We start from the raw sequence: 116,654 nt of genomic DNA, 5'->3' as shown, positions 1-116,654 counted from the left end.
CCACTAAGACTCCAAGATCCTTCTCACAGCTACTGCTATTGAGCCTGGTTTCACCCAGTCTATATGTGTGGTTTTGGTTTTTCTTGTCTAAGTGTAAGACTTTACTTTTCTCTACCAAAATAATGGTGGAAAACTTGCAATAGAGGTGCTGAGAGCAAAGAACTAGAAGTCCCCCACTCACCCTATGACTCTTCCAAACAGTTGTAGGAAAAAAAAAATCTCACCTCTAATGTGCACAAAATGAGAGAAAGAAAGGCGTAAAAAGGGACATATCTGGGACTTTCCACACCATTGGTTCCTGTTAAACACTTGTCAATTTCAGTCCCCTTGGTTGGTTTGGGCTACTGAGGGGAAAACTACAAAGTTGTCAAGCTATCATTCCACTTAAAGGACCAGCAGTTCAGAAGAGAGGAAAAAGAATGAGAAGAGGGTAGACTGTATATTCCTTCAAAAAATATTTCTAACTCAAGAGTAGTTTCCACTATAATCAGAAATCAGTTGGTCCAATTTTTCAACTTTGCTAATAACAGCACAAAACTTTAGAAGAATGCCACTCTGATGGGATCTATCCTCATCTACAAGTAACCTAGGCCAGCTGGATGTAGGATGCCACTTCTGTATTACTACTCCAGGTGGAGGAATTGTGGACAACAGGAAGACCTGCTAAAAACTATGCAGTGGTTTTACAGATGAAACTCGAAAAATTAGAATATCGTGCACTATTTCAGTAATGCAACTTAAAAGATGAAACTAATATATGAGATAGACTCATTACATAAAAAGCAAGATAGTTCAAGCCGTGATTTGTCATAATTGTGATGATTATGACTTACAGCTCATGAAAACCCCAAATCCACAATCTCAGAAAATTAGAATATTGTGAGAAGGTTCAATATGCTAGGCTCAAAGTGTCCCACTCTAATCAGCTAATGAAGCCATAACACCTGCAAAGGGTTCCTGGGCCTTTAAATGGTCTCTCAGTCTGGTTCAGAAGGAATCACAATCATGGGAAAGATTGCTGACCTGACAGTTGTGCAGAAAACTATCATTGACACCCTCCATAAGGAGGGAAAGCCTCAAAAGGTAATTGCAAAAGAAGTTGGATGTTTCCAAAGTAATCAAAGCACATTAATAGAAAGTTATGTGGAATGGAAAAGTGTGGAAGAAAAAGGTGCAAAAACAGCAGGGATGACTGCAGCCTGGAGAGGATTGTCAGGAAAAGGCCATTCAAAAGTGCTGGGGACTTTCACAAGGAGTGGACTGAGGCTGCAGTCAGTGCATCAAGAGCCACCACACACAAACGGATCCTGGACATGGGCTTCAAATGTCATATTCCCCTTGTCAAGCCGCTCCTGAACAACAAACAACATCAGAAGCGTCTTACCTGGGCTAAAGAAAAACAGAACTGGTCTGTTGCTCAGTGGTCCAAACTCCTCTTTTTTTGTTGAGAGCAACTTTTGCATCTCATTTGGAAACCAAGGACCCAGAGTCTGGAGGAAGAATGGAGAGGCACATGCTGCAAGATGCTTGAAGTCCAGTGTGAAGTTTCCACAGTCTGTGTTGATTTGGGGAGCCATGTCATCTGCTGGTGTTGGTCCACTGTGCTTCATTAAGTCCAGGGTCAATGCAGCTGTCTACCAGGAGATTTTGGAGCACTTCATGCTTCCTTCCGCAGACAAGCTGTATGGGGATGCTGACTTCATTTTCCAGCAGGACTTGACACCTGCCCACACTGCCAAAAGCACCAAAACCTGTTTTAATGACCATGGGATTACTGTGCTTGATTGGCCAGAAAACGCACCTGACCTGAACCCACAGAGAATCTATGGGGCATTGCCAAGAGAAAGATGAGAGACATGAGACCGAACAATGTAGAAGAGCTGAAGGCCACTATTGAAGCATCCTGGTCTTCCGTAACACCTCAGCAGTGCCACAGGCTGATAGCTTTCATGCCACGCCTCATTGAGGCAGTAATTGCTACAAAAGGGGCCCAAACCAAGTACTGGATACATATGCATGCTTATACTTTGCAGAGGTCCAATATTGTTCTATGTGCAATCTTTGTTTTATTGATTGCATGTAATATTCTAATTTTCTGAGGTTGTGGATTGGGGTTTTTCATGAGCTGTAATCCATAATCATCACAATTATAACAACTCACAGCTTGAACTATCTTGCTTTGCGTGTAATGAGTCTATCTCATATAGTAGTTTCACCTTTTAAGGTGCATTCCTGAAATAAATGAACTTTTGCACGATATTCTAATTTTTTGAGGTTCACCTGTATTATATGCCCTCTGTAGCCCTCTGCCAGCGAAAATGGAGCTTGGGAGGGCTGAACCTCAACATGAGTGGCCTGGCCACACACCCCAAGATCAAACACAACCTTGATGTGTCCCTCAATGAAATCAAGATTGACACCCTTGTTCTAAATGTAAATTATTATTTAAGTTTCTTCAACCACATTGATCTAGAACAGTGTTTCAGCCTTGGCCACTTTCAGATATGTGGACTTCAACTTCCAGAATCCCCCAGCCAGCTTGGCTGACTGGGGAATGCTAAGAGTTGAAGTCGTCACATCTGAAAGTTTCCAAGGTTGAGAAACACTGATCTAGAAGATTCTTCTGGCTGGAGAATTAACCTGAGATGTTCTGCAGAGAATTGTCCATTTATTTTTTTAAAAAATATCCTACTAAGCTACAGTTAACTAAGAAAACCTTAATTGTTATACAATATGCTAAGCCATCATTTCCAAACCAAACCTTGATTTTCAAACCCATTTGGTGTTGATTAAGTGTGTGAATTAAACCGACATAAGTGCAATTCATACACTGTGCTTTCTTGTAATGAAATCTTCTGACTTTGTATAATTTGTGAAACAAACCATTGTGGTTCTAAACTAACATTTATGACTTAGAGCTACTATATGTGAAAATACAGACACTATGGCTTAGTCAACAATCCAATTGTTTTTGAGAGCTTCCAAACATAGTCTTAAAATCCTAAAGCTGACCACTGACTAAAAAAAGTGACTTGCTCTGATTTCCTATCACTCCTTAGGATTTTAAACCTGGATTTATCTCAAATGTTTGTGAATGAAATTCACACTTTCAGCTCTATACTTGAGTTATAGCAATAGCACTTAGACTCATAAACCACTTTACAGTGCTTTACAGCCCTCTCTCTAAGGGGTTTACAGAGTCAGCCTCTTGCCCCCAACAATCTGGGTCCTCATTTTACCCACCTCAGAAAGAGGAAAGGCTGAGGCAACCTTGAGCCAGTGAGATTTGAACTGCCAAACTGCAGGCAGTCAGCAGTCAGCAGAAGTAGCCTGCAGTACTGCACTCTAACCACTGCGCCACTGTGGCTCATAAAGTCATTTTCCTACAGTTTTGCTTTTGGTCAAAAGTAATTTGGTGTCATTTCAAGTAGCATTACAAAATGCAGTTAAGTAGCATCCAGGAAGAAAAAAAAACTTGCAAAAGCAAGAAACTCAGCCTGGATGTTTTCCTATCTAATTGGCATTTTACTTGAACGGCATTAAACCTGCCAGAATTGTCCAAAGCATTAAAGAGGACAATATAGGTCTAATATTTCCTTCCCCGTTCTCTCCTCCATAGTGTCTTTATTCTTCATGTGAAGAAGCATTAAGAACAGCCTTTATATTTCAAAAATCCCACAACGGTCAGGATGTTCCCTGCCAGAACTGAGGCAGGAGTGCAAAACAATTCCTCAGCCCATAAAGATTAGACTATAAATCCCACAGGGTCTCATGGGGATTCTACGAAGGGTGAGTGGAAGCCTCCAAAAATGTGCTTTCCTTCAAGCACATTCATTTGATCAGTTGCTGTATGGTAGCTGTGGAAGAAGCAGGGAAGCTGGTTCACAAATCCATCCCTCATTGCTGGGTTGCAGCAGGAACTTTCTACCTTGTCTCCAGGACTAGAATGGACTCTGCCGGTTCCACTGTGAATTGCTCTCTTCCCTCTGCACTTAGCTCTTTTCAATCTTCTAACTTCCCACCAAGGAGATGGGTGTTAAAGACTCACAAATGGTATATATCTTTATATATTTACACATAGAAAAAAACCCTTCAAGTTTATTTGTAAAAGAAAACCCTTGGGTGAACTTTTCACTTTAATTCAAGGGGAAGAATATTTAGCTCATTATTTTTCATATTTTAGTTCACCATAGTCTTTAGCTGAGCAGGACACTTTAAGGGAAACAACCCTTGAGGGTTATTCTATCATCTATCTTCCTTCCTTCCTTCCTTCCTTCCTTCCTTCCTTCCTTCCTTCCTTCCTTCCTTCCTTCCTTCCTTCCTTCCTTCCTTTTCTTCCTTCCTTCCCCCCTCCCTCATTCATCTATCTATTCATCCACCTATCTACAGCATATATATCATCTATTTATCATCTCTATCTTCATCCACCCAGCCACTCACCCATCCATCTCTCCATCCATTTATAACTATCATCTATCTATCATCTCTGTCTCCATCCATCCATCCATTCATATCTATCATCTATGTCTCTGTGTCTCTATATTTCTATCTATCTATGTCTATCTAACTATCTATCTATCTATCTATCTATCTATCTATCTATCTATCTATCTATCTATCATCTGTCTATCTATCTATCTATCTATCTATCTATCTATCTATCTATCTATCTATCTATCTATCTATCTATCTATCTTTATCTATGTATCCAGCCATATTTATCATCTACATCTATCTATCTATCTATCTATCTATCTATCTATCTATCTATCATCTATCTCTATCTCTTCATCTCTATCCATCCATCTCTATCTATCTTCTATCATCTCTATCTCCATCCATCTATCCATCCATCCACCCATTTGTATAAATATAAAAGGTGTGCAAAAGTATCCTTAGGAAACTTTTTTTAATGGCTTTATAAATGCCCTTATTTTCCATCAATAGCTGCACATTCTAGGAAGTGTTCAAGACAATGTATTTAGCATCATAAAACTTTTATTTCTATTGTGCTAGTCCTGTTTTTTTAAAATTACATACCCAGATTATAAGGCATCACTTGGGAAAGACTTACTATGCTATGATTATATGGGGAATCAGCATACTGAAGGTCCTAATTTTGACTGTGGTAAAGACTAATTTTCTTCTCCATCTCAGTTGGATCCCCAAACTCTCTAAACAGTTCTAATTTTTCCTTCTTGTCAGGTGTATTTATGGATCATTGCAGATCTTCCAGGAAAGTTCCTACAATTTAAGATTCTGAGAGCATTTTAGAGTCCATAATGCATCTAATACTAATTCTCTCTTAGGCTTTGCAATACCCAACACTTTTTCTTCTTTTACATATTTCTGGATTCATTCTCAAATATGCGGTCAAAAATAACAATTAAAGTAATTGAAAAGGTAACCAAGATGCTATTTTGATTACCTGAAGTAACTGAAAACATATTATAGACTTGTGGTTCAAACAAATATTTATTCTCTTCCAGAGTAGTTTGAAAACAGAACGTTGAGTTGTATTTTGAATCCTCTTCTCAAGATTCAATTACCAGATTTCTTTGGAGATATTTGTATCAGTTAATCAATATAAAATCAATACAGCTTTGTAATAAATTTTTATTCCAAGTTTCTGGATATAACCATCAGTTTGTTTCCAAATGGGATCCCTAGTTTTCCAACAGACACATTACATGTGTTTCTTTTTTTAAGTTTATTTTTTTTAGCAAAACAAAAAATAATAATAACAAAACAAAGCTGCAACCCAAATGTACAGATTAAAAAGATGTACAAAAATGGATTTGATAGTAAAAAAAACAACAACCACAACTGCATTTGTGACCGAGGTCAACTCGTTTCAGTTTTCATCAATACTGTGAGATATAGGTTAAAAACATAACTCTGCATAATTTATACAGTAAATTGCCCTCTGACTTTGTTGACCTCTTCGGTAGCAGACTGACAAACGCACAGCGTTTGTGAATCGGTAATGTTTATTTTGCAATTCCCCAAACTTTGTTGAAGCTGGTAGAGTTGCTGTCATTTTATATTAGTTCCATTTTGCATTCTTAAGAATATCTGTTCTCAATGCATTATAATGTCCTGTTTTCTTTTTTCCTGGTGCCTTATGCTTCCAGAGTTATTAACAAAACCACGTAACTTAATGCACATTCTTATAAAGTCCTTTCAATGCCCTTAGTTGCTTTAAAATATACATATTTACTTATATTTCATTCTCTTTTTTTCCAGTTGAGTGAAAAAAAAACCAAGCCTTCATTGGCCTTAAAGCTAAAATTCCAGTTGATTATCTGCAAACCAGGTCCTCAAAATTTGCGAATTTTCTTCAGCACATCTCAAAACTGGAAAAAAACCACCCCACCATGATTCCCCATTAGTTAGGAAGAAACATTCATGTCCTAAGAGATATCGGTTTTGATCTTTCTTTTTTTGCAAAAAGCTTTTGACTTGACAATACTTCGTCTATGGTTCTTGAGTGATAACTCACTGCACAATTGTTAAAGCTGGTCCTAAAAATGAGAAAAGGCTTTGAACCAAAAGGAAAGGCAGGATACTGGCCCATGGAGAACCCATCTGCTCCCCTGAGACAGAGGAAGCAGAGTTAGAAAAATAAAAAGGTTTATTCCAATAAAAATAACCATAAAAAATAACAATATTAATATCCAGGTTTTTTTTTTTAAAAAAAAGCTTTCTCCCCAACAGTATCAAAAAAAGAGTCCCAAGATTTCCATGAATGGAAGAAAACATCCAATCAAAACGAGAAAGGGCAGCAAAGACAAAAAGCATTTAGTAGTAGCTGCCTAGGTGTGAGGGCATGTGAGAATTAGCATGGCGGGGTACATTGGGATTTGGATAAATACTTCCAGTAGGAGAAGTCCAGTAGGGTGATGCCGCCCCAAAGAAACTAGAGGAAGTGACGGGCATGGAGGATGGATGGGGCGGGACGAAGTTCATTTTCTGCTGGTGCGCGTGGTACGAAGGCATATAGGAGAGATCCGAAGGGTATTTATACATTGACGATTCAGTCGGGTGGGGCTGAAGTGCTTGCGCAATGCCGTGAAAGTCAAATTTGTAAGCGTATCTCTTGCCGTGCACCTTGGTCATAATGTTCTTGTCATAGTAATACCGGAGGGCTCGACTTAACTTGTCGTAATTCATGTTGGGTTTGCTTTTGCGTTCTCCCCAGCGCCTGGCCACCTCATCAGGGTCGGTCATCTTGAACTCCCCATTGGTTCCTTCCCATGTAATACAGCTAGCATTGGAACTGTCTGACAACAACTCAAGGAGGAATTGCCACAGTTGGATCTGTCCACTCCCTATGAGAGAGAGAGACACACAGAGAGAGAGACACAGAGAGAGACAGAGAGAGAGAGAGAGAATCAATTATAAATTTCTCTTCTTGCCATTCACAGCTCAGTCAAAAAGTTACATCTGACTGGTGAGTGTTAGAGACATAGCCTTCTCCATGGTGGCTCCAGAGCTCCATAAAAAGAAGTGAACTTTAAAAAAGAATTTTAACACTCCTTGCTTTTCAGTTTCTGTTTCACTTATGATGTTGTGGTAGCTTATAACCATCTTCTTTTTTGAAAAAATAAATGATAAGGTGACCATTTCATATCCATTGCAAGAATTATTGTGCATTTACTGACTTTAGACTGAGAGTGAGATAGATGGATTATCTCATAGGTTGGGCTAAGTTTGGTTCAGATGGACTTACCTGGATTGGCTAAACGGCTACTGGTGGGCCCTAAGATCTGATATGGATCTAAATTGAGAAAAGAACGGAGGATTAGATGTTGGTGAAAGGTGCATCATAGAGACAAACAAGCCATCAATGCATTTCTAGCTTGAATATATGGTTACTCCCATTTTCTATATCCGTGCCATTATTCCTCAAGCAGAATGGAGTTGGTAGAGAATGAACCTCCACATTTCTGTACTAGAAACATGGCAGTCTGCTACCCAGACCCGTCTTCTTAATTTATAACAGTAGAGTGGTTGGTTTATAGTTTTAAAGATTCTCAAACTTAGCAAATGAGATAACCCTTGTAGATCTATGACGGAGCATGATCTCCCTTTCTGAGAATGCTCAGTCTCAAGAAGTGGTTTTTTAATATAGTTCTTTTCCCCCTTAAAATCAGTAAAATTGTGTACATTCCAGCACTATTACCTGGCTGGGGTCTTTGTTGTTCTCCGTTTTTGCTTACATTTTGTGTCCCTCCTAGGGGAGGACCTAATGAACCAAAGAAGAAAGGTTAGGTTAGGAAAAAGAAGGAGCAGGAGAGAGTAGACACCAAAATAATATGTATGTCCTTTAAAGTCACCAATAATTATTCCTCCATTCTAAAAAAGGTGAAGTTTACTACACTCTTATTACATCCCCACAACCTCTATTTTCTAACACACACACACCCCACCCATTCTCCTTTGATTGGCATAGAAAATGAAACCAGAATCTTTCCAATGTCCAAATTGCAACAGCAAAAACTATGTGCCTCTCTTTCTGTGTGTGTCTGTGTGTCTATGTCTGTGGGAATCTGTTTGTATGAATAGCAATAGCAATCAACCTTAGACTTATATACTGCTTCATAGTGCTTTACAACACTCTCTGAGTGGTTTACAGAGTCAGCCTCTTGCCCCCAACAATCTGGGTCCTCATTTTACCAACCTCAGAAGGATGGAAGGCTGAGTCAACTTTGATCCGGTCAGGATCGAACTCCTGGCAGTAAGCAGAGTCAGCCTGCGATACTGTAATCTAACCACTGCACCACCACAGCTCCATGTTGGAGAGTAAACCCTCAAAGCATCATGTCATACTGTTAGCAAAGCAATAGCAATAGCAATAAGCACTTAGACTTATATACTGCTTCACAGTGCTTTATAGCCCTCTCTAAGCGGTTTACAGAGTTAGCATCTTGCCCCCAACAATCTGAGTCCTAATTTTACTGATCTTGGAAGGCTGGAAGGCTGAGTCAACCTTGAGCGAGTCAGGATCGAACTGATGGCAGTTGGCAGAATCAGCCTGCAATAATGCATTCTAACCACTGAGCCACCACAGCTTAGATAGCAATAGCATTTAGACTTATATAGAGCTTTACAGTGCTTTACAGCCCTCTCTAAGTGGTTTACAAAGTCAGCATATTGTCCCCAACAATCTGGGTCCTCATTTTACCAACCTTGGAAAGACGGAAGGCTGAGTCATCCTTGAGCCTGGTGAGATTCGAACTGCCAAATTGCGGTCAATCGGCAGTCAGCAGAAGTAGCCTGCAGTACTGCACTCTAACCACTGCACCACCATGGCTCTTAGTCTATAATTCTCAAAGGCACTTAAGATGGGCCTGACCCCTGATGTTGAGAAAAAGGTGACAGAAATACTGCAACAAAAGACTCCCGTTCTTTCCAATATGACAAGCAGAGGTCACATGGCTCTTTTTATGAATCTCTAGGAAATTTTTCTATTCTTGAGAGAAGTCACAAAATATCCAGAAAAAAAAAAAACACACAACCAAAGGGCCAAAGGAAAGATCTCTAGCACCTCTATTGCCATTTGATTTTGCATCAAGACCGCTGTAGACCAGAGTTTCTTAGCCTTCACAGCTTTATGATGTGTGGGCTTCAACTCCCAGAATTCCATGCTGGCTGAGGAATTCTGGGAGGTGAAGTCCACAAAATTGTGGTTGAAAAATACTGGATTTAGAAGATTAAATTAGTGTGGACAGTAGCATAGGAACACAATCACCGATACCAACTTCACAACATGTTATATTTTAAAACATGGCTTCTCCTGAAAACCATCTATCACCCTATCAAGGCAAACAATAACTTACTTTTATTGTGGCTGGAATTCAGATTATTACCCCACCCTGATCTTCGAACAGCATCATAGGAGTTATCTAATCATAATTAAAAGCAAACAAAAGAGAATAATGCTTACTTGCAAATCATGACATCTCATGCCAAACAGTAATTGAGAACAACCTGCAAGTCACATGCTATACTTTTGTTAGAAAATCTACAGAAGCCTATTTCATATGCCATTGTGGCCTAGAATTCTGGGATTTTGTGTTGAAGGAGGAAGGCTGTCATGCAGAATGTGGGTTTGCCAGCATCCCAGGGAAGTTAAATGTTCATGATGGATTTGGGAATCTAGTACAAATGTGACACGAATTAGAAGATAAATTAAAAGACAAGATGCAATGTATGGAAACTATTCAAGCAGAGATCCGACCTAGAAATGAAGAGGGTTTTCCTTGACAGAACAATTAACCAGTGGAACGGCTTACCTACAGAAGTTGTGGGAGCTCCAAATGATTGGACAACCATTTGACCGAAATAGTACAGTTTCCTACCTGAGCATAATTTGGACTAGAAGACCTTCAAGGTCCCTCCCCACTGTGCTAAACTCTTTTATTCTGTTAAACTACTGGCAGTAAATCCCAGTGAAATAGGCAGATGAAGCAGGAACATGGTTTGTTTCAAAATAAACTGTTGGCATTGTTGCACACACAATAAACCACAAAATAGATGACTTATTCCAACTATTACAAAACTTTTCAAAATCATGGAAGCCATGCCAAGTATGATGGTAAGATGACAGATCTATCAAAGAAGTAACATGTTCCAGCAATTGTTGCTAGCAATAGAAGTACAAGGCAGCCATTGTCCTCATAGCTTGCCTCGAGGGTTTTCTTTCTTATTTATTGATATTATACACAGCCACCCAATTCAAACAATATGACTCTTGGTAACATGCAAGAAAGATCAGCCATAACAAATGCAATCCAAAAGGCACAACAGAGCTTAACAATCAACGAAAAGAGATAGCAACCAGATTCAACTATACTGCAAGTCATTTGACTGGGACTCCATTCAACCTGACTTAAAGGACTAGGGAAATGCCCCAAGACCAGGAGATACTGGATTAAAATAAAAAACTGGCTGCAGGAAATTAGCAAATATGAAATTGAACTTAAACCAGAACTTTTCCTACTAGGAATAATTACAGATCAATACTCCCACAAAAGATAAAATACATTATTTTGCATATTTTGACGGCAGCCAGAATAGCTTTTGCACAAATGTGGAAAGGACCTAACATCTCCCCAGAGGTGTTAATTATATACAAAATACTGGAATGTGCGGAAATGGATATGCTTACGTTAGAAATGAAAGAGAAGGAGAACTCAGAATATTATGCAATATGGCATAAATGGTATGAATGGTTAGAGAATAGATACAAAATGTAAGAAGAATACATTAATGTAACTAATATAAGAGACCTTAAGAGAGCAATATGATAGACGCATAGAGTATAAGGTATATAAGATAGAAACAACTAGAGATAGATACAATAGATATCTTGATGTATATAAAGAAAAGATGTATAATTTTTTTTGATAAAAAAAATAAAAGATAAAAGACTTATCTTACAGAAGATAAGTGCCAAAGAGACACAGTGGCCAACCAGGTGCACTTAGAATATTCACAAGCATGGATAGATATGTTATTGCCTGCTCCCTCGGGTGAGATATTTAAGCTCTGATGCCTATAATTCCAGAAATAACAATTAACCATCAAGCTTAGAAGCCATTGACAGCTGGAAGCTCTTTTTAAAACCGTCTAAACTGTGGACTGTTGCCACATCTGGGAGAGAGAGAATCCATGGCTGCAAATTCTATCCTTTCCCTTATGGAAATGAAGGGATGCAATAGGGTGGACTGCTGGGAGTTTGCAGGGGTTCGCGAGACCCCCTAGCTAAGATTCTGTGCAGTTTGGAGAACCCCCAAATCTCACTCCTGGCTGGCCCTGCCCACTCCTCCCCCCCCCCCAGGAGTCTCTTACACGGCCCATTTTGGATGCAGGTAAGTGCAGGGAGGCTCAGGGAGGGCAAGAAACGGGCCTCCCGGAAGTTTGGGAAGGCCAGAGACGGGCCCATTTCCGGCTTCCAGAGAGCCTCCAGAGCCCAGGGGAGACCGTTTTGGCCCTCCTGGAGACTCGAGAAAAGCCTCCAGAGCCCGGGAAGGGCAACCCCCCTCCTGTGGTGCAGGAGGATGACTGACTAGTCCAGGGGTGTCCAACCTTGGCAACTTTAAGACTTGTGGACTTCAACTCCCAGAATTCCTCAGCCAGCTGGCTGAGGAATTCTGGGAGTTGAAGTCCACAAGTCTTAAAGTTGCCAAGGTTGGACACCCCTGGACTAGGCCATGCCCACCATGGCCACACCCACCTAGAAACCGGGCTGAGAACCCGTTGCTAAAATGTTTGAAGCCTACTCCTGAATATGACTATTCACATTTCTCCACCACTGAGCCAAGAAATAGCACTTAAAACGTAAATGCAAATGAAATGTAATGAAAGAGGATTCCATGAATGGAAAAGACACAATACTCTGCCTAAAATGCCATCTAAATGATGATGGTGGCCTGTTGTATGGAGCTGTGCTTTGGATTAATTTTTTTTTTTTTTAAATGGACATCTGGAAAATGTGCCTTGCTGGTGCATCTTTCCAAAACATCAACAATAAGTTGCTCAGATGAGCCAAAAAGTTTCTTCCTTGCTATCTCTCCCCTCCGCTGCAAATGAATGCAATGTGTACAGCAATACTACCGAAAACCTCCCCTCCTCACTCTTACACAATTGTGCTTGAAACACAATCAGAAAAATTGAGCCAAGGAAACCATCCAGAGATTTGGCTTTTATTTAAGTTGCTTTATTTGTGGGGGGGAAAAATGATAATAATAATGCTGTGCCCATGACTTGGTCCTCAGGAGTTCCAACAACGCTATCCGCCACCTTAATTTCAACAAAATTCTCTACAAAATGTCTATGGAGATCCTCAATCAGCCAAGTCGTGGTTGTCCCAAAGGTGGTTTTTTTCCAAAAGGCAACTGGACTTTCTTGTTTTTTTTTCCTTTGAAAATGTTCATTTCTCATCCAAAAAGCTTCTTCTGAATCAAGGAAGCTTCTTGGATGAGAAGCAAAAGGTTTTCAAAGAAACAACCAAGAAAGTTCAATTGCCTTTTGGAAAAACATTTTCTCTAGAAAATGTTGCTTTAAGCTATGAGATCTACGTGCACTACAAGTCAGAAGACATAAAGAAGAAAGGGTCAACTTATTGTCCAAAGCAACTGAAGGCAGAATGAGAAGCAATGGATGGAAATGAATGTAGGAGAGAACCAATCTAGAAATAAGGAGAAATTTCCTGACAGAATAATTAATTGGTGGAATGGCTTGCCTTCAGAAATTGTAAATACTCCATCACTGGAGGTTGTTAAGAAGGTAGTGATGGCTAACCTTTTCAGCATGGAGTGCCCAATGCGGATGTGTGCACACCCCCAAAATGCAATGTGCGTGCATTTCCCCCATGCATGTCCCCCACCCCCACACATGCATACATGTCCCCTGTGCATGCGTGGCAGAGACCCGAAGACCAGTTGGCCGGTGGGAGGTGCACATGCATGCACGGTGGAGCTGAGCTGGGGCGACGGCTCGTGTGCCCACAGAGAGGGCTCTGCGTGCCACTTCTGGCATGTGTTCCATAGGTTCACCATCACGGGAATAAGGTCTCCTGCTTGAGCAGGGGGGTTGGACTAGAAGACCGCCAAGGTCCCTTGCAACTCTTCTGTGATTCTGCTACAAACTAAATTCCATAGATTCATTAATTTGCAAGAAAGTTTTGGAGCCCTGCTGGAATGGTAGAAAGCATCAGGGCTTTCATGCCCTTGGTAGAGCCGGACTCTGAGGGAGGGGAGGAACAGCCAACAGGGAGTGGAGGTGTGGCTCCAGAGGTTGTGGAGGAGGCTGGGGAAGGGCACAAGACAGCTGGGTACTCAAAGGAAGAACCAGGCCCATCCCCTCTCCATCCTAGGACACACAGGGAGGAACGGAGAAGAAAACAACTTGGCTTATGAGAGAGGAAGCGGCCATGATCCTCCTCATTGGTTGCAGCTGGGGAGACTAGTAAATAAGAGAGACGGTTAAAACACAGCATTGCCAGAAGCAAAGCATGTTTTATCTTGGGCTGAAGTTATCTTGGTTGGCGTCCTTCCAACAGACTGTGCCTTGTTATCTCCTTGAAGTTGGTAATTACTTATCCTAGTCCGTTGTGGAAATTTCATCATTGTAGTTTGTTTGGTTTTTTATTTCACCGCTATCTGCTCATTAAGTTCAGATGGTATTGCTTTCTTTTGAAGACTATTTTTGAGTAAGTTTTCTCTCCAACTGAGAATGATTGAACAGTGGGGCCAAGCTGGAGGCATTAAAGGACATTTATTTACATTTTGGATTTTGTTACGTTTGTGTTACACTCCGGGTCATCACAAGGTCTGGATTGGCCTTCTAGTATATGGTCCTTTTGTAAATGGCCAAGTCCGTCATAGAAACATTTTAGCGAACGCGTCCCTCAACAGATGGATGTCAATAATCCAGATACGCACCTGGTTCCAACAAGGTTGCCCACTAACTGCTGTTGGCCATCACCTTTAGGCCTGCATGTGTATGATATAAAGCAATTCCTGCAGAAGGTCCCTGGAGCTGTATGCATGCATGGCTGTAACGCAGCAACTCGTTGCAAAGGAGAGCCTTCAGTTGCTATAGGGAAGGGAAGAAGAAACCAACCATCTGGAAACCCGTTTTGCTATAGCTGTATGGAAACGACTCAGCTTGCTCTTAAGACCTTGTGGAAGGAGCAAACTTACAAGCGAGGCAGCTCGTAACTCCGCACATGTGCAAAAAAGCAGAGGTTGTGGAAGGGCGGGGGAGGGGAAGCCCCCTTATTTTGCTAGGGGAAAAGGAAACATAATGGTGACTTAGAAAGTGGCCCAGACATGCTGTCAGGTTCAATTCGGAGAACTGGGGCCTTGTGCTAGGACAACATTAGCTGGTTGTCATCCCCTTGTGAGTACGGGTTTCCTGCCTGTTGCAGCTCAGAGACAAGGAATCTTTGTTATAACAGAGCCTTTTTTTCCCTTTTTTTTTTAAAAAAAAAAGAAATTCTCTTTGGGGGAAAAAGTGGGGGGGGTGAGAAAACACGGCCACCTCTGAAGAGGGTCAGCAAGAAAGCAGACACAACATTAAGTCCGGAATTTCAAAGGAAAACATTTTTTAAATAATCCATAAGAGCAAGCTACTGTCTTTCCTGGAATCATAAACTCTCATTTTGGACTGCAGAATCATAACAAAAACAAGCAGAAAGGGGAAAAAAGGGGGGGAAACAACCCAGTTGGTGTGTGGTTTTTTTTTCCCCCTTACAAAAATATTATAAAATAGAGGCAGGCTATGTTGTTATTAGAAGAAAACGAAGATGCAAATTAGCATCCTGGAAACATGTAAGGACATGTGTGTTCTTTAACATAGAGTAGACATTCTCCCTGATCGGAGGGGCTAAGTTTTAAATACACAATATATTATTGGAATGTATTTTTAAAAATAAACAAATGGTTCTAGGAATGGTTCTCCCCAAACTGAACACAAAGGCATTTAATTTCCATGTTCTACTTTGCAAAATGAAACTTGAAAAAAAGTATACGATAGAATAACAGAGTTGGAAAGGACCTTGGAGGTCTTCTAGTCCAACCCCCTGCTTAGGCAGGAAACCCTACACCACTGCAGACAAATAGTTATCCAACATCTTTTTACAAACTTCCAGTGTTGGAGCATTCACAACTTCTGTAGGCAAGTCGTTCCACTGGTTAATTGCTGTAACTGTCAGGAAATTTCTCCTTGGTTCTAAGTTGCTTCTCTCCTTGATTGGTTTCCATCCATTGCTTCTTATTTTGCCTTCTGGTGCTTTGGAGGATAGCTTGACTCCTTCTTCTTTGTGGCAGACCGTGAGATATTGGAAGACTGCTATCATGTCTCCCCTAGTCCTTCTTTTCATTAGACTAGACATACCCAGTTCCTGCAACCATTCTTCATATGTTTTAGCATCCAGTCCCCTAATTATCTATGTTGCTCTTTTCTGCACTCTTCTCAACATCTTTTTTACATTGTGGCGACCAAAAGTGAATGCAGTATTCCAAGTGTGGCTTTACCAAGGCCTTATAAAATGCTTTTAACACTTCATGTGATCTTGATTCTATCCCTCTGTTTATGCAGTTGGTCTCTCTCACAGAGCTGTGGTTGAAACTCATCAGTATGGTCTTAAGGCAGCCCTTATTTATAACCAAAGTTCCTTCTATAAATTGGAATATTCATTACACCTTTCACACATTGGATGGTGGAATAAGTTAGAAATAAGAACAAAACCATTATTCATTAAACTATAACAGTCAAGACTTTATCTTCTTCAACATCTAACCAATAGAAGATAAGCAGACAACTCTCTGTGCGTTGCACAAAGCACAAAATCATCAATTTTCTCCTGAAAAGTACCTTTCAACAAAGATCTTGGGATAAAACACACAACGTTAGTATGCAAAAGTTGGAAATGATATAGGAGATCAATTTATCCAACCGCCCAGCACCGGAATTGTCCAACAGAATGCCAGGTGTTAGATCATTCATATTATTGTAGGACACTATTCATAAAAGTACAAGATAAAGGTTGGATAACTTGAAGCATGGCAGGATTTGGGGGCCCTCACTGTAACTGCAATTGCTGTGGTTGTAAAGATTTCCTGCCATGGTGGGATAGGAAATGCAAAAACTACAGAATAAACCCCAAATATGTTTATCATTTTAAAACAAAAAACTACCCTGCAAAAAAACTGAGAAAGAAATTGAGCCTTATAGTTTTGCCCATCTGTATGGTACAAACCTTTCTCAGACCTTGAATGGCCGTGATGGCTTTCAAACCTTAAGAAAAGTATATCAGCAAAGGAGAACATTTTGTAGCTCAGGGGTGAAATGAGGAGTTCTTGGTGCTATCTGAGCTCTGTTGTTTTCTTACAGACATTTCATTAGTCAAACTACATTAACATCATCAGTGTTAGTAGGGAGCGTGGTTTGCTCTCTATTTATATTTTAATGACTTGTCCAATCAGTGATGTTGGGACTGATCTTGAAGATTCCTTCCTTGGATTTTTTACTACTTTAGCTGTTGTGACTGGGAGGTTTGAGCCTGTTGTGCACTTTGAGTCTGATGTGTCAGAAGACACAGGTTCGAGTGATGAGGAGGGTTTGGCTTTGGAATTTGAGCCTGCTTTAATGGGAGATGCAGACGTAAGCCAGGAGGATGAGGAAGTGTCAGAATCATCATCCTCTCCAGAACCTTCCACATCAATTATGCCTCAGGTGTCAGCAGCTGATCCACAGAATGTGCCAGAGTCTTTGAGTGATGATCAAACTGACGAATGTTGGGTTGATGCAAGGACTAGACGTAGGCTGAGACGTCAAGCACAATTTGAAAGGAAACGTCAAATCAGAGACTAATTAGAGAGACTGACATGCCCCTTCAAGGAATATAAGGAGGCATGTTAGCTAGAGATCCTTGTTCGGGTCAAACTTCATTAATTACATTCGCAGTTTAGAAGAAGCCTTCTGTTTGCCTTTTGGATTTGATTTATCGTGCTGCTCGTTATCTGGGTTTGTAGACAGCTTCTGGGAAAGCTGCCAACAACGACTACAGAGGAAAGTTAACTCTGTTGTTCCTGATATTGTCTGTTCGTGCTTTTTCCTTTGGACATTTGGACTCTCACCTTGTGGCCACAGGTGAGACAGAACATTTAGCTATTGTTAACTGCCAAACAAGCTAATAGTAAACAGTCCAACTAAAGAAACTCCAAGACCAACACCAACACTGATAGGCCAAGCCACTAGAACAGGGGTCTTCAAACTTGACCGCTTTAAGACTTGTGGACTTTTCAACTCGCAGAATTCCTCCTCCAGTCATGTTAGCTCAGGAATTCTGGGAGTTGAAGTCCACAAGTCTTAAATTTGCCAAGTTGGAAGGACCTTGCACTAGAATATAGAATGACAGAATAATAGATTGGGAAGGGCATTGGAGGTCTTCTAGTCCAACCCCCTGCTCAGGCAGGAAGCTCTATACCATTTCAGACAAATGGTTGTCCAATCTCTTCTTAAAAACTCCCAGCGTTGGAGCATCCACAACTTCTGGAGGCAAATTGTCACCCACTGATTAATTGTTCTAATGGTCGGGAAATTCTTCCTTAGTTCTAGGTTACTTCTCTCCTTGATTAGTTTCCACCTGTTGCTTCTTGTCCTGCCCTCAGGTGCTTTGGGGAATAGCTTGACTCCCTCTTCTTTGTGGCAACCCTTGAAATATTGGAACTCTGCTTTCATGTCACCCCCAATCAATACAAATTGAGAACAAACCCCACTCCCTAGCACTGTTGATGTTACCTAACTGGGTAATATAACGCCTGCAAGAAAACAACCAAGCTCAGAGAGCACCAAGGACTCCTGGACTTGAAATGTTGCTCATCCCTACCCCAAATCATAGTTCTACCTACACCAAGCAAGTTCTTAGGGACGCCTCACCTTCTGAATCTCTATATGGTTTTATAGTCTGCCAAACTCGGAAAACTGAAGCAGACTCATTTCTCCTTAAAACAAACTAAGCAGCTAGGCTCCAGCCGTTCTACTCTGAGCCTGAGGAGTCTCCTTTCACTTACGAGAAAATTGTTTCTCAGCCAAAGAAAACAGGACGATTCTCATTAGAACAACCCAGGTCTCCGAAACAGATGAAGACAATTTGAACCAAGGTGCCCTACTCTGGAAAATAGAAGGGTATTTGTTGGCGTGGAATCAGGGCCAATGTCCAAGGAGGTTGGGCTTGATTCCAAAGGAACCTGTTTGCAGGAACTTCGGCTCAGATTAATGTGAGGGCAGTCAGAGACTGTCCCTGAGTAAAACCACAGCTGTTAGGACTAAGGCTAAGTGTTGGCCTGTTTAGTGAATAGAGTGCTAACTGTAAATGCTGATTAATAACCGAGCCAGCCAGGAAGAAATATATCTACATCTATATCAATGCATGCCACACATATTTTCCAGAGTTCCCCCCAAGATTATGGTAGTCTTAATTTGGGGGAAAGTGATAGCTGAGGCCCATTTTTCATGCATCTTGCATAGAGCCTGGGCTTCCGCAGTCCCTGCTGTTTGTCATCTTCAGATTTTTTCTTTTCCTTATTATATTTTCTAGGTTGTCCAAGAACCACAGCCCCCTGGCCTCTCTGCAAACTCATTAAAATGTGTAATGCAAAACAATAATGATGTGGAATAGAAAAATAACTATATTGGGGGAAATGGGAACTTGGCAGTTTGAGCAAATTTAAGGTCCCAATTTGCTAAGCTGTGGAAGTCTTGGTGGTGGAGCTGAATACCAAGTTGTTCTTATTTTAACTACCCCATTATTTTGCTTTCAATTTCACACAGGTGCTTCCGTGTGTATGGAAGAAGGACGATAGCTATGCCTAAGTCAATCAAGTACTGAAAACGTATATATGTATAAGAGAGACAAAGGTTTTTTGAAATTGGAAAGGGTTTTTTTTTTTGAAACAGCACTTTTTAAAAACTACAATTAAGTTTTCCGTAGGAAACTCATTTTCCCATTACTTTTTATTAGAGGTGTAGAAATCTGGAATATTTTACTGTATGGCAGTAACATGTAGTCTACTGCATTTAATAATGAGAAGGAAGGAAGGAAGGAAGGAAGGAAGGAAGGAAGGAAGGAAGGAAGGAAGGAAGGAAGGAAGGAAGGAAGGAAGGAAGGAAGGAAGGAAGGAAAGAGAAGGGGAGAAGAAAAGGGGGAACAGGGAGAGAAGAGGGAGGGAGAAGAGAGGAAAAGGAGAAGAGAAGGAGAAAGTGAAGGAGAGGGAGAACGAAAAGGAGAAGGGGAGGGGACAGGGAGGGATAGGAGAAGAAGGTGGATAGGAAAAGAAGAAGGTAGGAAAGGAGGGATAGAAGGAGAAAGCAAAGGAGAAGGGAAAGACTTAGCATGCTGTTGCAAGCCAGGCAGCGTGGCATATTATTTTCTTATCATGTTTTTCATTGAGTTAACTGTACATTTCAAAAGGAGAAGGAGAAGAAAAGCTAAATTCACTTTTGTCCATGAATGGAGCGTCCTGGAAAGCACTACATTAAAAAACAAACCAAAGCCAGAGGTATTATCTTTATCCGATGAGTTTTCTTTCTCTCTCTCTGGCTTCCCTTCTTCTGTTTATAGAAGGGCAGCACCTGCCTAGCTCCAGAAAGCAGGAGAGCCAAGCACTCAAAGCAAGCTTGCTCGGGATGGGTATTTACCGCTGGCCGACTGAAGCGCTGCGCTTTCCTGCTTTGTTCACGCAGCCCTTTGGGTTTCTTTCTTTCAATGGAAAACTATTCAAGAGGAGAGGCAGTTGCACAGGGCTGGACTCCAAACTGTGGCTACCTTGCTTCCGTCCCCCCCCCCACCCCCACCCCCCCATGCACCTCGCTTCTGAAACCTGGGTCTGCTCTAAGTGGCAAGAGTGGGTAGCAGGAGGGAGCCGGCTGCTGAAGTGGGCAATTGCTTTGGCAGACAAAAGCAGCACCTGCAACAAGCAGCATTGATCTCCGGTGTGGCCTTGGCGCACGTGGGTGTTTCTGTCTCTGAAGCAGATGGCTTGGGGTTCAGGGCAGAGCCTGACAGCACCCTCAACGGAGGCTGAACCGAAGTCTTTTAGGAACCATGAAGAGGAAGAAGCTGTCCACCTAACAGCACTATAGCGTGTTCACTCTCGTCCCTTCACTCATTTCCCCAACCCTCGGATTGACCTGTCCAGGGACATCCTTGCACCCCAGGCTTTCTTATCTCTACCCTTACTCCACTGGCAGAAGCCAAGGGTAAACTCACATCAAAAGGGAAAATCTCTTTCATTGGCTCAGGTGTTTCAACCAAACGCGGTCAACTTATACACCATGGCTAAAAGGGGGCCCTGAGTTTCTTTCTTTGGGATCCATGGGGATTGCTTTCACGACACCATTGAATGTCTTGTCCTGTCTGTCTGTCTCATCAGCTAACAGCCACCTAGCCACCTAGCCAGCCGGCCTGCTACCCTGCTGTCCTTCCTTCCTTCCTTCCTTCCTTCCTTCCTTCCTTCCTTCCTTCCTTCCTTCCTTCCTTCCTTCCTTCCTTCCTTCCTTCCTTCCTTCACCCACCCATCAATTCACCTATCATCTTTCTATTATTAGCATGATAAGAAAATAATACGCCACGCTGCCTGGCTTGCAGCAGTATGCTAAGTCTTTTCCTTCTCCTTCGCTTTCTCCTTCTTCTCCTTCTATCCCTCCCTTCCTACCTTTTTCTCCTATCTCTCTTCTTCTCCTTTCCCTCCCCTTCCCCCTTTCCTCTCTCCTTCTCCCCTTTCTCCCCCTTTTCTTCTCCCCTTCTTCTCTCTCTCTCTCCTTCCTTCCTTCCTTCCTTCCTTCCTTCCTTCCTTCCTTCCTTCCTTCCTTCCTTTCTCCATCCACCTATCATCCTTCTATTATTAACTAGAAGAAAGAATCAAGCCCATCCTGATAAACCAATAGAATCAATATTTCCTGCCATGCTCAATACGAATACATGGATTCAACTTAAATCACCACTGTGTTCACTTAACAACTGCCACAAAAATCAGAACTGGGTGTAAAATCAGATCTACCTATAACCATCATGACTTACAATGGAAAATTGGTCTCTATTACAGCTATAAGTTGAGGACTACCTGTATGTCGCTGTCACATTAGCTTATATTTTTGTCCATCTTTTCATAATAGAAATATAAGACATATTTGCATGCAATTTTCTCTTTAATACTCCTTTATATTAAAACAGTACACTATTCGTTAATATTTACAGATCAACTGTACTGAATTAACGCATCCATTCTGTCATTATACATTCATCTCTTCCATGATGGATTCCTTGTTTCCTTCTTTGGGGCCATGGATTTTACACACAGCTACTTTGTGTAAACCCTTTGAACCCTTTTCCTTGGTATTATTCCCCAAATCAAGCCGCTCTGTTAAAGACAAACCCAGATTATTATGAATGAATATCAAGAACTCACCTTCTTTGGTATTGATGCGAGGGGATGGATCTGTATGGGCTGGTGTGTTGTAAGACAGCAAGGAACTACCTACAAAGAATGATCAGAATGAATTTAGTCTGCAGAAATTGCATCCTTCCCTGGACCAAGAGTCTTTCCCCAAGGTCATGCGCTAGCTGAGGAATTCTGGGAGTTGAAGTTCACAAGTCGTAAAGTTGCTAAGGTTGGAGACCCCTGCTATAGACCACTCAGATGCTACGGCTGGTCCAGAAGACAGTAATAGAAGCCATTATGGTTGCTTTTTGATCCACCCATGTAAAACCTCTCTTAAGAAAACTGTACTGGTTACCAGTGACTGTCCAGATACAATTCGAGGAGCTAATTACCACTCGCATTTTTTTTCATGGCATAGAACCTTGAGAAACAGCCTCTATCTCATTAATTCTGCCCACCCTGTAAGATCTATCACGTGATGGTGACAGCAGTTACAACATCTAAAATGAGCCATCAGTAGCTTCTTTAAAGTCCATGGTAAGTTCAAATGATCATTAAACAAGGTCATGAGCTGAGGACTATTTTCTGTATTTTATAGAACTGAAGAGCTGTGGTGGCACAATAGTTAGAATGCAGTACTATAGGCTACTTCTGCTGACTGCCACTGCCAGCAGTTTGGCAGTTCAAATCTCACCGCTCAAGGTTGACTCAGCTGTATAAATGTAAGTGCTATTGCTATTTTCCTCTCTCCCTCCTAGTAGTTAATCTGAACTATTGCAGGCTAACTGTCCATAGCCAGGAGTTCGATCCTGACCGGCTTAAAGTTGACTCTGCCTTCCATCCTTCTGAGGAAAATGAGGACCGAGATTATTGGGGGCAATATGCTGATTCCATAAACTGCTTAGAGAGAGCTGTAAAGCACTGTGAAGCGGTATATAAGTGCTATGGCTATTGCTATAACGGAGTTGGGCAGGGACCTTGGAGGTCTTCTAGTCCAACCTGCTCAGGCAGGAAACCCTATACCATTTCAGATAAATGGTTGTCCAATCTCTTCTGAAAAATTGCCAGTATTGGAGCATTCACAACCTCTGGAGGCAAGTTGTACCACTGATTAATTGTTCTGCCAGGAAATTTCTCCTTAATTTTAGTTTGCTTTCTCTCCTTGCTCAGTTTCCATCCGTTGCTTCTTGTCCTACCTTCAGAGGAGAATAGGTTGACCCCAGTGGTGGGATTCAAACATTTTTACTAACAGTTCTGTGGGCATGGCTTGGTGGGTGTGGCAGGGGAAGGATACGGAAAAATCTCCATTCTTTCCCCACCCCACTAATCTGCTTTCCAGTTCTGTTCTCCTGTGCAGGGCAACAAAAGAAGATCCAGCTGATCAGCTGGGACTCAGGAAGCAGAGAATAGATAGGGGTGGAGCCAGTCAGAGGTGGTATTTGCCGGTTCTCCGAACTACTCAAAATTTCCGCTACCGGTTTTCCAGAACTGGTCAGAACCAGCTGAAGACCACCTCTGGATTGGCCCCATCTTCTTTGTGGCAGCCCCTGAGATATTGGAACACTGCTATCATGTCACCCCTAGTCCTTCTTTTCATTAAACTAGACATATTCCATTCCAGCAACCGTTCTTTATAACTATAAGATATTTTTTGTCATGCCAAGTGGTGCAGGAATCTAGGCAAGAATCCCAGAAGGCATCACAAGAGGTCTATGAAACTAGGCAAAGTGGAAGGGAGATGTCTAGAGTGGCTTTCTTAGCCTATATCCCTGGCATTTTGTACATTATTTTTTTTTGTTCTCAAATAACAGTGAGAAAGCAAATTTAAAGCTGACACGTTTTTCTGGCAAATTCGAGACAGATCCTCATTCCCGGTGTTCAGCGTGACGAATACCAGTTCCCCTGGCAAAGTCCAAAAGCTTTCCAGAGATTAAACGAGCTGTCTTTGCAGCTAAAATGTGGATCGACACATCGGATGGGGATGGGAAGAGGAAGGTGGGCATGACAGAAAGAGGAAAAAAAAAAGGAGGAAATAACCACATCAAGGAACAGTCAAATAAAACAGGGTCTACTTTTGCTGAGAGCGGAAAAGTTGCCCCGAGTTTATTGGTTCAAGTTCTCACCTTTGCTCAACGGTCTGATATTTCTGGTGGGAACACCAAAACCTTGAGAGGAAAAATGTGTTTCCTATTACGAGGCTGAAAAGAAAGAGGCAGGAGAAGACAAATTGGGGTGGGGGGGGGGAGGGGGGGGGGAACCAGACACAGCAAAATGTGCCAAGTACCAAGTCAATGGAAAACCCAGATCTGGAATCTTTTCTGAGCAAGCTTTCAAATCTAAGCAGAGCAATGCCACAATCGATCAACCACGCTATGCCTGGAAGTCACGCCCCATTTAGGGACATTTTTGTTACTAATTCCAGATAGGTGAAAGAATTCATGAAAGAGACTCAGGGATGGGGTGTGGTATTGGCCACATTCTCAGATGTGTCCTAATATTTCAGTGAGTTCTGCTGGAAGGACAGAAGGGAGGGAGGGAGGGAGGGAGGGAAGGAAGGAAGGAAGGAAGGAAGGAAGGAAGGAAGGAAGGAAGGAAGGAAGGAATAGGGAGAAATGGGAGACTTCAAGCATCCTTGTGAAATTGGGAGAAGCCAACTGTCTCCAAGGCATAGAACATGAAGAAGGAAGGAAAAGAAGGAAGGAAGGAAGGAAGGAAGGAAGGAAGGAAGGAAGGAAGGAAGGAAGGAAGGAAGGAAGGAAGGAAGGAAGGAAAGAAGGCTAGCTAGCTGGCTGGCTGGCTGATCAGACAGACAGACAGGACAGGACAGGACAGGACAAGACAGGACATTCAATGTTGTCATGAAAGCAATCTTCATGGATCCCAAAGAATGAAGCTCAGGGGTCACTTTTAGCCACAGTGTATAAGTTGACCATTTTTGGTTGAAAGCAGCATTATACCTGAGCCAATGATATAGATCTTTCCTTTGGACCATATGACATGATAAGAGTTTTCCTGAAGGGAGGGAGGGAGGAATAATTTTATACATTTTTTTTCGCCAAAGCGAAAAAAAATGGATGCAGACAAAGTCTTCTTCTTTTTAGCTGCATATCTTGGCTATACCTTCCATTATCTATGACATGCTTGCGAAATTTCAAATTGGTCCACCAGCCAGTAGTACGTAAACAGAATGCAAACTTCACTCCCTTCCAGCACTGATGATGTTACCTAGCCTGATAATGAAACATCTGCATGAAAAAAACAACACAAAAACCAAACTCAGAGATCACCAAGGATTCCATAGTTCAACCCTGAGCAACAGATATTCTCTTTTATCAAGACTGAAGTATCCCAAAGATTCCTTCTAACAAAACAAATAAGAATCAGAACTCCTGAGCACCTTCTGCATTCAACTCAGCATTCAACGACCCAAAGAAATTAAGCCTGGAAAAACAGTTCTTTCAGAGGCATTGCACCACAAGGGAGTTACCCAGAAACCTAGAAACCAGGCCGTGTTTTGGCAGATGTAAGAACAGATGCTTGGAAAGAAGTCATTTTCAGTAGCCTCCTTGGCCGGTAGGCAGGCTTTAATGAAGAGAAGACTTCACATATATCAGAGCATCTTGGTGAAAGCCAAAGAGAACAATGGCCATCTCACTCTTGCAAAGCAAAAAGAGTCTCAAGAGAAAGCCTTCTTCACAAATTTGCAAGCTGTTGCATTGGGCTGGGGAGAAGAAAACAGCAATTAAGTGAAATGATGCTGGTGTGAAACCAGCCATCCATGGAATAAGAAGAGGGTGGAGTATTCAAGCGAAATACGTTTGAGAGACAGACTGAAGAAAACGTTGCAGATTGACAATTGGTTTTGAGTTGAACTAAAATGACCTGTTTGCATTTCTCCTTTCTTGGCCTTTTTGTTCCTCTTTTACCAAACAAAACAAGACTTCCTCCCTAACCCATCTGGGTGTGTATATATATATATATTTCTCTTGCTTTGTGGCGGGTGTAAGGGAAATACATCTGCTTTGTGTACAGAAAGGCTACCCGATTAATTGTATCAGTTATATAGCTGACAAATCAGTCTCTATGTGCATGTGTGTTGTGTGTCGGTACACAATAAGTTTTGAAAATGGATTTATTTTCTCTATCTTTAATAAAGCTTTTATTTAACCAGCTAGTCCTTTAGAGCCAACCTATATAGGATGCTGTAGCATTTACTTAAAAAAAGATTAAGCAGCACATTTGCACATGGAAATAAATTACAAGCAATCCTTGATTTATGACTGTAATTGAGCTAGGAATTACAGTTGTAAGTCATGTTGGTCCCTAAGCAAGTCACCATGTGGTCGTGATCAATTTTGGATGTGTGCAAATAATTTATCTTCTATTATATAATCACTTCTCCAGGTTCTGCAACTTTCTTGCCTTTCATTCAGTTTCAAATCATAAAGACTTTCCCAGATTGGAAAATATGGACAGTCAAGCAGAAAGAATGGAAAGAACATAATAGATAACACCGTTATCAGCTCTTCACATCCTTTGTTGTTTCCCAATAAGAAAGGAAACTAAAACAATGCCACCAAAAGAAAGGACAAAGAACTTTTCAATCACACTGAGAACAAGGTAGAAATAAAGGAAGCTTCCTTCTTAGGGAAGGAAGCAACACTTTGGAGATGCAACATGTTCAGCACACAATAAGGTTGATTTGGTGCTGCAATCTTCATGGTAGCATCTCAAAACAGAGCCAGCACAGTTTATTGATAGTTGTTTTTGGCATCACTCATCATCATATAGTGCAGAGAAGAGCAACCAAGATGATTAGGGGGACTGGAGGCTAAAACATACGATGAACGGTTGCAGGAACTGGGCATGGTTAGACTCGTGAAGAGAAGGACCAGGGGAAACATGATAACAGGGTCCCAATATTTGAGGGGCTTCCACAGCGAGGAAGGGGTCAAGTTATTTTCCAAGGTATCCAAAGGCCAGACAAGGAATAATGGATGGGAACTGATCAAGGAGAGGTTCAACCTAGAAATCAGGAAAAATTTTCTGACAGTGAGAGCAATCAACCAATAGAACTTGCCTTCAGAAGACATGGGAGCTTCATCACTGGAGGCTTTCAAGAAGAGATTGGACTGCCAAACATGGTGTAGGGTCTCCTGCTTGGGCTACACTAGATCAGCTACAAGATCCCTTCCAACTCTATCAATCTGTTATGCCCTTTTGCTTAAATCTCTTTTCTTTGACTTTCCACAGCTCTTCGCTTCAGTTGCCAACCCATGACTCCAACTTCCCATATCTGGTGTCCATCAGTTAGTTGGTGACTCTACAATAATTCCCCAGAATTCATAGCAAATGTGGTCCCGATCATGCTGGCTGTCAATTTAATGCTGACTTCTCTAGATGGCCCCATGCTGGAGAAGGTTGTGAGACAGAAAATTGGATGTGGAAAAACTGTTCATGTTGTCACAGACAACCAGCCTGATACTAAATTAGTCCATTACTAAAAGAGAGAGATGGAAACCATTCTTCTTACTCAAAGGGAAAGGCTCTTAGCTCCTTACATTGCATAAATAGATATTTTTTTAAAAAGCTTGAAAATGTGAGTTTTATGGATTATTATAAATTGGGCTCATGTTTGATATCCAGCAATCAATAGATTTTTAATTTTATATTGCAAAGATTTCATTACTACAATAAATACTTTTTAATTTTATGTTGCAAACATTTCATTACCACAATAAATACTCTTTAATTTTATATTGCAAAGATTTCATTACCACAATAAATACTCCAATACTCTTGGAGTAAGTGACCAATGGAGAGAAGTCAGCCACTGAACATTCCCTTGCGCTGTTCTCCCAACTGGGGCACCAAACCGACTGGCAGAGCCACGTCTTTCAGCCCTTACGAAAAGATAGGTGGGTTGGGGCCAACCTCACATCAGGGGGATGTTGGGGGGAAGATGTTCCAGAGGGCAGGAGCCCTGGCAGAGAAGGCCTTCCTCCTGGACCCCGTCAGCCAGACTAATTGGGCTGAGGAGACCCCCAAGCAGGCCTCCTCTGCCCAAGTGGGATGAGCCAATCCCAGTGGGGTGAGAGATGGTCATGAGGTAGCAAGGGTGAATGACGCAGCAACTTACTTTCCCTGAGGTAACTGAGATGAGACAGCAGGACTTCTGTGTTGTAGAGGGAAGTGACCCGGAGGAAATCCTCCTTGTTCATCTTGCACAGTTCTTTGCCGTCCATGTTCTGGAAGAGGCTGGTATCAATTTCCATTAAGCCATATTCTTTAATAGCCCAGTCTAGCCATTGACGCACGTGATCCTGGCTCCATAAGGTGGGATCTATCAGAAGGAATCAGAGAGGTGGAAGGGTGTTGGCGGTTACGTGATTGATGACCAGTACTCTATCAAGAAAGAACATTTTCCCGTATCTCTTCTTTTAGTTTCGTTCCTACAGGAGAGGAACGGTTAAGTGAAACATTGCAAGTTGGAGGCATGAAATTTAACTCAGCCATGGACGGGGTTAATGAGCGACTTGTGGTCTCCAACTGCTTTTCTGTCCTTGTGGTTGCTGTTGCAATCTTGAGTCCCCTTCAACTGCATTAACTTTTTGAGGCATTTCTAGAAACTGTGGCTAGAAAAACGGTGTACATTTTTCTAGCATATTTCCCCAAACCTGTCTCCCTATTTCCCCTCCCCCAAATCCCCAGACAGTCCCAAACTTAGCCTGTTTCAACAGAATCCCATCCAACTTGGTATACACCTTCCCCCTAAAACATGTACTACCAAATTATTAAAATTCATTTCTCCTTCGCCCTTGTTGGTTAACTGAGCCAGGGCCTTAACGATCTTTGATCTAATATTTTCTCCTGGTTGTTCAGGTATTCTGTGAAAGTTTAATTGAAATTCTTTAATCCGAGCTTCCAAATCTGTTGCCTCAACAATTCCATCTTCTCCAGTCTATGCTCCATACAACCAACTCTGGCCTTCACCTGTTTCATATCTCCTTTCAAATCTTTAATTTCTTCTCAGGGCTCCCTTTTCTAACATATCTCCCCAAAATCTGAATTCCTATTTCCCTTCCCACAAATCCCCAGAAACAGAGGTGGCATTCAGCAGGTTCTGACCAGTTCTGGAGAACCGGTAGCAAAAATTTTGAGTAGTTGGGAGAACCGGCAAATCCCACCTCTGACTGGCCCTACCCCCATCTATTCTCTGCCTCCCGGGTCCCAGCTGATCGCCTGGGTCTTCTTTGGTTGCCCTGCAAAGGAGAAGGGAGCTGGAAAGCAGGTTAGTGGGGTGGAGAGGGAATGGAGATTTTACAGTATCCTTCCCCTGCCATGCCCACCAAGCCCACAGAACTGATAGTAAAAAAAATTGAATCCCACCACTACCCAGAACATCCCAAAATCTGGCCTGTTTCAACAGAATCCCATCCAACTTGGTGTACACTTTCCCCCAAAACATGTACTACCAAATGCTCAACCTGGATGGAACAGTGCACAATTGGCATCTCCATCCTTGACCAATGGTCACAGTCAGGAGCAGAAATTCTATTGTTAACCAAGGTAGCTGTTTTAATGAGTCACATCTGATTTTACAACCTGTTTTCCCCTCAGAGGTCACTGCATTTGTTGAGTGAACCATGAAGTTGTTGTGTGAATCCGGCTTTCCCTAATCAACTCTGTTGGAAGCTGGCCGGGCAACTTGTAAATAGCCAATCACGTGACCTTGTCATACTGTTTACTACTGCAACTGTCATAAATACGTGCCAAATTTTGATCACATGATTATAGGGATGCTACAACAGTTACAAGCACAAGTATAGTAAGTCACTTTTTTCAATGCTGTTGTAACTTCAAATGGTTGCTAAACCAACAGCTGTAATTTGCAAGTTCTCTGTAAGTCCTAAGTACCAAAGTCGTCATCATCATCTTAGCCAGCCTTTTTGGCTTACTTTGTTAGTCACTGCTGGCCCATTCACAAAAGATATATTTCAATCCAAAGATTAAGCTTATGCTTTGCTTTGTTTTTTTCCTCCTCTGATAGCTAATCCTTAATCTGAAAACTAGGCCTTTCCAAACTGTTTGACCCCTTTCCCCAGCCCCTTGCAAATTTTGCACAGATGGTTATTGCGATTTTTTGGAGTGCTGTTTATAAGCGTGTTCCAAAACGTAGTAAATTCTCTGCAAATATGACCTTCCCTGCTCAGACAAGTTTGCTTTATAAGTCTGAGTCATATTTCCAGACTCAACGGACTGACAAAAAAAACACAAACTTTTATTCCCACCCACTCGCCCTTTCATTTTGCAATTCCAAGGCCTGCTAAGTCAATACAGATGGACTAAGGGGGAATATACAGAATTGGGTTCATGACTGTGTATTAGGCCCAGATGGAGTATCGCTATAAATGGTGCTGATTTTAAGACTAGGACAACTGTGTGGATTAGGGTCGTATAAAAACAGGTGTGTGTGTGTGTGTGTGTGTGTGTGTGTGTGTGTAGGGGGGAAGGTTGCTGCTGGATCATGCCAAAAAGTCTCTCTAGGTCATCATTTTGCGGTTGACTGATCCTTTGGGGACCAAATACATGATGCTATTATTAGATCATCGTTACTGGCAAGGTCATACAACTGGAAGACAGAGAAATGTCTTACTGCTTTGCTCCAAACTCCAATATGTGAGGATCCAGCCAATAGCCAATTTCCAAAATCATTTTAGTTGTGAGTGATGGGAGTGGAAATCCAACACATTTGAAGAACACAGGGTTGGAAAAATCAGATTGATTCATTCTCCCTGAAGTCCATTATTGTTCACTCTGGCAATTGCTCGTTAGGATTCTTGTAATCTTTTTAAGCAAGCATACACAGAGTCATTTAGCTATTAAGCAGAAGTCGCAGGATCATCCCATACGCCATGGTGTCATCAAACGAAGGGCAAAAATTAAATGGTGTCATTCTAATGATGTTGTTGATGGTAAGAATTCATTAAACTTGTATGCTACCCACTCTAAAAGATCCCTTGGCTTCTAGGTGCTCACTAAGAAAGGATTTTTTAAATGACCATCAGAGCATTTAGTATTTCCCATATTATTATTATTAACACGCTCTGATGCTAAGGAGTTCTACTCCCCCTCCCCACCTGAAAAGAAATCTCTTCCAAATGCAAAACACAAGCAGAGGAGAGGAGTTTCCATTTCAGAGCAGCAACCAGCTTTAGTACAAAATAGTTGAGCTAAGCCACGCCCAGACTCCTTGCTGTCTCCTTCTTGCTCATACAGTAAATGCTGTTTCAGTTTTCAAACAGCCCTCAACTCTCTCACACACTGACAGGACACTAGCCAGATGAATACCAATGGATGCTGGTAGGCAGAGGCAGAATTTGTTTTTCCTTATTTTCCTCCCCCAAAACTTGCCCGAACAGACAGTTTTGTAGCAAAGCACAGGTGCCCTGCTAGTTGAAGATAAAAGATGGTCAGCAAGGAGTCTCACCTTCACTGAAGGACTGGGAGAAGATTCAAGTCTTCATGGCTTCTCTGAACAATAGCAGAATGAGGGCCATCTGGGTCTTAAGGAGACCCCATTCCACAGGGACACTACTTTAGAGAAGGCACACCTCTTGATGCCTGAGTGAGGACATTGTATAATCAAAGAAACCTGAAGAACGCCAACCTTGCAGGATCAAACTGGCCAGGCTAATATTACGGGAAACAATGATCCCTCAAGTAACCAGGTTCTGTGCCATGGATCATGTCATATCATGATTTTGTCAACGGTTTCATATCTGAATGCTTCAAGCTTCAAACATTTCTTGCTTGAAACGGTTATCTCATTCCTAAGATAAAGAATTTTCTAGTTTTGAGGGTTTCAAGCTTGAAACAGAGGATCTTAAAGTTGAAACAGAGATGTTTTATCTCAGAATAACTGAAAAAGACCTTTTGGACACAAGGAAACCATAAACCTGAAACGGGCAGTGTTGACTTTGAAATGGTTCAAATTCAAAATTTTTGCAAACCTCCTATTTCACAGTAACAATGAATGTCATCCCTGTTGCTAGCTAAAAAGCAGATCCAGACGTCATATAATTTTTTGTTACAATGTGATACTTTGTCAAAGCTGATCTATTTGAGAAGACATCTTTATGAGCATATAAATAAATATTTATAAACATTTATATGGATATTATTTGCCCAGGTCTAGAAAAAAAGTTCCTTAAATAAGTTCATTTTGCCATTTTTTGCTTACTGGAAAATATTAGATGATATTTGTTCTCCCACACACATTGCGGATTTTTATACATTGAACATAGAAAATGTATGGTTGTGTGTATGTGTGTGTGTATATATATACATGACTTCACAGCTAACAACAAAGAATTCATACTGATTTCATGACCAAATTTCTGCAAGAGTGAAAATACTCAAAAGGAAACAAGGTGGCCTCTTACCTGCTGGAACAATGACTCTTCTTTCATTGGTGGTCATATTGGGAGGGGGAGGTCCATTCTTCTCATCTATGTAGGTGCCATAATTCAAAGGGTTGGATTCTGGACCAGCACCAACGAGTTTGTTGCATTTGCTAACACTGCAATCCACAGGAGATTCCCTGAAATAGAAACACAGTCGCCAGGTCAATATTAACCCAGCTTTGCTTTTTGGTTTCTGTTGCCAACACTTGAAGTTAAAGCCAAAGGAATGTATTTATTCATGACGGAAATACAGGTAGTCCTTGACTTTCGACCATCCATTTAGTGACCATTCAAAGTTGCAACAGCACTAAAAAAAAAAGTGACTTATGACCACTTTTCACACATGCAACCACGGGAGAATCCTCACAGTCACATGATCAAAAAACCAGTTGCCTGGCAACTGACTTATATTTATGATGGGTTGCAGGGTCATGTAATCCATCTTTTGTGACCTTCTGACAAGCAGAGTCAATGAGGGAGCCACACTCGCTTAACAACCATGTTAATAATTGAGCAACTGCAGTGATACACTAACTGTGACAAGAAAGGCTGTAAAATGGGGCAAAATTCACTTAACAACTGACCTTAGCAACAGAAGGGTTCAGTTATGGTCATAAGCTGAGGAGCATACCAGGGACAGAAAATGTAGCACTATCAACAGTGGGTGCGGTATTTTATAATTATTTCTTTAAAGCTCTTAATGGATTATTACTCAAGTACACAAAATATCTTTCCTACATTACTCAACCCATGCTAAAGCCAGTAGTGGAAGTCCTGCTTATGATCTCACCTCTGGACCTGAAGATTAAGCTGCTCCAAAACTCCGTTCCTTCCATGGACTCACAAGGGTTCAACAGTGAGTTCTCCCAAGTCACAGAACCTCATCATCTGGAGCCCACCTCTTTCTGAGATCTAACAACTAGCTGATCTAGACAGCATTATTATAATCGCACACTTTATCCACCCAAACAAGTTGAGATGACCTTCCATTTTATTTGGGAGATTCTGTCCATCACTGTTCAAAAACATAGGGGAGAAGAATGCAAGACCCCAAAGTCAGCAATGTCTCTCTACTTAGTCACTTGGCAACCTCCATCCTTATGTCAGGTCAGTAAAAGAGCAGTAGGGATAAACATCCCAACTAGGCACAGAAGAACCTTAAACTCACAAATGAAGTCCTTTATATATCAGCCAGCTGAAGTGATGAGTTCCATACCCATTAGTACTGGTAGACATATCTAGATTCTATTGCTATGTTTCATTTATGACATTTTCTTTGAATTCATGAACCATGTCACTTGACGCAACCAACAGCCACAAGAAAAACAAGTTTTGAAAGAATCCTGTCCATTCAGTAAACAGAGAAGAACATGCCTGCCTGGTTAAATTCCCATCTGCTGAACAAGCCTGGAAGGATTTTCCAACAGAGAACTTTAAATTTGTTTGCTAAGGCACAGAGGCAGAATTATTCTAGCATAGTTATCATGGCTGGGAGATAAACTTTCTGCCGAGATATTCAGAGGCAGACGGTAATTTTTTCCTCATGTCTTTTTGGGGCAAAGGACTGCTTGGAAATGGAAATAAGATGCATAACTTACACATGTTAGAACTTAAGGTTGTATGATTTCGCCTACTGTTTTTCCAGGCATGGAACCAAAGGCGGTCTTTAGAGAGGCAAATTGCTGATCATTTTAATGTCCCCGTGGCAGGCAGGAAAAGTTTTAAGCAACAGCAGGAGTGAAGAGAGAGAAAAAAAGAGAAAGAGAGAGAGAGAGAGAGAGAGAGAAAGTAAGTTTGAGAAAGAGAGGGAAGGAAGGAAGGAAGAAGAAAGGAAAAAGAAAGAAAGAAAAAGAAAGAAAGAAAGAAAGAAAGAAAGAAAGAAAGAAAGAAGGAAGAGAGAGAGAGAGAGAAAGAAAGAAAGAAAGAAAGAAAGAAAGAAAGAAAGAAAGAAAGAAAGAAAAAAAGAAAGAAAGAAAAAAAGAAAGAAAGAAAGAAAGAAAGAACAATTTCTCATGGGTGACAGACATTCTTTGTGTCAGATATTTAAAACTATAATGATTTTTGGAGTACAAAATGTCTGGCATTCTGCAGTTCCACCTAAGGGTTTATAGTTTTCTTCAAAGCACAATTTGATTGCCAACAGGCCAATGTGGAAAGACAAGACAGAATGACATTAACTGCTATCAGGTGATAAATTTATTATTTAACCCTGCCTGGGTCTACGTCAAGCTTTGCCAACTTGATGCTGTCCAGAGATATTAAGACCTCAATGTGGGCTTGATGGCACAGATTTGGAATAGTTTTGTGCATTTCTGCATTGAGCAAGAGGTTGGATCAGATGACCTAAGGAAGTCCCTTCTAACATGTATCTTACATGAATCCAAGAATTCCTAGCCAGCTTAACCTTGGAGGTATTGTCTGGGGATACTGGAAGCTACAATCAGCAGCATGTAAAACCAGACCTAGGAGGTACCTGATTGTAGAGACACTCTGGCATAGATGACAACCACTATAGTTCATTGGATTGGCTATTCGAATATAGAGGTTGAACTACTAACATGAAATTGGTGACACCCAGATTCAGGTCTGAACAACCATGAACCTTATTGGTGATTTGAGGCAAGTCACTCTTTCAATTTACTTCATAAGGTTGTTGTTACCAGGGTAAAATGAAGTATCAATCTGAACTTCAAAAGGACAGCTAGGATGTGCTGTATTCAGAGATCTGACAGAAATCAGACTTTGATTTGAAAATTATCTTCATCAATGGAGGCAGTCCAGACTAAGTCTAATTGAAGATACAGTTTCACCACAGGACTGAGGCCCATGTGGACCAAGAAACTGTCCATTCATAAAATGTACCCACAAGATTCATGACTCTGATGTATTTCTATTTCTATTACAAACATTTTACCGAAATGTCCATTTACATTATCCAAACCCTTTAGACTTTTTTTCTTGGGGTACAATGATGCAGAAGTGGCTATTTTAGCTGCATAGTTTGAGAAACATGGTAACAAGGCCTATTGGGCTGGGGTTCAAGGCTAGAGAAGCATGACTACTCATCAGTCAGTTGAAAACTGCTTTGTGGGTAGAAATATTTTGGAGAAAAGAGCTGACATCAGCCAGGATTCAAGATGGAAATGTCTTTCCAGGTAACATTCAGAAGCCCCATTTAACATGTAGAAGAATGGTCTCCAAACGTGGCAATTTTAAGACTTGTGGACTTCATGGCTGGGTGGGGAATTCTGGGAGTTGAAATCCACAAGTCTTAACGTTGTCAAGTTTAGAGCCCCCTGATGTAGCTAATCAAGAAGTAAGCAGATATTATTATCCCAGTAATTCCCCCCTCAAAAGGAAAGCTAGATAAAGGGAAGGAATTCCACAGATGATAACTAGTTAAAGCCATTTGATATATTACATGTAAAAAAAATTTTTTTGCCTCTGATATCAGTGTGTTCTATGCACTTAGGCAACAATCACACTTCATGTTTTATGGGCTATTCTTAAAATATCTGTACCAATAAACACAACATATAAAAGACCCTGATTCTTCAAATAAAGAGTGTTTCTCCACCAGCATCAAAACTCAGTGTATCTCAAGAAAGCGTAAAGAATATTTCAGAGCTCAAGAACCAATTAAAAACTTGGTAAATAAAAATAATACCGTGCAAGCATTACAAAGTTGGATGAGTTAATCCTAACTCTCAACATTTCTGTATTTTGTATTTTGAAGTGGAATTAATTGGCCTTCAAGGAGAAGGGAAGCGGATATTATTATCCTTATTGTTCTTATTACCTAAGCAATCTATTTTGCACCTCCTCTTTAGTTAATTTTGCACGTGGGCTTTTCCCTCAGAATCTTGAATGAAGCAGATTTGGGGGAAAAAAGAAGCAGCACTTGAAGTTAATGGAAAAAAATAGAAAAAGAGGATGAGTGTTTTCTGGAGTCTTCCCCAGCTGGCCTGCAGATATAGGGAGAGAGGGAGCCAACATCACTCCCATATGTGCACATATGCATCCCATTTAATTATTGATTTTTTCTAAGTCAGGTTCACTGCTCTTTGGGGGGAAAAAGGAGTAAATAAAGAGCCTGCTTAACACAGGCTTATCTTTGAAAAACGTTGGTCAGAAGTCAAGTGTGCAGACTTTCCTGTAGCCCAAGCTAAAATGACCAAGGAAATCTGTGCAGCACAAAATAGCCAATAGGAGATGGACAGATCCCAGCCTCTGGCTATGTTTACAGCAACCCCATCGCTGAGACGTTGTACATCATTCATACGGCGAGATTTGTGTTGGGGGAAGAAAAAGAAGAAAAACACTATTTTGAGAGGTTGTTAGTGCTCTTTGAGATTGCTTGTTTTCTTGCAGATGTTTCATTACCCAAATGAGGTGTATACTTACCTTGGGTAATGAAACATCTGGAAGAAAACAACCAGCTCAGAGAGCGCCAAGAACCCTGGCAGTTTTTGCCCTCTTCCCTCCCACCTCCTCCTCCTCCTCCCATTCTCTTTCTCCTCCACTCCGCAAACCCCACTCCCTTCTAACCCTGATGATGTTAATATAGTTTGAATAATGAAATAATGTCTGTCAGAAAACAACAAAGCTCAGATAGCACCAAAACCCCCTCCTTTCATCCCTGAGCTAATCTCCTTTATTGAAAACATTACTTAAAAACTAGAACAGCTAAAGACAAATATAGGTTGTCTCCATCAGAGATGGGACAACAGCCGCGTAACAAGGCTACTTCCTTTAAAAATAGTTTTTGAAACATCTTCATGCTACAGCAAATAGGAACGGTAGATGAGCCTGTAGAATTATACAACTATTGTTCTGCCAAAATAATAGTAATGTGGACAGGCATTGCATCACTGCATGTTGATGAATGGATGATGCTACCAAGATGCTATGTGATCACTCATGGGGAAATGACATAAGCCAGACCAAAGGTCAAGATGAATTAAGCCACACACATGATGTGGGAGGAACCATGAGAGAATCTCCTGGTTTTTAGAAAAGCTCATTACAACTATTTCCACTATCCCAGTATGAACCCAAACTATAAAACTGATGGGTTTCTTTTAACCCATTTTCCTTTTTTATTTCTTTTACCTGCAAACTGGTCATTTAGAAGAAAACTTGGAGATGGTTGATGCACTTACATTGGCAATAGAGAAGTGTCACATCAATAATTGTTGTTACGTCCCCAAACCTTCACAGCTTCAACCTCAAACTGTCTACTGTGGACTTCACTCCCTTCCTAAGAGGTTCGTAGAGGGGTCGTGCATAACAGAGGTGGTATGCAGAAGGTTCTGGTCAGTTCTGGGGAACCAGTAGTGGAAATTTTGAGTAGTTTGTAAAACTGGCAAATACCACCTCTGACTGGTCTCACTCCCATCTATTCTCTGTCTCCCGAGTCCCAGCTGACCGGCTGGGTCTTCTTTTGTTGCCCTGCAAAGCAGGTTAGTGGGGTTGGGAAGGAATGGACATTTTGCAGTATCCTTCCCCTGCCACAACCACTAAGCCACACCATGCCTACCAAGCCACACCCACAGAACCAGTAATAAAAAAATTTGAATCCCACCACTGGTGCATAAGTGCACCAACATGCCTACCATCCCTGCCTTACTGTCCCCGTTTAGTTGTATTCACTTCCTTCGTCCATGTTTACCACTCTATGAAGCCTTAGTAAGACCACACCCTAGACTACTGCATCCAGTTTTGGTCACCACATTATAAAAAAGATGTTGAGACTCTAGAAAAAGTGCAGAGAAGAGCAACCAAGATGATTAAGGGACTGGAGGCTAAAACATACCATGAACGGTTGCAGGAACTGGACATGGCTAGTCTAGTGAAGAGAAGGACCAGGGGAGACATGATAACAGGGTTCCAATATTTGAGGGGCTTTTACAGAGAGGAAGGGGTCAAGTTATTTTCCAAGGCACCTGAAGGCTAGACAAGGAATAATGGATGGAAACTGAACAAGGAGAGATTTAACCTGGAAACAAGGAGAAACTTTCTGACAGTGAGAACAATCAACCAATGGGACAGCTTGCCCTCAGAAGTTGTGGGAATGCCATCACTTGAGACTTTCAAGAGATTGGGCTGCCATTTGTCAGAAATGGTGTAGGGTCTCCTGCTTGTGCGGGGGGTTGGACTAGATGACCTATAAGGTCCCTTCCAACTCTGATTATCTGTTATCTGTTTATGTTTGTACTTATATCTGCTATCTTGTACACGTTTGACAAACAAACAGACAGACAAACCTTCATGACCTGTTCAATCGCCAAAGTCCAATCTTTAAGCTAATCAATGAAGCGTTTGTTCCAGCTGTCTTGAGGACGTCTTTGTGAAACAACAACGGCAGTAATAATTCAATCCAGACCTACATTCACAAATATTTATCTGCTTCTCCTTAGGAGGGTAATAATTTGAAACTGGTTTGGCATGCCCAGAATTACATATTGTCCCCATATTGTCCCCATTATGCACCAGCTATTATTCCCCTCTGGTCTCCCTGTGGGGACTGCTTCTTAATTTGCTCATATTTGGCAGAGATACATCTTCACTGGGAATAGAATAGAATAGGGAAAGAATGGAATGGAATGGAATGGAATGGAATGGAATGGAATAGAATAGAATAGAATAGAATAGAATAGAATAGAATAGAATAGAATACAATACAATACAATACAATACAATACAATACAATACAATACAATACAATAAAATACAATACAATTAAGGAAAGAATCGTATAGAATAGAAATAGGAATAGGAATAGGAATAGGAATTGAATAGAATAGAATAGAATAGAATAGAATAGAATAGAATAGAATAGAATAGAATAGAATAGAATAGAATAGAATAACGGAAGGGATCTTGGAGGTCTTCTAGTCCAACCCCCTACTTCTTCCTGAATAGGGATGTCACAAAAGGTTAAAGAGCAAGGAATGAATGTGTGCATGGTTGCAAAGAGAGGAGGAGTCAGGATACTGGTACAATTCTTGGATCATGGGCTGAAAGTATCATTAAAGAGTCAATGCATGTTTTGATTTGAATCTGGCTTAAGGAAATCTATGCAATACACACTGATATGACATATCACTTTGATTATCCAGCAACTATGAGAGGAAAATTGCTTTCCTGTCATTTCTCTTGGTAGTGGTTTTATGAATGGATTTGCTTGTACATTTGTGTGCGTGTGTAAGAGAAAGACAGAGTTAATGAATCAAAGAGAGCCCAGACGTATAATATGTAACGTGCCCCACTCTCATCATCTTTCTGATAGTATGTCTAGTTACATCTGAGATACCAAATTCTTAAAATTCCTCCAGATGGCAGCAAAGTGACAACTATTTGTATATCTTTGCTGCCATCTGGTGGCTGACTGCATAGTTGTAGCCTTGATAAGATAGCCGGATTTATCATGCTTCAAATAGGCACTTGTCCATCCTTACCTGGATCCGTTCACATGATCGTATTCCCTCTTAACATTGACGCGGACTGGCTGATTGATCCACTCTTGCTGGGGAGGTAAAGGGTTGATCTTGTGTGGTTGACCATAATCCGGGTTTCCTGAGGCTGTCATGTCTGCTTTGGAAAGGTGAGCACCAGCTCCGTAGGTAGAATCAAAGAGGGATTGATCTTCACTCACCACTGACAGAGCCTCCTAGATATCAACAGAAGAAAGAGAAATTAAAGCGGGTGATCTACCCGGATTACAGGCTCAGCTTATATCTCCTTCTCATGGCTGGCAAAGAGATAACCAGAAAGGCTCGATCTGAAACTGGCATTCACCCCAGAGTTGCAAATTGAATCAGAAACTTTCATATATATTTATATATATAGCATGTGCACAATCATGCCTACCATTCAGAGGTGCTTTTCAGCAGGTTCTGACCAGTTCTGGAGAACCGGTAGTGAAAATTTTGAGTAGTTCGGAGAACCAGCAAATCCCACCTCTGATTGGCCCCACCCCCTCTATTCTCTGCCTCCCGAGTCCCAGCTGATTGGCTGGGTCTTCTTTTGTTGCCTGCATGGGAGAATGGAGCTGGAAAGCAGGTTAGTGGGGTTGGGAGGGAATGGGGATTTTGCAGTAACTTTCCCCTGGAGTGGAGAGGGAATGGAGAATGGAGATTTTGCAGTAACCTTCTCCTGCCACACCCACCAAGCCACGCCCACAGAATCGGTAGTAAAAAAAATTTGAATCCCACCACTGCTAACATCCCTGTCCTATTGTCCCCAGTTATATGTACCTATTTCCTGTATTCATGCTTATGTTTATTCTTATCTATATTATCTTGTAGCGATTGACAAATCAATCTTATATATATACATATTTGTTTTATTTGTAGTTTTCCTTAAAAAACCTTACATATTTTGTGTACAGTGTATTGACTGGGTCAATATATTAAATATATTAAAATATTAGTGATACAGCAGTGGGCAAGAAATACCGTATGAAGAAATGCTATTGATGTTTAAATATATTTATGGAGAAAGTGATAAAGGATTATAAAAAGAGAATGGTATTGTTTACAGACATAGATGTCTGTAAAACCCTAACAAATGGTTGTCTGTAAACCCAAACAAATAGATGTCTGTAAAACTCTAACAAATAATTAAAAATAATAATAAGCACAAATTGGAAAAATAGTATTATATACATTGATATATAAAAGAATCTATTACAATTATAATGTGCAAATTAAGGTTGGAAGTTGGAAGACAAAGATTATGTATATTTCATCATATTATTACTAGCCTTGCGAATCAGAAACTTTTGTGTTTCCACCCAGCCACTGAACCAAACTTATGGGTTCTTTGCTTTAATTTGAGCAAGCTGGAAGAATCTAGAGCAGAAGAACTGCACGCTGTCACCTCCCTTGGTTTTTGGTAACCTGCCAAATTCAGAAGAGCCGAGCCATCTTTCTCCAGACGGTTGCTTTATGGATATATGGTGAACGTAACTCCCTGCATTTGGAGCTGACAAGATTTTCATGATGGATGGGGGAAAATAACTGAATTGGAGACGACTGAACTAAATGTTCTGCTACATGGAAAAAGTAACCATGTGGATGCAGCTTTCCTCATCAGTCACTTGGAGTGCTATTTTATTCGGCACCACCCATCTGCTGGAGCCTATGGCCAGGACAACTTGGAAATATATAATGCAAAAGTCAGCTCTGATGTGCTGTGTTACACAGGATGGCCAATATTTCAATCCTGGCATCCACACATTAAATAATGGCAGCTATGGACAATAGCAATAGCACTTAGCACTTAGACTTACATTCCTCTTTACAGCCCTCTCTAGGCAGTTTTCAAAGTGAGCATATTGCCCCCAACAATCTGGGTCCTCATTTTACCCACCTTGGAAGGATGGCAGGCTGAGTCAACCTTGAGCCTGGTGAGGTTTGAACTGCCAAATTGCAGGCCAGCTGGCAGTCAGCAGAAGTAGCCCGCACTACTGCTAACCACTGTGCCACCAAGACTCATACTGAGAATGTATGAAACCCTGGAAAGCTAGCCATGAAGGAGAAGGGGTTGACCATATTCAACAAAGATGTATCATATACGGAAGAAATAATCATGTTGATCCCCTTTGATAGTACCTCTACAGATATAGAGATACTATAATATAGTTCTTAGGATGGTAGGGTAGGGTATGGCTTGGTAGGGTAGGGTAGGGTAGGATAGGGTAGAGTAAGGTAGGGTAAGGTATGGTATGGTATGGTATGGTATGGTATGGTATGGTATGGTATGGTTTGCTTTGGTTTGGTTTGGTATGGTTTGGTAGGGTAGGGTAGGTTAGGACATGGTTTGGTAGGGTAGAGTAGGGTTGGGTATGGTTTGGTAGGGTAGAGTAGGATAGGGTAGTGTATGGTATGGTTTGCTTTGGTAGGGTATGGTAGAGTATGGTATGGCATGGTAGGGTAGGGTAGGATAGAGTAAGGTTGGGTAGGATTTGATAGGGTATGGTAGGGTAGGGTAGGGTATAGTGGTCCTATAATATAGTTCCTAAGCATAATCAAAGCATAACTACCATCCAACAGAGCAAAAGGACACTGCCTTCTACACTACAGAATTGTTGGTCTCTGTCCAGCGGTCTAGACTAGACCTGAGACAGATGCCTTGTTTTTTTAATATCTTACTTGATGTTGTCTTTGGTAGTAGGCCAGTTTTAGCTTTCCTCATTTTTATGCTACATTCCTGGCATATTGCTCTGGGCTCTGTCGGTGACTGAGCCAAGACCCAACCAAGTTTCTGTGCCTGCTGACACAGCCCAGTCCTGTGTCTCTCGAGGCAAATTCGCAAAACAGAAGACTGACTTTTATACAGGGGTGACTGGCAAAAGGAAGGCAGGGCGCAGGGAAGAAAAACACCTTCAGAAGTTAACAGAGGTATGGAAAGAATTCCTACAGAAAACAATTCATAAACCTGTTGCAGGCCAAAACTTAGACCAAGGCTTTTGTGGCAAGAGTCCAAGGGGCGAGAGCTTTGCCAGATAATTGAAGGTTTAGACCTGAAGCGTTGCAAGGAAAATTCATAACATAGGCCTTCTGCTGCCTTATACAACTTTCCTCAAACTAATCTTCACCTGGAAGGTTAGGATGCATCCATAGGGCAGAGAGTGAGATGTTTTGTGGTGGTTTTTTTTTAGTAATATTATGGGTCTGTCCTCATTTTCAGGGTGGCTTAGAGTTTTTCTAAATCTCTTTGGATGTGTTTTTAATCTCACTTTGGATTGTAAACTAAGGATGCTGTTGTTATTGCTTTATTCACCTCTTTGCATCACTCTTGTAGCTTGTAGTATCTATACCAAGACAAATTCCTTGTGTGTCCAATCACACGTGGGCAATATTCTATTCTATTCTATTCTTCGGCTGCTTATGTTTAGCTGCCTAAAACTCCACCATGAGAGATATTTGCTCAGGAGGTCTTCTTTGGGATTTAACTGAAAGTCATGGTGACTGAGAGGTAATTGTACAACAAAACAGGACAGCCATATACCCACCAGACACCTCAAATGTACCAACTGTACACTAATAAACCATATCATGGGATCTATATAGGCCAGGATTCAATTGTTGGGTTCTTCCACAGGTGGTATTCAGCAGGTTGTGATCCGTTCTGGAGAACCAATCGTGGGAATTTTGAGCAATTGGGAGAACCAGCAAATACCACCTCTGACTGGAGATCCTTCCCCAGTATCCTTCCCCAGCCACACCCACCAAGCCACGCCCACAGAACCGGTAGTAAAAAAAATTGAATCCCACCACTGGGTTCTCTGAGCTTGATTCCCTTCCTTCAGGGAACTTCACTAGCACACTGATGATGTTGCCTGTCCTGGTGATAGAATAGAATAGAATAGAATAGAATAGAATAGAATAGAATAGAATAGAATAGAATAGAATAGAATAGAATTCTTTATTGGCCAAGTGTGATTGGACACACAAGGAATTTGTCTTTGGTGCAAATGCTCTCAGTGTACATAAAAAGAAAAAATACATTCATCAAGAGTCAAGAATCATAAGGTATAACACTTAATAATAGTCATAGGGTACAATAAGCAATCAAATCATATTAGGAAACAGTCAATATAAATCGTAAGGGTGCAAGCGACAAAGTTACAGTCATACAGGTTTAAGTGGGAGGGGATGGGGGATAAGGAGTGATGAGAAGATTAATAGTAATAGTGCAGATTTGGAAATAGTTGGACAGTGTTGAGGGAATTATGAAATGAGATGTCTACAGGAAGCTAAGCAAACTCAGAGAACACCAACTGATAAGCCATGTTAGGGATTTCAATTTTAATATAAGTTATTTTGAGCTTTTATTTCATAATGGAAGATACAGTCTGCACACTTTCACTTGTGATCTTCAAGATTTGATCTATATTTAGAGAAAGGTCTGCAACTCACTGTGGCTTATTCTTATAACATTACATTGCAAAATACGTTTACATTTCATCCAGGTGATTTTTATCACAGCCATGCTGCATATTCCAGTAAATTCATCACATTATTTTGTGACAGGCGAGAAAGAAATTGACAATCACTCACATGAAAGGAATGAAATCAGGGAATGAATATCAGGAGTTCTTAATTAACTTCCTTTTTCCTCTATCTCAACAGTCATGCAAAAGATAATAGAATTATCTGTTAAAGCCAGAGATGGGTGGAGTAGGGACTTCTCTAGAGAAAGAAAGAGAGCAGTTTAAAAGAAGATAGATGCCACTTTGTTTTGTGATGGGCTTGGTCATTTATTTCATTAATTACAAAATGTAGTAACAAAACATCCTTCTCAGTTCATAACTTCTTCCACTGTAGTGCTTAAACACAATAACTATATACTTAAAATATGGAAATAGGCAACCATTTAATTTACATCATTTCCCCATTAATACACCATTTGGCTGGTCTCAGCATACAGTCATGCTGGCCACATGAGTTAAATACAACCCAGTAGGGATTGGTTGGTTGGTGTCCTACTGTAATGTCTTTCTAGGGGTGTCTCATCTCAATAGGAGAAAACCAAGTTATATCCTGTAGGCTTTGCTCTACGTCAAAGAAAACTTCACTTCACCAATTGGCAAGAGTGATTTAAGGAAATTCTTTACCTGAGATAGGAAAATTATCTACCAATTACCAATTCATCCATCCATCCATCCATTCAGTCATTTATTCAGTCATCCATCCATCCACCCAAGATAGCCCTTGTCTTTCTTTCACTTGCTTTTGTGCAGGGCCCACAGGTAGAACAACCTGATGAAGAAAGGCCTTCTCTAGAGGTGAGGTGCCTTGGGTCCCCACTGGGACTTGAAGCAATTATAGAAATATGTCCTTTCTCCACTGGTGGCAATATGACCAAACCCCCATTTGACTGGCAAATTGGTTTGATACCTTATGGGCATCATTCAGATGTATTTGGTCCATCTCACAATTCATTGGTCTGCTACCTGAAGTGACTGTTTCATGATCCCCAATGAAAAGGTTAGCTAATGACACAGAAATAGGTCTGGTGAAAAATTGTACTCATGTCCAGAGTAGATCATACAACTTATAATCCATCAAGCCTGTTGGGTATATGGATACACCAACTAGTTTTGGGTGACTAAATATATAAACCTAGGTTTAAGTGTTTGTAGCTTTAAGCACCAAAATGCAATGTAATTAGATAATTAAGGGTGCGGTTGCAAGCAGCAATAAAGGCAGTAAGAGAAACGTAACACTTCCTGGTCTGGTCCCTGGTCTGGTCCGTCTCTCTGCTGCCTGCTGTTTACTCCTGTATGAGACGTCTGCTTGTTGGCTACTGTGCTGGATACCGTTTCTACTGAACAAAAGGACTGTTTACTTGGTGAGCTGATATCCTGTGCATACTCAGCGTTGTCTTCGAGAGAAAGGTATCGGAAGGAGAAGATTTACAAGCAGATAAAGACATTGTACTGATTAGTTAATGGACTAGGTTACTGGATGGATATATTGGAGAATGACATATGGACTGATTGACAATGCTTATACTCTGAATGGATTAAACAACTATTTAAAACAACAAAACAGTGTTTTTGTCTCCAGTGTGTGTATACTCTTGGGCCCAGCCTCTCTCTCATTTGGCTGCCTGGCCTGACTGCTGCTGTGCACTCTGCTTGGGGGTTTGTCCCCAAACACTAACAAAGCCAAACAGAATACAACTAGAGTACATCAGCCACACATGATGGCTTATTAGAAGCTTGATAAACTCTTGGTGTACCATGACTGCAAAAAACAATAGTTGGACCAGCCATCTGGTAAACCACAATCCATGGCTGATGGGCTGATGGTAAACCTGGTCTAGGATGTCCATGTAGATCTTATTTCATTTAAACAAGATTCACACTCAGATCCTGCTTAATTTCTGAATCCCATCCCCACCTTTTATGTTTGGAATAATGTCATTTTTCTACCAGCTAACAATTCCACGAGAGCCACTGATGTAGTGGTTAGAAAGCAGGAGACTGCAAGTTCAAGTCCCACCTTAAGCACAAAACCAGCTGGGTGACACTCTTTCCCAACCCTAGAAGAAGACAATGGACAAATCTCTTCTGGATAAATCTCTTCTAGAAAAATGTTTGGACAAATCTTTTCTGGAAAACCCTCACCAAGTGTGGGCAACAGGGAGTTGTCCAGACTATCTCTGAGACTCAGATGCAATTGAATGAGAATTCCCCTCCCCCACTCAAGCACCTAGACTTGTCCTTGAGCAAGAAGGAAGAGCTGAACAAGCAATCCTACATGGGTCAAAGAAGCAACAACAACAGACAAAATGAGGACTCTTTCAGGCTCTGTTCCTAGTCTGAAGCAAAGCTGTGTCCCAGCCAGAGTACTGCAGCTGATCTGGCAGCCAGGCTAAACATATAATGCTAATCACAACAAGCACCATCTGGACCTGGTAGATTGATCTGAGCTGGCAAATCAGTTCAAGATTTTGAACTCGCCTCCTTTATGAAATATGCTCCACTTTCCCCGAATGCTTACATCTGGCTTGTACATAATAATTTACAGCACCCTCAATTGCCCACAGAGCATGCCTGGAGAAACTTCTTCCTTCTTCCCTGTTTACGCGTATGGATTCATTCCTCCACCCACCGATCTTTCTCTCCAGTTGTTTCCTTCATTTTTCTTGGGAAATAATTAGGCATCTCTATTTGTCAGCATTGACCCTGGGTTATAAATACACAGTGGCCTGTTGCAAGACGCAGTTGTAAATATTGTTTTAGCAGGTTTTATGGTCAATTCAGCTGGAGATGCTTTGGGCCAGGAATAAGATGGTTTTAAAAACTGACTAGTTTGCAAACCCCAACCACTTCTCAGATGAATACATTGGAAAAAGGCAGTCACATGACAGGGTTATGTTTCAGCTCTTTGCAGGCTGGCTTTAAATTATATTTCTGCTACCGGGAAATTGTGGAACAGGGTTATTTAACAGTGAGATCTTTTAGCACTGAATGGATCATGTCAGTGATAATAATATGCAAAAGATGAGATCTCCTCCCATTGAGTCACAGGTTCTGATTTGGAAGGAGACTTGGTGTTTCTCAGCGTTGGCAACTTTAAGATGTGGACTTCAACTCCCAGAATTCCCCAGGTTTTCTTTTTTTAAATGGCATGCCATCAAGAAATGTGTAGAACAGAGGTCTCCAAACTTGGCAACTTTTAGACTTGTGGACTTCAACTCCCAGAATTCTTCCTCTAGTTATGTTAGCTCAGGAATTCTGGGAGTTGAAGTCTTAAACTTGCCACGTTTGAAGACCCTTGGTGTAGAACAGAGGTCTCCAAACTTGGCAACTTTAAAACTTGTGGACTTCAACTCCCAGAATTCTCCAGCCAGCTGGAAGTTGAAGTCCACAAATCTTAAAGTTGCCAAATTTGGGGACTCCTGGTGTAGAATATGAAAAGATGCCTTACATAAATTTCCAAGTACTCTTGTTAGTCAAGCTATTCATTCTGATTGCAAAAGCTTTTGGTGAAGATCTTGGAGACATTGGAAGTCATTTTTATTGAATGCAAAATATATGCTCACTTATGAAAACTATCCCCCCCCCCGTCCCCCGCCATCTTCCTGGTAGATTGAAAAAATCCCTTAAAGCTAATTGAATGGTCTCTTACTCTTAGGCTTACCAGGGCAGAAATCTTGACAGTTGTGAATTGTCTTTTACTGTCAGCCATGATTTAACTTTCCACCATTCATTTGTATTATTCTGTATTTATTTGATTTGTCAATCACTCACAAGACACAGGTACAAGAATAAATATAGTTTTGAATACATGAGATAGATACTTATAAGAAAAATAAAAGAAACAATAGGACAGGGACAGTAGGCACGTTGGTGCACTTATGCATGCCCCCTACCGACCTCTTAGGAAAGGGGTGAGGTCAATAGTAGACAGTCTGAGGTTAAAGTTTTTGGGGTTTGGGGAAGAAACCACAGAGTCAGGTAGAGTATTCCAAACATTGACCACTCTGTTGCTAAAGTCGTATTTTCTGCAGTCAAGTTTGGTGTGGTTAACCTTGAGGTTGTATCTATTGTGTGCTCTTGTATTGTTATGACTGAAGCTGAAATATTCATTTGCAGGTAGGACATTGCAACGTATGATTTTATATACCATACTTAGATCGGACTGGAGGCAGCGTAGTTCTAGGTTTTCTAGGTCTAGAGTTTCAAGTCTGGTGGCATAAGGTATTCTGCAACGAGTAGAGGAGCGGAGAACTCTTCTTGTGAAATATTTCTGGACTTTTTCAATTGTGTTAATATCAGATACATTATATGGGTTCCAGACTGATGACCTATATTCAAGTATAGGTCTAGCAAATGTTTTGTATGCTCTACTTAGTAATGTGATATTACCAGAGAAGAAGCTACGTAGGATTAGATTTACAACTCTTAATGCCTTTTTGGCTATGTAGTTACAGTGGGCTCTAACAATTAGATCATTTGAGATGAGTACTCCAAGGTCCTTGACAAAGTTTGGATCTTCAACAAGGTTTTGACTATTTAGCTTGTATTTTATTTTCTGATTTTTTCTGCCAATATGTAAGACAGAGCATTTATTTGTTGAGATTTGAAGTTGCCATTTGATTGTCCATTCTGATACATAGTCAAAGTCTTTTTGGAGGGTAGTAGTATTGTCTGTGGTGTTGAACAGCTTTACATCATCAGTGAAGAGAATGCAGTTGCTCTTAATATGATCGCAGAGGTCATTTATGTAGAGTATGAAGAGAGTTGGTCCTAAAACACTGCCTTGGGGGACACCACTGTTGACAGGTACAGAATTTGATAGGACGCTCCCAATTTTGACCATTTGTTGTCTGTTTGACAGGAATGCTTCTATCCAATTATGTAGGTGTCCAGAGATACCATAAGATTTTAGTTTTAGGAGTAGTTTGTCGTGTACCACTGAATCAAAGGCTTTACAGAAGTCTATGTAGATTGCGTCTATTGCTTTGCCCTGATCGAGTTGTGTAGTCCATATGTTTTTGCAGTGTAAGAGTTGCAGATTACAGGATAGTTTTTTCTGAAACCAAATTGTTTATTAGAGAGTAGGTTGTTTGTTTCTAAGTGGAGGATAATGGATTGGTTAATAATTGATTCCATGACTTTACAGGTGACGCAGCATAAAGAGATTGGTCTGTAATTTTCAACTAGATTGGGCTCTCCCTTTTTGAAGATGGGGATGACCATGGCTTGTGACCATAGTTTTGGCAAGGAGCTGATCCTGAAAGATTTTTCAAAGATTATGCTTATAGGTTCAGCTATGGCAATGGATAGCTTTTTTAAGAAGTAGGCACATATTCCGTCCGGTCCAATAGATAGGATGGTTCTGGATTGCGCAGTGCTTTTTCAGCAATGTCTTCTGTAAACTCGATATGTATTAGATCATTGTAGTTGTCTGTGGTTTGACTAGGAAGTACTGGGCATGATCCATTGCTGTTTACAAATACTGAGCCAAAGAATGTGTTAAAGAGGTTTGCTTTGATGGTGTTGTCATTGCAGTCTTTACCATTAGGTCCTTTCAAGGGTGGGATGGACCTTGAGTTTTTTAGTTTGTTGTTTACAAAATTGTAGAAAGCACAGGTGGAATTGGGGCATAGAAGGTTTTCTTCTTGTTTAATGTGATAATTGGTGCATTCAGTTTTTATCTGGTGGCATAGATTTTTGTATCGGCTTTTGAAGTTGGCAATGTGACCAGGTATGTTTTTTCACCAAAGTGATCTCTTTTTGGATTGAAGCTTCCTTATTGTTATGGGTAATCTGTTTTTCCTGGTTTGGGGAGTTGTTATTGGTACATATAGTTTGATGGCTCTTTTGATTTCTAGTAAGAATATGTTGTAATGGTCTTCAGCAGTATTACATCCAGTGAATAGAAATTGCCAATCAAGGGTAGAGAGATTGTCAATTATAAGATCATAGTTGCCTTTTTTGAAGTTATAATTGGGGATTTTGTCGTTGTGATGTTTTTTGTGTGGATGTATGTTGAGACAAAAGTCAATCATGTTGTGGTCACTGTTGGAAAAGGTTTCCTTAATTTTCATCTGCATCACAGTTTGAAAACACCAAGCTGATCAATTCATTCAGAGAAGTGAAACGACTCTTTGATTCTCCTTCCCACTGGAATGCTGTCCCATTTTCAGCCATCAGGACCCATTCACTATTATTTTTAACTGACCCATAGCACCATTATTCCAGCTACATTCATAAGCATTGTTTAGTTACATCCTGTTTTGTTATTCCAATGGTATCTGAAACAATGGGCGGAAGCCCATTAGGAAACATTCACAGGGAGCTGATAGAGTACAAAGACCATAGCATTCATTTCTGGTATGAGATGTCTTGCTGAAGATAAAAAATAGAGGAAGTGGACCATGGTCTGGCAAAGTTGCCAATAAAAAAATGGGAAAGAATGCAAGGTATACTTTCCTTTGTAACAAATTGGGCTAAAATCTAAAAACAAAATAATGGATGAGTTTGTATGAATGAATTTATGGTACTCTGGAATCTTGCCTGACATCTGGAACATTTAGCTTACCAAGATAGCAGAGAGAGAGAGGGAGAGGGAGTGGGAGAGAGATGCTGCCCTATTAGTTCTTCCTACTAGTGTAGGGATTCAGTCAACCTTTCTGAATCTTGGTTCAGGAGCTGTGACACACTAAGCCAGTGTTTTTCAACTTGGCCAACTTGAAAATGGGTGGACTTCAACTCCCAGAATTCCCCAACTAACATGAAGTTGACATTCAAAAGTCTTCACGTTGCCCAAGTTGAGAAACACTGCAATGGTATTTCCCTATATCCGTGATGACAAACCTATAGCACATGTGCCACAGGTGGCATGCAGAGCCATTTGTGTGGGCACGTGACCCCCAGCCAAATTTACCTGTACTGCGCATGCACACACCTCCCAGCTGATTTTTGGCCCATTTGAGGCCATTTTCGCCCTCCCAGAGGCTCAAGGGAAGCCTCTGCAGCCTCAGGGGGCCGAGAAACGGGCCTTCTGGAAATACCGGAAGTGCCGAAATGGGCCCATTTTTTGGCCTCCAAAGGCTGCAGAGGCTTCACCCTACAAGCCCCCGAGAGGATGAAAACGGCCTCAAATGGGCCAAAAATCAGCTGGGAGGTGCATGCATGCACAGTGCAGGTAAGGAGGCAGGGAATGTATGTTGCGCTCATATGCGTGAGGGGGCGGAGCGCACTGCATTGTGGGTGCTAGCGCGTGCGCATGCTTTTGGCACACCACAACAAAAAGGTTCGCCATCACTGCCCTATATCAATTCATGCCATGGTTTTTTCTACTTTTAATTGTCTACAGGTCTTCATAGGGTGTCCTTCCCAGTTTAATTACTGCTATTCCTCCTCCTTCTCTAGCAGATACATCCTCATTCTTTAAAATGCTCATCTTGGTGAATTAAATTCTGCTATTCTATTCTGCTGCATTCTTAATGAAGTTATGATATTAAGACATTGTATCAAATGCTCCAAATTGGCTTCCAGTGCATACAATTCAGTGTGGTATTGTTGTTGCTAACTCATAACCTATAGCACTGTTCCAATATTTGTTGTTGTTAGCCGTGAAGTCATGTCCAACCCATCGTGACCCCATGGACAATGTTCCTCCAGGCCTTCCTGTCCTCTACCATCTCCTGGAGTCCATTTAAACTCACACCGACTGCTTCAGTGACCCAGCCACCTCATTCTCTGTAGTTCCCTTCTTCTTTTGCCCTTAATCCAATATTTAAGGGACTGCCAACAAGCGGAAGGGATTAAGCTATTTTCAAAAGCACCCAAAGGCCAGACAAAGAATAATGGATGGAAACTAAACAAGGAGAGATTCAACCTGGAAATACGGATAATTTTTCTGACAGTGAGAACAATCAACCAATGGAACAAAAGTTGCCTTCAGAAGTTGTAGGAGCTTCATCACTGGAAGCTTTCAAGAAGAAACTGGACTGCCACCTGTCAGATATGGTGTATGGTCTTCTGCTTGGGCAGGTGGTTGGACTAGATGACTGACAAGGTCCCTTCTCTCTGTTAATCTGTATCTGTATAACCTCCTGGAAAGTCAATTTATTTTTATCACAAATAACTTATATTTATTTTTTATTTGCTCTTTTTACAGACTGAGATTCCCCAACATACGATATATTTATCCCCCCCGCCAGCAACAACAAGATTATAATGAGCATTCATGCTACAATGCACAGGTTTCTGTCTTCATCTCTGACTAAAACTCAGGAATCCAGGGATTGCTACCTTAACCAGCATGCCCTTCCCTTGAACTCTTACAATGACTTGTCGCTAACTGGTCTTCACTTTTGGCAGGAGAATCCAAAGCTTTTTGCCCCCATTGGGCTGGCATGCACCTCTATTTTCTTTATACACCCATCCCAGTCTCTGGCTCCACTCTGACCAGCTTGCCTCTGCACACGCCTTATAGGAAAAAAGCAAAGATTTTTGTTGCAAGCAAGTCCTCTTGTAGCATTCCAACAAAAACATCTCAACGAGATTACATCAAGATATTTACTTTCTTTCTTTTTTTTCCAGTCACAATCACACTACGGGGGATAGAAAAACCCAGCTCTTAACCCACTGAGAGTTCTCTGGGGGTGGTTTAACTGATCTCATTTTCTGCAAAGATTCATTAATGTTCCTTTCTTGCAAGGAGTGAGAAGATACATCCCTAGGTCTTGGTGGACTGCAGGCTTGGAAAAAATGACAGCCAATTTGCAAAATGACAGCCAATTTGGATCTGAGTTTAACGTGGCTATATATCACTAATTTCCAAACTGGGTGAACACTGGCACAAGAAATAAATTGGCTGCCTCTCTAGTGAATTTTAGCAGAGATCCTTTAAGGACTCCTGGCATCTAGAATAACTAGTATGATCTACACATAGAGTAGGTGACCATACCTAGAATACTGCACCATACATAAAGTACTGCATCCAGCTTTGATCAACACACTTTAAAAAAGATGTTGGGATTCTAGATAGAAAGACTGCAGAGAAGAGCAACCAAGATGATTAGGGGACTGGAGCAGGGGTAGAATTCTACCAGTTCGCACCTATTCGCTAGAACCGGTTGTTACCATTCTAAGCAGTTCGGAGAACCAGTTGATAGAAGAAATTACTGGCCTAATCCTGTAAGGAAGGCAGGAAGGAAACATTCTGGTGTTGCTTACAGAAACTGCCTCTCCATTAACCCTTATTACAGTCTTGACAGGACTAGACTTCCTGTCTCTGGAACTTCTCTGGAGTTTTTTTTCCCTCCTTTGCTGGTACTTTGCTTATGTGGAGTTGTAACTTTGTACCATTGTGCCACTGTCACTTTGAATGGTCGTTCAAAGTTACAACAGCACTGAAAAAAGTGACTTATGACCATTTTTCACACTTATGACTGTTGCAGCATCCCCACAGTCATAAAAGGCCAGGCGAGGAGATGCATGCCTCAATGTGAGTGATATTGAGTTGGCCACACCCAGCCAATAACATGACCACCAAGCCACGTCCACCCCGTCACGTGCCCACCAAGCCATGCCCACCAACTAAACCACGCCCACAGAACCGGTTGTTAAAAAATTTGAATCCCACCCCTGGACTGGAGGCTAAAACATACGGTGAACGGTTGCAGGAACTGAGCATGGTTAGTCTAGTAAGAGAAGGACCAGGGGAGACATGATAGCAGTCTTCCAATATTTGAGGGGCTGCCACAAAGAAGAGGGGGACAAGCTATCCTCCAAAGTACCCAAAGGCCAGACAAGGAATAATGGATGGAAACTTGAACAAGGAGAGGTTCAACCTAGAAATAAGAAGAAATTTTCTGACAGTTAGAGCAATCAATCAATGGAACAGAAGTTGCCTTCAGAAGTTGTGGGAGCTTCATCCCTGGAAGCTTTCAAGAAGAGACTGGACTGCCATCTTGTCAGAAATTATGGCAGGAGATTGGACTAGATGACCTACAAGGTTCCAACTCTATTAATTTGTAATCTAGTGAACTTTTTGAACAACAAAAAAAAAAGTGGAAATTTGATGTCAGGCTCCAAAACCCAAGAAAGACACACAGAGTTACTTTTAAGTTATTGTTCCTCACCTGTAGACAGAAATCTGGTCAAACTAAAGCAACAATTTGCCTCATTAAAGATATAACTCTGAGAACCTCTAGGGGGATCTGTCTCCACCCTCTTCCTTTCTAAACTTTCAGAGAAGTCTAGGTAGTTTGGTTGGGAGGAAGACCATGAAGACAGCTTCTCCCTAGAGCAGGGCCCCCCAAACTTGGCAAATTTAAGATTTGTGGACTTCAATTCCCAGAATTCCTCAGGAGTTGAAGTCCACAAGTCTTAAATTTGCCAAGTTTGGAGACCCCTGCCCTAGAGATTCTCAGAGTTATATTTTAATGATGCAAATTGTTGCTTTAGTTTGACCAGATTTCTGTCTATAGATTAGGAACAATAACTAGGGTGGATAAAAATTGATGATTTAGAAACAAACAAACAAAAAAACAACAACCAGATTTTTAAATTTTAAATCAGATATTTTTTTATTTGTATCAAATTTGTTTTAATAAAATGCTTTTGGGACAAAAATCTATTTAAAGATAGTTTTCTATTTAAGATACATTCATAATTTAGTTTATTCAGCATGAAATAGAGCTTAGGTATGTAGCATAAGGCTGCTTATTCTGCAATATTTATATTTTTGGTAAACTCATTCAATGAATCCAAGCTCTGCAAGCTAGGATAACATTCACCGCATTATGAATTCACACAATTTCACAGCAGAGATGACTGTTGCTCTTTAAAAATTGATTTAAATCAAGCCTTCTTACTAGTTATTTAAATCATGATTTAAATTGTGATTTAAATCGACTTGATTTAAATAAAATTCACCCTGCTTAGAACAATAACTCTGTATGTCTTTCTTGGGTTTTGGAGCCTAACAGCAAATTTCCACTTTTGTTGTTGTTGTTCAAAAACAACTAGATCAACCTGGCTATTCTATATGTCAAGAGTCTTTAAAGGATCTCTACTAAAATTCACTAGAGTGGTAGCCAATTTATCTCTTGTGTCAGTGATCACCAAGTTTGGACACCCAGTGTTCGCCCAGTCCTGGTCCTCTGGAAAAAAGCCCCTCCCTCTTGGGAATCCAGATTATGTTCCATCACATTTGCATATATGTAATTTACAACCATTGCTCTATCACCAGGCAATTATACCTTGATAGTTTTCTGCAAACAGAAACATCTAGGCAACATAACAGCCACTGTCTAGTTTGTAGATTGGAGTTCTGCAAGAAAATGCACAGACTAAACCTGGAACTAGCAAGCAGGATTTGTGAACAGTAGATGACAGAGATCCAGGTGGATTATGAACCTATTTGATATTTGGCAAGTGAATACTGGATCTGGACTAGGGAAATTTGAGTCCCTGTTATAGCAAAAGCACTTATATACTGCTTCACAGTGCTTTACAGCCCCCTCTAAGCCATTTACAGAGTCAGCCTATTGGCCCCAACAAACTGGCTCCTCATTTTACCTACCTCGGAAGGATGGAAGGCTGAGTCAACCTTGAACCTGGTGAGATTCAAACTGCCAAATTGCAGACAGCCAGCAGTCAGCAGAAGTAGCCTGCAGTACTGCACTCTAACCACTGCACCACCATGGCTCATAAATAAAACTATGAAGTTCAGCAGGGTTGTTCTGGATGTGCTCTTATTAAGAGTATTCTTTTTTTTCAGAATTTCACAGGGGATCCAGAAATCACGATATTTTATTTTTGAAATGGCCTGCGTGTTCTAACCACTTCTTCCAACAGAATTTTCCCTACCCAAGAACCAACGATCAAAACACCACATCGCAGAAGGCAATATTGATATTATTCTTTTGCCTGGAAGTTCTCAAGGCCATCCATTTTTGGAAGGTTTTTGTTGATTTTGCTCGAGTCACTTTCTCAACCTTAAAAAAAAGACCTTTTCACAGTATTTCGTGCATATCACGGGTGCAAAACTTATTTAGGATAAAGAGAAGTAGCTCTGTTTCCTGTTCCACACTCTTGAAAGTGACAAATATGACCTATCAGAACAACCTTCATGTTTATCATTCTCTAAGAGCATTTTCAAAAGGAAACCAGATGCAAATCTTCATGCTTCAGAGGCTCCTTGTGTTAAAACACTACGGCAATGCCTACATTTGAAGGAGGCAATTGTTAAGAGTACAGGTGGTAGCCCTCAACTCACCAAAATTCATTTTGTGGCCCAATAATGGTCTAAAAATATGATTTATGGACCAGTCCTTGCACTTATGACTGTTGCAGAATCTCTACAGTCACATGATCACAGTTGGGAAGCTTGGTAACCAGCATTAAAAGGTTGCAGCATCCAAGAATCATGTACTCAACCGTTGTCAAGAAGCTTCCAACTAGCAAAATCAACAAGGGAAGCCAGATTCACTTAATGGCTGCATAATTTACTTAACGTCTACAGCAATCCGTTTCACAACCATGACAAAAAAAAATCATAAAATTGGTTGGAAGTCACTTAACAACTGCATTGCTTAGCAATGGAAATTCTGCTACCAATTGTGGCCGTAAGTCCAGTACTAGCGGCATAGAAATATTCAATTATGTGTGGCATGAAGGCTACTTCTCACATGGTTGAAAATATGGATACTAGAAGAACTTCAGCAAGGTAATGTTATATTTGTTTGGTTTAAACCTTGAGGAAACCTGGTGATTTTAAAGAAGGGATTGGACAACCATTTGTCTGAAACAGTGTAGGGTTTCCTGTTTGAGCAGGGGGCTGGACTAGAAGACCTCTAAGGTCCCTTCCAACCCTGTTATTCTGAAAGTTACCAAAATAAGAGATAAATAAAATGTGGGGCTCTTGTTAGAAAAGGTTATGTTATCCATTGCATCATAGAAATAGGAGAAAGAGGATTACAAATTTAAACCTTGATTTTACAGACTATAAAACTCATATCTGATATGAGCAAGGCATCATATCTGAATTCTGTCATTATAGCTTTTCTACAACCAACCTATTTATAGAGGTTTTTGAAACCTTGGAAATTATTCTTGAATTGTTTTGCTTTGTCACTGGAGGGAAAAACTTCCCTAATCCCATCAACGCTCCAAAGAAATTGTCTCTGGGTATGATTTTGAGTGCAAGGGAGTTGGGATTCAATTTTAGACAAGGCAAATGCTTGTCTGGATTCTAATGTCAGACAAAAGAGGATATCCCTGTTGCAAACCCCCAGAGACATCTGGTTATCTTCTGCAAGACTGGGCCTCAATGGCCCTTGAATTCTAGACATTTCCACTACACCTCATGGGATGCCTATTAGTGGGCTAAACATTTTTAAAATGGATCAGGCTGTAGTAATTTTTTAATTTGCATTTGTGTTTAAGTAGTCTGCTTATCCCATATCAAGCAGACTCACCTTTGTGCTGTAGCAAAGTACTGCCTGATTTTTCCTCCTATCTGACCTCAATTCAATGAAGAAGAATTTACCTTCAAATTTTCTTTCCAATAAGAAGAAAATATGTGTGAAAGATTCATGTACAAAGTCAAAATCCACTTACTTTATTATATAAAGTAAGGATACTTACTTTATTATAGTGTTATATAAAGTAAGGATACTTACTTTATTATATAATGGCCAAGGGATATATGTGAATGTCCAATCCTGATTCTGTAAAAAGTTCTACAATAATCCACAACCTTCTTGGTTTGCTGTGCTTCTAAGGGAAGACCTCCCAAAAGAATATTTCCTATAGATTTTTTTTAGATTGAGGAGTCAGGTAAATTTCAGAATGATGACACAATATGCAATTACTCCAGTATATTCTCAACTCAGAAAGATCACCAAGATAATCCCAAGGATACCTTTCAATAGGCAACTCAACTTACTTGCATTTTTTTTTCCTTGAAAACATCTCGCTTCTCATCTAAGAAGCTTCTTCAGTTCTGACTGAATGGTGGGGAATGGAAGGATTTATAAATCAGAACTCAAGAAGCTTCTTGGATGTGAAGCAAAATGTTTTCAAAGAAAAAAAACTAAGAAAGTCCAGTTGCCTATTGAAAAACACCTTAGGACAACCATGGTCTGGATGATGGAGAATCTCCATAGACCTCAACAAGATAAATTCAGAATAAATTCTTAGGCATCTTGAAAATATGATGGGTAAAGGAGACTTTTGTTTTAATCTTAACCATCTGGTTCAGCCGAAGAGCGGGGGGGAAAGACAGACTAAAAGTGTAATAATAATAATACTGTCATCATGGACTGGAAGCAATAAACTAGGATTTCAGACAAGAGTTTGCTTCCAAGAGACGCATCCAAAAGTCAGATTCTGCCCCTGAAAATAATTTATTTCTAAGTAAACAGGATTTTTATTTAATTACAGATTTTCTTCTTTTAAGATGCAAATTGAAATAAAGGTTTGTTTGGATTGGGCAGTTTATAGGAAATATTTGAAGGTGATTAATTTTTCCAGAAGGTTGGATTAGGAATAACTGAGAGACTGTTTTATTTGCATATCTTTTTTCTCCCTGATTCCTTCATTCTTAATCTGTTTTATATTTATTTGATGTTGATATATTATTAGATGTTGATTAGCAGTAACTTCCACCATCTTTTATCATGATTCTTGGGGATACTGGGAGCTGGCACGTTCAGCCAATATTTTAAGAGCCAGAAGTTACCTACCAGAAACTTGGTTTTTTTTTCTTTAGCAAACAATAATCAGCTTCTTGCAGCTTCTTCTTTCTGTAAAATTGGCACGTTGTCTGCAGGACTCAGCTAAGGAAGGTAGCTGAGATTGCAAGCAGAGACTGAAAGCGAGAGATTCACACTTATTGAAACAATTGTTGTGTATCCATGGGGCAAACTAAGCTCAGACAGAAAATAACTAGTGCCCCAACTTTCCCTGGAATGGGGGGTTAAGTTTTTACTCCAGGAGGAACACCCTGTCAAAATGAGCCTAGCGATCAGGCTAACCTTTCCACACAATTAAAGGACACATCTGTCTCACAGGCCTGCTTCTCTTCCTTTGCTGAAGCACAGACATGAACTAAACAGCTTGTCTTGTTGATTTGGCCGGGGAACAAAGGGGCCCATTCATGGACTGCTCACTTGGTCTACACGTGGGTGTGCAAAACTAACTTTGCTCTGAAAGGTGGGTGGACAGCCTTTGCCTGAAACTTAATCCTGCCCTTCCCACCCACCGGTCATGATACAAATCCAACAGTTGCAGTGGCCCAGTGAGGTAAGACTTCTTTTTAAATTTTGACCTGGACTTTGCATTCGGGAAAGAGCGAGAGAGACACACACAGAGAGACAGAGACAAAGAAAGAGACAGAGACAGAGCGACAGAGAGAGACAGAGAGATAAAGACAGAGAGAGAGAGAGAGAGGAAGAGAGAGAGAGACAGACAAACACAGACATTCAGGAAAGAGAGAGAGAAAGACAGAGAGAAAGAGAGAGAGAGAGACAAAGAGACACAGACACACACACACACACACAGAGAGAGATAAAGACAGAAAGACAGAGGGAGAGACAGACAGACAAACACAGACCTTTGGTAAAGAGAGAGAGAGAAAGACAGAGAGACAGAGAAAGAGAGAGAAAGACATTCAGGAAAGAGAGAGAGAAAAGACAGAGAAAGCGAGAGAGACAGAGAGAGAAAGGAGGGAAGGAAGGGGTGAAGGAGGAGAAAGAGAGAGCAAGAAAGGCAAAGTAAATATAGATTATGTTGGATTAAATTAAGTTAGCAGGAAACAGAAAGTCTACTTCATCTAAGATCCACATTTCCATTTTCATCAATCTTAACAACTTATTTAGGTTTGCATTCTTTGAGACTGACCATCTAGTGTCCCCTGGGAAACCTATGTATAACTAGGACATAAATGTGGTAACTGAAAGAAGTAATTGTCATTAGTCATGAAAACAAAAGCCAAAATCCAAACTTGGTAATGCTTTACCAAAGAGGTACAGTGTTGAGGCTCTCTCCACTTTTCCCAAACTCTTTATTAGGCAGGATATCAAAAATAGCAAGGAGGAAGGTACAACAATGAGGCCACTCATTCTTAATCTAAATCATATTATGGACAAATCTCACCAATTTCTTTCCTGGAAGAAGCAGAATTCAAGAAACATTACAGCCTTTATTGTAGCAAGCTTGGAGAGTAGTTTTGGATGGACCATAAGTGAAGGCAAATTGTGTGATATCTAAGCCGCTGGCATTGATTTGTTGTTTTCTAGATTCACTCTTCAATGCTTCATTGACTAATCTTGAACGATTGATTCTGTCCAAAATTCACTTTCATCTGAACTTCTGTCCAATCACCAGGGTCTATCTCATAGCTCCTCACCACTCACTTGGCCAATTCTGTGATCAATTCAAACCAGTGGTGGGACTCAGGAGACAGAGAATAGATGGGGGCGGGGCCAGTCAGAGGTGGTATTTGCCGGTTCTCCAGACTACTCAAAATTTCCACTACCGGTTCTCCAGAACTGATCAGAACCTGCTGAATACCACTTCTCATTCAAACCTAACATCTACAAAATCCCCCACAAAAGTTATATCCTTCTTTGCCTCCAGCATATGGTAAGCTGAGATTTCTATACATCCATATAATGTACAATGGACCCTCAGGTGCCCTTGAAAAATACGGAATAAAACTACGTATGATGTCATGAAAAATAAGCAAATGCCTGAAATACCCTTCTCTAATCCCAAATACTTCATCATGATGATGATGAGCTCAAGTCTTCCTCAAAAGACAGTTTGAACAAGTCTTCCTCCCAACCCTTGTGTACTGAGGTTCAAATGCGAAACTTCAGATTAGTGTTAAAATATTTAGGCCATTTCTCGCCAATAGCCTTAATGCAAACCTAAGACAGTAATATTCATACTAAATGGATGATCAATTTCCTTTATGTATTCCATTAACTGCAAATAATAGGAATCATGATGGTAATCTTTTAAAATGAAGACATCTTACTACAGTGGTACCTTGGCACTCAACTGCTTGGAAATTCATCAAATTTATTTCATTGTTTGGTACTCATCGTTTTGGTACTTATTGTTTTGGTATTCATCATGCTTCCCAGAACCAATTAATGATGAGTACCAAGGTACCACTATATTTTGCTCACCCTTATCCAGTCTTGCAACCTTCTAGCTATGTGGACCTCAATATTCTGACCCAGGCTTTGTAAACCATAATTATTCACAAACTTGTTTTAAAAACAAAACCTGTTTTACTGCAATGCTGGGAATTGTTTTCATTCCCAGCCAGAATTAATCTCAAACAGTTCCCCAAGATAAGCACATACCTTTCAGTTCTGTGAAATGCTGCCAAAAACAGAAGTATCAAATTAACTAGAAAAGAAACCAATCGAAGTACAAAAAAAAAACCAACCGAAGTACAAAATACTTCAAGGATGACTCGGAACCAATCAAACTACTTTGCTTCCTGTAAAGGTTTCATCATCTTGGCCTGACTTTTATCCCTTATGGGAGGGGCAATCAACTCTCAGCCTTATTCCCGAGTCGCCTCTTTTGTTTCAGCTGTTCTTGCCTTCTAGCAGCTTTGCGCATACACACACTGGGAACAGGCTCCCCTGAGTCCTCTGCTTCGCTGCTGCCAGACTCCGAAGGCTCCAGAGGCAACACCCCACTCCCAGATGGTCCTGGCCCTATTCCTGCATTGGACACAGGACCCTCATACGAGTCCTCTCCAGACTCCCTGACTGGTCTCCATTCTTCCCCACTATCCAATTCTGCTGCCATCTGCACCGGCTGCCAGTGAACCACAACACTCAAATCCTAAACTTGCAGGTAAACATGGCTATTGCTGAGAATGTTAAAAAATGGAAATCCTATATATCTGGGCAAAGCTAGGTTTGCTCATCTGCCAAAAAGCATGGGACTCTTTTGAAAATCAGAAAATGGATGCTTTGCGAGATGAAATTGAAACCTTTGCTCAAACTACTCTTAACTGGTGAAAGAGGAGGCAGGAACAGCATCAAAACGCTGGCGAACCACTTATATTGCATTCTTTTGGAAATTCAACTCACGGGGCCTTAAAATGGGTGTTTGGTGTGGTTCTATCCTGCCTTCCTAATGTCTGTGGACCTGAGCCACATCTTTGAACTTGGAGCATGGAAAAGAGACTGAAACACACGGTTGCGTCTATTTTCAGATTATATATTCGATGTTTTTCAGGCTGACCTTCTGTCCAAATGGAAGAAAAGCTTGAGGGGGAAAAAAAAAAACCACACACACAAACACACACACACACACGCTTCACAAAATAGTCCAGACCACATGGCAGAGGACATGAGAAGCTAAGTAGATGGTTGGTGTATGTGTCATTACACAGACTGAAGTCACACCCTCATCCAGACTTGAAGCTTTCACAAGCTACAGAAAGAACAACAGGAAGTGGCCATAAGTATTTATAGCATCATTGTGTTTAGCCCAAAGTGACGTCCTGTCAGAGATGGTGATGCACGTTAAAAAAAAAAAAAAAGACAAACAAGAGCAGAGGATGGACTGGCAATCTTAATGGGAGGACCAAACCCTGCAAGTTTTATAATTTGCAAATTCTCTCCCCTAACCATAGACTTCCAGATCCCAGAGTCTTCTAGATATTTGGAATTGTTATACGTTGTAGGCTATCAGCTTGGAAAAAGACTGAACTATATAAACAAGAAAAAACAACAACACTACAGCCGTTATTATTTATTTATTTATATCCCATTGACTGTAAATAACTCAAATAAATAAATTGACTATAAATAACTCAAGGCAGCGAACCTACCTAATACTTCTTCCCTCTCCTATTTTCCCTGCAACAATAACCCAGACAAGGGGTTTGGGATGAAAGCGAGGGACCATCTCCAAGTCAACCGGTTGGCTATCATGTCTAATATGGAACTAGAACTCCTAGTCTCCTGTTACTGGCTTGACCATCTTTCCCGTCTAAGGCAGAACTCAGAATTCACAGTTTCCTGGTTTCTAGCATGGTGCCTTAACCAGTAGACCAGACTGGCTAAATTATTATGTTATCATTGCCAGTGCTGCTAGTAATATGCACATATTCTAATTGTAATACCAGTTGTCCCTACTCTGCAATTTGTGTGATTTACCCCCTCAAATTAGTCATTTCGCCTTTGTCTTTCGTTTCTTCCACACCTCATTCCCTGAAGAAACCCAGCTCAACATTACTATTGTTTGTAGATAGGTATCAAAATTCTGAAAAGTGCTCCTCAGCTTAATGTTGGACCTCAGGCTCTCGAGAATCCTGGTAGTAAATGCATGCAGGGAAATGTATTAGTTCCCCATCGTGCAGCTAATCAATGTGGTGGTAGAAAAGCCACATTTCCCTGTTTATTTATTAGAAAATTTATATTGCTGCCTACGCACACATGGCGACTCAAGGCAGCTTACGGGGGTGTTAAAACTTCATACATATATATCTGCCATCATCAGGCTTCTGTATAGTGTTCGTCTGTATAGTGTTCATCTGTATAGTGTTCATATATATATATATATATATATATATATATATATATATATATATATATATATATATATATATATATATATATATATATATATATACATACATATACATACACATACATACATATACATACATACTAATAAAAGAAAATAATCAAATAATATAATAGTCCTTCACCCAACACCCCAGTGACAACACATCACACAAGCCATTTAATGGGCTTCATCCCACTCTGGGTTACCCAGGCAGAACCAGATTTTCAATGCCTTCCGGAAGAGTGTTAGAGTGGCGGCCATTTTAATCTCTGGGAGAATGATGTTCCAGAGAGAGGGAGCCACCACGGAGAAGGCCCTTCTTCTCAGTCCCACCAGGTATATCTCCTTCAGGGATGGGATCCACAGCATTCCTTGCCTCCCCGCTCTGGTGGGTTGGGTAGATGTGACCAGTAAGAGACAGTCCCTCAGATAACCTGGTCCCAAGCCATGAAAGGCTGTTCCCTAGATTATCCAGATTATGTCCCAGTTCTAAACGTTGTTGATTTGTTTGTATGATAGATTGTGCTCTTCAGACAAGGGGAGGAGTGCGGAGCTATGGATATGAAAATTTCCATCTGCAACCACTAGAAATTCTATTCAGCATCTAAGATACCAAAACACAAGGCTTTGTCCAGAAACAAAAGCATATTTTGGACATGTTTATAACACACACTCTAAGATTCTCAGAAGGCTGAATATTTGATGCTTTGTTCTGCATTCAAGCAGTACAGATTGTCTTTTTCGGCGCCATCTTCTAACCGCAAGGGTAATGCTAAATTTGCAGTCTACCAAAAAGTGTTTGGTTTTATGGATCGTATCCAAACACAATGACAGTTCACATGACCCAGTGTGCCAGGGTTTGTTTAACCATAGTTAGATAAATTATTCACAACAGCTGAATTCATTCAATATGCTAAGATATGCTATGCATAAATGAATGTTCTGAGAACGTTTCGTGTATGATAATAGGGGTGAGAACAGTGTTGTTGTGCATGTAAATATCTTGGTGATAAAATATGTAGAGCATTGGTTTGTCATTAAAGAGCATGGTCCACTAACCAACAGTACTTTCTATTTCAAGGGTTGGGAAGCCAAATAAAAAGTGGCGGGGGGGAATGACTTGCAGATCATATTTAGCAACCTCTGGACTGCAGCAATGGATTTTACTCTGGTGAGATGTATTTCACCAGTTGCATAAAATGAGGACCCAAATTGTTGGGGGCAAGAGGCTGACTCTATAAACCACTCAGAGAGGGCTGTGAAGCACTGTGGAGCGGTATATAAGTCTAAGTGCTATTGCTATTTCTCCCCCCCTTTCCTTGGTCCTGGTGGTGCAGTCATTAGAATGCAAGTGTTGCAGGCAAACTCTGCCCACAGCCTGGAGTTCAATCCCAACTGGCTCAAGGTTGACTCAGCCTTCCATTCTTCCAAGGTGGGTAAAATGCGGACTCAGATTGCTGGGGGCAAGAGGCTGACTCTGTAAACCATGTAAAGAGGGCTGTAAAAGCACTGTAAAGCGGTATATAAATCTAAGTGCTATTACGATCGCAATGATTTGACAATGCAATCAGAATAACCGAGTTGGAAGGGATCTTGGAGGTCTTCTCGTCCAGGAATCTCCAACCCCTGGTCCGTGAACTGGCATCGGGTCGTGGCGTGCCAGAAATTGGGCAACAGTAAACAAGCCCCATCCGTGGGATGCAGGCAGCACACAAAACCACATACCCCTCTGGTCCCCAGAAAAACTTTTTTCTATGGAACCAGTCCCTGGTGCCCAAAAGGTTGGGGCCACTGTAAATCTAGCCCAACCCCCTGCTTAGGCAGGGAACCCAATACCATTTCAGAAAAAATTGCTGTCCAATCTCTTCTTTAAAAAAAAACAACACTTCCAGTGTTGGAGCATTTACAACTTCTGGAGGCAAATAGTTCCACTGATTAACTGTTCTAACTGTCAGGAAATTTCTCCTTAGTTCTTAGCTGAATTATCAATCAATTTTCCTGAGTCTCATTTCCCGCGATCTAACAAAGTCAAACTCAAACTCAATATGCAAAGTCAAAATGCAAAACGAGGTAAAATAGGGGTAGTTACTCCCATGGATACTGAACATCTCAACTTGCAGATGAGAAAGAATCCTGAAGTTAAAATCATGAGTGTAAGCAAACAAATCACTTTACGTGTGGAAAGTTGCAGCATTGGGGAGAAACATTCATTTGTCTAAGTGTGCTAAGAATGATTTCTCCTACCATAAGCTAAAACGTGGCTACAGCAAATGTGTAAACTGACATTTATAAACAGCAATCAGCAGTGCTAACAGCAATCAGCAGTGCTAATATACATGTTTTTAAGACATTTAGAAGGGGGCTGGAGTCAGGAGAGGAACAACAAAATAGGGGCAGAGTCGAGGGGGAAAAGATCTAGTGTTTCATCAATATATTATTTAGATATAATTTTATTAATAGAACTGATGACATTACCTAGCTGGGTAACGAAACGTCTGCAAGAAGACAACTACTGTAAGCTCAAAGAGCACCAAGGACTCCACAATTAGGATATTCCCTATAACTATAACAGGATATAATGAATCATGTTTGTAATGTACGGATGTGTTAGTACATCCACTTCAGAGGTGGTATATTCAGCAGGTTCTGACCAATTCTGGAGAACCGGTAGCGGAAATTTTGAGTAGTTTGGAGAACTGGCAAATACCACCTCTGACTGGCTCTCATCTATTGTCTGCCTCCCGAATCCAAGCTGATTGGTTGGGTCTTCTTTTGTTGCCCTGCCACAGGAGAACGGAGCTGGAAAGCAGGTTAGTGGGGTGGGGAGAGAATGGGGATTTTACAGTATACTTCCCCTGCCACGCCCATTAAGCCACATTCACAGAACCGTTAGTAAAAAAAAATTAATCCCACCACTGATCCACTTGAGACTTTCAAAAAGAGATTGGACTGCCATTTGTCAGAAATGGTGTAGGGTCTCCCACTTGGGCAGCGGGGTGGGGTTGGACTAGATAACCTACAAGGTCCCTTCCAACTCTGATCAGCTGTTATCTGTTAACTTACATTTATTAACTTTAGTAACATCTCGGTTTTCTCGGAAAACATCATTTTTTCTGACAGCTTTCGGTCATGGAATGACACCCCCCCCCCATCATTTCCCATCAGTGCTGGTGATCACAACCCAGATATATTCAGTGTTAAGATTTCGGGAGAAATTGCCGGTTTTGATTTGGCAACCAGCTTGGGGACATTTTGGCTTTCGGCCCTGAGAGTTTGCCTTCCCCGTAAAGCGTGTCAGGACTCCTTCCCCCCCGGAGTTGCAGAGATAACAAAGATCTCCCTTCTTTTATACATTGAAGCCAAAGCACGGCTACAATGACAGCATCCACAAAAGCGTCAAGAGTCTTTTATTCCCCTTTTTCTTCCCGCGGGGAGACAACCCAGCCCGCCTTGCGGCTCCTTTCCTCTTTGATACATTCATTAGCGCAATTGAATCAATATCAGAGCCCAGCTTGTTTGAAGGGAGAGCTATTCAGCCACATTGTCATGATTATGACTCTTCATTATGGCAAGGGGGCTGATGAAGCTCAGATTTCCAGGGCTTATTTGCATGGAGCTTGGCAGGTGTTAAGCCCAGGTGCCCTACTGGCGTAGAGAAGACAAACCCAACTCCAGCGTCATTTGCATGAAAAGCAAAATATGGGGGCAGATAAAAAGGAAGGATAATGAGTCCCATCTGGGCTGGGGACACATGGCCTTTAGGCTCGGGGCTGGGGGCTTATCTTTTTGGTCCACAAAGATATTTTCCGCTGCTTATCCCAAAGAGGCTTTTTTCAGGAGGCGACTGGACTTCCTTGTTGTTTTTTATTTTTGAAAATGTTTCGCTTCTCATCCAAGAAGCTTCTTCAGCTCCGACTGGATGGTGAGGAATGAAAAAAAAAATCACCTTTGGGACAACCATAACCTGGATGGCTGAGAATCTCTACAGACTTCCTGTTGCTGAGTTGCTAGTTCAGTTTACTTTATTGTCCTTGCACCTCATACAACAAAATTAAATACCATCTTCAGTGTACCTTATGACTATGAAAATAAACACAAACACACATCCTTCACATTTTATACATTGAATTGAAAATCCCTGATATTGCATTAATATTGCACTATACAGTAGAATTCAATGGAGTTACTGCCCTGGAATAGAAGCTGTTTTTCAGCCTATTTGTCTTTGTTTTTATTATCCTGCACTGTCTGCCAAATGGTAATAGTTAAAAAAAAGGGGGGGTTCCCAGGATGAGATGGATCTTGGAGAATGTTTTCAACTTTCTTAAGGCAGCGGGAGCTATAAAGCTCTTCCAAAGAGGGGAGAGGGCAACCCATGATTCTCTGGGCAAAGACATTAACCTTCTGGCGTGCTGTCCTATCTGCCACTGTGCAATTGGCAAGCCATACAGAGGTGCAGTAAGTTAAGATACTCTCTATGGTGCAGCAGTAGAAGGTCACCAGCAGTTTTTCATTCAGTTGTTATTTTCTGAGAAGTCTCAGGTAGTCTAATCTCTGCTGGGCCCTTTTGACCAGGGCTGCAATGTGAGCACCCCAGGTCAGGACCTCTTTTAGGGTAACACCCAGAAACTTAAAACTGACCACTTGCTCCACTTGGTCTCCATTGATAAGCAAGGGCTGGATGTCTGATCTGTTCCTTCTATAGTCCACTATAAGCTGCTTGGTCTTATTGGTGTTGAGGACCAAGTTATTGTCTCCACACCATGAAAGCAACCAAAACATGGAAACACAAAAGTATAGGTCTTGTCACCACCAAGCATCTGACTTTTAATCATGTTACTATGGGGATGCTGCAATGGTCGTAAGGGTGAAAAACTTTTTTTCAGGACCGTTGTAACTTTGAACAGTTATTAAATTAACTGTTGTAAGTCGAGGATCACCTGAATTCTGCAGCTATGCATAATCTTCTTCTTCCTCTGTTGCTCTACTTCAGGGCTTAACTAGCTTTGCTTTATTTAATTCACACATTGCCCAAGCCATTGTTGGCTTCAAACTTGTTTTTACTGAACAAATCATTGCGAACTTGGCTCAAACATCACAATAAGTCCCAAAACAATGCAAATTAACTCTACTGGTGAAATTCAGATATTGTAGTAAGCTAAAATCAAGTTGTTTTACTGCTTCATGAGAGGTGTGAAAAGCACTGTAAGTTTATAAAGAAAGGTCCTTCAAATATTAGGGCTACTTAAGCACAGAGGGGTTGCAAGGAGAAGAAAGCCGAAAGCGAAGGGTCAAAGTAGATGAAATTTCAAGCGAACAGAAGTCACAGATAATATAATTCTAAACTTGAAGCTTTGATGAAAAATCAAATACACAATTCCCCAGAGTGGAGAATCCAAAAATTCTCTCAAATAGAAACTTTGCTCCTTCAGATGAAGTCTTCTTCTAAACTAGCTTTATGCTTGTGCTTCGCTACGAAACTATGTGATCAGACTTAGTTTTGGGGGAGGAAAATAAGGAAAACAAATTTTGCTTCTGCCTACCAGTATCCATCGGTATTCATCTGGCTAGCATCTTGTCAGTATGTGAGAGAGTTGAGGGCTGTTTGGAAAGTAAAACAGTATTTGCTGTATGAACAAGGAGCCTGGGCGTGGCTTAGCTCAACTGTTCTGTACTAAAGTTGGTTGCTGCTGTGAAGCTAAAACTGAAACGCCTCTCCTCTGCTTGTGTTTTGCATTTGGAACAGATTTCTTTCCAGGTGGGGAGGGGGAGTAGAACTCCTTAGCATCAGAGTGTGTTAATAATAATAATATACAAAATACTAATGCTCTCATGGTCATTTTTTTAAAAAAATCCTTTCTTAGTGAGCACCTAGAAGCCAAGAGGAACATACGTGCCAAATTTCAAGTTTGTACGCTTTACGGTTCTGGAGATTTTGTGATGATGCGTGAGGGGTATTTAGCTTTTATATATATAGATATATTCCTCTGTCCCACAGTCTGAATATCCAGCCTTCTGCTCATCCTTCCTCAGTGGCATACCCATCCCATGTGAGGCATTTTCTTGTTTTCTTTTAAGCGTGTAAAACAGTGAAACAGATTGAAACAGTGCTAGAAATGAAAAAAGAAAAGACACTGACCAGAACTCAGACAATTCTCATTTTATCAGAGAGAGAGAGAGAGAGAGATGAGGAGAGAGAGAGAGAGACCAGGAGCTATCACTGAATACAAACATTATGTGAAGTTACCCAGGAGAGTTGGAACAGGAGCAACCGAGGAGTTATAACTTCCTTTGCTCCGTTAAAAGGGAAAAAGGAAACAAACGAGGAAGCCAGGCTGTGGAACACAGGAAATCTCTTTTGGTCTGATAAAAAGAACAGAGACAAGGTGGGTTTCCATGCAGTTATATAAGTCAATCAAACAAAAGCAGAAAAAGAAAAATTGTATTCCGGAGCAGCCAGGGGAGGGAGAGGGAAAGAAATACAAATTCAGCTGAAAGTTGTTTTATACCAACAAAGGTCTTTCTTTTATTACAGATAGTCCTCAGCTTTCAACTATTCATTTAGAACGACACTGAGAAAAAAGTGACTTGGGACCGTTTTTCACCCTTATGGCCGTTGTAGCATCTCCATGGTCCCACGATCAAAACTCATATGCTTGGCAATTGGCTCATATTTTATGACGGTTGCAACCTTCTGACAAGCAAAGTCAATAGGGAAGCCAGATTAATACTTAACCATCGGGTGACTAACTTAACAACTGCAGTGATTCTCTTCACAAAGCAAGAAAGGGCATAACATCAAAAAATCATTTAACAACTGTCTCGCTTAGCAACTGAAATATTGGGTTCCATTCTGGTTGTAAGTCAAAGATGACCTGTATATATATTATTTGGTGGCCCGGTCTGCAAGTCCACAATCTGCTTCCATGACCAGCTGAACCGGAAGCTAGTCTAGACTCTAGACCAGGGTTGTCCAACTCAGGGCCACAGGCCAGATTTGGCCCATGGTGCTGCTCTGGAAACAGTGAAGGACCACCCCGTGCTGCCTCTGCCAGGGAAAATGGAGCTCAAGAGAGACACATGCGGCACTCCTGAGCTCTGTTTTCAACCATGAAGGCCTCCTGTAGCCATCTGCCAATGAAAACGGATCTTGGAGGGGGGGGTGGCTGCACAGAGCAGAGGTCTCCAACCTTGGCAACTTTAAGACTTGTAGACTTCAACTCCCAAAATTCCTCAGCTGCCAAAGCTGGCTGAGGAATTCTGGGAGTTGAAGTCCACAAGTCTTAAAGTTGCCAAGGTTGGAGACCCCTGGCACAGAGGGTTGCAGGAGGTGGTCGTGGTCAAAAACAGAGCCACGCCCACCCAGCCCCACAAGGTCAAATACAACTCTGATGCGGCAGTGGTGGGATTCAATTTTTTTAATTACTGGTTCTGTGTGGGTGGCTTGGTGGGCATGGTGTGGCTTGGTGGGCCTGGGAAAGAAGGATACTGCAAAATCCCCATTCCCTCCCCACCCCACTAACCTGCTTTTCAGCTCCGTTCTCCTGTGCAGGGCAACAAAAGAAGAACCAGCCGATCATCTGGGACTCGGGAGGCAGAGAATAGATGGGGTTGGTGGGGCCAGTCAGAGGTGGTATTTGCTGGTTCTCCGAACTACTCAAAATTTCTGCTATTGGTTCTCCAAAACTGGTCAGAATCTACTGAATAGCACCTCTGTGATGCGGCCCTCAATGAAATCGGGTTTGACAGCCCTGATCTAGTCTAGACCAACCCTGTCCATTATGGTGCCCTCTACATATGTCCAGTTATTTCTCTTATAAATCAGTGATAAACTTCAACATCAGGTTGACAAAGGGTGGTCCAAACTCTATCCTATGATGCTGGTTCTTATATCAGTAAGAAAGATCCACGAATTATACAGATGACCTCTGTTTGCAATCAATTTAAACATGAATAACATATCTTCTAAAGTGCTTTTCAAGAAATTAAAGGATAGTCTGTGAACGTCAATAAATCAACCCTTCTTTTTATTTTTTATTTTACAAGTAAAATGTGATTTATAATGCACTTGAAAATAGGGAAGAGCAAAGTCACCCTGGCAGCAATGGGTATTTTCTAGCAAGGACGAGAGAAGTTTGTGGTTATTACATTAGAAGAGATGTTTCATCTTTTGACAGGTATTTTCAGTTCTGTAATTCTATCACAATCGGCGTCCGAAAATTATCTTAATGTAAGAAAAAATGTATGACAGTTTATCTCATCAAGACAGATTGGTTGAGTACATCTTGCTAATCTATAGCCTGTTTTCTCTTTTTGCTTAGCCTATGGTGTGGACCAAGTCACTTGTGTTTATTTAAGAAAACATGGATGCTTCCTTTAAAAGTTCAGCCTTCAGATTGACTTTTAGTTTAGCCTTCTAGAGACTTCCTGGTCTGTTCAGTTCATTGCGGCAAGGAGTGAAAATGGATTTGAGACTACCTTTTCAGCTGCCTAGCCTAGTTTACCACCTTCCAAGTACAAATCAGGACAAACCTTGCTCAGTTTCCAAACCCAAGGAGATATTCCCAATTCTCTATTTCTTGGAGCCCTGCAAGATCACAAGGAAAATTGCTTTTTTCTGCCATTCTCTACATTAATATCAAACCCGTTATTCTCTTACTAATGCTTCTGTTGACACAAACATTACCATCTCTATTTCAGAAAACCATATCACCAGGCTTGAAGGAATTACACAATTAGCAAAATTAAACGATAGCAACAAAAAGGGGGAAAGAACCCAAAACAGACAAAATTTTAAGTGGAGCCCAACTATCTGTTGAAACCATGAAGGATGAGGAGGAGAAGAGGGAAAAGGCCTGGCATCCAGCTGGCAGAGGACAGTGCTAAAAATGTAATTAATGGAATATAATGCGCAGTTCCTTTTGATACAAAGAGACTGACTGGGGGCAAAGAATTTGGTAACCACCATATTCAACTACTAATTCTCCTTATCAACTGGCAAACACGCTTCTTGTTTCCTCTCTACTGTAACTTGAAGGCAAATATGTCCCAATATGATGTATGCTTTTATTAAAATTCATACAAGAAGGTCCCCATCCAGCAGAGTCCACAGCAAACCACAGCAATATCAAAATGGATGCACGCAGGGACCTCATCACACAAATCCTATTATACACAGCATGGCGATGTTCTCACATATTTTTGGTTATCGGTGCCCTCCATAGACTCCTATCCACACAACATTGAAGGGGATCCCTGTTGTTCATATAGTGGTTAAGATATTGGAGGAAGGCAAGGGAGATGCAGGATCAAGACAGAGTGGCTATATGTTTTTGGGAGCCCCAGACCGAGATGATATTTCATTTTTCACTCTGGATGAGGTAATAAGAGCACCAACATGCCTACCGTCCCTGTCCTATTGTTTCTTTTATATTTATATTTATTTTTCTTATATGTATCCATGTATTCATAATTATGTTTTTACTTACACCTATTATCTTGCAAGCAATTGACAAATAAAAATAAATAAATAAAAAATAAATAAATATTTCCCCAACTGAACTGGTGCTGAATTTGGCGGTAGCAATAGTACTTAGACTTATATAGCAATAGCACTTAAGACTTATATACTACTTCATGGTGCTGTACAGCCCTCTCTAAGTGGTTTACAGAGTCATCATCTTATTCCCCCCAAAATCTGGGTCTTCATTTTACCAACCTTGGAAGGATGGAAGGCTGAGTCAACCTAGAAGATCTTGAACTGCTAGCCGTGGGCAGAATTAGCCTGCAATGCTGCATTCTAACCACTGCGCCACTACGGCTCTTTTTATCAATTTGGGCTCTTCCTGGATTTGTGGCTCAAGGACTAGGTGGTATCATTGGCTAGCATGGGGGGATTTACGAGTGAGCCAATTATACCCATTCCTAGACTGGGAAGACATGCTCACGGTCACTCATGCTTTAGTCACCTCCTGTTTGGATTACTGCAATGGGTTATATCCGGGGCTGGCCTTGAAGAGCACCTGAGAACTTCAAGTGGTCCCGAATGCATAGTAATGGGGGCCCATGTAACATTCCTGTTGTGCAAGCTGCACTGGTTTCCAGTTTCTTTCTTTCTGGGTGCAATTCAAGGTGCTGGTCATCACCTTTAAAGCCCTCTATGGCACAGGACCAGGTTTTCTGAGTGATTTTGTTGTGACCTGTCAACTGCCATCCCCTCCAGCAGCTGAACCAGAGAATGAGGAGGCATGGGGATGAGGCTTAGCATCAAGGCAACCTGAGAGTTCTGAGGGGGAAGAAGGGATGGAGCTGGCAGAGAGACAGGTGGAGCCTGGGTCCTCAGATGGAGAGTCAACAGCCCCCAGGTCCTGAGGTGGCTGATTAGGAAGTGGAGAAACAGCTGGGTCCAGTGCCTGATGTGTGCCTGATGCATAGTTGTACAGAAGGCAGAGGAGAGGAGAGCAGTGGAAATCTAGGGGCTGGTCCTTGGGATGGAAGAGCCACTGCTGCTAGCTAAGCCCCACCCTAGCTCTGGAGATAAAAGGCAGGGGGCGGAGATGAATAGATGTGGCAAACAACTATCCATCTCCCCTCCCAACAGACTTGTTAGCCTGAGGTGAAAGAGAAACTTTTCACTGGTACTCCTAATAAAGGAATCATTGCTTCAACTAGAGAGGGTTTGTCGTGTTTGGGGAGCTGAATTAGAACAGATTGCCTTTCCCAAACGACAGCTACCCACCCTACCAGGTCAGATCAGGTGGACGTGTCTTTAGTCTCTTCCCTTAAATATTGCCATCGGATGGAAGCCAGGAAGCATGTCTTTTCTGTGACACGCCCGCCCTATGAAAGTCTCTGTCCCAGTGGTGGCATGTGACCGTTTCAGACTGGTTTGACTGAACCGGTAGTAAAAAAAAAAAGGCCTCCGATGAGCTTAGAGGAGGAAAACAAGCAAGGATCAGCTGAGAGGATAAAAGACCGAAAAACACATGGGAGGGTAGGAGGGTTGCTCTTAGCTTTTAGTTTCTTCATCTTCTCAGCTGATTGGCTTGTTAGGGGTGCGTGCATTAGGGGTGCGTGCATGCGCAGGATCATTTACAGAGCCAAAGTAGGATCCCACTACTGCTGTGTCCCCTGAATTTTAGCCAGCCTCTTAGCTTTTCATAAAGCACTTGAGAAACTGATTTTTTTAACCCTCAAGCACTGGGAGAACAGGCTGTATGACTTGGCACCAGGTTTTTGTTCTTAGCTTGTTCGGTTTTCTTAGGTCATTTTAATTTTTAATTGGGATTTGTTATAAGGTGGGCGGTTATATAAATGATTCAAAAAAAATAAAATAAACTCCCTTCTCCAAATGGGCCTCTAGCAAATTTAGTTCCTCAGCAGCATAGTTTCACGTTCTGTTTTTTATAATAAAACTCAAGCCAGTCAGTTTATTGCAGTCTTAAACCAGGACAATAACACAATTCAGGATTACTCTTATCTTGTAATTCCTCAGACCGTTTTTCCTCAAACCTCATATTTCACATAAGATGAAACACTGATGTGTTTGTGGTAATGGCCGTAGGAAATAAAATTAACATTTTTGTATTCTGCTAAGCCACAGTTTCTATAACTATGACTTACTGAAATTTATTCAAGCCTCAATTGGCAGAGTTCAGATGATTTGTTAAGCCATAAAGCATGGTTTTGACCCATAAGGGTTGGGTTCATGAATTACTGGGACATGTGAACCCAGATAATTTTTCTTTCTTAATTTGTACAATGGTTGCAGTGTTCCAATGCTCTCCATTTCTGACATTCCCAATTGGCTTCCAACAAGTAAAGCCAAATAGGGTAATCCAGGTTTGCTTAATGACCACATGATTCACTTTACAACTGCAGTGATTCCCTTAAGAAATGCTACAAGTGTGGCAAAAAAAGGATCATAAAATTGGATACCGAGTTAACAATCGCCTTGCATAGCAACATAAATTCCATTTTCAGGTGTGGTTATAAGTCAAGAACTAACTGTATATTATTCTATATGGCAAAGGAACAATACAAGAGTATCTATCAAGTAGATCAGGGGTCCCCAAACTTGGCAACTTTAAGACTTGTGGACTTCAACTTTCAGAATTCTGGGAGTTGAAGTCCACAAGTTTTAAAGTTGCCAAGTTTGAAGACCTCTAAACTGGATTATGTCACACTGATTTACCACATTGATCATATACAATTAATTTAAAATATGTATATATATACAAAATACTGTAAATTCCAAGCAAAATATTAGAAGCTCTATTTCACAATTCATTCATAGGTAGGTAGACCGTTAACAAAAACACTGTAACAAATTTGATCTATCTATATGTGGTTTCAGATGGTTTGGAACATAACTACATCGTGATTTCAACACTATTGCTTCATTACCCAGGAACCTGTATCTTAGAGATTCCAGTTAAATAACAGCTACAATCTTAGATCTACATAAGAATGCATATAAAGTTTGCATATTGACTTAGAAATAATTCTATTAAAATCACAGAGTTTACCACTGGAAAAAAAATCTAGTTTGTTAGATTCTGGTTGGATTCTCGTAACAAACCAGCTGCTCCTTCATTGCAAATTCCTTCTTTAAAAAGTATTTTTCCTGGTGAAGCTCTTCTGAGAAAGCAACTCTTTCAAAGATATCAACTGGCAAATAACTCCAAAATGGATGGCATGCTTAAATCCTTAGCCCATGAATTTGAAATAAGCAGCAGACCTGCTAATGGCTTTTAATCACAAGGAACATAAATATTATTGCCTTTTTGGGTAACCTTTAAAGAATGTTCAGAATGGTTGTTCAAAACAAGAGAGCCAATGTATAAAAATGCAAAGTTTGGGTCTTAGATTCTTAACACAGTCTTGGTTTATTACAGTAATTCCATATGGAAGCTACAGTGTGACTGACAACACTTTGGACCAGGGGAGATGGCAAGACACGGAATCAAAGTCCTAACATCATACTTTCTCCAAGAGCTTTATACCTGTAATGGTAGATTTTATCATCTTATTTTAACGACCCCATAATCCCTTGAGGGGTGGAGTCTGGGCAACTGAATGGAGCTAGCGGAGTGCTTATTGGCCAGATGCCCTTCCTGTCACCAATGCGGAGTTTTGTTCAGCAGATATAATCTCATTGTGCCCAGAGGGAGAAATATCTGCCTCTACCTAGGATCGAACTTACAGCCTCCTGGTTGTGAAGTGAGAGTTCCATAGTGGTAGATTTTATGAACCAAGTGTGATCACCTTAGAGCAAAATGTTGGTGTTTAGAAACAGGGAAACACTAAAGTGAGGAGACAACACAGATACAGAGTCTGTGTGAATCTCATTCAGGTGGCTTGCACCATGCATGGTGAATTCTTCTCACAGAGGGGCTTTCGCCACTTAATGAGAAGAACAGTCTGGGGTGTGTTGTAACACAGACAGAAGTTCTTGCAGAGAGTTGTGGCTGAGCTCCATGGCTTGCATTCACCATTGCAAGCAGTTGCTTTCAAGTTAGTTCCTCTGCTTCCCATGAGTCTATGCCCTGGCCTGAGGGATTAGTACATTGGGAGAGAAGCATATGTTTTTCAGTTATGTTGCTAATTGCAGAGACATAATAAAACCATATTGCTTCAGGACTGCAAACAACCAAGTTGCAGAAGTCCGCGGCTTATTTTGGTTGCAAATGGACCCCTAGCTACAGTAGTTGCTCAGATGCATCTAACTTTGCAAGTTGGCAACGTAGTCATAACAGTAATATGAACTATATGCATATTTTGAATTTCCTTCTCTTTTCATCTTCAGGCAGCTACGGTATCACAATCACAACTAAACCTCTTTGCTCATGGAGGATATCTAGGACAGCACACTAAACGGAAGATGAAGAATGGATGAGGAATAAAAAGCTATCTACTTTTTTTTTTTTACAGTTATTACTAGATTGAACTGTATTTCCATTTATCCAGCTAGGTTCCTTCTTTGATACAAAGGGGCTTCAGGTCTTAACCACAAAGAATGTCTGCCTTCTTCTTTCTAAATTAGAGATGATCTTTATATCTTTCTGCTTTTTTTCTGCCATCAGTTCCTAGCTACTATATGTTCCAAGCCCCACATAGTTACATAGCTATTCATATGGAACTCCTCCCAGGTTAGAGGAGACCTGCTAGCAGTCATGAAGGGCTGTCATGGAGAAAAAGGTGTTGATTATTCTCCAAAGCACAAAGGGCAGGACAAGAGGCAATGGGCGGAAGTTCATCAGAGGTAAATTCAACCTGGAAATAAGGAGGAATTTGCTAATATTATCGATTAGTCAATGGAACACCTTGCCTTCCCAAACTGTGGATGCTTCATTACTGGAGGTCTATCAAGATTCTCAGTCATCCAGGTCATGGTCGTCCCAAAGATGCTTTTTCAACTGACTTTCTGGGCTTTTTAAAAAGACATTTCACTTCTTATCTAAAAAACTTCATCATCTCTGAAGAAAGAGAGCTGAAGAAGCTTCTTGGGTGAGAAGTGAAACATCTTCAAAGAAAAACTAGAAAGTCCAATGATGTGAATTTGCAATTAAAGTCTTATGATGATTTAATAATAATATAATATGATATGAATAGTTGATCTGCATAACATGAATTTTAACTTAAGAGTGAAGGACTGTTGATATTGTGCACAAGAGATATGTACCAACCGACACACACTGTACAATTGAAAGGTTTTATTTGTTGTTCTATGTATGCATTTGTTTATGTTTGTTGTCAAAAATAAAAAAAATGTTTAAAAAAAGAAAAAGAAAAACGAGAAAGTCCAGTTGCCTCTTGAAAAAGCACCTTTGGGACATCCATTGCTAGAGTTCTCAAGAAAAGGTTGGACAATCATTTGTCTGGGACAGTGTAAGGATTGTGCCTTGGAGCAGGGGGTTGGACTAGAAGACCTTCAAGGTCCCTTCCAGCCCTGTGATTGTATGATTCTATACCATTTAAAGTGTTGGACGTAGTAAGCTTTCTGGGAAGATAACTAGGTATGTTATTCCACTTGTGAACTGCACATTTCTCTTCTCTTGGCAACAGTTCTTATCTTCTGGATAGAGCAGATGTTTCCAATCTGGTTCTACGCAGATATTTTATATAATCCCTTTTAGAGAATAAACTATGCAGTGAGAATTACTTGCCTATCCTGATAAAACAGAGAAGGAAAGAATACGAAGCCAATTACCAGTGACTGAAACACATAGGGGTCTTCCCCCCCCGCAAAAAAATATTCTCCACCACTGAGTTATAATGCATACAAGAGTATTTAAGACCTCAAGAGCTGTTACCAATGGTGGGATTCAAAAAAAATTACTACGGGTTCTTTGGGCATGGCTTGATGGGTGTGGCAGGAGAAGGATACTGCAAAATCTCCATTCCCTCCCCACCCCACTAACCTGCTTTCCAGCTCCGCTCTCCTGTGCAGGGCAACCAGAGAAGACCCAGCCAATCATCTGGGGGCAGGCAGAGAACAGATGGGGGCGGGGCCAGTCAGAGGTTCTCCAAACTACTCAAAATTTCTGCTACCAGTTCTCCAGAATTGGCCAGAACCTGCTGAACACCACCTCTGGTTGTTACTTATTTTATCTAAATCGTGGTCATAAAGGGTCCTTGGTGTTCTCTGAGCTTGACTGTTTCCTTGCAGGCATTTCATTACCCAACTAGGCACCATCATCAGTGATAGTAGGAGTGGGGTTTATCCTCTGTTTATATACAGTTGATTTGCCCTGTCAGTGTTGGTGGGAGTGTTCTTGATGTTTCCTTGATTAGGCTGTTTACTGTTTGTCTGAATTGGTAATGCCTTGATTAGGGTATCGTGTACAGCTTGATTCTATTAATTTTGGTGTTAATCTCTGCTGATCTGGGTCTTCCTGGCCAAGAGGTGTTGTGGATTCCAAGGACCCCCACAGTTGAACCCCGAGCTACAAATATTCTCTCCTATTGGTTAATTTGGGATAATGTGCATTTGTCCACTACGTTTAAAACCCAATTATTGGGTCCACACAACACATGAAACTCGGGCTGGCTTAGCGTAGCCTCAGTGTGCCAAATAAACCATCAGTGAATAAAACCATACCACAAGCTATGCCGTCAACAATACTGGCTGGTTTAACACAACACCATGAAAGCGTGAACCACATTTTGTTTCAGTAACTTTGGCGAAGCTAGATTACCCAGTGGATCACGTTCTAGAACAAGGGTCTTCAAACTTGGCAAGTTTAAGACTTGTGGACTTCAACACCCAGAATTCCTGAGCTAACATGACGGGAGGAGGAATTCTAGGAGTTGAAGTCCACAAGCTGTCAAGTTTGCTGTCAAGTTTGAAGACCCCTGTTCTAGAATAACAATGATAAAACATCATAAATGCATTCTTCTAAGAGAGAGAGAGAGGTGAGGAGAGAGGAAGAAGAGAGAGGGGGGAGAAGGAGAAAGAGAGAGAGAGAGATGTGTGCGTCAGTCCCTTAGCGAGGTCATATGCATTATTCATGGGCTTTAAATTCCAGCAACCAAGGCATTCCTGCAGCCCTTGAGAGCCCACAACTGAAACTGGACAAATATTCAAGCGGAAAATATTTTGAAAGGATCCTTTGGGCCTGTCCTTAAAATGATCTTCCATCAGTTAGATTGTGGCAAACCAAATTTGCAAATGAGAAGGAGCTGCCAGCTGCAGAAAAATGCCAGTTTCCGTTAGGACTTTTTAACCAGGTGTCCCTCGCCCTGCCAGAGACCAGGAACTTAAATCATATTTCTCTTGCCCATTTCCTGACACGTTTGTCATCAGCTCAAAAGCTTTGACGTTTTAGCCTTTAAAGGGTGGAAGCCAGGTCTCGTCTCCACCAAGGGTTGCCTGGAGTTTTAGGGGAACGCAAGTCGGAACCTGACAGAGCGACTGGCCCAAAGTCACCCCCAAAGCTTTCATGCCTAAGGAGGAACTAGAATTCACAGTCTCCTGGGGATGGGCCCAAATTCACTTAGTCGACTTGAACTCACTGTCTCCTGGTTGTCCCAAATTCTATTTTAGATTTTAGGGCATCTCTTTCAAGACCTACACATTACTGAATACCATGAGAGGAGATTCGTTTTACAAACCCACCTCCTTCCCACTTAACATTTGGGGTATTGTTTGTTTGCTTCCAGAGGTGGGACCTTCTGAAATACCTTCTCAACTTATAATTTCCTTTAGTCCGGCTTCTGACTCTCCTACCTCCTTCTCTTCCACAAGTATGGCCCTGGATTGAGATGTCTTTATTTATTTTATTTATTTGATTTGTCAATCGCTTACAAGATAATAGGTCTAAGTATAAACATGAGTAAGAATACAGGAAATGGGTATGAATAAACGGGGACAATAGGACAGGGACGGGAGGCACGATGCACGCCCCTCACAGACCTCTTAGGAATGGGGTGAGGTCAAGAGCGGATAGTTTGAGTTTAAAGGAGTGTGGAGTTTGAGGATGTAACAACAGAGTCAGGTAGTGCATTCCAGGCATTGACCACTCTGTGGCTGAAGTCGTACTTTCTGCAACCGAGTTTGGAGCGGTTTATATTGGCTGGAGATGAAACCAAAAGCCTTCTCAATGGTTCCAGCTTTCCTGCCACTGTCAAAGCCGCCTGGAACAGTTGGAAACTACTGCTAGAGCTGTGTTTCCCAACCTTGGCCATTTTGGGGTAGGTGAACTTCAACTCCCACAATTCCACTACCAGCATGGCCATTGATAAGGATTCTGGTAGTTGAAGTCCACTATAAGGAAGGCCGAGGGCCAAAAAATTGAGGCCTTTGAACAATGGTGCTGGAGAAGACTTTTGCGAGTCCTTTGGACTGCAAGGTGATCAAATCGGTCAATCCTAGAGGAGATCAACCCTGAGAAGGCCAGATCCTGAAGATGAAACTCAAAGGCTTTGGCCACCTAAGGAAAAGGAAGGACTCACTGGAGAAGAGCCTGATGCTGGGAACGATTGAGAGCAGAAGAAGAAGAAGGCAGATATGGCAGAGGATGAGGTGGCTGGATGGAGTCACTGAAGCATTCGGTGTGAGCTTAAATGGACTCCAGGGGATGGTTAGAGGACAGGAAGGCCTGGAGGAATGTTGTCCATGGGGTTGCGATGGGTCAGACATGACTTTGCAACTAACAACAACAACAAGCTGAAGACCATATCTTGGAAATGGCCCAGGTTAGGGAACACGGCACTGCTAAAGCAAAAACTCCAAACTGAAATGGAATTTCAAGGGTAAATAAAAATGGCCCCTTATCTTTACTACCAGCAACTCTGGTGTGATGCCATTTGGCCTCTCCCGCACCAAAAACCCTTCCTAATCTGGAGGAAGGCAGCCCATGGCCACCTTTAATCCAGAAGGCAGCTTCATCGGGTGGAAAGCAAGCTGGGAGACCAGATGGCTGGGCCTAGGAGTCCAGGAGGCTGGAGAGAGAACTGGGCTCATCTCCAGGAGCTGTGGTCAGGAGACAAAATAGCTGCAGTCTTTGCTGCGGCTGCTGGACTGCCAGATCATCAGGTCCTTGCTTATTCCTCACCACTCACTTCCCCTTCCTGCCTTTCCCTTTGGGGCTGCAAGGTTGCACTTGTTACTCACAGAGGCCTTACTGGCCCTCTGCCCGCTCCCTCTAATCGGTTGTGGGTTGGAGGAGGGCAGAAGAAAAGGAGGAAGCTCTTGCCCTCCTCCTCCTCCTCCTCCTCCTCCTCCTCCTCCTCCTCCTCCTCCTCCTCCTCCTTTTTCTCTTCTTCCTCCTTCTCTTCTCCCTCTTCCTCCTCTTTCTCCTCCTGCTCCTGCTCCTCTTCCTCCTTTTCCTCTTCCTCCTCCTGCTCCTCTTCTCCCTCTTCCTCCTCCTGCTCCTTTTCCTCTTCCTCCTCCTGCTCCTCTTTTCCCTCTTCCTCCTCTTCTTCTCCTCCTCCTCTTCCCCCTCCTCTTTCTCCTCCTCCCCTTCTTCTTCCTTCTCCTCTTCTCCCTCTTCCTCCTGCTCCTCCTCCTCCTCCTGCTCCTCTTCTCCCTCTTCCTCCTCTTCCCCCTCCTCCACTTTCTCCTCCTCCCCTTCCTCCTCCTTCTCTTCTCCCTCTTCCTCATCTTTCTCCTCCTGCTCCTCTTCCTCTTCCTCCTCCTCCTTTTCCTCTTCCTCCTCCTGCTCCTCTTCTCCCTCTTCCTCCTCCTTCTCCTCTTCCCCCCTCCTCTTTCTCCTCCTCCTGCTCCTCTTCTCCCTCTTCCTCTTCCTCCTCCTTGTCCTCTTCTCCCCTCCTCTTTCTCCTTCTCCTCCTCCTCTTCTCCCTCTTCCTCCTTTTCCTGCTCCTGCTCCTCTTCCTCCTCCTCCTTTTACTCTTCCTCCTCCTCCTCTTCCTCCTCCTCCTCCTCTCAGGTTAAAGCACACCTGGTGCATCACCTCAGAGGCATTTTGGCAAGGTGGCTGAAAACTTTGGGGGGGGGGCAGGTAAGGCAGGAAGAAAGAACCAAGTTTCTTTGCAACTTGTTTTCCCTCCATTAAAATCATCGCAGCGGTTGTGTTCTCGAGAGAAGCTTTGCGCAAAGAAGCAAAGCCACAAGCTTTGGCCTCCCCTTGCACGAATCCTCCTGCGAAGCCAAGCCGGCGGGGAACGGAGAAAACCGGGCTTCCTTGTCAAACCCTAAGTAAGCAAGGCCGGGTAAATAACAATCCGCGGCGGTACGCGCAGGGGTCCCCAAACTTGGCCAGCTATGCTGGCTGGAGAATTCTGGGAGTTGAAGTCCATAAGTCTTAAAGTTGCCAAGTTTGGAGACTTTTGCGCTACGGGATTTCCAGTAGCGGGAGGATCGCGTTGTAAAGATTGGAAACGGGCCGCTAACGGATTAAAAGGATAATAAACGCCTTTCGGCTGGTGGGATCTTTCGTCCCACAATTGCTGCTTTTACAAACCTCCCTTCAACGTTGACTCCCTTTTCTTGCCAATGTCCTCCCCAAAATACGCATTGCTATTTTTTTTAAAAAAGCAAACAATCCCAAAACAAAACCTGCATCTCCACCGGCGGACTTGTGGCGGGGAAGAACAAACAAAACCGCTTATGGACAGAAGAAAAACGTCCTTATAAACATCCCTCTGGAAGCCGATAAGAGGGAGAGGGCTATTTAAGCCACCACATTTAATTCTTTCTCTTTCTTTCTCCCCCCTTTCTCCGTCCCTCTCCCCCCCCCTCTCTCTCACACACACCCGTCCCGAAGAATTTTCACGCGGCCTTTTCCACCGCCACCCTTGCCCCATCTTGGAAATCCTTCCGGACTCCGAAGTAAAACTTTGGGTTTCTGTCTTGAAGCCCTGCCGGCTCGTAGAACCAGCCCCGTCGGCTCCGCTGACAGCTCGGTCCGGTTCTCTTTCTCTCCTGGATAGGCCCGTCCGGAGCTGCCCCTTCCAGCGATCCAGAGCGGGGAGCGGGGGAAATGGAAGAGCCGGGGCGAGCCGCACAACGGCGGCGGAGGCCGACAGAGGAGCCGACGCGAAGGCCGGCTTGGCCACGGCCGGAGGCGAGGCTCGCAATGTAGAGACGAGAAGCGCAGCGATGCGCTCCGCTCACAGCTGCGCTCTTTCTCTCGCCCGCTTTCCTTCTTGGCCAGCGGTTGCCGTTGCCAAACTCGGCAAAGCGCGCTTTAGCGAAACTTTTAGGAAGCAGAGAAAGTGGGAGGAAAGGGGATTTAAAAGGAAAATCCGGCCTCGCAGTGACGCGAGTTCACGGGAAGCCAGCGACCTCGCCAAAATAATATCGCCTCGCCTTTGCCGCCCCACTTCTCCGGCATCCCAAGCTCCCCTTTTCCCCTCCCGTCCCTGGCTCGCCCTCGCCGCCGCCTCTTACCTTGATAGTCCCGTCCATCGAGCTCGATCTCCAGCCGGGGGTCCCCAAGGTCCCCACATTGACCCGGTTTCCTCGTGGCACCCCTCCTCAAAGACGCCCCTTCCCAAAGTCCCAAACTCGGATCCTCGCTCCCGCGACGCGTCTTAGGCTGGCCTTGCTCGCGGCGCGCTCCCGACGTCGACTCACCCCCCCAATTTCCCTTCCCTTCTCTTCCTTTCCCCGAGGCGCGTCCCCGTCCTTCCTCGGGGGTGGTGGGGGTGGGGGTTTCTCCCGCGCTCCGCTCCAAAACGCGCGTCCGGCCCGCTGAGCTCTCCGACTCCCTCTCGCGCTTGGCGCAAAGCGAAAGGGCGACAGTAACCGGATGAAACTGTTTTTCCCCACCCCCTGCCAATTTTGGGAAGTGAAGTCACTCGATGGGGAGGAAAACTCGGTCCGCCCGCTGCGCCCGCCCGCCCGCCCGCCTGCGCGATCCAGAGAAAGCTGGATGCGCCCAATAACCGAGCCTGGCGGGGTCTTTTTGCTCTCCCGAGAGAGAAGCCGACTGGCAGGATCGCTCTGGAGGCTACTTTCCTGCTCCGTCGGGTGTCATATATCCATCCATCCATCCATCCACCCATCCACATACATATACATATATAGGGAGGGAGGGAGGGAGAGGGAGAGGAGGGAGGGAAGAGGAAGAGAGGGAGGGAGGGAGGGAAAGAGGGGGAAAGAGAGAGGGAGGGAGGGAAAGAGGAGAGGGAGGGAGGGAAAGAGAGGGAGGGAAAGAGAGGGAGAGAGGGAGGAAGGAAGGGAGGGAGAGAGGGACGGAGAGGGAGGAAGAGGGAGGGAGGGAGGGAGGGAGGGAGAGGGGGTGTCTGATGGGGGGAGGGAAGAGCTGAACAAACCCAGAGCTGGTCACTCCGCACCGGTGTCCCGCAGCCTACTTTTAATCGCCTTGTCGCCGAAATGCGTCCCATCTTCTTCGTTATAGGACCTGCTCACCGACCACAGTTCTTAGAAGGCGGCCAGCTAGAGCCCTTACAATTCCGTTTTGGTTCCCCCCACGTGGGTGGGTAGGTAGGTAGGGTTCTTTCTTTCATCCTTTTGGGGGGAGGGCTCCGCTTTTTGCCCGGAGTTAACGGCAACTTTGGAAGAGCGGGTAACTTAGGTGTATTGCCCGGTTTCGGGGACCGGAAAAACGGTCGGCGCGTAAAACTCTTAGCATCTCCCCGCGGCCAGTGAATAGCCTGAAGTTGTAAAAGGAGGATCGGGCTTAACTATGTTGGGTTGGTTTTCCCCTTCGCCCTCCCGCAGCCCACCCCTCATTGGTATTTATGTGTGCTATGGTGGGGGTGCCTCTAAAGGACCCCTGAATGTATTTAAGTAGGACTTCCTTCCTTCCTTCCTTCCTTCCTTCCTGTCACTCTTGACTCACTTCTTTCTAGGGCTGAGAGACCCCAAGATCGCCGTTTGGCTCCCAGCCTAAGGCAGAACTAGAATTCACAGGCTCCTAGCTTCTCTTCTACTCTTTTAAGTACTATTCCAGCTGCCTCTCTATTTAAAGCAATGGCTTGCTTTTTTAAAAAAAAAATTCAAAGAAAAAGTTTGATTTTATAAAGTTCCCTGTAGATTATCCTGGTTTTGGTCACGTGACCTACGTGTGTGCAATTTTGTATGCCGTAGATTTGGGAGCAAGTCTTATTAAATTCAGTCAGACCTTCCTTCCTTCCTTCCTTCCTCCCTCCCTTCCTTCCTTCCTTCCTTCCTTCCTTCCTTCCTTCCTTCCTTCCTTCCTTCCTTTCTTCCTTCCTGATTGACTGACTGACTGACAGACAATAAAAATTAATTCTAGGGCAGATTTTTTTTTTTTTTTAGTGCTTGGAGTTGCTGGTAGGAGTGAAGCGTCCCCTTCATTTCTGCAACTGATTTTTTTTATAGCTTTACCTACACCTTACTTAGAGGTGACGACTTCAGACACGTTTCTGCTTTCAACAGCTCTTATTTTGGCGTATCCGCTGTTCGGTCGAGCTGGGAAGCCCCGGTGCTACGGGAGTCAAAGGGTTGCGCAGTGCCATCCAAAAGCCTGCTTCCCGGGAAGTCCCATAAATGGGTTTCTGCTCCGTGGATCTTACTCTGGAGTTTACACGGGTTTTCCCGTCCGGTTCCCTGACTCTGGCCCCCGAGGCCGTTTTAATGCAAACTCATATAAAGATTTTAAAAAACAGTTGGTTGTTTCGATTCTTATCAACGCCACTTTCCTGGAATTTGGAAGGATTCGTGAAGACGAAATAAACATCAGATCGCTGACTCTTTAGAGCTAAAAAGCGAGGAACGGAGCAGATTTCCCTTTTCTAGAGCTCTTGAATTCAGCACCTCCGTTTAGCTGGGAGGACGGCGGGGCGGGGGGGGGGTGGGAGGAGGAGGGAGCTAAAATACAGGGCAGAAGGAAAACGAGATTCAACCCTCGCGAAGTTCCCGTCCACTTTCTGGACCGTTTACTCAAAAGTAAGAGCCATGCATAGCAGACTAAGTTGAGGGGCCGCGCTCTGCTTCGGCTGCCATAAAGACGAGGCGACAACTCTCCCCCCCCCGGCCCGCCACTTTAATTCACGTCTAGCCTCTCCCAAAGAAACCGAAGCGACAAAGCCCGGTGGCTTTCCCCGAGGTTTGCGCAAATACTCTAGCTCAGATTCGCCGGCAAAACCACCCCTCTCTCACACCGAAGAGAGAGGAGTTTATGGTTATAATTATTAAGATTGGTAGGGTCGCCTTCCTCCCTCCTCCTCCTCCTCCTCCTCCTCCCTTCCTCTTCTCCCGCCTCCTCTTCTTCCCCCCTCTTCCTCCTCCTCCTCCTCCTCCTCCTCCTCCTCCCCTTCCTCTTCTTCCTCCTCTTCTTCTCCTCCTTCCTCCTCTTCTTCTCCTCTTTCTGCCTCTGCCTCTTCTTCTTCCTCTCCTTCTACTCCTCCTCTTCTTCTCTTTCTTCTTCTGCCTCTGCCTCTTCTCCCCCCCTCCTCCCCCTTCCTCTTCTTCCTCCTCTTCCTCTTCTCCCCCTCCTCCTCCCCTCCCCCCTCCTCCTCCTCCTCCTCTTCCTCCTCCATCGTCTTAGAGGGGAGAAAACCTAAATGAATTTCCCAAACTCTTCCAACGCGTCCGTTTCCTTCACTCCGCGCCCTGAAACAAGCCGGCAACTCTCGCGCTTTGAAGGGGCGGGGGGCGTCCCACAAAACCGTAAAATTAGAAAATTAAAAATACAAAAGGACGTCCCACATTCCTTTAAAAAAAAACATTTGGGGAGCGTGTTAGGCTTTCTTTACTTCTTCCCCTCCAAACCTCCCCTACTTCTCTCTCCCCCGCCCCCCCACCCCAGACGTTACCTTCTGCGGCGTCCAGTCTCTCCCCGCCCCCCCACCTTTTTACTCAGGATTTTTAATCCAAGCAGGCAGCGAGAGGCGGGGGCTACCTGCGGGGACCCCGAGAGACAACCCCCCCCCTCACACACACACACACACACACAGTTCCCTTTCGCTCCCCGCCTCCAAAATAGATGCGCGGCGGCATCCCATCCGTTGAGCCGAGATGAGGGAAATGCCGGCTTAGGTCGGCGTTTGCTCTCCTCCCCGGGGGGTGGGGGGAGGTTAGGATGGAGGAACCTGTCCCCCCCCCCATACACACACACCTACCCATCTACCCCCCCACCTCTCTCCTCGGCCCCTTCCTCTTCCCAATTAGCCCCCCTCCTCCCTCCATTCAACCCCACTCCTCCTTTTCATCGTTCAGAGACGTAGCGCAACCTGGACGTGACCTGGGCCGAGATTCCTGCTCGTCAGCCCATTCAGCCCACCATTCAGCCGGGTAGGAGGGGAGGGACAAGCCTCTCCCCAATCCTCACCCTCACCGCCTCCCTTTCCTTCGGCTTTCCCTCCCGGACCCCCTCCCCAAATCCTGTCTACTTTTACAATCCAGGCGTGGGTCTGCAGCAGAGTCCCCAGAGAGAGCCGCACACATCTGGATGCTGTAGCGGGGTCAGGTCCCTTCTGCCTGGGGCCGCTGGCACTGGCATTCAATTAAAAGACGTCGCGCTTAACTCTTCGGTTGCCGTCGCCGCCTCCCTGGTTTTGGGCTTCTACGGGCCTGTTTCTTCACCCCCCCTCCGCCTCCCAAACCCGGAGCCTTTGCTTTGAGCTCCCTCCCCTCCCCCCCACATCCCGAAAGTGAATAGATATAGGTACAGGCAATCCTCAGCTTACGACCAAAACGGAGCCCCAAATGTATGTGGCAGAGGGGAAACATTTGTTAAGCGAAAGACAAAAGGAAGAGAAGGACCAGGGGAGACAGGAGAGCAGTCTTCCAATATCTGAGGGGTTGCCACAGAGAGGAGGAAGGGGTCAAGCTGATTTCCAAAGCACCTTTGAAGACCAGACAAGGAATAATGGATGGAAATTAAACAAGGAGACGTTCAACCTGGAAATGAGACATTTTCCGACAGAGCAATCAACCGATGGAACAGATGCTGCCTTCGGAAGTTGTAGGAACTTCCATCACTGGAAGCTTTCAAGAAGAGACTGGACTGCCATCTGTCAGGAATGTTGTAGGGTCTCCTGCTTGGGCGGGGGGGTTGGACTGGATGACCTACAAAGTCCCTTCCAACTCTGTTAATGTAATCTAATCTAATAATTCCAGTTAAATGTTAATAATGTTGAATAATAATATGAAATTGCCTTCGGAAGTTGTAGGAACTTCCATCACTGGAAGCTTTCAAGAAGAGATTGGACTGCCATTTGTCAGGAATGGTGTAGGGTCTCCTGCTTGGGTGGGGGGTTGGACTAGAGGACCTACAAGGTCCCTTCCAACTCTGTTAATGTAATCTAATCTAATAATTCCAGTTAAATGTTAATAATGTTGAATAATAATATGAAATTGCCTTCGGAAGTTGTGGGAGCATCATCACTGGAGGCTTTCAAGAAGAGACTGGACTGCCCTCTGTCAGGAATGGTGTAGGGTCTCCTGCTTGGGCAGGGGGTTGGACTAGATGACCTACAGGGTCCCTTCCAACTCTGTTCATCTGTATCTCTGTAGTGTCTGCAGTCTTCAAAAGAAAAAGAGAAACCAAGGAAGTCCAGTTGCCTCCTGAAAAAGGACCTGGGGGATTTGTTAAGGGGGAGTCTTGCCCCGTTTTTACCGCTTTCCTTTGCCCCTGTTGTTTAGTGAATCTGGCTGCTTCCTCACTGACTTTCGCTTGTTGGAAGGTGGCAAAAGAGGGTCATGTGATTCCCCCCCCCCCCGCAACACTGCAACCATCTTAAATATGAACCGGTTTATCAAGCAACTCAATTTAGATCGTGTGACCACAAGAATGGCAGCACCAGTTGTAAGTGTGAAAAAACGGTCATAAGTCACTTTTTTTTCCACTGTGTTGTATAACTTTGACTGGTCGCTAAAGGAACTGTTGTAAGTCAAGACTACCCCTATTTGGAGGGGAGAGAAGAAACAGTGAAGAAGAAACACATCAAGAGTTTTCTAAATCCCCTCTCCCTCTGCAGATGGTCCAGTATAGGCAGCCAGGTTCTATGGGTATTAGAATAGAATAGAATAGAATAGAATAGAATAGAATAGAATAGAATAGAATAGAATAGAATAGAATAGAATAGAATAGAATAGAACAGAATATAGAATAGAATAGAATAGAATCTATTAAGAATAGGATAGAATAGAATAGAATAGAATCTATTAAGAATAGAATAGGATAGGATAGGATAGGATAGGATAGAAGAGAAGAGAAAAGAGAAGAGAAAAGAAGAGAAGAGAAAAGAAGAGACAAAAGAATAGAGAATAGAACAGAATAGAGAAGAAAAGAGAAAAGAGAACAGAACAGAACAGAATAGAATAGAACAGAATAGAATAGAATAGAATTCTTTATTGGCCAAGTCTGATTGGACACACAAGGAATTTGTCTTTGGTGCAAATGCTCTCAGTGTACATAAAAGAAAAAATTCATTCATCAAGAGCCAAGAATCATAAGGTACAACATTTAATGATAGTCAGAGGGTACAATAAGCAATCAAATCATACTGGGAAACAATCAATATAGATCGTAAGGATACAAGCAACAAAGTAACAGTCATGCCGTCACAAGTGAGAGGAGATGGGTGAAAGGAAGGAAGGGAGGATGAATAGCAGTAACAGTAATTCTTATTTATTTTTAAAAAATCATACTAGGAAATAGTATTAGCGTGGGGAGTGGGGGAGTTACTTGCAAGGGGGGAGGGGGTGCCCAGACAGCAAACCTGCCAGTCATTTTTTTTTAAAGGCTCCGAGGCTCCGTTTTTCAATGGATCCCAACGAAGAATCGCAAAACCCGCGACAGTCTCCGAAAACACCAAAGTTTGACCTTCGGGCGACCCACGGATGGGAATCGGTGGGGTGCCTTAAAACTCACCGCCCAAGTCCAAAAACCCGAAATGGACGGTGGTGTCTTTAAAGGGTGGGGGGGGGGAGGGGGGAAAGCGACCCTGAAAAGAGGCAAAAAAAAAAAAGAAATAATAATAGTAAAAGTCAAGGAAGGAAGGAGGGAGGGAAGAAAGACGAGCAGACTGCCAGTAAGGAACGCCCTCGCTCTCCTCTTCCAAAGATTTTGGCTCGGGGTTGCCTCTCTCTGGACCGGTTTCCCTCCTCCCCGCCTTGAATTCCCTTCTGTTCAAAGGCGAGTCCAAGAAGTACCGTGTAAACTGAAATCTCCCCTCTCCCCATCACCGCGAAAAAATATTGGATTCGGATGCAAGAAGAATTTTGGAACGCAGCCTCCCCAACTCCACCCCCCAAATAAACCAAACCCCCCCATCCGTTCCCCTGTCTGGTGGTGGGGTGCAAGGAAGGATCCCTGGATTTCTTTCCTACAAGTGGGGAAGGGGTCTCAGCAAGGGCGCCCAGCGTGGGTCCTTGCCTGGTGTCTGACTGGCGGCGCCCAGCGCTCCCTTCTGCCACCGCTCCTGCCTGCTCCCTGCCTTGGGGCTGAAACGAAGAGCGCCCGCTCGCCAGTCTAGACTAGTGAGGCAACCCAGCTAAAGCCGAAGAATGCAAAGGATTTATTTGGGCGATCTCCTAATCACAAATGTCTATGGAGATTCTCAGTCATCCAGGTCATGGTTGTCCCAGTGGTGCTTTTTCAAGAGGCAACTGGACTTTCTGGTTTTTCTTTGAAGGCGTTTCGCCTTCTCATCCAAGAAGCTTCAAGCTTTCTGTTTTTTTTTCTTTGAAGGCGTTTTGCTTTTCATTCAAGAAGCTTCTTCACCTCAGCAGAAGCAGAAGCTGAAGAGAAGCTTCTTGGATGAGAAGCAAAACGCCTTCAAAGAAAAAAAAAATACCGGAAAGTCCAGTCGCCTCTTGAAAAAGCACCTTTGGGACTCCCAATAACAAATTAGTAACCTAGCTGTTCAGGGAACCTGGCTTCCCCATGGAATTGGTTTGTCGGAAGAGTCGCAAAATCACATGACCCCCGGACACAGCAACCGTCATAAATCCGAACCCGTTATCGAATGTCTTGAATTTTGATCACTTGACCATGAGGGTCGTAAATGTGAAAAACGGTCATAATAAACTAACCAAACAGGACAGATCAAACAGGACGATACGGTATACGTCAGAAAGGACCAAATCGCCTCTCCTGGGGAGGGGGGATGGGGAAGCTTGTTTGCCTAACCAGGTAGCTGGAATCTGTATACTGTACCGACTTGTATTTTGGCCTGTCAGTACCAGGGTGTGGGGGGACGGGACGGGGGGGGACGACAACAAAGGACTTTCTCTGCTACTTTCTGGATATCCCGAAGTAGTTGCATCTTCAACTCAGCCTGCTTCTTCCTTGACTATATCGCACGTCTTCACTCGAGAGTGTGTGTGTGTGTGTGTGTGTGTGTGTGTGTAGGGAGGGAGTGCTTTTGCGCCCTCTGTTCAAGCAACGATCAAAGTAATGGCACTTTCATTTTCCTTTATTTTTTATTTTGTTCAACAAGGTTCCTAAAGGCGGCTTGAGCCTAAAGGTTCTCTCTCTTCTCTCTCTCTCTCTCTCTCTCTCTCTCTCTCTCTCTCTCTCTCTCTCTCTCTCTCTCTCTCTCTCTCTATTCCCATCATTCTTTTTTCTACCTATCTCTCTCTCTCTCTCTCTAAGGGTGTCGGTCAATAGTCACACATCATCAAAAGGAAGGGACCACCGACGCTCGGTCCAGTTTGGTCTAACCGTTAAATCTCAAAAGTGCTTTTTTCCCGTCCCCCATAGACATCTAGTGGGTGATGCATCAGGCTAGAAAGCGGGAGGCCCTGAATTCTAGTGCCGCCTTTTGCCAAGAAAGTTGGCTGGCCGACTTTGGGCCAGTTACTCTCTCTCTCTCTCTCTCTCTCTCTTAGCCCAGCCTACTTCACAGGGTTGTGGTGAAAATAGGAGGAGGAAGGTACGTTGGATAGGTCAGCCGCCTTGAGTTATTTGTAAAAACAATAAAGTTGGGATATAAACAAATAAAACAAACAAGGAACAAATTCGGGTAACCGGAAATCGCGCAGCTTCACTCTTAGCGCAAAGCCATTGAGCCTAGGAAGCAAGCACTTTAACGGGGCGGCGCGGGTGGAGGCGGGGGAGAGTTATTTTTTTCAAGAGTCCCCCCATCCCACCCCCGTTGCTGCTCTTAACTGCGGCCAGGCCATCTCTACCCCGCAGAGATCGCAGGTCGTTTCCCGCTGCCACCGATACCGAGAGGAGACGCGTTTCCATAGGATGGCGGGGCAGACAAGAGGCGCCTTGGTTGGCAAGGCGGCTGAGAAGAACAGAAGAGCGCAGTGGTCCGTTTTGAACTCGGGTGCTGAACTTGTTGGAATTCATGGGTGTGTGTGTGTGTGAGAGAGAGAGAGAGAGAGAGAGAGAGACAGAGAGACAGAGAGAGACAGAGAGAGAGAGACAGAGACAGGCAGAGAGAGAGAGAGAGACAAAGAGAGAGAGACAAAAAGAGAGAGAGTGAAATAGAGGGACAAAGAGAGAGGCAGAGACAGAGATAAACAGAGAGAAAGAATGAGAGAAAAAGAGAGAAAGAGAGAGAAAGAGAGAGAGAGACAGAGATAAACAGAGAGAGAGAAAGAGTGACACACACACACACACACACACAGAGATGAGGGGAGATATATATATATATATCTCCCCTCATCTGTGTGTGTATATAAGAGAGAGAGATTTCTTGAGCAGACGGAAGGGTGGAACTGAGTTGTGTGAAGTTGGGTGCGTTTTACTCAAGGGACCTCCAGCCGAAATGAGATCTTGAAACTTTTCTATCTTCTAGAGACCAAGATTGCAAGATTAAGCCCAGGAACCAGTTCGGTGCAGCAAATTAAGGCACCAGGCTGAAAAGCCGGAGACTGAGTTCTAGTCCTGCCCGAGGCACGGAGCTTGTTGGCATCCCCCTCTTAGCATCCCTCTCTAGGTGTCTTAGATTGAGATCAGCAGATGGGAAGATCATGCAGCAGTCAAAGTAGATGGGGGGGGGTACCCCTTATTATGTTTCACAGAGATAGTTGGTTCTACTAAATTTAAACTCTCAACCGGATGCTCTCCAGATGTGCAAAGACCTCTGAAGAATTCCTGTCCAGCATGCCCTCCACATCTGGAAGGTGCCACGATGGAGAAGGCTGGCTTAAACCCACAACACAAAGAAATGATTTTTTTTTAATATGGGGGGGGGTGAGCATAGCTTCCCGGCGAGCCTTCTCTGAAGTTGAACTAAGAAGTACAGACAAGTACATCGCTTTCCAACATACTAAGAGAGAAAAATCACTTAGGTTTGCCGTGTTACACGAAGGACAGAATTTCAATTGGGGAATTTCCATCATGGTCCAGGGAGGGGATAGCATGAAGCCCCCCCCCCCTTTGCTTAAACCGGGACAGGCAGGAAATTCCCTGCAAGAATTTCAAAATGTTTTCTTGCAAAGCTTTTCTCTCCCTCCTCTCCCCGCCCTCCTCCAACACTTTTCAACAGGAAGAGCAGAATAATGTCAAGGTTAGAAAGTTTGCCTTTGCATGTATCTGCAGACAATGGCAGCATATGTTTTCGGTAAGTGTTGAGGCTAGCCAGACATGTGTCTTGGAGATCTGGTCACACTTTATGTCCTAAACCATAATGTGCTTGGGTTATTTGTGGCTTAGCATGCTGTTGTAAGCCAGGCAGTGTGGCACATGGTTTTATTATCATGTTTTTCACTATTTTACTTTAACAATTTGAAGTTGTAGGCTGTTTAGAGTCAGGAGGAGGAGGAGGAGGAGGAGGAGGAGGAGGAAAGGGGAGAAGGAGAAGAATGAAGGCCCAAAAATGAGACTTCAGCACACCAGCTCCAAATGTCTGGCCCCTCGCTTGAGGCCATAATTAATTTGAGATTTATTTTTATTGGAGGACCTCGTTTAGTCTGACCTTAGCTAAACAAGACTCCAGCTAGACCCTTGATGTGCTTGAATGAAACGGAATATTTCTCTCTCACTTTTCTTCAGGCATCCAGGCCTGCTTTGAATTTATTCCTCAGACTTCATATATTGGAGATTTAAAAGAAAGATTTAAAGCTTTTCTCTGCTCCCAGCCCCCAACATCCAGCTATCCCATTGCAGAGTGCAGTTGGAGAATTGGGGGGGAAAAATAGAGGTGCTGACCAGAAAAAAATAGAGTTGCGTGTTTTCTTAAAGGTATATTTAACTACATGCCCCCTCTCCCCGCCCCCCAAAAAAAGAATGGGACTTTTAATAGGTCAGCAGAATTACTGAATGAACTGAAAGGATTTGATTACTTAAACTCTGCAGTCTGGAAAAACACAAATCTTGCAATATAAAAGTCTGTTCCCGATGCTCTCTCTCTCTCTCTCTGTCTCTCATTTTCTTTCTAACAACTTCAGTATGTGTTTTTTTCCAGGAGAAGTAAAGCCCCACCCCCTATTATCTTTAAACCAGATCGGAAAATAAAGTGTGGTAGTTATCACCATTGTAATGAAGAACAGGATAAAATTTGTTCTAGGAAAAGATAACTTATTAATGTATTTTAAAACAATCTTGTAGGATTTTTTAGATGGTTGTAGGAATGAAATACTGGGATATTGGAATGTATATAGTGAGATAAAGTAATTTTCCCTATCTATCAACATACATATCTAAATGTGTAAATGCCATTGAAGTCCAGAGGGTATTCCAAATAGAGATGTGCAGATTTGAAAGAAAGAAAGAAAAAAGAAGGAAAGAAAGGAAAAATGAAGAAGGAAGGAAAGAAGGAAAGAAGGAAGGAAGGAAGGAAAGAAAAAATGAAGAAGGAAGGAAAGAAAAGAAATGAAGAAGGAAAGAATGAAGGAAAGAAAAAAAAATGAAGAAGGAAGGAAAGAAAGAAGGAAAGAAAGAAAGAAAAATGAAGAAGGGAGGAAAGAAGGAAAGAAAGAAAAAATGAAGAAGGAAGGAAGGAAAGAAAGAAAGAAGGAAGGAAGGAAAGAAAAAATGAAGAAGGAAGGAAGAAAAGGAAGAAGGAGGAAAGAAAAGATGAAGAAGGAAGGAATGAAAGAAAGAAAAAATGAAGAAGGAAGGAAGGAAAAGAAAGTTTTTAGAAACAGCTCAGGACAGGAATAAAGAAAATATGTATGTTTAGCTTACCATACCAAATACTTAAGTCTTACCATTAGCAGAACCAGCTGTGTTGATAAGACATCACAGTTTGCAAACTGCACAGGACTTTCATCGAAGGAACTCACATTATGGAAAGAGAGGAAACTTCTTTTTGTCAGGATCAGCACTGGGGGTGGAGGGGTGGTGGGGTGGAGGGAGTGGTCTCAAGCCGAGAGGAATCAAAGCAGAGGCAGAATAAAACCCCCAAAGCAAAAACCTCACTTGCCCTGGACTTCGTTTGTGATGAGTTCCGCTCCAGCCTACCATCCTTCCATTCTAAATCCTTTCCCCACCATGTTTTATTTTTATTTATTTATTTATTTTTATTTGTCAATTGCTTACAAGATAATAGGTATAAGTAAAAACATAGTTATGAATACACGAATACATATAATAAAAATAAAGGAAACAATAGGACAGGGACGGTAGGCACGTTGGTGCGCTTATGCACACCCCCTACAGGCCTCTTAGGAAAGGGGTGAGGACAATAGTAGACAGTCTAAGGTTAAAGTTTTGGGGGTTTGGGGAAGAAGAAACCCCAGAGTCAGGTTGAGTATTCCAGACATTGACCACTCTGTTGCTGAAGTCGTATTTCCTGCAATCAAGTTTGGTGCGGTTAACCTTGAGTTTGTATCTATTGTGTGCTCTTGTGTTGTTATGGGTGAAGCTGAAGTATTCATTGACAGGTAGGACATTGCAATGTATGATTTTATATCCTATACTTAGATCAGATCGAAGGCAGCGTAGTTCTAGGTTTTCTAGGTCTACAATTTCAAGTCTGGTGGCATAAGGTATTCTGCAACGAGTAGAGTTTTTTTTCAACATTATCACTTTTTAGGATTCAGGGTGTGATTTCAGCCACAACTAAGTGCTTTCAATAGTACCCTGAAAGAAAAAAGAAATCCCCTTTTCTCTTTGAGCGGGGAGGGGACATGACAGCACTGTTCCAGTATTTGAAGGGCTCCTACAGAGACAAGGGAGTTGAACTGTTTTCCAGAGCACCAAAAGGCAAGACAAGAAGCAACGGATGGAAACTAACCAAGGAGAGAAACAACCTAGAACTAAGGAGGAATTTCCTACTGTAACAGTTAGAACCATCCATCGGTGGGTGACAATTTGTCTCCAGAAATTCTGAATTCTCCAACACTGGAAGTTGTTAAGAAGAGATTGGACAACCATTTGTCTGAAATAGCATAGGGTTTTCTACATAAGCAGGGGATTGGACTAGAAGATCTCCAAGGTCCCTTTCAACTCTGTTATTCTGTTTTCTAGTGGCTTGCCCTGTTGATGTTGGTCTTGGAAGTTCTTTAGTCGGGCTGTTTACTATTAACTTGTTTGGCAGTTAACAATAGCTAAAACAGTAAACGATCCAATGAAGGAATCTTCAAGATCAGTCCTAACACCACTGATAGGACAAGCCACTAGAATATAAATAGAGAGCAACCCACACTCCCTACTAACACTGATGATGATAACGTAGTTTGAATAATGAAATGTCTGTAAGAAAACAACAGAGCTCAGATAGCACCAAGAACTCCTCATTTCACCCCTGAGCTACAAATGTTCTCCTTTGCTGATATACTTTTCTTAAGGTTTGAAGGCCGTCACGGCCATTCGAGGTCTGAGAAAGGTTTGTACCATACAGATGGGCAAAACCATAAGGCTCAATTTCTTTCTCAGTTTTTCTGCAGGGTAGTTTTTTGTTTTAAAATGATAAACATATTTGGGGTTTATTCTGTAGTTTTTGCATTTCCTATCCCACCATGGCAGGAAATCTTTACAACCACAGCAATTGCAGTTACAGTGAGGGCCCCCAAATCCCGCCATGCTTCAAGTTACCCAACCTCTATCTTGTACTTTTACATATAGTGCCCTACAACCAGTGGTGGGATTCGAAATTTTTTACTATTCAAAAGTTCTGTGGGCGTCTCTTGGTGGGTGTGGCATGGCTTAGTCAGTGTGACATGGTTTGGTGGGCTTGGCATGGTTTGGCAGGCGTGGCATGGCTTGGTGGGTGTGGTGTGGCTTGGCGCACTTGATGTGGCTTGGTGGGCATGGCTTGGTGGGCATGATGTAGCTTGGTGGGCATGGCGTGGCTTGGTGGGCATGGCAGGGGAAGAATACTGCAAAATCCCATTCCCTCCCCACCCCACTAACCTGCTTTCCAGCTCCGTTGTCCTGTGCAGGACAACAAAAGAAGACCCAGCCAATCAGCTGGGACTCAATGGGAGGCAGAGAATAGATAAGGACAGGGCCAATCAGAGGTGATATTTGCCAGTTCTCCGAACTATTCAAAATTTCCACTACTGTTGGTTCTCCAGAACTGATCAGAACCCTCTGAATACCACCTCTGCCTACAACAATATGGATGATCTAAAACCTAGCATTTTGGTTGACGATTCCAGTGCTGGGTGGTTGGATGAATTGATCTCCTATATCATTTCCAACCTTTGCATTCCAAGATTCCATATTGTGTGTTTTGTACCAAGATCTTTGTTGAAAAGTACTTTTGAAGAGAAAATGGATGACTTTCTGCTTTGTGCAATGCACAGAGAGTTTTCCGCCTACCTTCTATTGGTTAGATCAGGGGTGTCAAACTCAAGGCCTGTGGGCTGCATCGGGCCTGCAGGATGGTTAGATCCAGCCTGCGGGTCTGCCCTGGAAATAGCAAAGGACCCGCCCATGGCACCTTGGCCTGATCCAGGCTGACTGGGCTCTGATCTCCAACCTGGTGGTTTTTGGCTTGAAATATGAGCAAATGAAGAATTGTGTGGGAAGTAGGAATGGGGTTTGTTTTAAGAGACTCTAGGAATTCAAAAAAGGAAAACACAAATAATGTTTTTTCTCCAAACTGTTGTCCAATTGACAATAAAATAACTGCATTGAAAGGCCTTCCTTGGAAGGCATGAATGAAACAAGACAATCATTGGCAAATTGACATAGAGTTAGACATTTTCTCTGTCAGCCATTGACTGTTTGTGACACTGTAGAATAAAAGTCAAAAGAATTTCACTCTTCATCTGTCAAGAATATTAATATTTTCCTGCCTAGTGAAAACATTTTAGCCACCACATTTTTATTTTAAGCTTGTTAAAGATTTTTTCTTCTCCAACCTTCCGGCCAGGGCAATGCAAAGAACAAACTAAATATTGTTTTCATTCTCCATTTTCTTTATGAATATGCTTCTTTGTATAACACCAAAAACTTTATGCCTCTATGAAAATCTTTTTTTAAAAAAGCAAGACATTATTCTATGAAATACAACTTCCTTTTCAACTCATTAAGGAGGGAAATCCTTTCCCTCACTTAGTGAAACCATACAGAGAAACCTAACAGATTTTTTTTTGCCTAAAAGATGAATGTGCCATCAAATAGGATAGTGTGTTTGTTTGTATGTGTCTATCTGTGAATTAGTTGGGATATTTATCATGTTTTCCCTTCTATTTATAGTCCAACTTTGGAAGGCTTTATTCCATCCATCTCCATAACCGTTTTCCCTTTATTCGCTTGTCTATTTATCTATCAAACGTATATGATTGGGCAACCAACCAATACAAGTGGGATGATCTGTCAGTCTGTCTGTCTGTCTGTCTATCATCTATATCTATCTATCTATCTATCTATCTATCTATCTATCTATCTATCTATCTATCTATCTATCTATCATCTATCTATCGTCTGACTATCTATTTATATATCATCTATCTATCATCTCTTTCTATCTATCTATCTATCTATCTATCTATCTATCTATCTATCATCTATCTATCTTTCATCTATCTATCATCTGACTATCTATTTATATATCATCTATCTATCATCTATATCTATCTATCTATCTATCTATCTATCTATCTATCTATCTATCTATCATCTATCTTTCATCTATCTATCATCTGACTATTTATATATCATCTATCTATCATCTATATCTATCTATCTATCTATCTATCTATCTATCTATCTATCTATCTATCTATCTATCTTTCATCTAGCTATCATCTGACTATCTATTTATATATCATCTATCTATCATCTATATCTATCTATCTATCTATCTATCTATCTATCTATCTATCTATCTATCTAATCTATATATCTAATCTACTGTATATATCTATATGTCAACCAAGTTCAGAGAGCACCAAGGACCCTCCATTTCAACCCTGCGCTACAAATATTCTCCGTTATTAATATATAATCAGCTTAGATCCTATGGGACTTCCAGATCCAGACAGACAAGTAGGTTCTGGACAATCAACCAGACATCATGGTATAGACAAGGACCAGAAGATAGTGGTAATGATATATACCTACCAAGTGTCAAGTGAAAGCAATATCAGGAAGGACTATGAGAAGCTGGAGAAATACCGGACCTGAAGGAGGAACTGGAGAGGATGTAGAAAGTTAAGGCCAGAGTGGTCCTAGTGATGATAAGAGCATTCAGGGCTGTGTGTTCTAAGATGGGAGAGTGGCTCCAACAGATCTAGGAGAAACATCAGAGTTGTCTGTCAGGAAGACGCAATGCTGAAAACAGCTGAGATCCTGCATAGAATCCTGAAACTCTCAGGCTTCCAGGAGAGGACCTGAGATTGAGGAAGATACATACCTCTCATAAGGGGGAAGAGAGAAGCCTTTTTTATATCACAAGGCACAAGAGAGAGTGAATGTTAATCTCAAGTATAGTAACTTCGACTTAGGACTCTAACGGAGCCCAGAATTTCTGTCATAAGTCTAACAGTCATAAGTCAAGGTGCCCATGAGCAGAGCAGATTTTGCAACTTTTTTGCAGCAGTAATGTCATGGTCATTAAGTGAATATGATGGTCATTAAGTGAAAGCCATGATCATTAAGAAAATCAATATATATTCCTATGGGTGTTTTTTGTTGGAAACCAATGAGCAAGGTCAAAAGCCATCAAAAACGTTGGAAATCAAAGCTGTGTGACGACAGAATTCTGCAACTGAGCATCAAGGTGAGTTGGTTGCCAAGTGCCTGGAATAGCAATAGCTCTTAGGCTTATATACCACTTCATAGTGCTTTACTGCCCTCTCTACGTGGTTCACAGAGTCAGCATGTTGCCCCCAACAATTTTACCCACCTCGGAAGGATGGAAGGCTGAGGCAACCTTGAGCTTGTCGGAATCGAACTCCTGGCAATTGGCAGAATTAGCCTGCAAAACTGCATTGTAACCACTGAGAGGGAAGGAAGGAAGGAAGGGAGGGAGGGAGGAAGGAAGATAACAATAGCACTTATATATCACTTCACAGTGCTTTATAGCCCTCTCTAAGCAGTTTCCCGAGTCAGCATTTTGCCCACAACAGTCTGGGTCTTCGTTTTACCCACCTTGGAAAGGTAAAAGGCTGAGTCAACCTTGAGCCAAGATCGAACTCCTAGCAGTGGACAGAGTTTACTTGCAATACTGCTTTCTTAACCACTTGCACCATCACGGCTCTGTGTAATTATGGACAAAAAATGGCGACCCCTTGTAGGGACTCTTCCAATCAAAATTCATGCTTCAGTTTGAATTGAGAATAGAATCCTTGCCACAACGCTTGTGTTTAAAAAAAATCAAGAAAGCAAGGAGCACTTTCCCATCCTAAAATCAGAGATGTTTTAATAAGTTGGGATAAAAATAGTGGCCACAACAGCACAGCCTGTTTTTCATGAATGTTGCCCTAAAAATGCTTGAAAACTTCCATTGTTTTCCCAAAATGCATGGTAAGAAATTTACCCGTCTATTCGAGCACCAGAACAAGCTATGTTATTCCTTGGATCCTGGCCCATACGGGGTTGTATTTTATATCTACTCATGAAAAGATGACAACAAGCTGGCCGGTTCGAATTCACCTATGAATTTCCAAAGCCTTCCTAAATCATCATCCTCTTTCTAAGTTATTTACTCTGCACTTTGACAGTATTCACATCCCATGGACCACCAGCCTGGTTTTCCTTAGAAAGATAGTTAATCACCAATAGAGGTACTGCCAAATGAAACCTTGAAAGAATAATTGTAGGCACCTACTTTCTGGAGGTTAAGAAAAAATAGTGCAGCTTTCTTGAAACTGGAGGGGGGGGGGAACTGTAATCCAATATTAGGCCCTGTAATAATTAACACATGTTGGCTTCTGCTTTTCAGAGGAGCTACAGTAAAACGAAGTATTTTTCCCTGAACTGGCTGAAGATATTTCCCAAATTATTTCATTTTGTATGAAGAAATAAATAGAGATTTCTAGCATGAATCTACCATAGACTGTCATTGGTCAAAGATGTTCCGGACAGCCAAGGACTATTGGGACAATGGTGGCCAGAACTATTTCTATAAACATAAACAGTGCTGAAGCCATTGGTGGTTTTTTTCACACCCCAAATGACTTGGATAATTTTTGCTTTTTATTAAAATATATTAAGCTGTTTTTTGTGTGTTTTTTTGGATTATGCAAAAGCTTTTTCATTTCTTTGCTGGAAGGAGATAGAAGAGATATCTAATCTGGGGATTAGAGGATATATACAACACTGTGTGTGTGTGGGGGGGTGCAGATTGTACTCTTGATTACAGAATAAAACTGTATGATTTTGTATTTCTAATTTCATAAAATCACCAGCCTATAGAGGCAAATGCTGATAAAAATAATGTTCTTGTATCTTAACAGACTGAGTTGCATGAAATATTTATCCGAAACACTGCATATATTCAAAAAAATCCTGTTCCTTTTCCCACCGTGAACACGATTGTCCTGTTTTTATTGTACGGTGATTCAAATTTTGGGCAGGGGTGGGATTCAAAAATCCCAGCAACCAGTTCTCCACCCAGTTGCTGGGTGGGCGTGGCCATGGTGGGCGTGGCCTATCTGAACTTCCGGGAGGACTGTTTTTCGCCTTCCCAAGGGTTCAGAGGCTTTCCTCGGGCCCTGGGAGGGTGAAAACTGCCTCCCCTGGACTCTGGGGGCTCTCCGGAAGCCGGAAACAGGCCCATTTCCAGACTTCTAGAAGGCCTGTTTTTCCCCCTCCCAGAGCCTCTGCACACACCATCGAAAATGGCTCACATGGAGACTCCTGGGAGGGGAGGGGTTGGCGGGGCCAGCCGGTCAGTTCATATACCAGTTTGGTGAACCAGGTGCAAATTTAATATCCGGCTCTCCTGAATCAGTCTGAACTGATAGAATCCCACCCCTGATTCTGGGGTATCTGCTGCTTTTTGGGGGGGTGGGGGGTCCATCAAGAACCCAGTAGAATGATGTCAGAGTGTTCCCTAGAGACAGATGTATAGTGACTCAAGAAACTAAGACCAAACCATGACAGTGCTCCCCAATTTCATCTTAAATGTTTTAAAATCTTCCTTTCATAATGTTGACCTTCCGTCGGCTGATAAAATTTAAAGAGCAACATATTTGGAGCCTATCAGGTTGCCTAGTTTGGCCGAATCAACTAGGAATAAACTCTTAACGGTTTCAAACAGAAGCCATTTCCTCTCCTATCGGGAGATGCCCTAGGCTAAATGTGAGAACTTTTGCAAGCAAAGTGTGTCTGCCATTAACTCAGCTTTAGCTATTCCCAAGTTTACTTTATTTATACTTGAATTCTGGATTTGTGTGTGCATTCAATATTATATGAGTCATTTAGCTTCCTTTCCACTCGAATAGTGAAAACAGGCTTGGTCTGAAACAATCTGTCCTTGAAACAAACAAACAAACCTCTGTTGCTTGTCTACAGATCATGATAATATCAGGAAAGTTTTTAGACTTCATACTTTGGAATGCAGCCCATGTCATGCATCTCGCTGTCCCGCTAAGAATGCCCCAAATAACTAAGGGCTCATTCATTTTTTATCTGAGTTCAGTAGGAATGGGCGCTTTGCTGTATAATTTTAGATCAACACAAATGAAAAGCAACCTTGGAACAGTTAACAGCAGGATTCCCCAAATCCCAACACAAGGCAGGGCAACCCTCTAGTTAGTCAGACCCACAATACGTCTTCTATAAAAGCCCAGAATTGGCATCATTTTGCATGAAAAGATGAACTGAATTGTTTGGTTGAATAAGGCATATAGTATGGTGAGATCATGTGTCCTTAAGAAATGTAGCAAATTCCATTTGTGGTTGTTGTTACCGTTATGTAAAGTGTAAAGTTTAGCAGCATTTTATTATTCGTTTCTATCGATGATGATCAATATTTTGGGCTGCTCTATTATGTATTGAATGTCATCATTTTCTACTCACTGGAAATCTCATTCTTCTCTTCCTATCCTAAGTAGCAAAAGAATAATTTTAATTGGACCCAGAGAAGAAATGCAATTACAGAGATCCATGCTTATTATCTACACTCTTTCCCGATAAGCCCACATATTAATGCAGTTATGAGGAATGAAAATTTCCTTAATTCAGGTAGTCCTCGATTTACAGCAGTTCATTTAGTGAAAGGTATCTTGAAGAATTAAGAGAACCAACTAATTGACCAAAGAATAATTTGATCAGTACGTAATTTTAACCAGTACCAAGCTCACACCTCAATTGAACTAGGAGATTTTTTTCTTTTTCTTTTTTTTATGATTTTTTTCTAATTAAAATAAATTTTATGAAAGTTTTACAATAAAAAAAAAAACCACAAGTCATGTTTACAGTAGCATTGGTTTTTTCCACCTTCCATTATTCATATCTCTATACCTATATACATTATTCATATTTACATTATATATTATCTATTATTCCTGTTATCTACCCAAGTATATAGATTCTCCTAGACTGTATAGAATTCTCTTTTTTACTTCTCTTGCAGCTCCATAGTAAGCTTATTCAGTTCCGCACAATCCATAATTTTTTAAATTAACATATTATCCATGGGATTACCCTCCATTTTCCAATTTGGGGCATAGGTTATTCTCACTGCTGTCAGAATATGTATTATGAGATATTTGATTTCTTTTTTATATTCACCTCTCATCATCCCTAATAAAAACATTTCCAGTTTGAATTCCAGTTTTTCCTTTGTTATTTCTTGCAGCCAAATTTTTATTTTATTCCAGAATGTTTTGGCTTTGGGGCACAGCCACCACATGTGAAAGAAGCAGTGGTGGCATTTGACCGGTTCTGCCCGGTTCTGGAGAGCTGGTAGCGGTGATGAGCAGAGGAGATGGAACCAGTTCTCTCCACTGCTCTGTGTTTGGCCGACCTGCCCTCCCGGTCTCCCATACTCACTTTTATGGCCAGGATTCGAAGTGCAGCTGCTTTGCGCGGCACAGAATAACACCGCGTGGCAGCTGCTGCAGTGACTGGCATCGTGCAGGCTTGCAGGAGGCGAGTTAGAATGCCTCTGTGTTTGCGCAAAGTGCACGTTTGGCATGCACATGCGTGCAAAGTGTGTGCAGGTGTGCACAGCATGCCCAAGACACGCCCACCAAACCAGTAGCAACTTTATTTGAATACCACCACTGGAAAGAAGGTACCTGTTGATGGTTTACACTTCCAATATATTGGGCTAAAACTTGGATACATCTTGGGCAATCTCGATGGTGCTAGATGCCAACAATAAAACATTTTGTAAAGGTATTCCCTATACAAGGAACCAGGAGAATTTTTCAAAGAGCTAATCACTAAAAAAAAAAATGCTAATGCTCAGACTTCAGGTGGTTTGACTTATCTTTCCTTGTTCTGAAAGATATATATATAAAACCATTGCAGTTCATTTTCTGCAATGAAAATGCTTTGGAATCTCCATGAGGGAATGAAGGTCTCAAATGTTCTCACCAAACCATACTTCTTGGAGGAATTTCTAATAATTATAACAATTATAAAGCCTGAGGTGAGCTGATTATGGCATGATACCTTTTAAATAAGTAGCCATCCTGTTCAATTGGGAAGTGGTTAGTTTGCTAGAGAGCTATGCCAATGGCTTTACAGACATTATACATTTGAATGGAAACAAGTATAAAATCCACCGTTGAAAAACAAATTTGCCGTTGGCTACCACACACGCAATGCTTAATCAATGCATCTAATTTGCAGAAGAGAGCATGAAAGCTGCCTTTTGTATATCATTGTGTGAGTCCTGTTACGGTTTAATCATTCTGCATTCCATGCAGGAAAATATTGTTTTCAACAGCTTAAATTTGAAATGTAAAAAAAGATTAAATCAGTTTGTTCAGTAGTGTAAAAGCTTATGCTTCAATTCTGGGGAGGGAAAATGGTCAGACTAAAATTTGATGCTTTACAGTGTGCTTGTGTGGGTATGGGAGATGCCAGCAAGAGAAGAATAAAATTCAAATGGTGACTGTGGAATAAAGGATAAAAGATTGGGAACTGACAGTTAAGCTTTTTTTTGCAAAAAGCATTGAGAGGGTACAAGAGAAGATATGTAATAGCTCCTTGCTAAGTCACGGTTTTGATCCAATTGATATGGATTTCTCCCACTCTTGTTTCTGTAGACCTAACATTAGTAGATAAGAAGATTGGGCTTGGATAAAACAGAAGAACATACAAGCAGTTGTTCAACCTTTGCAAATAGTTATTTCTGAGCTGGTTTTCAGGAGTAGCTGAGGTCTTTTCATGTCCCCATTGCTGGCATTGGGAGCATGATACAATCTTGATGCTCTCCAACTCCAAATCAAGAGGTCTCCAAGCCATGGTTGAAGATCCCACTGAGCTTTTAACACTCAGGTTCCAAGAGTTTCCAGCATTGTCCAAAGACACTTCTGTGGTCATGTGGCCAGCATGACTACAGGTAGTCCTTGACTTACAACAGCTCATTTAGTGACCATTCAAAGTTACAACGGCACCGAAAAAAGTGACTTATGAACCATTGCAGCATCTTCATGGTCATGTGGTCAAAATTCAGACACTAAGCAAGTGACTCCTATTTATGACATTTGCAATGTCCTGGGGTCACCTTTTTCCAACCTTCTGATAAGCAAAGTCAATGGGGAATCTGGAATTACTTAACAACCATGCTACTAATTTAACAATAGCGGTGATTCACTTAGCAACTGTGGCAAGAAAAGACATAAAATGGGGCAAAATCCACTTAAGAACTGTCTCACATAACAAAAATTTGTGGTCATAAGGTGGGGACTACCTGTATGCACCGAAGCACACAGAATGCCATTACCTTTCCACTAAAGTGGTCTCTATTTATTTACACGCATTGGCAAACTTTCAAATTGCTTGGTTGGCAGGATTAACAGACTAAGAGATTAACAAAGTTGGAACGGACCTTGTAGGTCTTCTAACCCAACCTCCTGCCCAAGCAGGAGACCGTATACCATTTCTGACAGATGTCCAGTCTCTTCTTGAAAGCCTCCAGGGATGATGTTCCCACAACTTCCGAGGGCAACTTCTGTTCTGTTGGTTGATTGTTCTCACGGTCAGAAAATTTCTCCTTATTTCCAGGTTGAATCTCTCCTTGGTCAGTTTCCATCCATTATTCCTTGTCTGGCCTTCAAGTGCTTTGGAAAATAGCTTGACCCCTTCCTCCTCTCTATGGCAGCCCCTCAAAGGAGCTGGGGCAACTAATGGGAGCTCACCCTGTTGCATAGCACCTGGGTCTTGAACCCGGGATGTCAGAGGCTGATAATATTTCACTTCGTTTGAATCAGATATTTTGGGTCCCTTGAGTTGCATAGTTCCAAGCTAGGAAATATAAATTTTTGCAACTTCACTGCTTTTTAATCTGATGTGTAAGATATGGAATATCTTCATAAACAAGTCGGTGAACCTTGTGGGATTTTTCTGACTTGTAAGTAAACATCCATAGGACTCTGTTGCACCAATGGCTGAATGGTCCAGGTCAGGTGGGGTGGGGTTCAGGGCTGGGGGTTCGCAGGAGAGCCCCTAGCTAAGATTCTGTGCAGTTCAGAGAACCCCCAAATCCCACCCCTGCCCATCGATCCCCTCCCAGGAGTCCCCATGTGGCCCATTTTGGATGCAGGTAAGTGCAGGGCATGCACGGAGGCTCGGGGAAGTTTGGAAAGGCCAGAAATGAGCCCCTTTCCAGCTTCCAGAGAGCCTCTGGAGCCTAGGGAGGCCGTTTTCACCCTCCCGGAGGCTCAAGGAAAGCCCCCGGAGACCAGGGAGGGCAAAAAGCACCCCCCGGGCTGTGGTGCAGGAGGCCGACTAGGCCACGCCCACCATGGCCACGCCCATTCAGCAACTGGACCGAGAACCCGTTGTCAAAATGGTGGGGTGTCTGTCTTTGGATGTTACTGTCATTTCTGTTTATAAAGAATCCCGTTGCGAAGTTCACAGACCAGCCTGACAAAGAGGAAAGAAGCAATTTTCACACAATGCATGGGTTTTATCACACCCTTCTTTCGACAAGCAAAGCAGCAGCTGCCTGCATTTAGAATTCTGATACATACTGGAGTTGATTTTAAAATGTGTAATCCAGATGTTTCAGGCCTGGTTTGTTTACATTCTTGAGAAATGTTGTAGGGAAAAAGGGGGAAAAAAATGTCTGTGCATGTATGTGTACATGGGCATGTGTGCGCTATTTAAACATAATCCTGGGTCCAAGGGAGTTCTGAAAGAACCCACATTTGTGACCAAGATTTTAATCATCTGTTTCAAATGTCTCTGTTCGTGAAAACAAATGGCAGCTCTTACGTGCCAAACACATTTTCCTCTCTGTATTTTTCCTTCTCCAATTTAGCTGAGCAAACCTCTGTTCGGTTTAAGGCAGAAATACCAGGACATTCTGGTTTTTGTCTCATCTACTCAGCTAGTTTCTCTCTCTCTCTTTTCTTTTTTAGTATTCTATAAACTTCTTAGAATCTGCCCAGTCTGAAGCAAAGATCCATTGCATGCCTACTCTTCTACTTCCAAAGGTTGGCTTCAAAACCCAAATTTTCTATGAAATCCTTAGCTTCACTTCCAATCTTTGATGCCTACTCAAAGTCAGTCGTAAGGAAGCTATGCCCTGGTCAGCTTGGGAAAAAACGATGGTGTTAAAGCTGTGCAGGATTATAGCTTCTAAGAGAAATGCAGCCCAGGTTATGAAAGAATCCGTGTGTTGAATAGCAGCTGATGATTTTATGCAGGGGAAAGAAAGAATGCATGGGGAGAGAAATACTGAAGCCCCATTTTGTAAGAAAGTGTCCTGGGGGATGGGGCTTATAGGAAGGAAAATAAAGAGTCTGTCTAGAGCTAAGGGCCTATATGGTGCCTGTGCTTATTATGGAGGGAGGGGAAGGAAGGCTCAGGAAGCATCTGAACTGCCCAGGACAAAATCAGGGGAGAAAATGAACTGGGATGAAGGGCTAGAACTTAGTCTGAGAATATTAGTCTAGCCAGCAGGAGATATATTAAACAGAGATATGCAGTGATACTTTCAGCCAAGTAAGGAAGGCAAAAGTGCCCTGCTAACCACTGTGAATCTGTATTTACTGACCCTATATTTATTTATTATTTCAATGTATACATCTTCCATCGCACATTCATAAATAACAGAAAAACAACACACAGAGAAATAGCAGCTGGACAAAAAACCAACTCGTTATTCACAAATTGGCAGAACCAATGTATGAGCTCAGCCTCACTTCCTGACCCTCAGGCCTGGGACAAAACCAAGTTTTGGGCACTAAAGTTGGACACTACAAGACAATTGGCTGTCTTCCTTGGGCCTGCCAGCTTGCTCTTGTGTTGGACCTCATGGGACAGGTGGATGTAATTGTAGAAGCGGTCCCTCAAGTAACCAGGCCCATGCCATGTGTTCAATAGGTTTCTTAGGAAGACATATAAATCACCATCATCCTCATTTAATGACCTCATAATCCCTTGCAGGGTGGTGTCTGGGCAACTGAATGGAGCTGAGTGTTTACTGGCTGGATGCCCTTCCTGTTGCCAATGTGGAGTTTTATTTAGAAGATAAATTACCACACCATTCTAGGAAGACATATAAATGACTCCCTAAAAAACAAGTGCCCAGCTTAGAACTATCATGCCAGCAATGGACAACCCTGAGTAGGATTTGCACCTCACACAACATCTGCTGGAAATCACCGTATAAATGGGCGTATAATCCTCATCATACACGTATACACAATGTGTATACTGATCATACACAATGCGTAGATAAACTTGTCATACACAATGTGTAGATCACATTGTGACAGTTGTAGGATAAGGGCATACACTGGTCCGGTTTCTGATTTTTTTTTCATACAAATGCTGCTACGTTTCAATGGTTCGATGACCTAGCCATTGGTCTCTGAACACAGACATTTTTAACATTCATATTTTACTGTGTTTTTTAAAATCTAGGTGGAATTTAATTAGAATAGAACTAATGAACTGGAAGATAACTTGGAGGTCTTTTAGTCCACCCCGCTGGTCAAGCAGGAGAACCTATACTATTTCAGATAAGTGACTGTCCAGGCTCTTCTTAAAAACCTCCAGTGATTGGAGCACCCACGATTTCTGGTGGGAAGCTGTTCCATTGGCTAATTGTCCTCACTGTTAGGAAGTTTCTACTTAATTCCAGGTTGGTTCTCTCCTTGATTAGTTTCCAACCATTGTTTCTTGTCCTGCTTCTGGTGCTTTGGAGAATAATTTGACCCCCTCTTATATACAGTATACATTGCAAGTTCATGTATGACATGCCATACGCTAAATAAATAGGTTTCTAAGCACATGAAAAGTGGAGTTCTGGTAGCATATTTAAAATAAATTACAAGGACTAAGGACTTTGTTGCAGTTTTGCCACCAAGCCCAAAAACCTCTCACTGACTGAGCAGTGGAAGAGATTATTTTACAATGTTCACTTATTACTAATCCCGTTCCCCGATTGAAAATTCAGCATGTAGATGCCTGTTAACATTTAAAACTTCCTTCCTTCTTCCAAGTACCTTGTCCTACTATTATAACAAGGCCAAGAAATATATAAAAAGGATTTCGAGAAAGGAATTTTGATTCTTAAAGGCTAGCTACAAGCAGCAGGGAAAATAAAATAAAATATTTAATTCTTAAGATTCCCTACATGATGAGATCCATTCCTTCAGGAAGGGCTATATAGATGGTTCTCAACTTACAGCCATTCATTTAGTGACTGTTTTAAGTTGCAACAACACTGAAGCAGGTAACTTATGACCAGTTTTCATACATACAACCGTTGCACCGTCTCCATGGTCATGTGATCAAAACTTGGCTACTTGTCAACTGTCCTGGGGTCTGTATAATCTTCCCAGCCAACTTCCGACAAGCAAAGTCAATGGGGACCCTAGATTCATTTAATGACTGTGTGGTTCACTTAACAACTGCAGTGATTCGCTTAACAACGGTGGCAAAAAAGGCATAAAACAGGGCAAAACTTGAATAACTGCCTTGCTTAGCAACAGAAGTGTTGGGCTCCATTGTGGTCATAACTTGAGCATTATCTGTACTTAGAAGTCGGTTGTAAGGAGGGCTAAACCCTTCTAGATGTATCTAAAATCTTGTGATGTTTGCATGCGGGATGATGCAGACCAAATAAATAAATAAATACATAAATCTGGTAACGTCTACTTTCTTTTGACCCATTTCCCATTCAATTTGATGAAATGTGTTTTACAAAGAGAAATTTTCAGTTGCTAAAGGCATCCGGGTGGAATTCCTGGTTTTCCTTGTGCCATAATCTGAGATCCATAGCCTTCCTGGCTTTGAACACTTCCATTCAATCCCCAGGGTAGGCAACCACTCCTTGTGTGTCATTTGGTCTGATTGGAAAGTGTAGACAGCCTGGAGGCCTCCATGAAACATAACCAATCCCAACAGTAGAACTTACATCACCTTCAAGAACCGTATCCATTCTAAAACAACACCAAGAGACACGGGACAAGAATTCTCAAGGAAATTAAGAATAAACAGAAGCTGAAGGGAACAAATCACCCGGATATTACAAGGCCGATTCTGGTGTGGCAGGACTTCTTGAAACTTAAATGCTTTTCTTACGCACATCCTCTGACATAAGCAAGAACATTTTGTTCTTGAATTCCATGGGAAAACACACACCCAGAGGGAAACAACATTCCTTAACAGAATAACAGAATTGGAAGGGACCTTGGAGGTCTTCTAGTCCAACCCCCTGCTCAATCAGGAAACCCTACACCATTTCATACAAATGGCTGTCCAATCTCTTCTTTAAAACTTCCAGTGTTGGAGCATTCACATATTCTGGAGGCAAGTGGTTCCACTGATTAATTGTTCTAACTGCCAGGAAATTTCTCCTTAGTTCTTCTCTTCATTTCCTTTCCACTGGATCAGTCAGAATGCACTCACAAACACACAAAATACATGCGACACGGAAGAGACAAGAACAGGTTTGGGGTGGTTCAAAATTAAGGTGGTTACTTGGAGCTCCTAAATATGTGTGAATCAAAACAAATACCCCTCTTTAACACACCAGAAAAGAAAGCCAAATAAGGTAGAACTGCCAATATTGAACAAGTTACATTATACAAATGCATTCTCAAGGTGCAAAGTACAGTTCAATTGGAGGTAAATGGTTGATAACTAACTGTTCCCATTGATTGTCCTTCTCCATTCATCAGTTGACACAAAAGCTACACTTTTGAACAGACACCACAAATGGTGGATTGAATATATGAATATTGTAAATATTGGACATTACCTGCTTCAAGATGGTGTCAGGTCTTACCTTGACGTAAGACGAAGTGTCTGGGACAGTCTGGAACATCCTGGTTTGCAACTGGATGTCTGAAAGAGCCTTCAAACCAACCTAGAAGGAGTAGAAGAGATATGAACTAAAGGGAGCCCCAAGTTTGAAGGTGTCCTTTTTGTAATAAGAACAAATAGATTCCAAAAAGTGTCATTATGTGTAAATCTAATCATGACACCTCATGCAGAAGCATTCTTTAGGGAAAGAAGCCCCCACAAAAATGATTTGTTTTCATTCTTTGTTGGGTTATTTTTTTAATTGTCTGTCTGGATTTTCTTGAAAAGACAAAAAGAATAAGCAGGAAGGAGGAAGAGAAGGAGGGAGAGGTTTTCTCTTGGATATTTGATTCTCCAAAATGCCAATTAATTCGATTAAAGGCATTTACAATCAATGCTGTGCAGAAATTGTCATGCATGGAAAAGCGAATGCCCTTTAACATTGGTACTGAGAAGGAGATGTTGACATGGTTCTATAAAACTTAATGAATTGCACTGTTTTTCTTACTTGTTCAGACACATTTAGGGGTATTTCTTTTTAGCACCCCATATGTGGTGCAGATGAAGTTGGAAAAAAGAAAGAGAAAAGACATTTGCTTAAACAACTTTATTCCTACAAAATAATATCAACACACAGCAAAGTACAGACACTTTCTACTTTAAAAAAAAGGGATGAAATGCCTATATTTCAGTTTTATTAGTTGTGTATGTGGGGGGAGGGGTTGTATGTTTGTATGTGTGTGGTATATAGCCATTGGTCTAATTATGCAAATCCTTGGCCACTGGCCAGTTGAAACTAACTACTTAAGCTCCTATTGTCATTAATGAGCACAGACTGTTTAATTTGCTGCCATTTAAATCAATGGCATTGAACTGTTGTTGTATGCTGACATTCCATAATTATCAACAAGTATTAAGCAATGATGAAACTCTCATTACCCAGTATCCTTGTTTCCGGAATTATTAGCCCATTATCTCTTTCTCCAATAACCACCGCTAACAACAGCAAAGTCAGTCCGAGATATGGATGAGAGATAATGTTAATACTTGCATTTACTATTTGAGTAAATTAAGACTGTTCCTTTGCCACTACTCTTTGGCCACTGAACCCCTGTACAGTAGTTACAACGACTGCTCTGTTTGGTCATGTAAACACGTCTGGATGGGAGTTATCAACACTGGAAGTAACATGGCCAGTGTTATATCTGCTGTCAAAATAAATGGCTGTTTTTACAGAGTCACTTTCTCCGAAACCTAAACGCAGACGCATTAAAAGGATCCCAAGATCTAATCTCTAAATGAGGCATGTATAGTTCAGACTGACCAAGGTTGCTTTTTTTTCTTTTTCTTTAGAAGCAAATCCAACTTATAATCTGACTTATAACGAAGCGTAATGTTGTAAGAAATGGGAAAGAGTGATAGGAAGAATCAAGCAGAAAGTTGCCCTTCTTCTCAGTTAAAATATGCTAACAATAAATTTAAAAAGAGGATTTATTAGACATTCCTTGGAAGGGAGACAGATCTATTTCAATAAAAATGTTATGCAAAAATTTGGTGAAGAGGGATTGTTTTTTTAAAAATGCTAACAATAGGACTGGAATGCTATCCATGATTATTATTGGAAAATTCATCTCGCAAATATGCAAAAACCACCAAAATGAAAAGAACTGGGTTTTAAGTGTTTCAAAAACTATAGGGGAATTCAATTCATTTTGTTTCTTCTCTAAGGCATGACCTTTGCCTTCTGCTTAAACTGTGACCTGTGTGTTCTCCATATGTTTACTTAGAAGTCAGTTCCACAAAACCCAGGAAAAAGTGTTGCTTCGTAGTATATAAAACATAAGACCGGCGTACAATGCTTCAAACACAGACCTTTGCAAATGCAAACCAGATTAAATTCTTGCCACAGACACAGCTTGTCTATCCTAAATGTGCATTTCCTGTTCAGTGTTGTTAAAAGAAATAAAGTTGGTTTGAAAGCCAGCCATGGATGAGCATTCACACTCCATCTCAAATCTGTCTTGGCCAGATTGGGGGCACAACAGAAATATTTCTGAAGCTCAACACAAGTGTTACTAGATGTCTGCCTTAGCTGAGTTGGAGCAAGCATCTTCATTCATTACAGTGGAGCTTGTTCAGGAATATAGAGATCTACGTTTTTAGCTAACATGGGGATTTGAGGTTATTTCCAAATGATAATGTTTAAAAATTCAGTTTTATCATTTTTCCCTCTTTCTGAGGACATCCTATTTTCTTTACCGAAACCTTTGATTTTTCCAAATGCATCAATTACCTTATGCATTGGCCAACCAATTGGAACAAAAGGGTAATTATTCTCAGTTGTAGCTCCGATAAACTCCAGAAGATATCATTCTCACACTCTATACAATCTTTCCTAACTTGGCATCCTATAATTGTGCACAACTTCACTTTCCACCATCCTCAACCATCATAATCCTCAATCAGCACGAACCAGGAATGTTGAAAGCAATTCTATAACACTTCTAGAGGAAATCAATGAGGGAAAATAATCTTAGGATGTTTCAATTTTTATTTCTCCTGCAATTTTTTTTTTTCTGAAAGAACAGAATGATAACAAACTTCTTCCTGGACTTAAAGACAGTTATCCTTAACTTCTCCTTTGTCTCTCTCTCTCCCTCCTTCTCCCTCTTTGCTGGCTAATCTTCATTCTCTCCTCACTGATCCCAGATATACATATATATTTGCTATGGACAACATGCAACTTTGACTGAAGTGAAACTACCTGTGTAAAACAATCAGAATTGGATGGAAGTAGCGGGAACATTTCCACTCCTATGAAACCTCACAACATTAAAAAAACCCACACAAGTCAAGCTTTTCTTTTTCTTTGCTTTGCTAAAGCTGCAAAAAACACAGCAAACACTTACCTTATGGAGCGTACTTTGTCTTCAGCCAGTTGGATGATTGAGAAATCCAGATCCACTATGACTAGGGAGAAGCTGAATAAAAAAATTCTTCCCCAGATCTATTAGTCCAGCAGCCACATTATCGCAAAAGATAGCTTTCCCCGCACTCTATCCTCAAGAACAAGATCAACTGGAAGCAACAAGGAAGTGAGTTTCCTTTCCTGTCTGAAGAAATCTTGCAGACTGCAGTAGTTTTCACATATCCTCGGGGTTAAGGGTATGTTTTATATATTTTTTTAAATGACTCGACACAGCATCCTTTCCCCCTTTCTCATGCCTAGACCCTCTCCCTTCCTTTTCTCTCCCTGGATTACCTCCCTCCTTCCTTTATCAATATTTCAACCGCTCCTTTGATAAATCACCCTAATATGACAACTTTGCCTGAGCCACCTCTGCTCCCCGACTTGGTTCTCTAGCTGGAATGGCTTTCATCTTCCAGGAACCCTATAAAATTACAAGAATACACAACTTCGAGACAGAAATCCCCCCTGTTCCATACACACACACACACACACACTCACTCACTCACACACAGCAGGCAATCCCAAAAGTGA

General features: G+C 42.0%; 1 protein-coding gene across 3 annotated transcripts; it reads right to left on the bottom strand.

The window, feature by feature from the left end:
• Positions 1-5,602: 5,602 nt before the first annotated feature.
• On the bottom strand, positions 5,603-116,287 carry FLI1 (Fli-1 proto-oncogene, ETS transcription factor). 3 transcript variants are annotated; one of them, XM_026709033.2, is made up of 10 exons: positions 116,062-116,287; positions 113,109-113,216; positions 39,883-40,094; positions 32,402-32,559; positions 28,096-28,299; positions 21,984-22,052; positions 9,843-9,908; positions 8,186-8,248; positions 7,733-7,780; positions 5,603-7,331 (listed from the first exon to the last, which is right to left on the bottom strand). In XM_026709033.2, exons 2-10 carry the CDS (start codon positions 113,172-113,174, stop codon positions 6,802-6,804), a joined length of 1,416 nt encoding a protein of 471 aa, XP_026564818.2. In that variant the 5' UTR covers positions 113,175-113,216; positions 116,062-116,287; the 3' UTR covers positions 5,603-6,801. The 3 variants fall into 3 exon arrangements, with proteins under 3 accessions (XP_026564818.2, XP_026564816.1, XP_026564817.1); XM_026709031.2 differs by having other exon boundaries at positions 113,136-113,216; XM_026709032.2 differs by lacking the exons at positions 113,109-113,216; positions 116,062-116,287 and adding an exon at positions 84,871-85,219.
• Positions 116,288-116,654: the final 367 nt, after the last annotated feature.

Source organism: Pseudonaja textilis, chromosome 9 (assembly GCF_049901715.1).
Source record: "Pseudonaja textilis isolate UNSWEBS1 chromosome 9, rPseTex1.2, whole genome shotgun sequence".
NCBI lineage: Eukaryota > Metazoa > Chordata > Lepidosauria > Squamata > Elapidae > Pseudonaja > Pseudonaja textilis.
Note: the sequence above shows the minus strand (reverse complement) of the source record. Positions and strands in the feature narration are given on the sequence as shown.

Bases quoted from the DNA above. Each gene is read 5' to 3' on its own strand.
- FLI1 (XM_026709033.2), bottom strand. From the start codon at position 113,174: ATGTTCCAGACTGTCCCAGACACTTCGTCTTACGTCAAGGTAAGACCT. The intron at 8,249-9,842 runs GTAAGTTATTGT...TTGGTTCATTAG, and splicing joins GAATTCCAGCCACAATAAAA to GTCCTCCCCTAGGAGGGACA. The intron at 7,332-7,732 runs GTAAGTCCATCT...TCTCTCTCATAG, and splicing joins TAGCCGTTTAGCCAATCCAG to GGAGTGGACAGATCCAACTG.